At 42.0% G+C, this 144179-nt stretch overlaps 2 protein-coding genes and 1 pseudogene across 2 annotated transcripts; all 3 read left to right on the forward strand.

Moving 5' to 3' along the window:
- Positions 1-14451: 14451 nt before the first annotated feature.
- LOC138083906 (pregnancy-associated glycoprotein 1-like) lies at positions 14452-23262 on the forward strand. Its single transcript, XM_068977885.1, has 9 exons — positions 14452-14549; positions 15565-15715; positions 16656-16773; positions 16872-16990; positions 18190-18383; positions 19312-19428; positions 21096-21237; positions 21325-21423; positions 23113-23262. Exons 1-9 carry the CDS (start codon positions 14452-14454, stop codon positions 23260-23262), a joined length of 1188 nt encoding a protein of 395 aa, XP_068833986.1.
- Positions 23263-24141: 879 nt separating this feature from the next.
- Positions 24142-60511, forward strand: LOC138083445 (pregnancy-associated glycoprotein 1-like; annotated as a pseudogene).
- A 55538-nt stretch (positions 60512-116049) lies between these two features.
- LOC138082721 (pregnancy-associated glycoprotein 1-like) lies at positions 116050-120991 on the forward strand. The gene is made up of 6 exons (XM_068976027.1): positions 116050-116102; positions 117181-117331; positions 118299-118416; positions 118515-118633; positions 119825-120018; positions 120937-120991. Exons 1-6 carry the CDS (start codon positions 116050-116052, stop codon positions 120989-120991), a joined length of 690 nt encoding a protein of 229 aa, XP_068832128.1.
- Positions 120992-144179: the final 23188 nt, after the last annotated feature.

Raw genomic sequence — 144179 nt, forward strand, 5'->3', positions numbered from 1 at the left:
TGCATGTAATCTGTGGGTTTATTTTTTTTTTAATTTATTTTTCCTCCTACTTATGTTGTCCTCTGAGGTTTCAAGTCTCACCACAGACTCGCCAGTGAGAGTGTTTCCTGGTGTTTGGAAACCTCTCTTTTTTAAGACTCCCTTCCCAGGACAGATCTCCATCCCTAACTCTTTTGCCTCTCTTTTTATCTTTTAAATTTTTTCCTACCTCCTTTTGAAGAAAATGGGCTGCTTTTCTGGGTGCCTGATGTCCTCTCCCTGCATTCAGAAGTTGTTTTGTGGCATTTACTCAGTGTTCAAATGTTCTTTAGATGAATTTGTTAAGGGAGAAAGTGGTCCTATCCCTGTCCTATTCCTCCGCCACCTTAGGACTTCCCCCGAAATTACTCATTATTCCCATGAGATCAATAAGGCCTTGAAGACAATACTGCCTTGCTAGTGGGGAATAGTAGACCTGGTTAAAATGCTGGTTTCATCTCAGCTTAAAAAGCTTTATAGCAAGCCTTCAAAACATGAATTGTTTCCAAGAAATTAACAGTATTTGCAAACAGTGAAATAAATAACTTATAAAAATTAAAAAAAAAATCCATCATCCAAAGGTAAAGTGATGATATCCGCAATCCAACCTAAAATTTCCACATAAATTGTGAGAGTATTTGTCCTAGTTTCATCTCAATTTTGTAAGGTATTTTTCCTCTGATTAAGATAAATAAATAAATTTAAAAATAAAAAAAATCTAGATGTGTAAAGAAGCAAGAAAATATGATTAATGAGGGAAAATCAATTAGTAAAAACACAAGTAAAATATATATTATGTAATTAGCAAGGAAGGACATTAAAATGCTTACTATATCAATAATGATTATATTCATGAAGCTGAAGAATATTGAGTATATTAAATAGAGACATGTAATATAGAAATGCAAAGACTCTGGGAAAAAATTAATTGTGCATCAGTGAGCTTTGAATTAAATTTAAGTGTACTAAAATATATGTAAATGGAATCCCACAGAAAGTGAAATACGGGAGAATAGACCAAAGAACTTCATAATTAGTGGCTGAAAAAGTTCCAGGCATGATGAAAGCTTTAAATCCATTAACACAGAAGCTCGATTAATTCAAGGACAAGAAGTATGACAACTATAAAAAGGCACATCATAATGTATGGTTTAAGACAATCAACCAAAGAAATGTAACCAGAAGGAAAAACAGACACAGTAGAACAAAAAATGAGGATGACAGCAGATTAGACAAATGAAACAATGTTTGCCAGAGGACACTTGCACCACATCTTAAATGCTGAGAGAAACATAATTGACACAGAATTATACACCCAAGAAAAATACATATCAAAAACAAGATAAAATACTTTCTCAGACATACAACAAGAAAAAGACTGCATCACCACCAACAGACCAATGTAATAAATGCTTTTTAAAGGCCTCAAGTGAGTTGGAATTTAAAACGAAATGAAAATCTGGATCTACAGGGGGAATGAACATTACTCAAAATGATAAACAGGTAATATGTATTAAAAGGTAAATATAGGGACTTCCTTGGTGGTCCAGTGGTTAAGGATCTACTTTGCAATTCAAAGCATTTGCAAATAGCAAAGTTTTGTTCCTTTACCAGAGAACTATGATCCCACTTGCCACTGAGCAACTAAGCCTGCATGTCTCAAATAGAGTTTACACAGTGCAAGTACTGAGCGTGCCCTCCTCAAAGAGAGTCCCTACCACAAGGAACATCCTGCATGCCACACTAAGACCCAGTACAGAAAAAGAAATGATAAATAACTACATAATTTAATAATTATCATATTTGATAATGATAGACTGGCAAGGTAAAGATGCATACCATGGATCTTAAAACTACTTAAAAACCAGTAACAGTTAATAAAGTGACAAAGGATATAAAAGGGAATCAGAAAAACTACTCAGTCACAGAGAAGTCAGGGATAAAAGGAGACATGGAAAGAAAGAACATGGGACAACTGAAGATAAAGAGCAAGATGATCAAATTAAACACAACTAGAGTTAACAGCTCAGATGTGAACCCAGACTGAAGATATAACCCGGGGCCCAGATGACAGCAGGTCCCCATACACTGCACTCTGCAGCTGAAACAGAGCCTGCCAGGCCCCAGGGCCCCATCTGCCTGGGCACAGAACAGCACCAAAAGTTTATACAGAACAGTACATTAGAAGACTTCAATCATACAAAGTACATCCTCTGTTTATAAAGAAATGGCATTAGAAATCAATGTTCACTGGACAGAAGAAGAATAAGGTGCTAGCATAGTGCAGACCTTCCCTCTTTTACAATTCTAATTCTTCTCAGGAGGGAGCAGATAAACTGACAGGACTTGCATCTCTTCAATACTAGACATACTTGACATACATAGACAATACTAGACATTCAAATTTTATTTTCATGGTTCAGTCTCCTCTCTCTTCTCCTCTCTTTCTCATCCTGGGCAACAGGGACTGTTCCTCTAAACCACAGCTCAATCACTACACACAAAGCTGGATGCTATTTGCCGAGTCTTTCACATAAACCAGTGAAAACTTGTTTCCTCCTATTTCACACTCTTGGCTCTTTTCAACCATCCACGGCTCTTGTCCTACCTGCTGGGACTCTGGTCTTCTGTCACTTGCAGCCATGTTCCCATACACTGGGCTTTAATTACACCCAGTGAAATTCCTATTTAGAGTGGCCATAATACACGCAAAAAGGGAAAAAAACAGGCAGCTCCTTACTCTCCTCTCTTATTCCTTCACTACATTTTTCACTGAAAACCTGTGTATCATGTTTGTTACATACAAACGTTCAAGTTGAAAACTTTCAAACATATAAAAGTGCATTTGTATGTGCAATCACATCAGTTAGTTCACAGATCTGACACACTTTGTCGTGGGCACATGCAAGAGAAGTTGGTGTGCATTTGTGTACTTTACTGTACAGAACTGTACGGAGTACAATAGTGCAGGACTTTTATTTCAAGCCTATGCTGTTTGAAAGGAAGCATAAATGCAGTGGTAATGTAGACGGTACTACTATTCTATTTTTAAAGGTGTGCTTAGTTGCTTAGCTGTGTCTGAATTTTCAACATATGGACTTCAGTCCGCCAGGCTCCTCTTGCCATGGGGATTCTCAAGAAAAGAATACTGGAGTGGGTTGCCATGCCCTATCCAGGTACTGCAAGACTAAAAATGTTTTCTTTATTGTGTTTGTTTTTTATGTATTATTTGTGTGAAAAGTATCATAAAACTATTAAACTGCAGTAACATATACCCACTTGTCTTAGTTGGCTGTCTAAGTAACTTTGCTGGACTTATGAAGAAATTGGGATATTTGAACACCCTTTTGAAATGTAACTTGTTCATACTCAGGGGACTTACTGTTCTGCTAAGACCTGCAGATCCAAAAGTGAGTGCATCCCCTCCAGGTCCAAGGAAGTCACATTCTTGGTTGGAATTTTAGAGGAAACGTGAGACCTCCATAATTCTAGGCATATCAGTCCTTCAAAAGACCTTGATCAGGAGAAACTAATATTAAAGTAGAAATAGTCATAGTGTTTCTACCCACTTCTAGAGAGTGTTGCTAAGTTCTCAACACTGGATCTTGTAATGCTGATAGACTAGATGGAGAAGTGATGTGAACAGAAATAAGGAAGGTGAGACAGATAGGTCAGAATGTGAGGTAACAAAGCCAAGGTATTTAGAAGCTGAAGAATAGAGAGATATTTGGGACCTGAGTTGGAAAAGCAGTTTTCAAAACAAATTGGGTCATGTGGTATGTATAATCTTCACTTCAGTCGTTAGGAGATCTCTACTGACCAGTCTGCCTTTATTTTCTGGAGCACAGTTCAGCTCCATCTAGCTGTTTCTCATTGCTGTTCCTTCTTCTTGGCTCCCACACTGTGTGCAGCTGTTCAGCCTATTCCATTCTTTTTGTTGGTGGTGTTGTTGTTCTTTAAGGCAGGCGCTGCTGGCTACCTACAAAATGATGTGTTCTTAGATTCCCTTTCAAAACTGAAAATACTTTGTTATATAGCCATAAGCCCAGTAGCTACAGGACTGCACTTCCTACTCACCTGTGCTCTTAGTCATGACAGGTGACTTAGAGATGCAAGCAGATCTGTAAGAGGGATTTCTTGGAAGACTACCTTCAAGGAGCTGATTTAGCTGAGAGATGGGACTCTTCCCTTCCCCACCCACTTCCTGTTGTCTGGATTTTAGTTGTGATGGCTGGAACTCCTACAGTTATAGTGAACAATCATGTAACCTTGGAGATGGATAGCATCCAAGCTCTGGCTTGTCCACCTCCAGCTTTGTTTTAGTCTGAGAGAAAAATCAAGTTTATCTTGCTAAAGCTATGGTTGTTTTAGTTTTATGCAATGTGCATCCAAACTTATTACTGATACTACTATGTGTTTAATATAATATAGCCTTATTATTTTGTTGGGTTTAGTGAATATATTTATATTTTACATTTCTCTTTTTTGTTTGTTTTATAAGTTCATTCATCAACCATTATACCTAAATTGTACAAAGGCAAAATTATTATTATAAGCACGCTTTCCTTTAGATTTTGCATTTTTATACTTTTTAAAAAATGTTCTTTCGATTCTTGTTTTCTCCATATTTGTACAGCCTGGGCCGTGTCCTCTCTTATCACCTCATCCATATCCATATCTGCAGGCCAAAACAGACCGAGAGCTGTGTGGGGAGAACCAAAGAAGAATGAATTACAGAGACATGAATGAAGGGTGGTGGCCCTTGTTACTCATCATGAATGTTCTTCAGTAGGATCACATTTCCCTGCCCTTCTGTGTGCCCACCACCCCCACGTTTGCCATGACCATGGAAGATACTTCGGAGAGTGGAATTTGAGTAGAGGTGATGTCACTTCCAAATGGAAGTATTAATTTCTGCCCCACTAGCTGGAATGCACATGTAATGACAGGAGCTGGAGCAGTCATGTTAGACCAGAGGTAAGTAGCACAGGCAGAAGATGTAACAAGAAAGAAGTGGGCCCTCATCTCTGTGGAGAGACCTGCACTAACATTATATGACAGAGAATTAAAATTGTGTTGTATTTAAGACAATATTACTAAGGTTTTGATTACAGTAGTTGAATTTGTAACCTAACACTCATAATAAAATAACTGTCTTTGTGTTAGCCTTGTCTTGACATTAGGGTCTGAATGAGACAATATCTATGGACATATACTTACAAGGGAGTCAAGTGAAAGCCCTGTCCTCTGGAAGCTCTGCTCTAGTGTGGGATTCAGAAACTGAAGCAAGAACAAAGCCACATGGCAGGACAGCTTCAAGATCCTGTAGGAAACTTTGGGAGGGGAACATGAATCAGTCTTGATCTCAGGAGGTTGCCTGAAGCAGGGGCAATCCTCTATCAGTCTCCTCATAAATAGGCCATGGTGCCAAGTTTCATCTAAAAGTTATTTATTTCAAATTCCTTCCAGAGTGTTTTCCCTTTTGATCCAGTGCTTAAAATATGCGTTTGAGACCTGGTTTGGGAAGATTGCAAATGTCCCAGGGCAACTAAGCTGGTGGGCCACAATTACTGAGTCTGAGTGACTTAGAGCCTCTGATCTACATCAAGAGAAGCACATGATTGAAAAGCCAGTGCACTGCAATTACAGAGGAGCCCCTGCTCGCTGAAAATAGAGAAGTCCTGAGCACCAATGAAGACCTGCTGCTGCTGCTAAGTCACTTCAGTTGTGTCCGACTCTGTGCGACCCCATAGACAGCAGCCACCAGGCTCCCCCGTCCCTGGGATTCTCCAGGCAAGAACAGTGGCGTGAATTTCCATTTCCTCTTCCAATGAATGAAAATGAAAATTGAATGTGAAGTTGTTCAGTCCTTTCTGACCCTCAGTGACCTTATGGACTGCAGCCTTCCAGGCTCCTCTGTTCATCGGATTTTTCAGGCAAGAGTACTGGAATGGGTGCCATTGCCTTCTTCATAATGAAGACCTAGTGCTGCCAAAATTTAAAAAAAAAAAAAAAAAAGATTCTCCCAGAGAAACCAGTGAGGTCTCAGTGTAAGCAGGACAGGAAAAAGGATGAAGCCAGTCTGGGTCTGATATCATGCAAGTCATGGAGAGGAACGCTACAGCCTGTTTTCACAGGGAACTTGGAATATAAATTGTGCCTCAAATGTGCCCCAACCCAAGGCTAGGGAGCTGGGATTTCACTCACCCACTAACGCCTCCCTTTCATCCTTCAACTAACACCCAGCTGGTGTCTCCAAGCCCTTGTATTAGATCCTCCAGAAACTAATCAAAGGTGACACTAGAAGCAAAAGACACCAATGCTCAGGAAAATGTAACCTCAGATAATGTCTAGATTTCCACATCCATCCTGCCATCTCCAGCATCATGTCTGAAATCCTGCGAGTCTCCATGGGTTTCTACATGTAAGCATTAAAAAAAAAAAAAATCAGGTTTTAATTTATATAGGAGTGTAGTTGATTTACAACACTGTATTAATAATAGTTGTGTGGGAAATCAATTTCCTTATATATACACATGTACCCATTGTTTCTTAGATTCTTTTCCCATACAGGATATTACAGACTATTGAGCAGAATTCCTGTGCTGTACACTAGATCTTTGTTGATTATCTATTAAATAAAGTAGTATGCAAACTACTAGTTAATCTCAAACTCTCAATTTATCCCTCTCCCACCTTTCCACTTTGGTAACTATAATTATTGTTTTGATGCAGGGAAGTGTCTAGGCACTTTTTGGATCAGGGTCTGTGCTTGTGAGAGTGCAGTAGCCAGGGAAAGCAAGCCTGAGAGAGACTCATTTCAGATGATGCTAAATGTTGAAAAGGACCCGGCAATGCAAAAATTTGGGAGAAAAACATTGTAGATGTGGGAAGTAGCCCGTGCTAAGGACCAAGGTAACCAAGCTTACTAAATGGCTACACTTCCACTGCCATCCTTCCTTCCATGCTTGGAACTTGGCCTACAGGTCAACCACCATGACCTCATCCCACGCTTCAGTTGTGAGTTAGCAGCAATGAGATATGTCAACCTTCCCAAGAAGGGAGAACCTGGGGCTTTCATGAGACTGAATATGCTCTGGATTCAGGGATGTGTCCTCAAACTGGTTATCACCAGGAGCATCAGGTGCCAGGGGCACCACCAATGCCTCTGACTATCTCCATGTACTTATTCTCAGGGGTAGAAACGTCAAGGAACTGATAGAGTAAAGAAACAAATAATGACTCTTGTTTCATCTTGCCCCGTGTGACTCTGATGGCCTTTTGACCATACTGCTCTCTGACCAAAAACTCTTTCCTCTATTCCTTCTTCAAAGGGGGCTTGTGAAAAACATCAGCTCAACTCACAGTCAGTTGGGACCCGGAGATGCCCAGCTGTGTTCTCAGTTTCTGTCCTTTTTCTCCAATCAGATTCATAAAGCAAAGTACCTAAAAAATATAAGGGTGATTGTAATTCTCTCAAGGCCTTTGAATCTCAAAGGTTTATTTGGTGCATCAGAGAAGGAACACATCCCACGAATCCAGGCTAGTCTCAGATCCTGAACTCGCTCAGCCAGTGGTTCTATGAGGAAACATAAGGCATATATCTAAGTTGCCAGAAGACTGAGAAGAGAATGCTTCTTGCTGTGAATGCAGGTTCATGTTACCCAGTCAGCCAAGGGTCTGTCTTGTGTGAAATAGGAGCGGGAGCTCTGGGGATCTGAGTTGGGAGCGAGTCAGTCACCACCTGCATGACTGCCTCCTAGGGTCATTACAGCTGGGGCTCTCCCCCTGTGCCTCTAACCCAGAAGAAACAGCCCTGCATATTACTTTCCTGCAGCTATACGGAGGCAGGTCTGCTGATATAATCGGACCCAGACTGGAGGGGCAACGGGAAAGAAATTTCCACTCTGATGCTTGCAGACATCTTAGAGCTACCCAGCAGCAGATGCAATTGAGCTTTCTCTCATCTTTAACTTTCTGGAAGTCTCCTAGCCTGGGAACCAGAGTTCCTGGGTCCCAAGTCTTCACTAACTTACCTGCAGCCTTAAGGTGAGTCATACACCTCAGGGTTCAGTTTTCTATCTCTTGGATGAGGGAGACTGGACTTGCTCTAGAACACTTGTTCCAGACTGAGGCTCAATGCCAGTCAGGGGACAAGTGGCTCAGAGGTGCCTGTTGCTGAAGATTCTGATGTTGCCTCTGGTGGGGAGGGGGCTGTGACTGTCTGGTGATGTTCATGGGTCCTGGTCTCAGGATTTGGCACACAGCTTCTGTAACACCAAGGACATTAGAGGTCTTGCCCACTGGAACTTACTATCAGTTGCGTTCTGTGGGATGAGATCAGGTAGGTATAAGTCAGAAGTTACCAATGGGGAAGCTTGTAGATTCCTCAGCAGAAACCCATATTAGGCTGATGAATCATCACTCCAAATAAACTCTGGGAACTAGATATGCCAGTACTCTTAGACAAATTTTGTATATTTTAAATAATATTTAAAGTAGGTCATCTTTTGGATGACCTGCCATTTGCTCTCTTGCTTGGGATGATACTTACAATTAGAGTGGCAGTTAGAGTGGAATCAAAGGGCTTCTGGCGGAGGCTTTCCCTCTCCCTGTTACTCATTAGCAGTGAGTACAGCACTCTCCCCCCCACATCTGCCACAGGAATTCCAGCAGGAAGGAAGTGACCTCCAAGTTTAACCAGAAGACTCAAGAAGGTCTGGCCCTCAGGTAGGCACTATTCTTTTCTCAGTGCTTCTTCCTTCCCTCCTGGGTCCTGTGAAAGCTGCCCACCTCCTCGTTACTGGGTTCTGAATTCCTATTCCCTTCACTTGTAGATATCTAGGCAGTCCTCCTTGTGGCTCCATCCTTATCCAGTCCCAGTCCCTCACCTGCAGATGGCACTGAAGAAGGTAAAACCAAGATGGGTCTTCCCAGTTCATTCTTTCGAAAACTGTCTATATTCCTTCTGCTTCCAGACCCTGTCCTGAATCATCAACATCTCCAGCTAGATGACTCAGCTTAACAGAGGAATGGAGATGCAGATGGGGAATGGGCGTGGTAAGGGTGTCAGGTGTGGGGGACAGTTTTCAGATGAAAAGAGATGAGTTGGAGTAAGGAATATGCAGTCGTCCAACAACTCATTTATTGGGAACCTGCCTCAATCTTTTATCTTGTGATCCTCAGGGTATCATTAAGACAGAGACTTCAAAATGGACTTTCTATAAACTTATTATTGAAAAACAATTTCAAACATGACAAATATAAAAAAGCAGAGTGTCATGAGCCCTATATTTCATCATTTGGCATCAATAACAACTAAACTTACCTCTTAGTCCCACAGGTTGTCATAAACGAGACTATGCAACATCAAGGTGGTGGCCAATTGAGTTCCCAGCAAAGACATTCTTGACTTGCATCAGTCTTTCTCTTCTTGCTATGTTCTCACATGTGGTGGTTGAAGGAAAGGAAGAAGAGGGAGAATAAAAGAGAAAAAGAGAAAACGCTAATGCCATCATGAGGGACCACCATCAAAGCCCCGTGTCAACCTGGGTACCTCCCAAAGGCCCTACTTCCTAATACCATCACATTGAGAATCAAGGGTGGACACAATTTAATCCAAAGCAGCTATGCATAGCATAACAGCTATCTATTTTTTAATCAAGACAGACCATCATTTCATTCTCTTTTCACTCCTTATTCATTTTTCCTTAAGTATTTTAGGTACAAGATATAATATTTCACCAAATGTACACAATGTGTACTTTGCATAGAATGATAAAGTATGAAAAAATGCTCTTTTGTTCCTTCCAATGTGAATATTTTATATCCAGTTCATGTGCAAATTTTAATAATTCTCAAAAAGCAGATGTCTTTTCATAGTTTATTGACAGAATGTAGTCCTATGTTTCACGTGGTGGTTTTCCTTTAGGACTAAATAAGTGTTCCTCTTCCAATTTTAATGCCATTTATTTGTTCAGAAACGGAGAGGAAGCAAGGTGGTTTGTCTTACAGAATGTCCCACTATTGGTTTTAGAGCAGGAGTCCACAATACCAGCACAGTGGGTCAGGACCAGTACCAGTTCTTGGTCTATTAGGAACCAGACCTTCACAGCAGGAGGTGAGAGCTGCAGGCCAGTGAGTGAGGTTTTATCTGTATTATAGCTACTCCCCATCACTCTCTCATCACCGCCAGAAGGGACAGTCTAGCTTGTTTTCCTGGAACTGTTTGTAGTTATATAATCTATGCTTAATAGAAACAAAAATAGCATAAACATTGATGATTATTTTCCTTTCTCAGTGCTCAGAATGGTGACTTGGTTCCCTAGCAGTCTATCACAGTGACAAATTAGATGTTGCCTATTAACATTTGGACACATCTAGCCACCTTGAAATTAGATATTAAATACCTAAGATCATGGGATACAGCCCCATCCTTCATGGCAAATAGGAGAAAATGTGGAAGCAGTCACAGATTTCTTAATCTTAGCCTCTAACACGACTGTGGATGCTGCCTGCAGCCATGAAATCAGAAGACATTTGCTTCTTGGCAGGAAAGCTATGACAAACATAAACAGTGTGGTGAGAAGCAAAAACATCATTCTGCACAAAAAACCGGTAGGTGTTTGGCCTTTTCATTTGGATTCCTAAACTTTCTCCCCAGTCCCTATTGGTCTTTGAAGTCCCTCAGCTTCCTGGTCCTTCAGGATTCCCAAGATCATTTTGTGCATTTCTTTACCCAGTCCTGAAATCAGCCATCTCTTTAAAATCATCTGATGGGAAATGTAGTTAGAAGCTACAAGCCAGACCTCAGAATAGTCACTGTTATCAAGTTGTCACTGCTTCTAGGCTTTACAGTAGTCAGAGGAGGAAGTACACATTTTCTTTAAAAATTAAAATAAAAAGGAATATAATTAGTTGGTACAAACTTATACTTTCAGTTCAAGATTTAAGACAGCAGGGTTTGAACTAAACTTGTATATATTATGTGTGAACCTCTTTTTCTAGCCACTGAAATGCTTACTTCAGAACATTAGTTTTAATTATTGTCTTGCTTGTACCTGTTAACATACATATGATTCTGTCACAATAACAGAAACAATATGAGGAGCAATAAGTTGTTGAATTATTGCTCACCTCAGCTGCAATAGCAGTGCTGATGTGTGGTGGCTGCTACATCAGTGCCGAAGCGTGGTGGAGAGGAACTTCCCCACATCCAAATAAGGGGTGGCAGCTGAGAGGAGCTACCCTACTTCCAAGGTAAGGAGCAACAGCTGCACTTTGCTGGAGCAGCCGTGAAGAGATACCCCACGTCCAAGGTAAGATAAATCCAAGTAATTGGTAGGCACTGAGAGAGTGCATCAGAGGGCAGACAGACAGAAACCACAATCACAGACAACTAGCCAATCTGTCACACGGACCACAGCCTTGTCTAACCCAAGAAACTAAGCCATGCCATGTGCGGTCACCCAAAATGGACGGGTCATGGTGGAGAGGCCTGACAGAATGTGGTTCATGGAGAAGGGAATGGCAAACCACTTCAGTATTCTTGCCTTGAGAACCCCATGAACAGTGTGATAAGGCAAAAGATAGGACACTGAAAGATGATCTCCCCAGGTCGGTAGGTGCCCAATATTTACTGCAGATCAGCAGAGAAATAACTCCAGAATGAATGAAGGGATGGAGCCAAAGCATAGACAATACCCAGTTGAGGGTGGGACTGGTGATAGAAGAAAGATTTGATGCTGTAGAGAGCAATATTGCATAAGAACCTGGATTGGTAGGTCCATGAATCAAGGCAAATTGAAAGTGGTCAAAGAGGAGATAACAAGAGTGAACATAGACATTCTAGGAATCAGCGAACTAAGGTGGACTGGAACGGATAAATTTAACTCAGATGACCGTTATATCTACAACTGTGGGCATAAATCCCTCAGAAGAAATGGAGAAGACATCATAGTCAACAAAAGAGTCTGAAATGCAGTACTTGGATGCAATCTCAAAAGTGACAGTATGATCTTTGTTCGTTTCCAAAGCAAACCATTTAATACCATGGTAATCCAAGTCTATGCCCTGAAAGTAATGCTGAAAAAGCTGAAGTTGAACAGTTCTATAAAGAATTACAAGACCTTCTAGAACTAACACCCCCAAAAGATGTCATTTTCATTATAGGGGACTGGAATGCCAAAGTAGGAGTCAAGAAACACCAGGAGTAACACGTCAGTTTGGCCTTGGAGTACAGAATGAAGCAGGGAAAAGGCTAATAGAGTTCTGCCAAGAGAACGCACTGGTCATAGTAAACACCCTCTCCCAGCATCAAAAGAGAAGACTCTGCACATGGATATCACCAGATGGTTGGAACCAAAATAAGATTGATTATATTCTTTGCAGCCAAGGATGGAGAAGCTCTCTACAGTCAGCAAAAACAAGACTGGGAGCTGACGGTGGCTCAGATCATAAACACCTCATTGCCAAATTAACACTGAAATTTAAGAAATTGGAGAAAAGCACTAGACAATTCAGATATGACCTAAATCAAATCCCTTATAACTATATAGTGGAAGTGAGAAATAGATTTAAGGGGCTAGATCTAATAGACAGAGTGCCTGATGAATTATGGGTATAAGTTCATGACATTGTACAGGAGACAGGAATCAAGACCATCCCCTAGAAAAAGAAATGAGAAAAAGAAAAATGGCTGTCTGAGGAGGCCTTACACAGAGCTGTGAAAAGAAGGGAAGCAAAAAGCAAAGAAGAAAAGCAAAGATTTACCCATTTGAATGCAGAGTTCCAAAGAATAACAAGGGGAGATAGGAAAGCCTTCCTCAGCGCTCAAAGCAAAGAAATAGAGGAAAACAATAGAATGGGGAAGACTAGAGATTTCTTTAAGAAAATTAGAAATACCAAGGGAATATAGTTTTTGAATATAGTGTCAAGATTCTTTCCTTTTTTTTTCTTTTGGTTTTCTTTGGTTTTGTTTTTGATGGGCAATATTTTTGTTTTTCCTTAGAAGATATTCCACTCTGCATGTAGTCATAAGTGTGAATTTTAAAGCCACTTACGTAATGTGTTGTTATAGGTAGCTAGTCAACAACTTGATTCAATTAGATTAATTGGTCTTTGTTCTCAATTTGTTCAGTTCAGTTCAGTCCTTTAGTTGTGTCCATCTCTTTGCAATGCCATAGACTGCACCATGCCAGGCTTCCCTATCCATCACCAACTCCCAGAGCTTGCTGAAGCTCATGTCCATTGACTTGGTGATACCATCCACTCATCTCATCCTTTGTCTTCTGCTTCTCCTCATGACTTCAATCTTTCCTAATATCAGGGTCTTTTCCAATGAGTCAGCATGTTTACTATGCATTCAGTCTCTTTAAAAATCAACCAACATGAATTAAATTCTTCTCTGTCCCCACTGCACTCCCAACTCTTGGCCAGAAACACAAACCTGAAGACTGAGGGCTGATTCCAGCATATTGCTGTGGAGATTTCATTCCCACTGTTTTTTTTCTGGGAAAAATATTAGTTTCTAACATTGAAATCAGTGGATTGTACATAAATATCCAATCTTCTGATTCTCTTGAAAACATGGCCAACTGGTCTGCTTTCCAGCAAGGTTGAAGTGGAGGAAAAGCTGCACCCAGTGGTAAGGCCTGTGCTGCCCAGATTCCAACAGGGCCACCTAGTCCTAGTATCATATCTCCTGCCTCCTGGGGCCATGAATTTGTGACAACTAGACTTCTAGCTCTCTTGAGATAAAGACTATTTTTGTCTTGGTCAACTTTGACTTTGAAGCCTTTAATCCACAACCTAGCACACAGTTCTTCCTTGTACAGTTGTTGGATGCTATAAAATATCTTCTGGATGCATATGACATTTCTTCCAATACTGAAACCATGCAATTGAAGTACTGGTCTACCCTAAATCTTTGATGCAGCCTGGCATCATAGGTGCCTCTGATGTCTACCATTAGACCCACTACCTAAAGCCAGTTGTATGTCCCTGGGCTGTCCCTGAAGTCTTCACTTCACCATTTGACAACTTATCCTCCTAGCAATCTCCTCTCCAACAAAGACAGCAATGCATATCTCATGAAGTGGCTAGGAAGATGACATGAAACGATGAGTGTTGAGCATCGCCCCTAGTATCAATTTTCTTGATTTTCCTATCATTTTTTTTCTCCAAGTAGGCAAGGTTCTCCATCTTCTTAGATGTCCATGCAGATCAGTTTGATTTTCCAGCCAAGCTTCAAAGAAGAGATTACTGTTCAATTCTCTGTATTCCGAAAAGCTTCAAAGGCCACTTGCCAAGGACAGTGATGAAGGTAAAGATTTTATCGAGACCTTTGTGTTTTCTTCAGATCTTTTAGTGGCCTAAGGGGAAAAGTAGGGTAGGTCAGAGCATATATAACTAGGGGCTCCCAGGCACCACCATATGCTACAAACCCAAAGTTCCCTGAGTAGGAGCCAGGAAAGAAACATGAAGTGGCTTGTGCTCCTCGGGCTGGTGGCCTTCTCAGAGTGCATAGTCAAGTAAGTATGGGGACTGAAGCCACATCATATTCCTTTCTTGGATTTCTCCTTTCATGATTATTCTTCAAATCATCAGGTTTAGAAGGTAATGAAATGTTTCCCTAAGAGTCTTAAAGTTCAACTCCTTAATATGGATAAGTAACTTGCTATAGGAATTGTGGATCCCAAGGTCTTGGTGTATATTTGGGTTGCACAAATCTTGGGGTCCAGTCAGTTGCACAGTCTATGCAGATGTCAATGCGGTACTGTGGAGTAGCACTTTTCTACATTTTTTTCAACATGACCTCTTTTTTCCTAGCCTATGTCTTCATCTCTGTATCATTGTCATTTATCTCTCCATCTCTTTGGATGTCACTGGGAGTGTGTTTCTCTTTCTGTTGTTTTCTTTTAATTTTTCGTTTGACTCATCCTTCCTTCTCAAGCCTCTGAATTTCCCTTCCTTGTTCCCTATATCTTGGATTCTTCTTTCAACTTTCTCTTCTCTTGCAACTTGGAGAAAGATACACTGTTTTACACTGTTTTGTACTGGACAAGCAGTGTGACCACAGCCAACTCAGAAACCTCTTGCATTTCAAATTGCTCCCTTGTAAAAGAGGATAAGAGTTCCCCTTCTACCTCCTTCCTTGAGGTACTATGAGAAGGAATGAGTGGCATGGCAACAGCAATGCTAATGGCTGTAATTGTTGAGACTTTCTATTTATCAGGTACCTTATATGCATCACTTCACTTATCCCCAAGATATTCTATTTGGAGGGTTTGTATTGTTACATTCCAACATTTTACCAAAGGGGAGATTGAGACAACGCATTGTCATATATCTTACCCAAGATTGCAGAACAGAACCTGTATTGAAGTCTATGTCTTTGCCATGGTATATGCATAAAATTCTGATAATAATGTGCCTCATAAAAATGATTAGAAAATACAGAGGGCCATTACAATGACAGTTATACCTTAACACTGACAGCTAATTTTAGCATCTTCTTTATTTTCTTTGTCAAATGCTTGGTGAAAGAATACCTCTAAGGAGAGTGAAGACCATGAGAAATACCGTCAGTGGAAAAAACATGCTGAACAATTTCCTGAAGGAGCATGCTTATAGACTGTCCCAAATTTCTTTTCGTGGCTCAAATCTAACTACTCTCCCACTGAGGAACATCAGGGATGTGAGTATTTTGGGAGGATGGTGTCCCACAGAGCCTCCATGGTGCTCTAATCTAGCACTGGGGCTCATCTGGAGGTGCCAGGTGGGATGTTGGGGTTGGGGTTCCTGCAGGAGGCAGAAACACTGGAAAACCAGGACCCCACCCAGAGGAGAAGGCACTCTCAATTACCAGGTGGCAGGTAAACATCCATTTCTGTGTCAAAGATGTGTCATTAGTTTGAGGGTGATTATTGCTTCCGAAGTGAGCCACTCAGTTATAGATGAGTGAACCATCACTTATATAAAAGGTAGAACCATCTGCAAAGCAATTGTGAATCTCCAGGTAGAGGAATTCAGTTTCCACAGATGCAAGAATGACAGCAGTAAAATGTTACTGAACCTGTATTCTGAGTATGGCCATAAGAATCATTTTGGTTTCTATTTTTAGATTTGAAAAAGGGCTTATTTTGTCTTCAAGATGTCTTCAAAAATGGCCATGTCAGCCTGAGAGTTAGGCAAAGAGTAACTATATGTCAAATGAAACGGTCAACTGTGTGCTGTGGGTGTGGTCTGAGTTTAGAGGGAGTGGGTGGGGTTGATCAAGAAGGACCTCTTAGAGAAGCGGGTGCTAAGTCTGGGTTTGGAGAAACTACAGAGCTTCTCAAATGAAGGCACCAGGACTTCCCTGGGTGTCCAGTGGTCCTGGACGTCCAGTGGTTATGCCTCTGGGCTTCCCATGCAGGAGGTACCACTTCAACGCCGGGTGATAGAATCAATACCCTGCATAGAATGTAGCACAGGAAAAATATATCAAATGCAGATATGTCTGTGATCAAACTCTGTGAGCTGCACAGCAGTTAGAAAGTGATCTCAAAAGATATGTGACACCTAGACGGAGACAGCAGTGTGGGAATAGAGGGTAGCCTGTTCTGCACTAACCCACTCCATCCTTCTCCCTGTAGATGCTCCACATGGGTACCATAACCATTGGAACACCACCTCAGGTATTCCAGGTTGTCTTTGACACAGGTTCATCTTTTTTGTGGGTGCCCTCTGTCTCTTGCAAGAGCTCAACGTGTTGTGAGTACAGACACCCCCTATCCGGACCATCTTTCACCTGCCCTGCCACCCTGTTTCCACCCTTGGCACCTGATGACACTCATCTCTTGTGTCTGCAGCTACACGCGCTAGGTTCAGACATCTTCTGTCTTTCACCTTCCGGTCTACCAATATGAATTGCAGGATCATCTACGAATCTGGGAGAATTAAAGGAACTGTTGTTCGTGACACAGTTCGGGTAACAGTGTAACAAATGCTGAGTCAGGACTGGCTATGCAGTGACCACTGATTGCAAAACAGATGCAGGACCATCTGGCAGGACCCTTCCTAGCCTAAATCCCATAGATATTGGCCATCTTATCCACAGGGTCATGTCTCTGGGGAGACAGGGCTCGTGGTGACACATAAGCAACCAAATTAGCTAACCCAGAGAGTGGCTTGAGGTTTGGACTTGCAGCTCCTCTGCCCATTAGCATTTCAAGGTTCATTTTGCTGGGAGCAAGAAGAAGGGATAAAAGCACAAACTGTTGTATTCACAGATTATTCCAGGCACTTTCAGGTAATAACTGGTTTTATCCTGCAATGACCCCACACAGCAGGTGGTCTGGTTAGCTGATGAGACATGTGAGAAAACTGAGGTGCAGGCAGCAAGGGCCTTGCTAAGGGCACACATGTGGTAAAAAGTGGAATTAGGTTGGCTTTTCAGGACTGAAGTTGCTGTGGGGTGTTTGGAGACAGGATAAAACTGATCTCTGGACCCTGGGGGCGGTCAAGGGCTTCAGGTATCCACAGTGGGAAACTGGAGGCCTGAGAAGTCAAGGGACCTGATAAATGATTTCTCACTCTAGACGACCCTTGAAATTCTAATAAACCTACGGCCTGCCTCCCCCAAAATACTTGAGTTGTCTCCCTCTATCTCATTCTCTCTCATACGCACTCACAGAAATATACACATATCCCTAAAAGTGAATTCCCAAGGCAGTAATTTCATAGAACCCTGCAAGCAAGATTGTGTTTTTGGCTTCTGTCTTCCTGGACAAATGCAGAATCCAGAGTAAATTACAGAGAATGCAGTCCATTCCTGTCATTAGGTGACAGTGATGCCAAAGATTAGGCTCTCTTGCTCTCGATTGTTTTGTCCATAATGTGGCACCAGTGGGACCTGGCTTGACTCTTAGTCATGCCGCTTGTACAGAAGCCATGAGACCAATTTGACTCATTCAGGTGGTATTTTTCAGAGGGGCAGATGTTTTAAAATTCACAGCATCTCTCAAATGGAACCCAAATTTCCCTCCCAGCTTGATCTAACCATCTGTGGGCCACCAAGGACAGAGCCCAGCCTCAGTTCTTCTCTGAGGATCTAATGGCAGTGCACCCCTTCCCATTCCTAGCCCCACTTCACATATCTGTAAGTGGCAACAGTCTTCTCTCCCACAGATTGGTGACCTTGTAAGCACTGATCAGATGTTTGGTCTAAGCCTTGAGGAATATGGGTTTGAGGGCCTACCTTTTGATGGCATCTTGGGTTTGAACTACCCAAACATATCCTCTGCTAGAGCCATCCCCATCTTTGACAACCTGATGAATCAAGGTGCCCTTGCTGAGCCTGTTTTTGCCTTCTACTTGAACAAGTAAGTCTGAGATGGACAATCCCTTTCTCCAAATTAGCTATAAGATGCTTTCAGTTGCACGAAAATTATAAAATGTTTGATAAAGAAGTATTCTGAGAGCTAGCTTAACACAGATAACTATGGCCTCGGGGCCCAATTGGCTTCACCCTGGCTTTTATAAATAAAATTTTGTTGGAACACAGCTCTACTCCTGGACTCAAGACAAATAACATGATCTAGGGGAGTGAGTGAGGAGGAAGGCTAATGGAAGGCAAAAGGAAACAAGTTGAAGGAAAAGGCAATATGATTTGCTTATGAACTTGATAAGGAAGGAAGGAGAAGGATGGTGGATATCTTTCCATCCTCATTAGCATTCCACTGGGAGCCCAGGACCAGCTACACAATTTGTAGGAGCCAGTGAGAAACGAAAGTGTGGGACACAAAAGTGTGAGACCCTTTGTTCAAGAAATGTTAGGCATTTCAAGAAAGGGAGAGCAGAGGTGTGGTGCCTTCTGAGTGTGGAGCCCTTTAAACAGTAGACATCACAGGCCAGTTAAGCCAACTCTGGGTGACCTGAACCCACACCCTTAGAACTCCCAGGCCTTGATTTTCCTGAAAAATGACAAGGTGCACAAGGAGAAAGCCAAACGCTTCAGCATCCTGTCCTCTGAGGGTGTCTGAGCACTCAGGTTGCTGAGGGTCCAGGGCGTCTACAGAAGACATAGTGGGTGGAGCCCAGCCAAGTGACACAGCTTCTAACCTCCTCTGTGCCACTCATTAGCCAGTAACAGACCTCACTCTGGATCTCAATCACTCCAAGACACTATTTCTGCATCTGTACATGGGGACCTTATAAGGGCCTGATGGGTGGACAAGCACAGCTCTTAGACAATGGTGTTGTTACTGTCTCCCAAGGATCCGCCCCCTCTCCCCCGACTTGTCTCTACAGAAGCAAGCAGGAGGGCAGTGTGGTGATGTTTGGTGGGGTGGACCAACGCTACTACGAGGGGGAGCTCAACTGGATACCATTGATCAAACTGGGTGGCTGGACTGTACACATGGACCGGTAAGCCTCTCCCTCTGAGGACCAGCCCAAACGATGCTCCCATTAATTTTCATAGACACAGGCAGACACACACACATGCATTCTCAGATACACAGTCACACAGACATATATACCACCCACAACAACCCAGACACACAGACACATCGAAACATACAAGCAGACACATATAAACATACACAGAGACACATAAAAACAGGAAGGGCTAGTCAGAGATACACAAGCACACACAGAGACACATATAAACACACACACAAACAAACACACAAGCACATAGATACACAAACAACCCATGGGTTATAATCCCTAGGCTTTCTGAGCAAGGCTCTGACAAGAGTCCTGAAAGGGTCAAGACAGGTCTGTGCCGCTGGGACAGTGCTGCAACCACTGCCCTATGAGATGGGGAGCATGGTTAGAGGGCTCTACAGTGTGGTGAACAGAGGATCAGGGAGAATTTCTCCAGCCTGATATGATAAGCCAGTTATGATAAGATGACCGACTGTCCAGGGCTACCTAGGACATAGGAAGTTCTCAGTACAGATAAATGTCTGTAAAAATAGGGACAGTCCTGAGAAAATGGGGAAAACTGGTCTTCTTTGGGAGCAGCTACCTAGAAGTGGAGAGAGGTTGGCTGCAGTCTTAAGACATGAAAGCAACTAAAGATACCCTATGTTCTTGGGCACACAGTGGGACAGGGGCTATAATAGAGAATCAGGAAGTTGTGATCCAGGGGTCACCCGAGGACAAGAGGCATAACTGACAGGATTCTGTGTGATACCCTCCAACAAACGCTGACCTATCCTTTGGAGTTTCTGTGGGCTAGTCATGTATCATCTCCTGGCCAAGGTCTCAGGGTCTGAGCTGGTTGTAGGAGCAGTGCTGGGAGACACCCTCTCCCAGAGGAGCCCACCTGTCCCCCTACTATGAGAATCTGCTGCCCCTGCAAATCTCCATCTTCAATCTGTGTGACCTGTTATTTGTTCTCCACCAGATACAGCTCTCTGTAGGTTTCATATTGTTTTCTCAGTCTTCATTCTCTCATTGAACAGACAAGCATTGGGTGTCCACTGTGTGTCAGGCAGTTTAGGGAGGCAAGGAGAATAAAACTCGCCCTCACATCTAAGAAGGCAGATGTACATGAAGTGATCACTCACATAGTGACTAGTGACTTTGGTACATGCTAGACATGAGGAGGAGAAGGCAATTGCAACCCACTCCAGTACTCTTGCCTGGAAAATCCCAGGGATGGCAGAGCCAGGTGGGCTGCCCTCTAGGAGGCTGCACAGAGTTGGACACTACTGAAGTGAGTTAGCAGCGGCAGCAGCAGCAGACATGAGGAAGGGTACACAGAGAGTGAACAAGACAGGAGACTGATAAACACCAGGGGAAAGACTTCCCGAAAACAATACAGTTAAGGTGTAATCTGGAAGATGAGAAGAAATTTCTAGTCAAAGTGGAGTGGAGTCTTCTAGGAAGAAAGGTCAGTGTCAAGGTACAAAACATCCTGGTGTATTCAAGTACATCATTCGAGGATGTCAGAAAAGGTGCTGTGTCGAGAGCAAAGGCAATGAGGGCAAGAGACGAAGCACTGTTTAGGAGACAGTCGGGCAGGGGAGACTCTGGGAGACTCAGAATGACCTTGATGCCCATTTTCTTCCATTGTCTCTCAGCATCTCCATGAGAAGAGAGGTTATTGCTTGTTCTGATGGCTGCAAGGCCATTGTTGACACCGGGACAGCAGCAATCGGAGGCCCAAGTACACTTGTCAATAACATACAGAAGCTCATTGGCGCCAAGCCACAGGGTTCCCAGGTGAAGGGTCATGCCCCAGAGTCACTCCCAGTTTCCACACACAAGAAGGATCTCCAGGGCCAACCTCTCCCCCTCTCTCTCTAACAGCACTACGTTTCATGTTCTGCGGTCAATACCCTGCCCTCTATTATCTTCACCATCAACAGCATCAACTACACAGTGCCAGCTCAAGCCTACATTCTCAAGGTGAGGGGACAATACTGAGGGTTGGTTCTCAAACTGGAGCTTGCAGGAACCCTTGGGCTGTTGCTGGGAGGAGGGTTCCCTCTGGAGGCCGTGTCGCACCATTCCAGATGCTGCAGAGTTCTGTGGCTGGGCCAGTGCCTCCCACAAATCCAATCACTTGAGAGTAAAGAGCCATGTGGGACACTGATCTTCCAGAAATAAATGTGGAGATGTCATACCATGCTGGCATGGTGGGAGTCAGGGAGAGGGGAACACTAAAGTCCACAGTCCAATAAGAGCTTCAATTCAATCTGAACTCTTAGGTGCAAGAACATGAAATTCAGCTCTAGCAGTCCCTGAAATAGGCCATGTTACAAGGAGAATGGCTGGGGACAGTCCCAGTGTGATTTCCCCGCATAAGTTAACAGTCTCCCTTCTCTTCTCACAGTTTTCTTGGTTTCGAAGATAAATTACATGGTCAGCCTAGTTCTCGGCTGTATCTTCCCTTTGCTCTGGCCAGGTGCCTCCTTTGTGAGTTGGGGTACCCTACCCCTCTATGTGATGTTTGATACTAAGGTGAATAAAGAGTGCACAGTGACTACTCAGGCCCGGCACCAGGTGGAGGCTTCATGTCAGCTCCCTGCGAGAGTTCAGAGCAGGCTGATGAGCTCAAAGAAGGCTTTGAGGAAAAGAGGGAATTTCAGGAATTCTAAAACCACAAACTCATTGAGCCTCATGGAGGGTTACTTGGTGCTAGGCAAAACTGCACTGGATTCCATGTAAATGGCATGTCAAGGTTGTCTGCACTGGGGCACTGGGGACTTACTAGGGGTGATGAGGGCTACGGACTGACCAGTGGGGATAGGGAACCGGAGTAGTTTACTCACCCAAGGCTGGAGTGGACAAAGAGGGTGAGTGTGAGCCGAAGGCAGCTTCTCAGAGTTCCTGAGTTAAGTCTTCAAAAAGCGTTGTGGGCACTGCTCTATTTACGATGGATAACCAACAACGAGTTGCTGTATAGCACAAGGAACTCCGCTCAGTTATATGATAGCCTGGATGGGAGGGGTCTCTTTGGGACTAGGATACCCTTATGCATATGGTTAAGGCCCTTTACTGTCCACCTGAAACTCAGGATATTGTTAATCAGCTATACTCGAACACAAAATAAAGTTTTTTTTAATAAACTATGGACTATGTGGATGCAGGAGGAGAGCCAGCATTCTCTGCAGAGAAAACAAAGAGCAGGAACCAGAAGAAAAGAAACAGGGAGTGAGGGAGCTACAGACACACTTGTTCTTTTCTAAATAATTATATTGAAGTGTGGCTACTCTTCAGTGTTGCGTTAAGTTCTCCTGCACAGCAATGTGAATCAGCTATACACAAAGAAATATATGTTTTTCTTATTCTTTTTCATGTGGTTTACAACTGAATATTGAATATAGTTCCTTACGCTCTACAGTAGGACTTTGTTGTTTTTCATTCCTCTGTTTCCCCAACTCCCAGTCCTCCACTCACCACACCCTTCCTCACGGCAACATGTCTTCAGCCTCTTTGGTTCTGAGTGAACTCTCATATCCCCTGCTGCTGAGAAAACCCCTTGATACTCACCAAAAGAGGGAAATAAAGAAAAGAATTGTGCTGGGTCTGGATATTGGGGGAAGTCACCTGTAAGGGCTCATGCTGACTGGTGTGTGTCTCTGACTTCCCCAGGATTCTAGGGGCCGCTGCTATTCCACCTTTCAAAAGAACACTGTGAGTTCATCTACAGAGACCTGGGTCCTGGGTGATGTCTTCCTGAGGCTGTATTTCTCGGTCTTTGATCGAGGAAATGACAGGATTGGCCTGGCACAGGCAGTGTAAACAAATGCTTGAAGTGGTTCAGCTATCAGTAAGGACACTCCTAACACAAACTCACTCACACTTGTGCACTGCTGCCCAGGATGCTGGTAAACTGTATTTGGTGGTCTGCACACCCTATTCTCAGTAAAGAATAAAGGGTTTCACTCTTAATGGTGTGGATACAAATGGTTGCCTCTGTTTGTGTCTGGGAGTGACGGTTCTAGAACCAAGTCTGAATCAAAATGGAGAGAAGCCCTACTCCAACTGGCTTTAAGGAAAAGGGAGACACATTGAAATGATTCTGGGAACCCAGGACAGAAGAATCAGAGCAAATACAAAGATCTCAGTGACTGGACCTAAGAAATCAGAAGTCATCAATTCTTTCTCACCTTCCCTCTTTCCCTTTCCTCTTTTTTGATGGTCTTAGCCTAACAACTTTCTTCCTTAAGGCTTCAACACCTAGTGAGGGAGTTCAAGCTGCCTGCCCTAGGGTTTTAAATCCTGAAGGCATCACCTAGTAAGGAAAGATTTCAGACATCAGAGTTCAAGGGTGTAGTATGAATGACCCACCTCAGGTCACATATACAGCCCCAGATCAGCCATCCTCGCAGGGACATGGGGTCTTATGACTGGCTTCACATGGTCTCTGGTCCTGACCCAGCCACACACATGATTGTCAATTACTTCCAGAACTACATGACTGAAGCTGAGGAGAGGCAGCCTCAAGGATAGCAACTGGCAGATACTCTAGGCCATGAAAGAGTTTGTGATGACCCACCAACTCCACCACCTCCTCATTCAGAGAAATTATAAGTGATAATGAAATAGACTCTCTTCATCCCATCTCAGATTATCTTATCACTGGGCTTCTCCTCCAGGGAAGTTTGGGTGAGGTACTTCATGCAGAGTTGGTTCCCTCTTGTTCCCACACCCCAGTCACCAGCTCTCTGCCACATATGCCCCCTCTATCCTTTCCAGTTCCACTTGGTAAGTATTTACCCCAGTGGATTCCTGAGTCATCCCCCTCCTCCAGGGCCCAGAATGCCCCTTCCTTGGCCTCCAATGCTGCTGGGGAGCATGCAATGCATGTATCAGGAGACCCAGGGTACGCAGAGAATTCAGCCTTTCTGAGCTTCCTCCAGGGGTGGAGCTACAAACTATTTGCTTGGAGCTGCCATGGTTAGGTACTTTTGCAGTGAAAGCATCTGTTCTTCCTATCTGGAGGGACTCAGTAGATGCCTCAGCTGAGACAGCAGGGGTCACAGGTTGATTTCCTTTCAGATTTACTGGTTTGATCTCCTTGTTGTATAAGGGGCTGTCAAGAATCTCCTCAAGAACCACAGTTCAAAAGCTCAATTTTTTGCCCTTCACCCTTTCTTATGGTCCAGATTGCACATCTGTACATGATTATGTACAGCAAAATCATAGCTGTGACACTGCAGACCTCTGTAGCAAAGTGAGTCTCTGGTTTTTAATACATTGTCTAGGTTTTTCATAGCCTTTCTTCCTTCCAAGGAGCAAATTTTGTGGCTGCAGTCAAGGTCCATAGTGGCTTTGGGGACTAAGAAAACAAAATCTGCCACTGTTTCCACTTTTCCCTCATGCATATGCCATGAAGTGATGAGACACGATGCCATGAATGTTGAGTATATTTTTGTGAATAGTTTTTTAAATGTTGAATTTTAAGCCAGTTTTTGCATCTCCTCTCCTCATCAAGAGGCTCTTTTGTTTTTTTTTTTGCTTTCTGCTATTAGGGCAGTGTCATCTTCATATCTGTGGATGTTGATATTTGTCCCAGCAATCTTTATTCCAGCGTGAGAATTATGCAGTCCAGCTTATCGAATTATGTATCCTACCTATTAGTTAAATAACCAGAGTGAGAATGTACACCTTGTCATGCTTCTTTCCCAGTTTTAAATCTTTCAGTTATTCCGTGTCTTATTCTAAGTGCCACTTTTTGATCTCCATGCAGGCTTTTCAGGAGACAGGTAAGGTGACCTGGTACTCCCGTTTCCTTAAGAATTTTCCACAGTTTGTTGTTTTCTACACAGTGAAAGGCTTTAGCATAGTCAGTGAAGCATACGAAAATATTTTCTGGGATTCCCTTTCTTTCTCTATGATCCAGTGAATGTGGGAAATTTGACCTCTGGTTCCTCAAACCAGTTTCTACATCTGGAAGTTTTCAGTTCAGGTATTGTAGAAGCTTATCTTTAAGGATTTTGAACATTACCTTGCTAGCAAGTGAGATGGGAACAATTCCATGATAGTTTGAACATTCTTTGGAATTGCTTTCTTTTGGAAGGAATGAAAACTGACTTTTTTCAGCACTATGGCCACTGCTGAGTGTTCCAAATTTGCTGATATATTGAATGCAGCACTTTTAGAGCCTCATTCTTTAGGATTTTTAAATAGCTCAGCTGGAATTCCGTCACCTCTCCTAACATTGTTTGCAGTGATGCTTCCTAAGGCCCACTTGGCTTCATACTCCAGTATATCTAGCTTTACATGAATGACCCAAGCATCATCACCATCCTGGTCTTCATGACCATTCTTGTACAGTTCTGTGCATTCTTGCCACCTCTTCTTAATCTCATCTGCTTCTGTTAGGTCTTTGACTTTTCTGTCCTTTATTGTGCCCATCATTTTATAAAGTGTTCCTCTGGTAGCTCAAATTTTCCTGAAATGATTTATACTCTTTACAATTCTATTATTTTCCTCTAATTCTTGCACTGTTCACTTATGAAGACTTTCTTATCTTTCCTTGCTATTCTCCAGAAGTCTGCATTCCATTTGGGTATATTTTTCCCTTTCTCCTTTGCCTTTCATTTCTCTTATTTTCTCAGATGTTTTTAAAGTCTCCTCAGGCAACCCCTTTTCCTTCTCACATTAGTTTTTCTTGGGAATGGTTTTGGTGACCACCTCTTGTACAGTGTTACAAACCTCCATCCATAGTTCTTCAGGCTACCAGACATAATCTCTTGAATTTATTTTTCATCTCTAATATAAATTCATAAGGGATTTGATTTGGGTCATAACTTAACGGTCTAGTGGTTTTCCTCACATACTTCAATTTAAATTTGAATACTGCTTGCTTCTGCCTAATTTTGGTGCCAGATCACCACCCACCAATCCCAGTGAGTGTGGAGCAAAAACACACAATTTGAGAACTGTTACCCTGGGTTTGTACTTGGCTTTTCACACGCTTAGCTGTGTGAGCTTGATCAAGTCTCTTAACCTCACTTTTCTCATCTGGCAAATGGGCACCATGATGATAATTCCACCTTCTAGATTGCATGTGTGCCTGCTAAGAAAAAATGGCCCTGAGAGGGCTTTCTGGGTTCCTGAGTCTGGAACAAATATGAATTATTCTGCCATATGGTGAGAAGGAAATCTTTGGTTTTGAAGTTATGGCTGCCATCCAAAAGTCTAAATATTGATTCAAGCCAAATGACATCTATTTCTGAACCCCGACCCAGAACCCTGATTGAGCCGATGCTTCTGTTTTCTGGGCTCACACAAGAGCTAATGATTCAATTCAGTTCAGTCACTTAGTCGGTTCCAATACTTTGCCACCCCATGAATTGCAGCACGCCAGGCCTCCCTGTCCAACACCAAATCCTGGAGTTCACTCAGAATCACGTCCATTGAGTCAGTGATGTCATCTAGCCATCTCATCCTCTGTTGTCCCCTTCTCCTCCTGCCCCCAATCCCTCCCAGCATTAGAGTCTTTTCCAATGAGTCAACCCTTCACAAGAGGTGGCTGAAGTATTGGAGTTTCAGCTTCAGGATCATTCCCTCCAAAGGAATCCCAGGGCTGATCTCCTTCAGAATGGACTGGCTGAATCTCCTTGCAGTCCAAGGGACTCTCAAGAGTCTGCTCCAACACCACAGTTCAAAAGCATCAATTTTTCGACGCTCAGCCTTCTTCTCAGTCCAACTCTCACATCCATACATGACCACTGAAAAAAATCATAGCCTTGACTAAATGTACCTGGGTTGGCAAAGTAATGTTTCTGCTTTTGAATATACTACCTAGGTTCGTCATAACTTTTCTTCCAAGGAGTAAGTGTCTTTTAATTTCATGGCAGCAGTCACCATCTGCCATGATTTTGGAGCCCAAAAAAGTAAAGTCTGACACTGTTTCCACTGTTTCCCCATCTGCTTCCCGTGAAGTGATGGGACCAGATGCCATGGTCTTTGTTTTCTGAATGTTGAGCTTTAAGCCAACTTTTTCACTCTCCACTTTCACTTTCATCAGGAGGCTTTTTAGTTCTTCTTCACTTTCTGCCATAAGGGTGGTATCATCTGCATATCTGAGGTTATTGATATTTCTCCCCGCAATCTTGATTCCAGCTTGTACTTTCCACCCCAGCGATTCTCATGATGTACTCTGCATAGAAGTTAAATAAACAGGGTAACAATATACAGCCTTGACATACTCCTTTTCTATTTGGAACCAGTCTGTTGTTCCATGTCCAGTTCTAACTGTTGCTTCTTGACCTGCATACAGATTTCTCCAGAGGCAGGTCAGGTGGTCTGGTATTCCCATCTCTTTCAGAATTTTGCACATTTTATAGTGATTCACACAATCAAAGGCTTTGGCATAGTCAATAAAGCAGAAATAGATGTTTTTCTGGAACTCTCTTGCTTTTTCCATGATCCAGCAGGTGTTGGCAATTTGATCTCTGGTTCCTCTGCCTTTACTAAAACCAGCTTGAACATCTGGAAATTCACAGTTCACATATTGCTAAAGCCTGGCTTGGAGAACTTTGAGCATTACTTTACTAGCATCTGAGATGAGTGCAATTGTGCAGTAGTTTGAGCATTCTTTGGCATTACCTTTCTTTGGGATTGGAATCAAAATTGACCATTTCCAGTCCTGTGGCCACTGCCGAACTTTCCAAATTTGCTGACTTATTGAGTTCAGCACTTTCACAGCATCATCTTTCAGAATTTGAAATAGCTCAACTGGAATTCCTTCACCTCCACTAGCTTTGTTCGTAGTTATGCTTCCTAAGGCCCACTTGACTTCACATTCCACGATGTCTTGCTCTAGGTGAGTGATTATATCATCATGATTATCTTGGTCGTGAAGATCTTTTTTTGTATAGTTCTTCTGTGTATTCCTGCCATCTCTTCTTAATATCTTCTGCACCTGTTAGGTCCATACCATTTCTGTCATTTATCGAACCCATGGCAAAGAGAAGGCTATCTTGCTCTCGATTGTTTTGTCCACAAGGTGGCACCATTGGGTCCTGGCGTGACTCTTGGTTGCCCCACCCGGACAGACGCCACAAGGCCAATTTGACTCACTCAGGTGGTGTTTTTTAGAGGGGCAGATGTTTTAAAATTCACAGCCTCTCACAGATGGAATCCAAATTCCCCTCCCAGCTTGATCTAACCATCTGAGGTCCACTAAAGACACAGCCCAGCCTCAATTCTTCTCTGAGGATGTAACGGCAATGCACCCCAGCACAGTCCTAGCCCCACTTCACTTATCTGTAAATGGGACCACTCTTCTCTCCCACAGATTCGGGACCTTGTAAGCACCGACCAGCCGTTCAGTCTAAGCCTGGCGGAAACTGGGTTTGAGGGTATACATTTTGATGGCATCTTGGGCTTGAACTACCACAACATATCCTTCATTGGAGCCATCCCCGTCTTTGACAAGCAGAAGAATCAAGGTGCCATCTCTGAGCCTGTTTTTGCCTTCTATTTGAACAAGTAAGTCTGAGATGGACAATCTCTTTCTCCAAATTAGCAGTAAGATGCTTTCAATTGCACAAAAATTATAGACCACTTGATAAAGAAGTATCCTGAGAGATAATCTAACCCGGGATAAATATGGCCCCAGGACCCTACCTGGAATCACTGCTGGTTTTTATAAATAATATTTTATTGGAATACATCCCTGCTCCTGGGCTCAAGACCAGTAACTTGGTCTAGGGCGGTGAGTGAGGAGGAAGTCTAATGGAAGACAACAGGAAACAAGTTGGAGGAAAAAGCAATATGATTTGCTTATCTATTTGATAAGGAAGGAAGGAATGAGAAGGATGGTGGATATCTTTCCTTCCTCGTTAGCATTCCACTGGGAGCCCAGGAACAGCTACACCATTTGCAGGAGGCAGTGAATAATAAAAGTGTGGGACACAAAACAAAATGTAGGATTCCTTGTTCAAGAAATATTAGTAAAAAAAAAAAAAGTAAAAAAAATAAATATTAGTAATTTTAAGACAGTGAGAGCATAGGTGGGGTCCCATCTTTGTGTGGGGCCCTTTGGACAGTAGAGGTCACAGGCCAGCAGAACCAACTCTGGGTGACCTGAACCAACATCCTTAGCACTCCCAGGCTTTGATTTTCCTGAAAAATCAGAAGCTGGACAAGGGGAAAGCAAAAACTCTCCAGCACCCTGTCATCTGAGGGTTTCTGAGCACACAGGTAGCAGGAGGTCCTGGGCCTCTTCAGAAGACATAGTGGGTGACTATGTGACTCTGTGACTCAGCTTCTAACCTCCTCATTGCCACTCATTAGCCAGTAACTGACCTCAGTCTGGTTCTCAATTGCTCCCAGCCTCGATTTCTGAGTCTGTAAATGGAGATCTTATTAGGGCCTTGATGGGTAGACAAGCACAAACACAAGCTCTCCAACAGTGCTGTTGTTACTGTCCTCCAAAGATCTCTCCCTGTTTCCTCTCTACAGATGCAGGGGAAGGGCAGTGTGGTGATGATTGGTGGGGTGGACAAAGCGTACTACCAGGGAGTGCTTAACTGAGTACCATTGATCCAAGCAGGAGACTGTTGTGTACACATGGACGGGTAAGCCTCTCCCTCTGAGGGTCAGCCCAGTGATGCTCCACATCTGTACACGGACACAGGCAGACAAACACAAATGGATTCTCATACACATAGTGTCACAGGCATATACACCACCCACAATGACACAGACAGACACACAGACACATGGAAACACATAAGCAGACACATATAAACAGAGACACGTATAAACATGCATAGCTAGTCAGAGACACAAAAGCAAAATTAGAGTCATGTACAAACACATATACAAACAAACAGAAACACATAGATATGCGAACAACCCATGGGTTCATAATCCCCAGGCCTTCTGACCAGGACTCTGACCAGGGTCCCTGTGAGGCGTGGAGCATGGTTAGAGGACTCTACAATGTGCTTAACAGAGGATCAGGAAGGATTACATGAGACTGGACAGAATTATAAGATGACCAACTGTCCAGGGCTACCTGGGACCAAGGAAGTTCTCAATACAGATAAATATCAGTTTAAAAACAAGGAAAGTCCTGAGCCAATCAAGAAAACTGATCTCCTTAGGGAGCAGCTACCCAGCAGTGGAGAGAGATTGACTGCAGTCTAAAGACTTGAAACAACTAATAAAAAAGACACCCCATGTACATGGGCACACAGTGGAGCAGGGGCTATAACAGAGAATCAGGAATGGGGAATTCAGGAGTGACCTGAGGACAAGAGGCTTAATTGATAAGATTCTGGGTGACACCCTCAGACAAAAGCTGACCTGTCCTTTGGAGTTTCTGTGGGCTAGTCATGTATTTCCTGGCCAGGGTCTCAGGGTCTGAGCTGGTTGTAGGAGCAGTACTTATTGTCACCTTGCTTATTTAACTTATATGCAGAGTGCACCATGTGAAATGCCCAACTGGATGAAGCTAAAGCTGGAGTCAAGATTTCTGGGAGAAATATCAATAGCCTCAGATATACAGAAGACACCACCTTCACAGCAGAAATTGAAGAGGAACTAAAGAGCTTCTTGATGACAGTGAAAGAAGAGAGTGAAACATCTGGTTTAAACTTCACATACAGAAAATGAAGATCATGGCATTTGGTCCCATCACTTCATGGTAAATAGATGGGGAAAAAATAGAAACAGTGAGAGACTTTATTTTGGGGGCCTCCAAAATCACTCTAGGTGAAGACTGCAGCCATGAAATTAAAAGATGCTTGTTTATTTGAAGAAAAACTATAACAAACCTATACATTTTTTTAAGTGGAGACATAACTTTGCTGAAAATGTTCAGTATAATCAAAGCTATGATTTTTTCCAGTTGTCATGTATGGATATGACAGTTGCACCATAAAGAATGGTGAGCGATGAAGAATTGATGGTTCTGAACTGTGGTGTTGGACAAGACCTTGAGAGTCCCTTGGACTGCAAGGAGATCCACCCAGTCATCCTAAAGGAAATCAATCCTGAATATTTATTGGAAGGACAGATGCTGAGATTGAACCTCCAATGCTTTGGCCAACTGATGTGAAGAACTGACTCATAAAAAAGACCCTGTTACTGGGAAAGATTGAAGGCAAGATAAGAGGATGACACAGGATGAGATGGTTGGATGGAATCACCAACTTCATGAGCATGAGTATGCCTAAGCTCCAGGAGGTGGTGAATAATAGCAAGCCCTGGCATGTTGCAGTCCATAGGGTTGCAAAGAGTCAGACATGACTGAGCGACTGAACTGAACTGAACTGAACTGAACATACCACATAGGAAATGCTATTTGTAATTGGCATGTATCTCCAGCAAGACTGAGGCTCCCTAAGACCCCTACGCATATCACCAATCAAGTTTGCACCCATGCACAGAGGTCAGTGCCTAGCATTCACAAGGCATTCAGTGAGTTCTGATTGCAGGGGGACCTCCATTTTGGTAGACATAGAGGAGTAAAAGACACCTTTATTCTCCTGTCTCAAATAATTCCAAAGTAGAAAAGACAAATGAAAGAGCATTGTTTTTACATCAAACATCTGGCAGCATAGAATGGGTTCCTGGGATGGGGAGCAAGCAAGGAGAGTTGTACAATTGGCCCAACTCTAGAAATGCTTTCCAACACATAGATGGAAGGTGGACCTAGGCAGAGACAAACAGTCTCCCAAAGAAGAGTGATTTATGACTCTATATATTTAGAGTTCACAGGAGAGAGCTACATACAGAGAACTGTAGGAAGGTATAGCAGATACCCTTCTAGTGTTCAACAGAGAGTTGAGAGTACTGGTCTGAATTATAGGGGACAATCTTTGAGTCTCAAATTCCACCAAGTCTACTTTTGTCCTCACACACCAGCATGAAAATTACTCATTTTTAAAAATATAAATTTATTTATTTTAATTGCAGGCTAAGTAATTTACAATATTGTATTTGTTTTGCCATACATTGACATGAATCCTTCACGGGTGTACACGTGTTCCTCATCCTGAGCACCCACATCCCTCCCTATACTATCCTTCTTGGTCATCACAGTGCACCAGCACCGAGCATCCTGTATCATGCACCAGACCTGGACTGGCGATTTGTTTCACATATGATAATATACATGTTTCACTGCCATTCTCCCAAATCATCCCACCCTCTCCCTCTCCCACACAGTGCAAAAGACTGTTCTATACATCTGTGTGTCTTTTGTTGTCTCGCATACAGGGTTATCATTAATATCTTTCTAAACTCCATATACATGCATTAGTATACTGTATTGGTGACTTTCTTTCTGGCTTACTTCACTCTGTATAATCTGCTCCAGATTCATCCACCTCATTAGAACTCATTCAAATGTATTCTTTTCAATGGCAAAATAGTACTCCATTGTACATATGTACCACAGCTTTTTTATCCATTCATCTCTGATGGAGATCTAGGTGAATTCCATGTCCTGGCTATTATAAACAGTGCTGCGATGAACATTTGGGTACACGTGTCTCTTTCAATTCTGGTTTCCTCAGTGTGTATGCCTAGTAGTGGGATTGCTGGGTCATAAGGCAGTTCTATTTCCAGTTTGTTTTTTTTTTTTTTTTTAAGGAATCTCCACACTGTTCTCCATAATGGCTGTACTACTTTGCATTCCCACCAACAGTGTAAGAGGGTTCCCTTTTCTCCACACCCTCTCCAGCATTTATTGCTTGTAGACTTTTGGACAGCCATTCTGACTGGTGTGAAATCGTACCTCATTATAGTTTTGATTTGCATTTCTCTGATATTGAGAGATGTTGAGCATCTTTTCATCTGTTTGTTAGCCATCTGTATGTCTTCTTCTGAGAAATGTCTGTTTAGTTCTTTGACACATTTTTTTTTTTTCCATTGAGCCATTTATTTTTCTGGAATTGAGCTGCAGGAGTTGCTTGTATGTTTTTGAGATTAATTATTTGTCAGTTGCTTCATTTGTTATTATTTTCTCCCATTCTGAAGGCTGTCTTTTCACCTTGCTTATAGTTTCCTTTGTGTGCAGAAGCTTTCAGTTTAATTCGGTCCCATTTGTTTTCTTTTTACTTTTATTTTCAGTACTCTGGGAATTGGGTCATAGAGGACCTTGCTGTGATTTATGTCGGAGGGTGTTTTGCCTATGTTCTCCTCCAGGAGTTTTATAGTTTCTGGTTGTACATTTAGATATTTAATCCATTTTGAGTTTATTTTTGTATATGGTGTTAGAAAATGTTTTAGTTTCATTCTTTTACAAGTGGTTGACCAGTTTTCCCAGCACCACTTGCTAAAGTGAGTGTCTTTTCTCCATTGTACATTCTTGCCTCTTTCGTCAAAGATAAGATGTCCATAGGTGTTTGGATTTATCTCTGGGCTTTCTATTTTGTTCCATATTTCTGTCTTTGTGCCAGTACCATACTGTCTTGATGACTGTGGCTTTGTAGTAGAGCCTGAAGCTAGACAGGTTGATTCCTCCCGTTCCATTCTTCTTTCTCAAGATTGCTTTGGCTATTCGAGGTTTTTTGTATTTCCTTACAAATTATGAAATTATTTGTTCTAGTTCTGTGAAAAATGCTGTTGGTAGCTTGATAGGCACTGCATCGAATCTATAGATTGCTTTGGGTAGTGTACTCATTTTCACTGTATTGATTCTTCTGATCCATGAGCATGGTTTATTTCTCCATCTATTAGTGTCCTCTTTGATTTCTTTCACCAGTGTTTTAAAGTTTTCTATATATAGGTCTTTAGTTTCTTTAGGTAGATATAGTCCTAAGTATGTTAATCTTTCATTGTAATGTTGAATGGAATTTTTCCCTTAATTTCTCTTTCCATTTTCTCATTATTAGTGTACAGGAATGCAAGTGATTTCTGTGTGTTGATTTTATATCCTGCAACTTTACCATATTCATTGATTAGCTCTACTAATTTTCTGGTGGAGTCTTTAGGGTTTTCTATATAGTATCATGCCATCTGCAAACAGTGAGAGTTTTATTTCGTCTTTTCCAGTTTAGATTCCTTTTATTTCTTTTTCTGTTCTGATTGTTGTGGCCAATACTTCCAAAACTATGTTAAATAATAGTGGTGAAAGTGAGCACCCTTATCTTGTTCCTGACTTTAATGGAAATGCTTTCAATTTTCACCATTGAGGATACTGTTTGCTGCGTGTTTGTCATATATAGCTTTCATTTTGTTGAGATATGTTCCTTCTATTTCTGCTTTCTTGAGAGCTTTTATCATGAATTTTGTCAAAGCCTTCCTCTGCATCTATAGAGATAATCATATGGGTTTTCTTTTTCAATTTGTTAATGTGGTGTATTACATTGATCGATTTGCAGAGATGAAGAATCCTTGCATCCCTTGGATAAAGCCCACTTGGTCATGATGTATGAACTTTTTAATGTGTTGTTGTATTCTGATTGCTAGAATTTTGTTAAGGATTTTCGCCTCTATGTTCATCAGGGATCTTGGCCTATAGTTTTCTTTTCTGTGGCATCTTTGTCAGGTGTTGCTATTAAGGTGATGGTGGCCTCATAAAATGAGTTTGTAAGGGTACCTTCCTCTGCAATTTTCTGGAAGAGTTTGAGTAGGATAGGTGTTAGCTCTTCTCTAAATTTTTAGTAGAATTCAGCCATGAAGCCATCTGGTCTTGAGCTTTTGTTTGCTGGAAGATTTCTAATTACAGTTTCAATTTCCATGCTTGTGATTGGTCTGTTAAGATTTTCTATTTCTTCCTGATTCAGTTTTGAAAAGTTGTACTTTTTCTAAGAATTTGTCCATTTTTTCCAAGTTGTCCATTTTATTGGCATGTAATAGCTTAGATTAGTCTCTTATGATCCTTTGTATTTCTGTGTTGTCTGTTGCAATCTCTCCATTTTCATTTCTAATTTTATTGATTTGATTTTTCTCCCTTTGTTTCTCGATGAGTCTGGGTAATGGTTTGTCAATTTTATTAATCCTCTCAAAGAACCAGCTTTTGCCTTTGTGGATTTTTGCTACGGTCTCTTTGTTTCTTTTGCATTTATTTCTGCCTGAATTTTGAGGATATCATTCCTTCTGCTAACACTGGGGTTCTTCATCTCTTCCTTTTCTAGTTGCTTTAGGTGACGATTTAGGTATTTATTTGACGTTTTTCTTGTTTCTTGAGGTATGCCTGTATTCCTACGAATCTTCCCCTTAGCACTGATTTTCAGTGTGCCACACGTTTTGGCTTGTTTTGTTTTCATTTTCATTCGTTTCTATGCATATTTTGATTTCTTCTGTGATTTGTTGGTTATTCATCAGCGTGTTGTTCAGCTTCCATATGTTGGAATTTTTAATAGTTTTCCTCCAGTAGTTGAGATCTAATCTTACTGCATTGTGGTCAGAAAAGATGCTTGGAATAATTTCTTTTCTTTTCTTTTCTTTTTTTTTTTTTGAATTTACCGAAGCTAGATTTATGATCCAAGATGTGATCTATCTTAGAGAATGTTTCGTGTGCACTTGAGAAAAAGGTGAAATTCATTGTTTTGGGGTGAAATGCCTATAGATATCAATTAGGACTAACCGGTCTATTGTATCACTTAACATTTGTGTTTCCTTGTTAATTTTCTGTTTAGTTGATCTAGCCATAGGTGTGAAGTGGGGAATTAAAGTCTCTCACTATTATTGTGTTATTGTTAATTTCCCCTTTCATACTTGTTAGCATTTGTCTTACATATTGTGGTGCTCCTATGTTGGGTGCATTTATATTTATAATTGTCATATCCTAGTCTTGGATTGATAGTTTGATCATTATGTAGAGTCCTTCTTTGCCTCTTTTCACAGCCTTTGTTTTAAAGTCTATTTTATCTGAAATGAGTATTGCTACTCCTGCTTCCTTTTGGTCTCCATTTGCATGGAATAACTTTTCCCAGCCCTACACTTCAGTCTGTATGTGTCCCTTGTTTCGAGGTGGGTCTCTTGTAGACAACAAATATAGCAGCCTTGCTTTTGTATCCATTCAGCCAGATTTTGTCTTTTGTTTGGGGCAACCCATTTGTTTGTTCAACCCATCTACATTGAAGGTAATTATTGATAAGTATGATCCCATTGCCATTTATTTTGTTGCTTTGGGTTGAAGATTTTACACACCCTTTCTGTGTTTCCTATCTAGAGAAGACCCTTTAGCATTTGTTGGAGAGCTGGTTTGGTGGTGCTGAATTCTCTCAGCTTTTGCTTGTCTGTAAAGCTTTTGATTTCTCCTTCAAATTTGAATGAGATCCTGGCTGTGTACGGTAATCTGGGCTGTAGTTTTTGTTCTTTTTTTTCCCTTTCATCATTTGAAGTATGCCCTGACATTCCCTCCTGGCCTGAAGAGTTTCTATACAAAGCTCAGCTGTTATACTTATGGGAACCCCCTTGTGTGCTATTTGTTGTTTTTCCCTTGCTGCTTTTAATATTTGTTCTTTGTGTTTGATCTTTGTTAATCTGATTAACATGTGTCTTGGGATATTTCTCCTTGGGTTTATCTGGTTTGAGACTCTCTGGGTTTCTTGGACTTGCATGATTATTTCCTTCCCCAACTTAGGGACATTTTCAACTATTATCTCAAGTAGTTTCCCATGGTCTTTCTTCTTCTGGGACTCCTATTATTCGAATGTTGGGGCGTTTAACATCGTCCCAGAGGTCTCTGAGATTGTGCTCCTTTTCATCTGTTTTTCTTTTTCCTCTATGTTTCGTTGATTTCTATCATTCGATCTTCTACCTGAATATCCTATCTTCTGACTCCATTCTTCTACTGTTGGTTCCCTCCAGAGTGTTTTTAATCTCTTTTATTTCATTACTTAGTATACATTGACTCTTTTTTATTTCTTCTAGGTCTTTGTTAAACCTTTCTTGAATCTTCTCAATCCTTGTCTCCAGGCTATTTATCTGTAATTCCTTTCGTTTTCAAGATTTTGGATCATTGTCACTATCATTATTTGAAATTCTTTATCAGGTAGATTCCCTATCTCTTCCTCTTTTGTTTGGTCTGGTGGACATTTATTCTGTTCTTTCACCTGCTGGGTATTTCTCTGCCTCTTCTTCTTGTGTATATTGCTGTGTTTGGGGTCACCTTTCCGTATTCTGGCAGTTTGTGGAGCTGTCTTTATTGTGGAGCTTCCTCTCTGTGGGTGGGTTGGACGGGTGGCTTGTCTAGGTTTCCTAGTTAGGGAAGCCTGTGACGGTGTTCTGGTGGGTGGAACTGGATTTCTTCACTCTGAAGTATGAAGAAGTGTCCAGTAATGAGTTATGAGAAGTCAATGGGTTTGGAGTGACTTTGGGCAGCCTGTATATTGAAGCTCAGGGCTATGTTCCTGTGTTGCTGGAGAATTTGCGTGGTATGTCTTTCTCTGGAACTTATTGGCCCTTGGGTGGTGCTTGGTTTCAGTGTAGGTATGGAAGCGTTTGATGAGCTCCTATCAATTAGTGTTCCCTGGAATCAGGAGTCCTCTGGTGTTCTCAGGATTTGGATTTAAGCCTCCTGCCTCTGGTTTTCAGTTTCATTCTTATAATAGTGTAGACTTCCCCGTCTATACAGCACCAGTGTTAAAACATCTAGGTTAAAGATGAAAAGTTTCTCCACAGTGAGGGACACCCAGAGAGGTTCACAGAGTTACATGGAGAAGAGAAGAGGGAGGAGGGAGATAGAGGTGACCAGAATTAGAAGAGGGGGAATCAAAAGATGAGAGAGCAAGCTAGCCAGTAATCATTTCCTTATGTGCTCTCCACAGTCTGGATGCCTCAGAGATGTTCACAGATTTTCACAGAGAAGAGAAGAGGGAGGATGGAAATAGAAGTGACCAGGAAGAGAAAGGGAATCAAAAAGGGAGAGAGCAAGCTAACCAGTATTCACTTCACTATGTGCTCTCCACAGTCTGGATCCCTCAGAGATGTTCATAGAGTCAAACATAGAAGAGAAGAGGGAGGAAGGAGAAAGAGGTGGCCAGGGGGATAAAGGGGGGAATCAAAAGGAGACAGACAAGTCCACCCAGTAATCAGTTCTCTAAGTGTTCTCCACAGTCCAGAACACACAAAGAGATTCACGGAGTTCGGTAGAGAAGAGAAGGGGGAGGGAGGAGACAGAGGTGACCTAGTGGAGAGAAACAAGATCCAAAGGAGGAGAGAGAAATCAGGCCAGTGATGTTGCCCCCAGGCAAAATTGGTTACTGAAGATTGGGTTCTTAAAGGTACATAATTGATAACAAATATCAAAAAGCAACGATTAAAAATATAGAGTAGACGTTGGATTCTCAAAAATGCAATATTAAAGAAGAAAACAAAATCACAAAAATTACATATATATATATATTACTTTAATAAATAGGGTCTTTTTTTCAAGTAATAATAGTTTATAAAAATGAAATTAAAGGAGTAGTAGAGGACTTAAAAATAAAAAAAAATAAGTTTAAAGAATGAAAATAGTAAATATAAATCTAGAACTTTCTCTGGTGTTTTTGTGGACAGTGTGGGGTCAGTTCACTTTCACATAGTTCCTTGATCCATCTTATACTTCTCAAGATTGATAGACCCTTCCTATGTAGTCGGAGCTAACTGCAGGGTTTTAATCTATAGTGCCTGTCACTTCCAGGGGCAGTCCCCTCTGTTTTAGATTCTTTTGTTTGCTGGTCTCTTCAGTGTCTAATTTCTGTCTTGACCCAAGGAGGGGGTGATGGAAAATTTTTTAGGCACACTTGTTCAGCTGTGTTTTGAGGAAGGAGGAACACTGCAAACAAATATCACTGGCATGTGTGGGGAGTGCTCCCAGTATCTCAGACACACTGGGTTTGCCCCCGCTAATGGCATGTATGCTTTCCCAGTTTATACTGCTCAGGCTCTATGTGGCTCTGTGGGGAACTGTCTGAGGTGGGCCCTGAGTTCCATGCACTTCCCAGGTCTAAGCTGCTCAGGTTCAGGTACTCAGGTACTCCTCAAAGGCACAGACTCAGTTAGGCCTGCGTTTTGTGCCCTTCCCAGATCCGAGCCACTCAGGTGACCAGGTGTTTGGTGAGCATGGTTGTTGTGACTTATCACCTCTCCCGTCCCTGCCGCTCAGTTTTCTGGCTGTACAACCAGCACACATTCTCAGGCAGATGTTGACTGTCCAGAATCCCAAGAAGTTTTGGTTAGCAATGAAACCTTCTTGCAGTTTGGTAGATGATGCCTCTCTGGGGCTGCGATTGCCCCCTTTCGGCTCTGGCTGCCCTTGATCCTCTGTCTCTGGCAGGGGATGGGCTGGTCTGCAGCTGGCTACCTCTGTTCACTCCTTTGTTCTATGAGTAGGCCTGGTGGTGTCTTAGTTTAGAGCTTTTCACCACAGTAGCTATCCCAGGGTCTGGTTTGCTATCTCAATTTAGTTCCCTCAGATTGTCCTATGGGGCATTCAGGCCCAGTCCTTCATAACTCTAAGCAATGCAGCCCGCACCTCCCTACACAGCCCCCTCTTGCTAGTGGCGGATGCAGGCGTCTGTGCTGCTTCTCTGCTGGGAGTTAACGTTGAGCATGTAATCTGTGGGTTTAACTTATTTATTTATTTTTCCTCTCAGTTATGTTGCCCTCTGAGGTTCCAAGGCTCATCACAGACTCGCCAGTGAGAGTGTTTCTTGGTGTTTGGAAACTCCTCTGTTTTTAAGGCACCCTTCCTGGGTTGGATCTCCGTCCCTACCTCCTTTGTCTCTCTTTTTATCTTTTGCATTTTTTCCTACCTCCTTTCAAAGACAATGGGCTGCCTTTCTTGGTGCCTGACATCCTCTGCCTGCATTCAGAAGTGTGTTTTGTGGCATTTACTCAGCTTTCAAATGTTCTTTTGATGAATTTGTTGGGGGAGAAAGTGGTCTTCCTGTCCTATTTTTCAGCCATCATAGGACTGCCCTCGAGATTTGTCATAATTCCCATGAGATCAATAGGGCCCTGAAGACAATATTTCCTTGCTAATGGGGAACAGTAAACCTGGTCTAAAGGTTGGCTCCATCTCAGCCTAAAAAAGTTTACAGCAAGCCTTCAAAAAATGCAATTGTTTCCAAGAAATTAACAGTGTTTGCAAACAGTGAAAGAAATAATTTATAAAAATTTTAAAATATCCAGTATCCAAAGTTAAAGTGAACACATCCACAATCCAATTTAAAATTTCCATATATATTGTGAAAACATTTGTCCTAGTTTCATCTCAATATTGTAAGGTAATTATCTTCTGATTAAGATAAATAAATAAATTTAAAAAGGAAAAAATCCAGATGTGTACAGAGCAAGAAATTATCCATGATGAGGGGAAAATCAGTTAGTAAAAGCACAAGCAAAATATGTAGTACATAATTAGCAGGGAAGGACATTAAAATGCTTCTACATCAATAATCTTTATACGTACAACCAGAAACTATAAAACTCCTAGAGGAGAACATAGGCAAAACACTCTCTGACACAAATCACAGCAGGACCCTCTATGACCCACCTCCCAGTATACTGGAAATAAAAGCAAAAATAAGCAAATGGAATCTAATTAAAATTAAAAGCTCCTGCACAACAAAGGAAACTATAAGCAAGGTGAAAAGACAGCCTTTGGAATGGGAGAAAATAATAGCAAATGAAGCAACTGAAAAAAAAACTAATCTCAAAAATATACAAGAAACCTATGCAGCTCAATTTCAGAAAAATAAATGACCCAATCAAAATATGGGCCAGAGAAGTGAACAGACATTTCTCCAAAGAAGACATATAGATGGCTAACAAACACATGAAAAGATGCTAAACATCACTCATTATCAGAGAAATGCAAATCAAGATCACAATGAGATACCATTTCACACCAGTCAGAATGGCAGTGATCCACAAGTCTACAAGCAATAAATGCTGGAGAGGGTGTGGAGAAAAGGAAACCTTCTTACACTGTTGATGGGAATGCAAACTAGTACACCCACTATGGAGAACAGTGTGAAGATTTCTTAAACACCTGGAAATTGAACTGCCTTATGACACAGCAATCCCACTGCTGGGAATACACACAGAGAAAACCAGAATGAAAGAGACACATGCACCCCAATGTTCATCGCAGCACTGTTTATAGTACCCTGGACATGGAAGCAACCTAGATGTCAATCAGCAGACGAATGGATAAGAAACCTGTGGTACATATACACAATGAAGTATTCAGTTCAGTTCAGCTCATTTCAGTCGCTTAATCGTGTCCGACTCTTTGCGACCCCATGAATTGCAGCATGCAAGACCTCCCTGTTCATCACCATCTCCTGGAGTTCACCCAGACTCACGTCCATCGAGTCCATGATGCCATCCAGACATCTCATCTTCGGTCGTCCCCTTCTCCTCCTGCCCACAATCCCTCCCAGCATCAGAATCTTTTCTAATGAGTCAACTATCCGCATGAGGTGGCAAAAGTACTGGAGCTTCAGCTTTAGCATCACTTCTTCCAAAGAAATCCCAGAGTTGATCTCATTCAGAATGGACTGGTTGGATCTCCTTGCAGTCCAAGGGACTCTCAAGAGTCTTGTCCAACACCACAGTTCAAAACCATCAATTCTTCAGCGCTCAGCTTTCTTCACAGCCCAACTCTCACATCCATACATGACCACAGGAAAAAACATAGCCTTGACAAGATGGACCTTAGTCGGAAAAGTAATGTCTCTGCTTTTGAATAAGCTATCTAGGTTGGTGATAACTTTTCTTCCAACGAGTAAGCGTCTTTTAATTTCATGGCTGCAGTCACCATCGGCAGTGATTTTGGAGTCAAAAAAAACAAAGTCTGACAGTGTTTCCACTGTTTCCCCATCTATTTCCCATGAAGTGATGGGACCGGATGCCATGATCTTCATTTTCTGAACGTTGAGCTTTAAGCCAACATTTTCGCTCTCCTCTTTCACTTTCATCAAGAGACTTTTTAGTTCTTCTTCACTTTCTGCCATAAGGGTGATGTCATCTGCATATCTGAGGTGATTGATATTTCTCCCGGCAATCTTGATTCCAGCTTATGTTTCTTTCAGTCCAGCGTTTCTCATGATGTACTCTGCATAGAAGTTAAATAAGCAGGGAGACAATAAACAGCCTTCACATACTCCTTTTCCTATTTGAAACCAATCTGTTGTTCCATGTCCAGTTCTAACTGTTGCTTCCTGACCTGCATACAGATTTCTCAAGAGGCAGGTCAGGTGGTCTGGTATTCCCATCTCTTTCAGAATTTTCCACAGTTGATTATGATCCATGCAGTCAAAGGCTTTGGCATAGTCAATAAAGCAGAAATAGATGTTTTTCTGGAACTCTCTTGCATTTTCCATGATCCAGCAGATGTTGGCAATTTGATCTCTCGTTCCTCTGCCTTTTCTAAAACCAGCTTGAACATCAGGAAATTCACGGTTCATGTATTGCTCTAGCCTGGCTTTGAGAATTTTGAGCATTACTTTACTAGCATGTGAGATCAGTGCAATTGTGCAGTAGTTTGGGCATTCTTTTGCATTGCCTTTCTTTGGAATTGGAATGAAAACTGATCTTTTCCAGTCCTGTGGCCACTGCTGAGTTTTCCAAATTTGCTGGCATATTGAGTTCAGCTCTTTCACAGCATCATCTTTCAGGATTTGAAACAGCTCAACTGGAATTCCATCACTTCCACTAGCTTTGTTCATAGTGATGCTTTCTAAGGCCCACTTGACTTCACATTCCAAGATGTCTGGAGCGAGATAAGTGATCACATCATCATGATTATCTGGGTCGTGAAGATCTGTTTTGTACAGTTTTTCTGTGTATTCTTGCCACCTCTTCTTAATATCTTCTGCTTCTGTTAGGTCCAGACCATTTCTGTCCTTTATCGAGCCCATCTTTGCATGAAATATTCCCTTGGTATCTCTAATTTCCTTGAAGAGATCTCTAGTCTTTCCCATTCAGTTGTTTTCCTCTATTTCCTTGCATTGATCACTGAATAAGACTTTCTTATCTCTTCTTGCTGTTCTTTGGAACTCTGCATTCAGATGCTTATTATCTTTCCTTTTCTCCTTTGCTTTTCACCTCTCTTCTTTTCACAGCTATTTGTAAGGCCTCCCCAGACAGCCATTTTGCTTTTTTGCATTTCTTTCCCATGGGGATGAGCTTGATCCCTGTCTCCTGTACAATGTCACAAACCTCATTCCATAGTTCATCAGGCACTCTATCTATCAGATCTAGGCCCTTAAACTTATTATTCACTTCTACTGTATCATCATAAGGGATTTGATTTAGGTCATACCTGAATGGTCTAGCGGGTTTCCCTACTTTCTTCAATTTGAGTATTACAATGGAGTATTACTCAGCCATTAAAAAAATACATTTGAATCCGTTCTAATGAGGTGGATGAAACGGGAGCAGATTATATAGAGTGAAGTAAGCCAGAAAGAAAAACACCAATACAGTATGCTGCTAAGTTTCTTCAGTCGTGTCCGACTCTGTGCAACCCCATAGACGGCAGCCCACCAGGCTTCCCCGTCCCTGGGATTCTCCAGGCAAGAACACTGGAGTGGGTTGCCATTTCCTTCTCCAATGCATGAAAGTGAAAAGTGAAAGTGAAGTTGCTCAGTCGTGTCTGGCCCTCAGCTATCCCATGCACTGCAGGCATCCAGGCTCCTCTGTTCATCGGATTTCCAGGCAAGAGTACTGGAGTGGGGTGTCATTGCCTTCTCCGCAATGAAGACATAGTGCTCAAGAAAAAAAAAAAAAAATCAGTGAGGTCTCATGGAAAGTAGGACATGAAAAAGGATGAAACAAGTCTGGATCTGATATCATGCAAGTCATAGAGAGGGAAGCTACAGCCTGTTTTCACAGGAAATTGGGACATAAGTTGTGCCTCAAACGTGCCCAAACCCAAGGCTAGGGAGCTGGGATTTCACTCTCCAACTAGAGCCTCCCACTCATCCTTCAACTAACACCGAACTGGTGTCTCCAAGCCCTTGTATTAGATCCTCCAAAGACAAATCAAAGGTGACACTAGAAGCAAAAGACACCAAAGCTCAGGAAAATGCAACCTCAGGTAATGTCTCGATTTTTGCACCCAGTCTGCCTTCTCCAGCATCATGTCTGAAATCCTGCAAGTCTAAAGAACTCCATGGGTCTCTACATGTAAGCACTGTTAAAAAAAAAAATCAGGTTTTGGCTTATATAGGAGTATATTTGATTTACAACATTGCATTAATATTAGTTGTATGGGAATTTAATTCCCTTATACCTACACATGTTTCCATTGTTTCTTAGAATTTTTTTCCCATACAGGATATTACAGATAATTGAGTAGAATTCCTGTACTGTACAGTAGGGCTTTTTGATTATCTATTAAATAAATTAGTAAACATATATTAACCACAAATTCTCAATTTATCCCTCTCCCACCTTTCCACTTTGGTAACTATAATTATTGTTTTGACGGAGGGAAGGGTCTAGGTACTTTTTGGATGAGGGTCTGTGCTTGTGAGAGTGCAGTGGCCAGGGAAAACAAGCCCAAGAGAGACCCATTTGAGATGATGGTAAATGTTGAGAAGGACCTGGCCATGTAAAACCTGGGAGGAAAACATTCTAGATGTGGGAAGCAGCCCCTGCTAAGGACCAAGGTATGGCTGCCCTCCATGACCTCATCCCATGCTTCAGTTGTGAGTTAGCAGCAATGAGGCAAGTCAGCCTTCCCAAGAAGGGAGAACCTGGGGCTGTCACGAGGCTGAATATGCTCTGGACTCAGAAACGTGTCCAGAAACTGGTTATCACCAGGAGCATCACGTGTCAGAGGACCACCAGTGCCTCTGACTATCTCCATGTACTTGTTCTCAGGAGTAGAAATGCAAAGGAACTGACTGAGCAAAGAAACAAGTAATGACTTTTGTTTTGGCTTGCCCCATGTGATTCCCATGGCCCTTTGAGCACACTGCTCTCTGCCCAAAACTCTTTCCTCTTTTGTATCTTCAAAGGTGGCTTGTGCATAACATCAGCACCTAGCTCTGAGGCCTGGTGTCTGGAATTCAACTCACACTCAGCTGGGACCCAGAGATGTCCAGCTTTGTCCTGTGTTTCTGTCCTTTTTCTCCAACCAGATTTGTAAAGCAACGTCCCTACAAAATATAAGGGTGATTGTAATTCTCTCAAGGCCTTTGAATCCCCAAGGTCTCTTTGGAGCATCAAAGAGGGAACACATCCCATGCATCCAGGCTGGTCTCAGACCCTGACCTCTCTCAGCCAGTGGTTCCCTGAGAAAACATAAGGCACATATCTAAGTTACCAGAAGGTGGAGAAGAGAAAGCTTCTCACTGTGAAGGCAGGTTCATGTTACCCAGTCAGCCAAGGGTCTGTCTTGTGTGAATGAGGAGCTGGAGCTCTGGGGATCTGAGTTGGGAATGAGTCAGTCACCACCTGCTGGACTGCCTCCTAGAGTCACTACAGCTGGGGCTCTCCCACTGTGCCTGGAACCCAGAAGAAACAGCCCTGAAATACTGCTTTCCTGCTCCTACATGGAGCCAGGTCTGCTGCTAAAATCGGGACCAGACTTGAGGGGCAATGGAAAAGAAACTTCCATTCTGGTGCTTGCAGACATCTTAGAGCTACCCGCAGTGGATGCAATTGAGATTTCTCTCATCTTTCCCTTCCTGGAAGTCTCCTAGCCTGGGAACCAGAATTCCTCGGTCCCAAGTCTTCACTAACTTACCTGCAACCTTAAGGTGAGTCATACACCCCAGGGTTCAGTTTCCCATCTCTTGGATGAGGGAGACTGGACTTGCTCCAGAACACCTGTTCCAGATTGAGGCTCAATGCCAATCAGTGGACAAGTGGCTCAGAGGTGGGTGTTGCTGGGGATGATGGTGGGCAGGGAGATGTAACTGTTCATGTTTATGGGTCCTGGGCTCAGGGTTGAGAATGGTAGACCACTTGGCACACAACTGCTTTGACAACGGGGTCTTAGAGGCCTTGCCCACTGGAACTTACCATCATTTTGGTTTTGTGGGATGTGATCAGGTAGTTATAAGTCAGAAGTTACCAGTGGGGAAGCTTGTAGATTCCTAAGCAGAAACCCAAATTAGGCTGATGAATCATCTCTACAAACAAACTCTATGAACAAGATATGCCAGGACTCTTAGACAAGTTTTGTCTAAGAGTTTTAAATACCATTAAAGTAGGTCATCGTTTGGATGATCTGCCATTTGCTCTCTGGCTTGGGATGATGCCCACTCTTAGAGTGGAATCAAAGGGCTTCTGGGTAAGCCCTCCGTGTGACTCATCAGCAGTGAGTACAGCGCTCTCCCCTCAACATCTGGAGAAGGAATTCAAGCAGGAATTACGTGACCTCCAAGTTTAACCAGAAGACTCAAGAAGGTCTGTCCCTCAGGTAGGCACTATGCTTTTCCCAGTGCTTCTTCCACCCCTCCTGGGTCGTGTGCACGCTGCCCACCTCCTGGTTACTGGGTTCTGAATTCCTCCTCCCTTCGTTTGTAGATATCTTGGCAGTCCCACTTGTGGCTCCCTCCCTACCCAAGCCCAATCCTTCACCTGGAGATGGCACTAAAGAAGTGAAAACCAAGAAGGATGTTCCCAGTTCATTTTTTCTAAAAATGTATGCATTCCTTCTGCTTCCAGACCGTGTCCTGAATCATCAACATCTCCAGCTAGATGATTCAGCTTAGCAAAGGAATGAAGATGCAGATGGGAGAGGGGAATGTTAAAGGTGTCAGGTGTGAGGGACAGTTTTCAGATGACAAGACATGAGTTGGAATAAGGAGCATGTGGTCCTCCAACCACTCATTCATTGGGGACCTGCCTGAATCTGTTATCTTGGACTCCTCAGGCTATCACTAAGACAGAAACTTCAAAATGGACTTTCTATAAACTTCTTACTGCAAAACGATATTTCAAACATAACAAATATAAGAAACAAGAGTGTCATGAACCCTATATTTCATCATTCGGCATCAATAACTACAAAACTAACCTCTTAGTCCCACTGGTTGTCATAGACTGGAGACTATACAACATCTAGGTGGTGGACAATTGAGTTCCCAACGAAGACATTCTTGACTTGTATCAGTCTTTCCCTTGTTGCTATGTTCTCACATGTGGTGGTTGAAGGGAAGGAAGAAGAGGGAGAATAAGAGAGAAAAAGAGGGAGAGGCTAGTCCAATCATGAGGGACCATCATCAAAACCCCATGTCAACCTGGGTACCTCCCAAAGGCCTTACTTCCTAATACCATCACATTGGGAGTCAAGGGTGGACACAATTCAGTCCATAGCAGCTATGCATAGCATAGCAGCTATCTGTTTTTAAATCAAAATGGGCCATCATTTCATTCTCTCTTTTAACTCTTATTCATTTTTCCTGAAGGATTTTAGGGACAAGATGAACATTTCACCAAATATACATAATGAGTATTTGTGGTAGAATGATAGGATATGAAAAAAAATGCTCTTTTGTTCCCAAGATTATGATCATTTTATATCCAGTCCATGTGCAAATTTCCCTGATTCTCTAAATGCAGATGTCTTTTCACAGTTTATTGAAAGAATGTAGTCATATGTTGCACTTGGTTCATATCATGGCTCAGATCATGAACTCCTTATTATCAAATAAAGACAGAAATTAAAGACAGTGGACAAAAGCACTAGACCACTCAGGTATGACTTAAAACAAATCCCTTACGACTATGCCGCAGAAGTGAGAAATAGATTTAAGGGACTAGATCATATAGACAGAGTGCCTAAATAACTATGGACAGAGGGTTCATGACATTGTACAGGAGACAGGAATCAAGACCATCCCCACGAAAAAGTAGCACAAAAAAGCAAAATGGCTGTCTGAGGAGGCCTTACAGATAGCTGTGAAAAGAAGGGAACAAAAAGCAAAGGAGAAAAGCAAAGATATATCCATTTGAATGCAGAGTTCCAAAGAATAGCAAGGAGAGAGAAGAAAGCCTTTCTCAGAGATCAATGCAAAGAAATAGAGGAAAACAATAGAATGGAAAAGACTAGAGATCTCTTCAAGAAAATTAGAGACGCCAAGGGAATATTTCATGCAAAGATGAGCTCAATAAAGGACATAAATGGTATGGACCTATCAGAAGCAAAATATATTAAGAAGAGGTGGCAAGAATATACATAGGAACTGTACAAAAAAGATCTTCACTATCCAGATAATCACGATGGTGTGATCACTCACCTAGAGCCAGACATTCTGGAATGTGAAGTCAATAGGGCCTTAGGAAGCCTAACTGCAAACAGAGCTAGTGGAGGTGATGGAATGCCATTTGAGCTATTCAAATATTGAAAGACGATGCTGTGAAAGTGCTGTACTCAATACACCAGAAAATTTGGAAAACACAGCAATGGCCACAGGATTGGAAAATGTCAGTTTTCATTGCAATCCCAAAGACAGGCAGTGCCAAATAATGTTCAAACTATAGAACAATTGAACACATCTCACATGTTAGTAAAGTAATGGTTAAAATTCTCCAAGCCAGGCTTCAGGAATACGTGAACCACGAACATCCAGATGATCAAGCTGGTTTTAGAAAAGGCAGATGATACAAAAATTGTGTTGCCCACATCTGATGGATTATCAAAAAAGCAAGCAATTCCAGAAAAAAACCCTACTTCTGCTTTACTGACTATGCTAAGCCTTGACTGTGTGGATCACAATAAAATGTGGAAAATTCTAAAAGAGATGGGAATACCAGACCACCTGACCTGCCTCTTGAAATCCTGTATGCAGCAACAGTTAGAACTGAACATGGAGAAACAGACTGGTTCCAAATAGGAAAGGAGTACGTCAAGGCTGTATATTTTCACCCTGCTTATTTAACTCATATGCAGAGTACATCATGAAAAGGCTGGGCTGGAAGAAGCACAGGCTGGAATCAAGACTGCGTGGAGAAATATCAATATCCTCAGGTATGCAAATGACATCATCCTATTGCAGAAAGTAAAAAAAGAATAAAGAACCTCCTGATGAAGCTGAAAGAAGAGGGTGAAAAAGTTGGCTTAAAGTTCAACATTTAGAAAACTAAGATCATGGCATCCTGTTCCATCACATCATGCCCAATAGATGGCAAAACAGTGGAGACAGTGGTTGACTTCATTTTTCTGGGCTCCAAAATCACAGCAGATGGTGATTGCAGCCATGAAATTAAAAGATGCTTACACATTGGAAGGAAAGTTAAGACTAACCTAGACAGCATATTGCAAAGCAGACATTGCTATGTCAACAAATGTCCATGTAGTCAAGGCTAAGGTTTTTCCAGTGGTCACGTATGCACGTGAGAGTTGGACTATAAAGAAATCTGAGTCCCAAATAATTGATGCTTTTGAAAACTGGTGTTGGAGAAGACTCTTGAGTGTCCCTTGGATTGCAAGGAGATGCAACCAGTCCATCCTAAAGGAAATCAGTCCTGAATGTTCACTGGAAGGACCAATGCTGAAGCTGAAACTCCAATTCTTTGGCCACCTGATGCAAAGAGCTGACTCATTTGAAAAGACCCTGATTTGGGGAAAGATTGAGGGCAGGAGGAGAAGGGGATGACAGAGGACGAGATGGTTGAATGGCATCACCAACTCAATGAATATGAATATATGTGGACTCTGGGAGATGGTGATGGACAAGGAGGCCTTGCATGCTGCCATTCATGGGCTCACAAAGAGTTGAACATGACTTAGCAATTATACTGAACTGAAGTTGTTGAACATAGTGTCAGATTTCTTCTCTCTTTTTATTTGTATTTTCTTTGGTTTTGTTTTTGATGGGCAGGATTTTGGTTTTTCTTTAGAAGATAGTCCACTCTGAATGTAAAGGCCTAAGTCTGAATTTTAAAGCCACTTAAGTAATATGTTGTTATAGGTAGCTAGTCAACAACTTGATGCAATTAGATTTATTAGTTTTTGTTCTAAATTTGTTCAGTTCAGTTCAATCCTTCAGTTGTGTCTGTCTCTTTGAAGCACCATAGACTGCAGCATGCCAGGCTTCCCTATCCATCACCAACTCTTGGAGCTTTCTCAAGCTCATCTCCATCGACTTGGTGATGCTATCCAAACATCTCATCCTCTCTCTTTCACTTCTCGTCTTGCCTTCAACTTTCCTAATATCAGGGTCTTTTCCAATGAGTCAGCATGTTTAGTATGCATTCAGTCCCTTTAAAAATCAACCAGCCTGAATTCAATTCCTCTCTGTCACCACTGCACTCTCAACTCTAGGCCAGAAACAAAAACCTGCAGTGACTGAAGGCTGATTCCAGCACATCGCTGTGGAGATTTTGTCCCCACTTATTTTTGGGGAAAAAATTTAGTTGCTAACATAAAAATCAGTAGATTGTACATAAATATCCAAACCTCTGATTCTATTCAAAACGTGGCCAACTGGCCTGCCTTCCAGCATGGGTGAAGTTGAGGAAAGTCTGCTCCTAGTGGTAAGGCCTATAGTGCCCAGATTCCTACATGGCCACCTAGTCCTAGTATCATGTCTCCTGCCTCTTGGGGCCATGAGTTTGTGAGAACGAGACATCTAGCTCTCTTAAGATAATGACTACTTTTGTCTTGATCAACTTTGACTTTGAAGCCTTTAACCCAGAGCCTAGCACACAGTTCTTTCTTGTACATTTGTTGGATGATATAAAATATCTTGTGGATGTATATGACATTTCTTCCAATACTGAAAGCATGCAACTGAAGTACTGCTCTGCCCTAAATCTATGATATAGACTGGTTTCATAGGTGCCCCTGATGTCTGCCATTAGACCCACTACTTAAAGCCAGTTTTATGTCCCTGGGCTGTCCCTGAAATTTTCACTTTGCCATTTGACAACTTATCCTCCTAGCAATCTCTTCTCCAATGAAGACAGCAATGGGTATCTCATGAAGTGGCTAGGAAGATGACATGAAACCACGAGTGTCAAGCATGGCCCCTAGTATCCATCTTCATGATATATTTAGCAGATTTTTCTCCAAGCAGGCAAGGTTCTCCGTCTTCTTGGATGTCCATGCAGATCAGTTTGATTTTCCAGCCAAGCTTCAAGGAAGAGATTACAGTTCAATTCTCTGTATTCTAAAAAGCTTCAAAGTCCCCTCGCCAAGGACAGTGATGAAGGTAAAGATTTTATCAAGAGTTTTGTGTGTGTGTGTGTTTGTGTGTGTGTCTTTTTTTTTTTTTCAGATCTTTTAGTGGCCTAAAGGGGAAAACTAGGGTAGCTTAGAGCACATATAACTAGGGGCTCCCAGTCAGCACTACATATGAAGAACCTAAACTTCCTTAAGTACTTGGAGCCAGGAAAGAAGCACGAAGTGGCTTGTGCTCCTCGGGCTGGTGGCCTTCTCAGAGTGCATAGTCAAGTAAGTACGGCGACTGTATGTCACATCATATTCCTTTCTTGGATTTCTTTTTCATCTGATTATTCTTCCACCCATCAGGTTTAGAAGGGAATGGAATATTTCCCTAAAAGTCTTAAAGTTCAACTCTGACTTATTGATAAGTAACTTGCTATAGGAACTGTGGATTCCAAGGTCTTGGTGTAGATTAGAGTTGCACAACATTTGGGGTCCAGTCATGTCATGACTTGTTGAAAATGCAACTCCTTGCAACTGTTCAGTGCACAGTCTATGCAGGTGTTGATCTGGTCCTGTGGAATAGCACTTTTCTAAATTTTGTTTAACATGTCCTCTTTTTTCCCTGTCAATTTCAGTGTGTATATGCCTATGTCCGGATCCCTGTATCACTGTCATTTACCTCTCCATCACTTTGGAAGTCACTGGGAGTCTATTTCTCTTTGTGTTGTTTTCTTTTGACTCTTACTTCCTTCTCAAGCCTCTGAATTTCCCTTCCTTGTTCCCTATATCTTGGATTCTTTCAAATCTCTCTTCTCTTTCAACTTGGAGAAAGATACACTGTCTTATATGTGACAAGCAGTGTGACCACAGCCAACTCAGAAATCTCTTGCATTTCAAATTGCTCTGTTGTAAAAGAGAATGAGTCCCCTTCTACCTCCTTCTTTGAGGTTCTTTGAGAAGGACTGATTGGGATGGCAACAGCAATGCTAATGGCTGTCATGGTTGAGACTTCCTATTTATCAGGTACCTTATATCCATCATTTCACTTATCCCCAAGATATTCTATTTGGAGGGTTTGTATTGTTACATTCCACCATTTTGCCGAAGGGGACACTGAAACACCACATGGTCATATGTCTTACCCAAGATGGCAGAAAAGAACCTGTATTCAAATCTATGTCTTTGCCATGGTATATGCATAAAATTTTGATAATAATGTGCTTTACAAAAATGATTAGAAAACACACAGGGCCATTACAGTGACAGTTATACATGAACACTGACAGTTAATTGTAGCATCTTCTTTGTTTTCTTTGTCAAATGCTCGGTGAAAGAATACCTCTAAGGAGAGTGAAGACCATGATAAAGGAACATCCTTACAGACTGCCCCAGATTTCTTTTTGTGGTTCAAATCTAACTATTCACCCATTTAGAAACATGAGAGATGTGAGCATTTTGGGAGGATGTTGCTCCACAGTGCCTGCTGGTGCTCTAGCTTAGCATGGGGCTCATCTGGAGGTGCCAGGTGGGATGTTGGGTTTGGGGTTCCTGCAGGAGGCCGAGACAATGGAAAACAGGGACCCCAGCCAGAGAAGACACTCTCATTCTCAACTGTTGGTGTTTGTGACTGGGCCTGTCAATTACCAGGTGGAAGGTAAATATCCATTTCTGTGTCAAACATGCGTCATTAGTTTGAGGAGGGTTGTTCCTTCTGAATGATGTGAGCCACTCAGTTACAGATGAAGAGTGAACCATCACTGATCAAAAGGTAGAACGAACTGCAAAGCAATTGTGAATCCCCAGGTAGAGGAATTCAGTTTCCACAGATGCAAGAGCAACAGCAGGAAAAAGTTACTGAACCTGTATTCCGTGTATGACCATAAGAATCTAACACAGTGCTTACTGCTTTTAGATTAGAAAAGGGCTTATTTTGTCTTCAAGAATGCCCATGAGAGCCTGAGAGATAGGCTAAGAATAAATACATGTCAATTGAAAGGGTCACCGGTGTGGTGTTGATTGGATGTGGTCTGAGTTTAGAGGAAGTGACTGGAGTTGATCAAGAAGGACCTCCTGGAGAAGGGATTGTGATGCTTGGTTTGAAGAGACTACATAGCTCCTCAAATGAAGGCACCAGGACTTCCATGGGTGTCCAGCAGTCCTGGAGGCCCAGTGGTTATGCCTCTGGGCTTCCCATGAAGGAGGTACCACTTCAACGCCTGGTCATAGAGTTCATATCTTGCATACAATGTAGCACAGGAAAAAATATATCAAATGGAGATACCTCTGTGTCCAAAGTCTGTGAGCTGCACGGTGGTTAGAAAGTGGTCTCAAGATATGTGATACCCAGAGGGAGGCATCAGTTTGGGAACAGAGGGTAGACAGTTCTGCACTAACCCACTCCCTCCTTCTCCCTGTAGTTGGTCTACATGGGTAACATCACCATTGAAACACCCCCTCAGGAGTTCCAGGTTGTCTTTGACACAGCCTCATCTGACTTGTGGGTGCCCTCCATCTATTGCAACAGCTCAACCATTTGTGAGTACAGACACCCCCTACCTAGACCATCTTTCACTTACCCTGCCGCCCTGTTTCCACCCTTGGCACCTGATGACACCCATCTCTTGTGTCTGCAGCTACACGTGTTAGGTTCAGACATCGCCAGTCTTCCACCTTCTGGCTTGCCAATAAGACGTTCGAGATCATGCATGGATCTGGGAAAATGAGAGGAGTTGTTCATGACACAGTTCGGGTAACAGTGTAACAAATGCTGAGTCAGGACTGTATATGAGGCGACCACTGCTTACAAAACAGATGCAGGACCATCTGGCAAGACCCTTCCTAGCCTAACTCCCATAAAATTTGGCCATCTTATCCACAGGATCATGTCTCTGGTGAGGCAATGCCCACGGTGACACATGAGCAAACAAATTAGGTAACCCAGAGAGTGGCTTGAGGTGTAGACTTGCAGCTTTTGTGCCCATAAGCAGTTCAAGGTTCATTTGGCTTGGAGTGAGAAGGGATAAAAGCACCTACTTTTATATTAACAGACTGTTCCAGTAACTTTCAGGTGATAACTGGTTTAATTCTGCAACAACCTCACAAAGCAGTTACTCTGATTAGGTCATGAGACTTTATGAGGTAGGTCCAGACAGCAAGGGAATTGCTGAGAGCACACAGTTGATAAAAGGGGGAGTTAGGCTGGCTTTTCAGGCCCGAAGTTGCTGTGAGGTGTTTAGGGACAGGATAAAATGGATCTGGGGACCCTGGAGGCAGTGAAGGGTATCAGGAGTGGGAAACTGGAGGCCTGAGAATTCAAGGGGCCTGATAAATGAGTTATCACTCTAGAGACCCTTGAGAGTCTAATAAATCTATGGCTTGCTTTCCCCAAAATACTTGAGTAGTTCCCCTCTCTCTCTTTCTCTTTCATACACACTCACAGAAATATACAAATATCCCCAAAAGTGAATTCCCCAGGCAGTAATTTTATAGAATCCTGCAAGCAAGATTGTGTTTTTGGATTCTGTCTTCCAGGACAGATGGAGAATCCACAGTACCTTACCGAGAATTCAGTCCATTCTTGTCATTAGGTGACAGTAATGACAAAGAGAAGGCTATCTTGCTCTCAATTGTTTTGTCCATAAGGCGGCACCAATGGGACCTGTCCTGACTCATGGTTGCCCCACCAGTACAGAAGCCACGAGACCAATTTAACTCACTCAGGTAGTGTTTTTCAGAGGGGCAGATGTTTTAGAATTTGCAGCCTCTCTCAAATGGAACCCAAATTCCCCTTCTAGGTTTCTCTACCCATTTGTGGGCAACCAAAGACAGAGCCCAGCCTCAATTCTTCTCTGAGGATCTAATGGAAATACAGTCCAGCCCAGTCCTAGCCTCACTTCACGTATCTGTAAGTGGGAACACTCTTCTCTCCCACAGATTGGGGACCTTGTAAGCACTTACCAGCCGTTCGGTCTAAGCATGGTGGAATCCGGGTTTGAGAGTAGAAGATTTGATGGCGTCTTGGACTTGAACTACCCCAACCTATCCTTCTCTGGAGCCATCCCCATCTTTGACAAACTGAAAAATCAAGGTGCCATTTCTGAGCCTGCTTTTGCCTTCTACTTGAGCAAGTAAGTCTCACATGGACAATTCCTTTCTCAAAATTAGCTGTAAAATGCTTTCAGTTGCACGAAAATTATAGAACACTTGATAAAGAAGTATCCTGAGAGAAAAATAACCAAGGATAACTATGGCCCCAGAGCCCTACCTGGTTTCACCACTTGCTTTTATAGATAAAATTTTATTTGAACACAAACCTACCCCTGGGCTCAAGACCAGTAACTTGGTCTAGGGGGGTGAGATAGGAAGGAGGCAAAAGGAAGGCAACAGGAAACAATTTGGAGGAAAAAGCATTATGATTTGATTATGAATTTGTTAAGGAAGGAAGAAGAAGGATGGTGGATATCTTTTCTTCCTCATTGGGACTTCACTGGGAACCCTGGATCACCTCCACAATTAGTGGAGCCAGTGAGAAATGAAAGTGTTGGAAACAAAAGTATGGAACCCTTTGTTCAATGAATATTAGGCATTTCAAGACAGGGAGAGCAGAGATGAGGTCCCTTCTGAGTGTGGGGCCCTTTGGACAGCGGAGGTCACAGGCCAGTGGAGCCAACTCTGGGTGACCTGAAACCACACCCTTAGAACCCCCAGGCCTTGATTTTCCTGAGAAATGACAAGGTGGACAAGAGGAAAGGCAAAACACTTCAGCACCCTGTCCTATGAGGGTGTCTGAGCACTCAGGTTGCTGGAGGTCCAGGGCATCTTCAGAAGACATAGTGGGTGTAGCTCAGACAAGTGATTCAGCTTCTAACATCCTCTGTGCCACTCATGAGACAGTACCATACCTCAGTCTGGATTTCTATCTCTCCTAGACGCTATTTCTGCATCTGTACATGGGGACCTTATTAGGGCCTTGATGGCTGGATAAGCACAGCTCTCAGACAGTGCTGTTGTTACTGTCCTCCAATGACACCCCCCTCAGTTCTCTCTACAGAGACGAGCAGGAGGGCAGTGTGGTGATTTTTGGTGGGGTGGACCACTGCTACTACAAGGGAGAGCTCAACTGGGTACCTTGATCCAAGTGGGTGACTGGAGTGTACACGTAGACCGGTAAACCTGTCCCTCTGATTGTCAGCCCAATTGATGCTCCCGCTAATGTACATGGACACAGGCAGACACACACAAATGCATTCTCAGACACACAGTCTCACAGATATATACACCACCCACAACGAGACAGACACACAGACACTTGGAAACATGCAAGCAGATACATATAAACCTACATAGAGACACATAAAAACATGCATAGCTAGTCAGAGACACACAAGCACACACAGAGACACATACAAACACACATACAAAGAAACACACAAGCACATAGATACACAAACAACCCATGGGTTCATAATCCCCAGGCCTTCTGAACAAGGCTCTGACAAGGGTCCTAAAATGGTCCAGAGAGGTCTGTGCAGCTGGGAGAGGGCTGCACCCACTGCCCTTTGAGGTGGGGAGCATGGTTAGAGGACTCTACAGGGTGGTGAACAGAGTATCAGGGAGAATTTCACCAGCCTGGACAGAGTTATGATAAGATGACCAACTGTCCAGGGCTACCTAGGACATAGGAAGTTCTCAGTACAGATAAATGCCTGTTTAAGAACAGGTACAGTCCTGAGAAAATGGGGAAAACTGGTTTGCTTAGGGAGCAGCTACCCAGCAGTGGAAAGAGGTTGGCTGTAGTCTTAAGACATGAAAGCAACTAATACAAAAGGTACCCCATGTTCATGGGCACACAGTGAGGCAGGGGCTATAAGAGAGAATTAGGTAGGAGGGATCCAGGAGTGACCTGAGGACAAAAGGCATAACTGACAGGATTCTGTGTGATACCCTCAGACAAAAGCTGACCTGTCCTTTGGAGTTTCTGTGGGCTAGTCATGTATTTCCTGGCCAGGGTCTCAGGGTCTGAGCTGGTTGTAGAAGCAATGCTGGGAGATACCCTCTCCCAGAGGAGCCCCTCTCTGTCCCTACAATGAGAATCTGCTTTCCCTGTGAATCTCCATCTTCACACTGTGTGTCACCCGTCATTTGTTCCCCACCAGCCACAGCTCTCTGCAGATTTCTTATTGTTTTCTCAGTCTTTCTCATTTAACAAAAAAGTACTGGACATCCACTGTGTGCCAGGCACCTTAGGGAGGCAAGGAGAATAAAACTTGCCCTCACATTTATGAAGGCAGATGTACATGAAGTGACTCACCAACATAGTGAATTGTGACTTTGGTACATGCTAGACATGAGGAGGAGAAGGCAATGGCAACCCACTAAAGTACTTTGCCTGGAAAATCCCAGGGATGGCAGAGCCTGGTGGGCTGCTCTCTATGAGGTCACACAGAGTCGGACATGACTGAAGTGAATTAGCAGCAGCAGCAGCAACAGTCATGAGGAAGGGTCTACAGAGATTGACCAAGACAGGAGACTGATAAACACCAGGGAAAAGACTTCCCGAAAACAATATAATTAAGCTGGAATCTGGAAGATGAGAAGAAATTTGCTAGTCAAAGGGAAGTGGAGTCTTCTAGGAAGGAAGACTAGCTTGTGTCAAGGTACAAAAGATCTTGGTGTATTCAAGTACTACATTTGAGGATATCAGGAAAGGAGCTGTGTCGAGAGCAAAGGAAAAGAGAGCAAGAGATGAAGGGCTGTTTAGGAGACAGTCGGGAAGGGGACAACTCTGGGGAGACTCAGAATGACCTTGATGCCCACTTTCTTCCATTGTCTCTCAGCATCACCATGAAAAGAGGGGTTCTTGCTTGTTCTGACGGCTGCATGGCCCTTGTGGACACAGGATCATCACATATCCAAGGCCCAGGAAGACTGATCAATAACATACAGAAGCTCATCAGCACCACGCCACAGGGTTCCATGGTGAAGGGTCATGCCCCAGGGTCACTCCCTGTCTCCACACACAACAAGGATCTACATAGCCAACCTCTCACCCTCTCTCTCTACAGCACTACTTTTCATGTTCTGCGGTCAATACTCTGCCCTCTATTATCTTCACCATCAACGGCATCAATTACCCAGTGCCAGGTCGAGCCTACATCGTCAAGGTGAAGGGACAATACTGAGCGTTGATTCTCAAACTGGAGCTTGCAGGAACCCTTGGGCTGCTGCTGGGAGGAGGGTGCCCTCTGGAGGCCATGTCACACCATTGCAGATGCTGCAGTGCCTCCCACAGTACCAATCACTTGAGAGTAAAGGGCTGTGTGGGACACTGATTTTCCTGAAATAAATGTGGAGATACCACACCATATGGCATGGTGGGAGTCAGGGAGAGAGGAACACTAAGGTCCTCAGTCTTCAAAGAGCTTCAATTCAATCTGAACCCGAAGGTGCATGAACATGAAATTTAGCTCTAGCAGTCCCTGAAATAGGCCACGTTATAAGGAGAATGGTGGAGGACAGTCCAAGTGTGAAGTCCCAGCGTAAGCTAACAGTCTGCCTTACATCTCAAGATATTTCTGGTTTGAATGATAAATTACATGGTCAGCCTAGTCCTCGCCTGCATCTTCCCCTTGCTCTGAACAGGTGCTTCCTTTGTCAGTTGGGGTACCCGACCATGACCCCTCAGGGGGGAGGTTAGATACTAAGGTGAATAAAGGGTACCCAGTGACTACTCAGCCCCGGCACAGGGTGGAGGCTTCATGTCAGCTCCCTGAGAGAGTTCAGAGAAGGCTGATGGACTCAAAGAAGGCTTTGAAGAAGAGAGGGAATTTCAGAAATTCTAAAATGACAAACTCTTTGAGCCATTTTGAGGTTTGCTTGGTTCTAGGCAAAAATTCACTGGATTCTATGCAAATGACATCTCAAGGTACTCTGCACTAAGGCACTGGGGACTTACTAGGGGTGATGAGGTCTCCAGACTGACCAGTGGGGATGGGGAACCAGAGTACGTTATCCACCCAAGCCTGGAGTGGCCAAAGACGGTGAGTGTGGGCCAAAGGAGGCTTCTCAGAGTTCCTGAGTTAAGTGTTCAATAACGTGTTGTGGGCACTGCTCTATTTAAGATGGATAACCAACATCGAGTTACTTTGTAGCACAGGGAACTCCACTCAGTTATATGACAGCCTGGATAGGAGAGGTGTCTTTGGGACAAGGATACCCAGATAAGATACATACGGTTGAGTCCCTTTACTGTTCACCTGAAACTCAGAATATTGTTAATCAGCTATACTCCAATACAAATTAAAGTTTGTTTTTTTTTTTTTTTAATAAAGTATATATTGTGGGGATGTAGGAGGAGAACCAGCATTCTCTGCAGAGAAAACAAGGAGCAGGAGTCAGAAGGAAAGAACTAGGGAATGAGGAGAGCTATGGACACACTTGTTCTTTTCAAAAAATTTATATTGAAGTGTGTCTAATCTTCAGTGTTGCATTAAGATCTGTGCACAACAATGTAACTGAGTTATACACATAAAAATATATTTTTCTTATTAATTTTCATGTGGTTTATCACTGAATATTGAATATAGTTCCTGATGCTATACAATAGGACTTTGTTGTTTTTCATTCCTCTGTTTCCCCAACTCCCAGTCCTCCATTCACCACACCCTTCCTCATGACAACCTGATGTCTTGGCCCTCTTTGATTTTGGATGAACTCTCATATCCCCTGCTGCTGAGAAAACCCCTTGATACTCACCAAAAGAGGGAAATAAAACAAAGGATTATGCTGGGTCTGGATATTGGTGGGAATCACCGGTAAGGGCTCATGCTGACTGGTGTGTGTCTCTGACGTCCCAAGGATTCTAGAGGCTACTGCTATACCACCTTTAAAAAGAAAATTGTGAGGAGATCTACAGAGACCTGGGTCCTGGGTGAAGCCTTCCTGAGGCTGTATTTCTCTGTCTTTGATCGAGGAAATGACAGGATTGGCCTGGCACCAGCAGTGTAAATTCTTGGAGAGGTTCAGGAATCAGTAAGGGCATTACTAACACAAACTCACTCACACTTTGAGCACTCCTGCCCAGGATGCTGGTAAACTGTATTTGGTATTTTGTACACGCTATTCTCAGTAAAGAATAAAGGGTTTCACTCTTAATGGTGCTGAAACAAATGTTGCCTCTGTTTGTGTCTGTGAGTAAAGGATCTAGAACCAAGTCTGAATCAAAATTGAGAGGATCCCCACTCCAACTAGCTTCAAGGAAAAGGGAGACTCATTGAAATGATTCTGGGAATCTAGGATACAAGAATCAGAGCAAATATAAAGATCTCAGTGACTGGACCCAAGAAATCAGAAGTCATGAATACTCTATCACCCTCGCTATTTCCCTTCAGTCTACTTTGATGGTCTTAGCCTGGCAACTTTTTTCCTTAAGGCTTCTATACGTAGTGAAGGTGTTCAAGATACCTGCCCTAGGGTTTTAAATCCTGAAGGCATCACCTAGTAAGGAAAAAAGATTGCAGACATCAGAGTTAAAGGGTGTTCTCTGAATCACCAACCTCAGTTCAAATGTACAGCCCTAGATCAGCCATCCTGGCAGGGACATAGGGTCTTATGACTGGCTTCACATGGTCTTTGGCCCTGACTCAGCAGCACACATGATTGTTCATTTCCTTCAGAACTACATGACTGAAGCTGGGGAGAGGCAGCCCCCAAGGATAGTGACTGGCAAATGGTCTAGGCCATGAAAGAATTTGTGATGACCCACAAACCCAACCACTTCCTCATTCAGAGGAATTATAAGGGGTAATGAAATAGACTCTCTTCATCCCATCTCAGACGAACTTATCACTGGGCTTCTCCTCCAGGGGATGTTGTGTGAGGTACTTCATGCAAGACTGGTTCCCTCTTGTTCCCAAATCCTAGTCACCAGCTCTCTGCCACATATACCTGCTCTGTCCTTTCCAGTCCTACTTGTTAAGTGGTGGCCCCAGTGGATCCCTGAGCCATCCCCTTCCTCCAGGGCCCAGACTGCCCCTTCCTTGGCTTCCAGTGTTGTTGGGGAGAATGCAACACATGTATCTTGGAACCCAGGTTACACAGAGCCTTCAGCCTTTCTGAGCTTCCTCCAGGGGTGGAGCTACAGACTATTTGCTTGAAGCTGACATGGTGAGGCACTTTTGCAGTGGAAGCATCCATTCTTTCCACCTGGAGTCCCTCAGTAGATGCCTCAACTGAGTCAGCAGGGGTCACAGGTTGATTTCCTTTCAGATTGACTGGTTTGATCTTCTTGTTGTATATGGAACTCTCAAGAATCTTCTCAAGCGTCACAGTTCAAAAGCTCAATTCTTCGGCATTCACCCTTTCTTATGGTCCAGATCACACATTGTACATGATTACTGGAAAAATCATAGCTGTGACACTATAGACCTCTGTAGCAAAGTGAGGCTGTGCTTTTTAATACACTGTGCAGGTTTTTCATAGCCTTTCGTCCTTCCAAGGAGCAAGTGTCTTTTAATTTTGGGCTGAGGTCAAGGTCCATTGTGGTTTTGGAGCTCAAGAAAATAAAATCTGCCAATGTTTCCACTTCTCCCTCATCTATATGCCATGATGTGGTGGGACCGGATGCCAGGAATGTTGAATATATTTTTGTGAACAGTGTTTTGGATGTTGAGTTTTAAGCCAGTTTTTGCATCTCCTCTCCTCATCAAAGGGCTCTTTAGTTCTTCTTTGCTTTCTGCCGTTAGGGCAGTATCATCTTCATATCTGTGGATGTTGATATTTCTCCCAGCAATCTTTATTCTAGCTTGGGATTAATGCAGTTCAGCATATTGAATGATCTATCCTATATAGAAGTTAAATAACCAGGGTGACAGTGTACACTTTGTCACGCTTCTTTCCCAGTTTTAAATCTTTCAGTTATTCCGTGTATGATTCTAACTGCCACTTTTTGACCTATATACAGACTTTTTAGGAGACAGGTTAGGTGATCTGATACTCCTATTTCCTTAAGAATTTTCCACAGTTTGTTGTGGTCCACACAGTGAAAGTCTTCAGCATAATCAGTGAAGCAAATTGAAATGTTTTCTGGGATTCCCTTGCTTTCTCTGTGATCCAATGGATGTTGGCAATTTGATATCTTGTTCCTCAAACCAGTTTGTACGTCTGGAAGTTTTCATTTCATGTAGTGTTGAAGCTTAGCTTGAATGATTTTGAGCATTACCTTGCTAGCAAGTGACGTGAGCACAATTGCATGATAGGTTGAACATTCTTTGGAATTGCCTTTCTTTTGGATTGGAATGAAAATTGATCATTCCCAGCACTGTGGCCATTGCTGAGTTTTCCAAATTTGCTGACATATTGAATGCAGCACTTTTAGAGCCTCATTCTTTAGGATTTTTAAATAGCTCAGCTGGAATTCCATCACCTCTCCTATCATTGTTTGTAGTGATGCTTCCTAAGGCCCACTTGGCTTCATACTCCAGTATATCTGGCTTTACCTGAGTGACACAAGCATCGTCCCTATCCCGGTCTTTCTGACCATTTATGTACAGTTCTCCTGTGCATTCTTGCCGCCTCTTCTTAATCTCATCTGCTTCTGTTAAGTCTCTGAATTTTCTTACATTTATTGAGCCCATCCTTGCATGAAGTGCTCATCTTGTAGCTCCAGTTTTTCTGAAGTGATCTATACTCTTTAAAATGCTATTATTTTCCTCTAATTCTTGCAGTGTTCACTTCTGAAGACTTTCCATATCTCCTTGCTTTTCTCTGGAAGTCTGCATTCCATTCAGTATATCTTTTCCTTTCTCCTTTGCCTTTCACTTCTCTTATTTTTTTAAGGCCTCTTCAGGCAACCCCTTTTCCTTCTCCTATTTGTTTTTCTTGGGGATGGTTTTGGTGACCCCTTCCCATAAAATGTTACAAACCTCCATCCATAGATCTTCAGGCTTCCACCTAATCGCTTGAATCTATTTTTCGTCTCCACTATAACATCATAAGGGATTTGATTTAAGTCATAGCTGAATGTTCTACTGGTTTTCCTTACTTACTTCAATTAAAGCCTAAATACTGCCTGCTTCTGCCTAAGTATTGTTGCCAGATCACCACCCACCACTCTCAGTCGATGTGGAGCAAAAACTCACAATTTGAGGACTGTTACCCTAGGTTTGTGCTTGGCTTTTCACGTGCTTATCTGTGTGACCTTGATCAAGTCCCTTAACCTCAGTTTTGTCATCTGGTCAATGGGCACCATGATGATAATTCCACCTCTAGATGCATGTGTGCCTGCTAAGAAGAAGTGGCCCTGAGAGGGCTTACTTGGCTCCTGAGTCTGGAAAAAGTATGAATTATTTTGCCACCTAGGGAAGTGGAAACCTTCTGTTCAGTGGTTATGGCTGCCATCTGCAATGCTAAATACTGATTCAAGCCAAATGACATCTATCTCTGAACCTGACCCAGAACTCTGACTGAGCCGATGCTTTTGTTTTCTGGGCCCCAACAAGGGCTAATCATTACTTGCTCAGATTGCTCCCTTCCCAGGCTTATCAGTCAGCCTTACCTTGTCAACTACTTCTAGCCTGAAATCACACTGCAAGGAGAGTTGTAAGGCTGTTGGTCTCTTTTTGGTTTCCACATCTCCAGCGTAGCAAGAAGTAGCTGTTATGGCTACTTGTCATAGCAACAGCTATGGCAACCTGTACATTCCAATCTCAGCCTGTTAAATGTAACTGTCCCCATTTGGCCCCTCATGTTTAAATTCCCTACAGTTGCCTTAGAAACCTTCCTATGCTTGCTGTTTAACGACCAAATATGTGTGAACCGGATCTAGTTTTCTTTCCCAAGTATGATTCCAAACATGCAATGAAGTAAGCAGACATTTAGTCATCTAACTACCCACAGGAATTGACAAAAGCATACCACCCATCCATTTCTTCCTTGCCCTAAAACAACTTTGAAGTGATCTGCTGAAACAATGTGATAAATTGGCATGTACACTCCAGAAGAGACACTTTTTCTGGATCCGTTTTGCACCTAGTGCCATATGTCTACCACAAGCCTTGCCCTCCAGCAGCTGGTCACCTGGTTTTTGCAGACTCAGCTCATTCCAGATCCCTTCGACATCCCTCAGTAAAATCTAGAGAATAAACTGAGTCAAAGCTCTCTCTCCTGCAGAAAACAGTTTTTTTGTTTGTTTGTTTGTTTTAGAAAACAATTTTTGGTAACATTCAAATCTTGTGCTCCTTGCCTTGGATTCAGGGACCTGCACCAGAGGATGGGAAGCTTCTCCTTCCAACTGAATCTTTCTCCACTCCAACCAGGACCAGAACCTTCACTGGACCCTGTGTCCTCATTGATATGATTCAGTTGCTAAGCCATGTCTGACTCTTTGTGATTACATGTTCGGCAACAAAACAGGCCTCTCTGTCTTTCACTATTTCGTGTAGTTTCCTCAAACTCATATCCTTTGAGTAGATGATGCCATCTCATATTCTCATCTCTCTCTTTCTGCCCACAATCTTTCCCAGCATCAGGGTCTCTTCCAAAGAGATGGGTCTTGACATCATTGGCCTAAGTGTTGGAGCTTCATCTTCATCATCAGTCCTTCCATTGAATATTACTCTACCACTTCCAAAACAAAACTCATGTTTCCAATCACCTAACAACTTTGAACGTTGATAAAGTTTAATAGAAGTGGGATCTTGTCCTCTGGGAAATCCCAGCACTGCCGCCCTGCCTTTCTCTTACCATTCTCTCCACCTGGCATAGAATTGCTTCCCTACAGCTTCTCCAGCTTAAAATATCCTGCTGACACAAAATTGTCAGATATCCAGGACTTGTTCCTTCCTCCTTCCTTAAAGACTTCTGCCTGCTCCCTGATTGTCCTCTGTAAATCAGTTCAGTTCAATCTCTCAGTCATGTCCACTCTTTGCTATATCATGGGGTGCAACATGCCAGGCTTTCCTGTCCATTGCAGACTCCCAGAGCTTGCTCAAACTCATGTTCATCAAGTTGATCATGCCACCCAACAGTTTCATCTTCTATCTTCCCCTTTGCCTCCTGCTTTTAATCTTTTCCAGCATCGGGGTCTTTTATAATGAGCCAGTTCTACCTATCAATTGGCCAAAATAATAGAGGTTCAGCTTCAGCATCGGTCCTTCCAATGAATATTCATGACTGATTTCCTTTAAGATGGACTGGTTGGATCTCCTTGCATTCCAAGGGACTCTCAAGAGTCTTGTCCAGCACACAGTTCAAAAGCATCAATTCTTTGGTGTTCAGCTTTCTTTATGGTCCAACTCTCTCATCCACTCACGACTTCTGGAAAAACCATATCTTTGATTCTACAGATCTTTGCTGGTAAAGTAATTTCTCTGCTTTTTAGTATTCTGTCAAGATTTTTCACAGTTTTTCTTCCAAGGACTAAGTGTGTGTGTGTGTGTGTGTGTGTGTGTGCGTGTGTGTGTGTGTGTGTGTGTGTGTGTGTGTTCTCCCACAGCTGCAATCACCATCTGCAGTTATTTTGGAGCCCAGGAAAATAAACTATGTCATTGCTTTCATTGTTTCTCCCTGTATTTGCCATGAAATAATAGAACTGGATGCAGTGATCTACGTTTTTTGAAATGTGCATACCTCATAAAGACCATCCCCAAGAAAATGAAAGGCAAAATGGTTCCTGGAAATAATGTAAAAAAAGAAGAGAAGCAAAAGGCAAAAGGGAAAAGAAACACATACCAACCTGAATGCAGAGTTCCAAAAACAGCAAGAGGAGATTTAAAAAAAAAAAAAAAAAAAAAAAAAGCCTTCCTAAGTGATCAGTGCAAAGAAATAGAAGAAAACAATAGAATGGGAAAGACCAAAGATCTGCTCAAGAAAATTAGAGGTAGGGAAGGATGGTTTCATGCAAACTTGGGCCAAATAAAAGAAAGAAATGTCATGGACCTAAGAGAAGCAGAACATATTAAGAAGAGGTTGAAAGAATATATAGAAGAACTATACAAATAGGATATTAATGACCCAGATAACCACGATGGTGTGACCACTCACCCAGAGCTAGACATCCTGAAATGTGAAGTCAAGAGGACCTTAAGAAGCATCACTACGAGTAAAGCTAGTGGTTGTGATGGAATTGCTGTTGAGCTATTTCAAATCCTAAAAGATGATGCCGTTAAAGTGCTGCACTTAATATGCTAGCAAATTTGGAAAACTCAACAGTGGCCACAGGATTGAAAATGTTGTTTTCATTGCAATCCCAAAGAAAGGCGATTTCAAAGAATGTTCAGCTACCACACACTTGCACTCATCTCACATGCTACCAAAGTAATTTCTCCAAGCAAGTCTTCAACAGTACATGAACTGTGAATTTTCATATGTTCAAGCTGGATCTAGAAAAGGCAGAGGAACAAGAGATCAAATTGCCATCATCGGTTGGATCATAGAAAAAACAACAGAATTCCAGAAATATACCTACTTCTGCTTTATTGACCACGTAAAAGCATTTGACAGTGTGGATCACAACAAACTGTGGAAAACTTACTGAGATTGGCATACCAGACCATCTTGCCTGCCTTCTGAGATATCTGTATTCAGGTCAAGAAGCAATAGTTAGAAGTGAACATGGAACAGCAGACTGGTTCCAAGTCAGGAAAGGAGTAATTAAAGGCTGTATATTATCACCCTGCTTATTCAAATTCTATGCTGAGTACATCATGCGAAATGCCCAACTGGATGAAGCACAATCTGGAATCACGGCTACTGGGAGAAATATCAATAACCTCAGATATGCAGAAGAGACCACTCTCATGGCAGAATGTGAAGATAAACTAAAGAGGCTCTTGATGAAAGTGAAAGGGGAGAGTGAAACATCTGGCTTAAATTCAACATTCAAAAAATGAAGATCATGGCATTTCATCTCATCACTTCATGGCAAATAGATGGGGAAACAAAGGAAACAGTGAGAAACTTTATTTTTAGGGGCTCCAAAATCACTACAGATGATGACTGCAGCCATGAAATTAAAAGATGCTTGCTTGTTAGAAGAAAGTTATGACAAATCGAGCAACATTTTTAAAAGCAAAGACATTACTTTGGTAAAAAACAATTCAGTATAATCAAAGCTATTTTTTCCAGTTGTCATGTATGGATGGGACAGTTAGAGCATAAAGAACGGTGAGTAATGAAGAATTGAAGGTTTTGAACTGTGGTGTTGTACAAGACTCTTGAGAGTCCCTTGGACTACAAGGAGATCCAACAAGTCATGCTAAAGGAAATCAATTCTGAATATTCATTGGAAGGACAGATGCAGAAGCTGAAACTCCAATACTTTGGACAACTGATGTGAAGAACTTACTCATTAGAAAAGGCCCTATTACTGAGAAAGATTGAAGGCAGGAGGAGAAGAGGATAACACAGCATGAGATGGTTGGATGGCATCACCGACTTGATGACATGAGTTTGAGCAAGATCCAGGAGTTGATGAAGGATGAAGCCTGGCGTGCTGCAGTCCATGGGTTTGCAAAGAGTCAGACATGACTGAGCAACTGAAATGAACTGAACATACCCATAGTAAATGCTATTTGTAACTGTCATGATTCTCCAGCAAGACAGAGTTCCCCAAAGCCCCATATCCCTGTGCACCCATGCACAGAAGTCACTGCCTAGCATTCACCAGGCATTCAATGAGTTCTGATTGCAGGAGCACCTCCATTTTGCTAGACATAGAGGAGCAAAGGACATATTTATTCTCCTGTCTCAAACAACTTGAAAACAGAAGAGATAAATGAAAGAGCAGTTTTTTACATCAAATGTCAGGCAGCAGAGAATGAATTCCTGAGGCAGGGAGCAAGCAAGGTGAGTTCTACAATTGCCTCAATTCTAGAAATAGTTTCCAACACATACATGGAAGGGCTATCTAGGCAGAGAAAAACTGTCTCCCAAGAGGAAAGATTTGAGACTCTAGATATTTAGAGTTCACAGGAGAGAGCTACACACAGAGAACTTTGGGAGTGTACAGGTGATACCCTTCCAGTTTACAGCAGAGAGAGAGAATAGTACTCGTCAGAATTATAGGGAACAATCCCTGAGTCTCAAATTGCACCAAGTCTAATGGTGTCCCCACCCACCAGCATGGAAATTACTCATAATTCCCACGACATCAGTATGGCCATGAAGACAATATTGCCTTACTAGTGGGGAATAATAAACCTGATCTAAACGCAGGTCTTATATCAGCTAAAAACTTGAACAGCAAGCCTTCAAAAAATACAATTGTTTCCATGAAATTAACAGTGTCTGCAAGCAGTGCCATGAATAATTTTTAAAAATTAAGAATATTCAGCATCCAAAGGGTAAAAACTACCATATCCAATATCCAACTTAAAATTTCCATATGAAGTGTAAAAATATTTGTTGTATGTCAATCAAAATATTGTAAATTAAATATCCTCTAATTAAGATAAATAAATTTAAAAAGAAAAAAAATCCCAATGTGTAAAGAAGCAAGAAAATATTCAAAATGAGGGAAAAAAATCAATTAGTAAATACACTGTTGAAATATACATTACATAATTAGCAGGGAAGGATATTAAAATGCTTCCTAGAATAATAATCTTTATAGTCATGAAGCTGAAGAATATTGAGTATATTAAATAGAGACATGCAAAATTGGAATGAAAAGTCTCTGGGAAACAATTAATTGTGCATCACAGAGATTTGAAACAACTTTAAGAATACTGAAATATATGTAAATGGAATCCCCCAGGAAGTGAAAGATGGAGAATAGAGAAAAGAACTTCATAATTACTGGCTGAAAAATTTCCAGATATGATGAAAGCTTTAAACCCATTAACACAGAAGTTCAATTAATTCAAGGACAAGAAATAGGACAACTATTCAAAGGTGCATGATAATTCATTGTTTCAAACAATCAACCAAAGAAAAGTAACCAGAAGGAAAAACAGACACAATAGAACAAAAATGGGAAAAACAGCCAATTAGGCATATGAAACAATGTTATCCAGAAGACACTGGCACCACATCTTAAAATGCTGAGAGAAATAGAATTTGTCGGGGGCCAGCGTGAGGAACTCTGCCCATGGCAAAGTCATGAGGAACGAGGCTTGCCATATGCAAAGACGTGATCAAGCTTCAGGAAACTCCCTGTTCCCGAGCATCTAACCCCAAAACCAGAGTCTGTTTTGTGCTCTCACCTACACCTCTGACTTTACAGGGGTCTCTCCCCCATAACCGTTTCTCTCGGAGAAGGAGTCAACGTGCAGCTCCAAGGCAATAAAAATTCCTGGGTGTGACAAGAGTGTTTCAGCTTACTGACTCCTCTGAAGGTTATCTAGCCCGCCTGTATAGGTTCGTCTGGCCACGTGTGATTGTTTACAGCCTCCCACCCTGAGAGGCATGAGATGTTTTAGACTTACTAAAGGCAAATTCTTTGGGGGAGTTGAAAATTATTAGTATAGTGGGTTGGTTAGGAATTATATTGGTGAAGGGTTTTTCACTTGTTGTGTCAATAATTGCTGCTAATTCCCTGCTCTGGGTGGGACAATGGTGTCTCAGGTCAAACCTCTCTGCTGACAGATGAGCTTGTGTGACAGGATTATCCATACTCCTGCCACTAGGCACATGATTGTTTACTACCTCTCAACCATAAACAGCACAGAGAGTTTTGAAGTATTTTGAGAGTCTTAATTAGCATAGGGCTTTTTCTTCTTGTTGAGTCAATGATTGCCGCCAAGGCTCCATATCCTTAGGCACCTGGAAATATATTAATCAATGTATTTGGACTGTAGAAAAGGAAATGTAGTAGTTTTTAAGGTTAGCAATACTAGACTTTTTGAGTTAATGGATTTTCTCTTTCGTAATAGATCACTGTGCTTTGTTACAAATCACTGTGTCATTGCTATGTAAAAATGTAACTTTATCACTATCTTAAGACTAAATGGATCTTAAGGGGAATATTGGTGAAAGCATTTTCATTTGTTGGGCTGATATTTGCTGCTAAATCTCCATATTCCCTGCCCTTATAATGAATATAACTAGCATATAGGAGAAATAAGCATTAACCTTTAAGATTAATCATGTTAACCTTGGGTTAAATAAATTCCTTTCTTGATTGTAACTCTCTACACCCTCACCCTATACGAATGTAACTTTATTTGGAGGGTGGTGCCTGGTTTAAGAAAAAACACCCTTGGAAAAAATAAGTTTTTGGTTATCAGAGAGAAAGGATCATAAAATCCCTAAGACCTTTTTATGTGAAGCACCTGATTTTGATAAAGGTCAGGACTGCTGACCCCCACGTGACTCTGTATTCATCCCTATATGTAACAAAAGGTATATAAGCAAACCCAAAAATAAAGAAATCAGATAAGTTTCCAGAAAGACTGATTCCCCCATGTCACTTCTTTCTTGCTCCCATTTCTCTGGCTGAATTCCCATCTGGATTCAGCCTCCTTTTCTCCACTACACTATCTCCTACTACACTATCCGTTTCTAATCGCTCTCTATATCTATAATTAAATATGTATTTTTCCAAAGATGCCGATGCCGTCCCCAACTTTGAATCACCCTGGATCCACCAGGGCTGGACCCCAGCAAGAATTGACTCAGAATTCTATACCCAAGAAAAATACATGTCAAAAACAAGATAAAATACATCAGATGTACAACCACTATGAGACTGCATCAGCACCACCAACCAATGTAACAAGAAATGTTTTTTCAGTTCAGTTCAGTTCAGTTCAGCTCAGTTCAGTCGTGTCCGACTCTTTGCGACCCCATGAATCGCAGCACACCAGGCCTCCCTGTCCATCACCAACTCCTGGAGTTCACTCAAACTCACGTCCATCGAGTCATTAATGCCATCCAGCCATCTCATCCTCTGCCGTCCCCTTCTCCTCCTGGCCCCAATCCCTCCCAGCATCAGAGTCTTTTCCAATGAATCAACTTTTCGCATGAGGTGGCCAAAGTACTGGAGTTTCAGCTTTAGCATCATTCCTTCCAAAGAAATCCCAGGGTTGATCTCCTTCAGAATGGACTTGTTGGATCTCCTTGCAGTCCAAGGGACTCTCAAGAGTCTTCTCCAGCACCACAGTTCAAACTCATCAATTTTTCAGCACTCAGCCTTCTTCATAGTCCAACTCTTACATCCATAGTGAAGTGAAGTCGCTCAGTCGTGTCCGACTCTTTGCGACCCCATGCACTGTAGCCTACCAGGCTCCTCCGTCTGCGGGATTTTCCAGGAAAGAGTACTGAAGTGGATTGCTGTTTCCTTCTCCATACCAGGCCTCAAATATGAGATTTTCATAATTCTAGCCATCTCAGTCCTTCAAAAGACCTTGATAAGGACAAACAAATATTTAAGTAGAAATAGTCATTGTGTTTCTACCCACTTCGAGAAATTATTCCTAACTCCTCATTTCTGGATCTTGCAATGCTGGTGGACTAGATGGAGAAGTGATGTGAACAGAAATAAGGAAGGTGAGACAGGTAGGTCAGAATGTGAGGTAACAAAGACAAGGTATTTAAAAACTGAAGAATTAAGAGAGATTTGGGATCTGAGCTGGAAAAGCAGTTTTCAAACCACATTGAGTCATGTGGTGTGTATAATCCTCACTTCAGTCTTAAAAGATCTCTACTGACCAGTCTGCCTCTTCTTTTCTGGAGCACAGTTCAGGTCCATCTAGCTGTTTCTCATTGGTGTTCCTGTCTCCTGGCTTTCACACTGTGCCCAGCCTTCAGCCTAATCCATTCAGAAAAGGTTTGTTCTTTTAGGCACGTGATGCAGGCTATCTACAAAATGATCTATTCTCTGTTTCTCTTTCAAAATTGAAAATAGTCTGTTATATAGCCATGAGCCCAGTAGCTACAGGACTGCATTTCTTACCTAGCCGTGCTCTTAGTCATGACTGGTGACTGAGATGCAAGCAGATATTTAAGAGGGATTTCTTTAAAGACTGCTTTAAAGGAACTGATTTAGCTGATTTAGCACTTCCCTACTTTGTTCCTAACTGTTGTCTGGATTATAGTTTTGATGGCTGGAACTCCTGCAGTTATATTGGACAATCAAGTAACCTAGGAGATGGATACCACCCAAGCTCTCACTGGCCCACCTCCAGCTTTCTTTCAGTGGGAGAGAAAAATCAAGTTTATCTTGCTAAAGTTATAGTTGTTTTAGTTTTTTTCAATGTGCATCCAAACTTAATCCTGATACTACTATGTGTTTAATGTGATATAGCCTTATTATTTTGTTGGGTTTAGTGAATATATTTATGTTTTACATTTCTCTATTTTTTTATTTTATAAATTGAATCATCAGCCATTATACCTAAATTGTATAAATGCAAAATTATGATTATAAGCATGCTTTCTTTAAGATTTTGAATTTTTATACTTTCTTATCTTGTTTCCTTTCTTCTTTTCTCCATATTGGTACTGGCTGGATCATGTCCTCTCTCTTAATCTCATCCATATGCATATCTGCAGGCCAAAACAGATCAAGAGCTGTGTGGGAGAACCAAAGAAGAATGAATACAGGGATATGAATGAATGGTGGTGGACCTTGTTACTCATCATGAATGTTCTTCAGTAGGACCACATTCCCCTGCCCTTCTGTGTGCCCACCACCCCCAAGTTTTCCATGAACATGAGAGATAATTTGGCCAGTGGAATTTGAGTAGAGGTGATATGTCACTTCCAAACAGAAGTATTTTCTGTTCCAGTACCTGGAATGCAGATGTAATGACAGCACCTGGAATAATCATGTTAGAGCAGAAGTAAGTAGCACAGGTGGAAGATATGACAAGAAAGAAGTGGACCCTCATCTCTGTGGAGAGACCTGCACTAACAATATATGAAAGAGAGTTGAAATTGTATTGTATTTAAGATAATGTTATTTAGGGTTTGATTACAATCATTGAACCTGTAACCCAACACTCATAATAAAATAACTGATCATTGTGTTAGCCTTGTCTTGACATTAGGGTCTCAATGAGACAGTACCTACTGATGTATACTTAGAAGTGGGTCAAGTGACAGCCCTGCCGTCTGGAAGCTGTGCTCTAGTGTGGGATTCAGAAACTGAAGCAAGAACAAAGCCACATAGCAGGACAGCTTCAAGATCCTGTAGGAACACTTGGGAGGGGAACCTCAATCAGTTCTGATCTCAGGAAGTTGCTTGAAGCAGGGACAATCCTCTATCAGTCTCCTCATAAATAGGGCATGGTGCCAAGTTTCATGTAAAAATGATTTATTTCAAAAATTTCCCAGAGTGTTTTCCCTTTTCATCCAGTGCTTAAGATATGCGTTTGAGATCTGGTTTGGGAAGACTGCAAATGCCCCAGGGCAACTAACCAGGTGGGCCAAAACTATTGAGTCTGAGTGCCCTAGAGACTGATCTACATCAGGAGAAGCACAGGATTGAAAAGCCAGTACACTGCAATTACAGAGTAGCTCCTACTCGCTGCAAATAGAGAAGTCCTGAGCAGCAATGAAGACCTAGTACAGCCAAAATTAAAAAAAAAAAAAAAAATCTCGCAGAGAAACCAGTGAGGTGTCAGAGGAAGCAGGACATGAAAAAGGATGGAACCAGTCTGGATCTGATATCATGCGAGTCATGGAGAGAGAAGTAAGAGCCTGTTTTCACAGGGAACTTGGGATGTAAGTTGTGCCTCAAATGTGCCCCAGCCTAAGCTAGGGAACTGGGATTTCACTCTCCTACTAGCGCCTCTGTCTCATCCTTCAACTAAGACCCAGCTGGTGTCTCCAAGCCCTTGTATTAGATCCTCTAAAGACAAATCAAAGGTGACACTAAAAACAAAAGACTCCAAAGCTCAGGAAAATATAACCTCAGAAAATGTCTAGATTTCTGCAACCGTTCTGGCATATCCAGCAACATGTCTGAAATCCTGTGAGTCTAAATAATTCCATGGGTCTCTACATGTAAGCATTAAAAAAAAAAATCAGCTTTTAATCTATATAGTAGTATAGTTGATTTACAGCATTGTATTAATATTTGTTGTATGGGAAATTAATTTCCTTATACATGGACATGTATCCATTCTTTCTAGATTATTTTCCCATACAGGATATTACAGACTACTGAGCAGAATTCCTGTGCTGTACAGTATGTCTTTGTTGATTATCTATTAAATAAAATAGTATACATATATTAATCACAAACTCTCTATTTATCCCTCTCCCACCTTTCCACATTGGTAACTATAATTACTGTTTTGATGGAGGGAAGCATCTAGGCACTTTTTGGTTCAGGGTCTGTGCTTGTGAGAGTGGAGTGGCCAGGGAAAGCAAGACTGAGAGAGACTCATTTGAGATGATGCTAAATGTTGAGAAGGACCTGGCCATGCAAAAAGCTGGGAGAAAAACATTGTAGATGTGGGAAGTAGCCCCTGCTAAGGACCAATGTAACCAAGTTTAATGAATGGCTACCATTCCACTGCCAATCTTCCTTCCACCCTTGGAACTTGGCCTACAGGTCAACCACCATGACCTCATCCCAGGCTTCAGTTGTGACTTAGCAGCAATGAGCCATGTCAGCCTTCCCAAGAAGGGAGAACCTGGGGCTGTCATGAGGCTGAATATGCTCTGGACTCAGGGATGTGTACACAAACTGGTTATCATCAGGAGCATCAGGTGCCAGGGGCACCACCAATGCCTCTGACTATCTCCATGTCCTTGTTCTCAGAAGTAGAAACGCCAACAGACTAATAGAGCAAAGAAACAAATAATGCCTCTTGTTTCATCTTGCCCCTGTGATTTCCATGCCCCTTTGACCACACTGCTCTCTGCCCAAAATCTCTTTCCTCTTTTGCTTCCTCAAAGGTGGCTTGTGAATTACATCAGCACCTGATTGTGAAGCCTGGTGGCTGGAACTCAACTCACAATCAGATGGGACCCAGAGATCCCCAGGCTTGTCCTGAGTTTCTGTCCTTTTTCTCCAACCAGATTCAGAAAGCAAAGTCCCTAAAAAACATAAGGGTGATGGTAATTCTCTCAAGGCCTTTGAATCTCCAAGTTCTATTTGGAGCATCAGAGAGAGAACATATTTCCTTGCATCCAGGCTAGTCTCAGAACACAGCCTCCCTCAGCCAGGTGTTCCTTGAGGAAACATAAGACCTTTATCTAAGTTGCCAGAAGGCTGAGAAGAGAATGCTTCTCACTTTGAATGCAAGTTCATGTTATCCAGTCACCCAAAGGTCTGTGTTGTCTCAATGAGGATTGGGAGCTCTGGCGATTCTGAGTTGGGAGTGAGTCAGTCACCACCTGCACGATGGCCTCCTAGGGTGACTATAGCTGGGGATCCCCACTGTGCCTGGAACCCAGAAGAAACAGCCTGGAGTATTGCTTTCCTGGTGTTATAAGAAGGTAGGTCTAATGATACTCCATTGTGTATATATACCACAGCTTTCTTATCCATTCAGCAAAACCAATACAGTATTGTAAAGTAAAATAAAGTAAAAATAAAATTAAAAAAAAAAAGAAGAAGAAGAAGGTAGGTCTGATGATAAAATGAGAACCAGACTTGAGGGCCAACGGGAGAGAATTTTCGACTATGGTGCCTGCAGATATCTGAGAGTTGCCCAGCAGTGGATGCAATGAAGTTTTCCCTCATCTTTCCCTTCTTGGAAGTCTCCAAGTCTGAGAACAAGAATTCCCAGGTCCCAAGTCTTCACTAATGTACCTGCAGCTTTAGAGTGAGTCATACAACCCAGGGTTCAGTTTCCTACCTCTTGGATGAGGGAGACTGGACTTGCTCCAGAACACTTGTTTCAGGCTGAAGCTCAGTGCCAATCAGTGGACAAGAGGCTCAGAGATGCATGTTGCTGAGGATGCTCAGGCTGCCTGTGGTGGGCAGGGGGCTGTAACTGTCTGGTGATGTTCATGGGTCCTGGGATCAGAAATGGGAGTGGTAGACCACTTAGCACACAGCTGCTGTGACACCAAGGACCTTAGAGGCCTTGCCCCCTAGAACTTACCATCATTTAGGTTCTGTGGGATGAGATCAGGTACTTAAAAATCAGAAGTTACCCATGGAGAAGCCTGTAGATTCTTCAGCAGAAACCCAAATTAGGCTGATGAATCATCTCTGCTAAAAAAAAAACTCGGGGAACTAGATATGCCAGGAATCTTAGACAAAATTTTTAGTATTTTAAATACTATTTAAAGTAGGTCATCTTTTGGATGACATGTCATTTGCTGTCTAACTTGGGATGATACCCAAAGTAAGAGTGGAATCAAAGGGCTCTGGGGGAGGCTGTCCTTCTCCCTGTGACTCAGCAGGAGTGAGTACAGCTCTCTCCCCTCCACATCTGGAGCAGGAATTCCAGCAGGAAGGATGTGACCTCCAAGTTTAACCAGAAGATTCAGGTAGGTCTGGCCCTCAAGTAGGCACTATTCTTTTCCCAGTGCTTCTTCCTTCCCTCCTGCATCCTGTGCAAGCTGTCCACCTCCTGGTTCCTGGGTTCTGAATTCCTCCTCCCTTCTCTGGCAAATGTCCATGCAGTCCCACTTGTAGCTTCCTCTCTACTCAGTCCCAATCCCTCACATGCAGATGACACTAAAGAAGGGAAAACCAAGGACAGGTCTGCCCGGTTCATCCTTTCTAAAAATGTCCACATTCCTTCAGCTTCCAGACTCTGTCCTGAATTATTAACATCTCCAGCTTGTTGACTCAGCTTAGCAGGGTAATGGAGATGCAGATGGCGGGGGTGGGGGGTGGTAAGGTTGTCAGGTGTGGGGGACTATTTTCAGATGATAAGAGATGAGTTGGAGTAAGGAGCATGTGGTCCAACCACTTATACACTGGGGACCTGCCTGAATCTGCTATCTTGGTCTTCTCAGGGTATCTCTAAGACAGAAATTTCAAAATGGACTTTCTATAAACTGAATACTACAAAACAATTTCAAACATAAAAATTATAATAAAGAAGAGTGTCATAAACGCTATATTTTATCATTTTGGCATCATAAATACAAAACTAACCTCTTAGTCCCACCATTTGTCATTGACTGGAGGCTATGCAACATTAAGGTGGTGGCCAATTGAGTTCCCAGTGAAGATATTCTTGACTTGCATCAGTCTTTCTCTTCTTGCTATCTTCTCACATGTGGTTGAAGGGAAGGAGGAAGAGTGAGAATAAGAGAGAAAAATAGGGAGAAGCTAATCCTATCATGAGGGGCCACCATCAAAAATTCATGTCAACCTGGGTACCTCCCATAGGCCCTACTTCCTAATGCCATCACATTGGGAGTCAAACGTGGACATGATTCAATCTATAACAGCTATGCAGATCTGCTTTCAAATCAAGAAAGACACTAATTTTTGAGAGGTCAGGGCAAGATGGTTAAGGCAGGCCTGGGCCTGCCCGGGCATGTCGGGACATGACCCGGCAGAGGACTGTAGACACACCTCGGAGACGGGCCGGCAACCAAGCTGACCAACCAGGAGCCGACACGGAGCCCTTGGACGTCAATCACCGCTGAGCCCGCACTTTCTTCCTTATGTGGAACCCGCCCCCGGCTACAAAACCTTTCCCCCACCCCTCATACCTCGCAGACTCCCTTTGTCTCCTTGCTCACTGGCCCCTGGGAGCTCTGCCCGAGAGCGACCGCCCAATAAAGGCCCTCATCAACGGTCCATAGAGGTGGCTCTTTCTTCCCGCGGCAGTTCTTACAATTTTATTCTCTTTTTTGTTTCTTATTCATTTTTCCTGAAGTATTTTAGGGTCTAGATGGACAATTCACAAAAGGTACATAATGAGTATTTGGGGTAAAATAACGGGATGTTAAAAAAGTGCACTTTGTTCCCAATAAAATTAACATCTAATATCCAGCCCATGTACAAATTTCCCTGATTCTCAAAAAGCAGCTTTTACAGTTTATTGAAAGAATGTAGTCATATGTTACACATGGTTGTTCTCCTTTAAGATGAAATAACTGTTCCTCTCCCAATTTTAATGTTATTCATTTGTTCAGAAACTGGGTGGTAGCAAGGTGGATTGTCTTACAGAATGCCCCACTATTGGGTTTAGAGCAAGAGTACACAATACCAGCACAGTGGGTCAGGACCAGTACCAGTTCTTGGTCTATTAGGAACCAGACTTCCACAACAGGAGGTGAACTGCCGGCCAGTGAGTGAGGCTTCATCTGCATTATAGCTGCTCCCCATCACTCTCTCATCACTCCCAGAATTGACAGTCTAGCTTGTTTTCCTGGAACTGTTTGTAGTTACATAACCTATGCTTAAGAGAAACAAAATAGCATAAATATTGATGATTATTTTCCTTTCTCAGTGCTCAGAATGGTGAGTTGGTGCCCTAGCAAGCTATCACAGTATGAAATAAGAAGTTGACTATTAATATTTGGACACATTCGGCCAGCTTAAATTTAAATATTAAAAAAAAAAACTAAGATCATGGGATCCAGCCCCATCCTTCATGGCAAATAGAAGGAGAAAAGGTGGAAGCACTGACAGATTTCTTCATCTTAGCCTTTAAAATCACTGTGGATGCTGCCTGCAGCCATGAAATCAGAGGATGTTTGCTTCTTGGTAGGAAAGCTATGACAAATATAAACGGTGTGTTGAGAAGCAGAAACATCATTCTGCCCAACAAACCGGTAGACGTTTGGCCATTTCATTTCATTTGGATTCTTAAAATTTCTGTCCATTTCCCATTGGGCTTTGAAGTGCCTTAACTTTCTGGTCCTTCACGATTCCCAAAATTATTTAGTGCATTTCTTTACCCAGTCCTGAAATCAGCCACCTCTTTAAGAATCCATGCATCATCTGATGGGAAATGTATTTAGAAGCTACATGTTGGACCTCATAATAGTCACTGTTATCAATTTGTCATTGCTTGTAGGCTTTACATTGGTCAGAGTAGGAAGTACACAGTCTCCTTAAAAAAATAAAATAAAAAGGAATATAATTAGTTCGTACAAACTTATGTTTCAGTTCAAGATTTAAGACAGCAGAGTTTGAGTTAAACTTCTTTCTGTTACCTGTGAACCTCTTTTTCTAGCCACTGAAAGGCTTATTTCAGAACATTAGCTTTAATTATTGTCTTGCTTTTACCTGTTAACATGTATATTATTCTGTCACAATAACAGAGGTTATGAGGAAAAATAAGTTGTTGAATATAGTTTCAGATTTTTTTTCCTGTTTTTCTTTTGATTTTCTTTGGTTTTGTTTTGGATGGGCAGTATTTTTGTTTTTCCTTAGAAGATATTCCACTCTGAATGTAGTCATAATTCTGAATTTTAAAGCTACTTAAGTAATGTGTTCTTATGGGCAGCTAGTCACCAGCTTGATGCAATTAGATTTATCCGTATCTTTGTTTTCAATTTGTTCAGTTCAGCTCAGTCCTTTCAGTTGTGTCCGTCTCTTTACAACGCCATGGACTGCAGTATGCCAGGCTTACCTATCCATTACCAACTCTCGGAGCTTACTCAAGCTCATATACATCGACTTGGTAATGCCAACCAACCATCTCACTCTGTCTTCCCCTTCTCTTCCTGCCTTCAATCTTTCCTAACATCAGGGTTTTTTCCAATGAGTCAGTTCTTCCCATCATGTGGGCAAATAATTGGAGCTTCAGCTTCAACATCAGTCTTTCTAGTGAACATACAAGACCGATTTTTTTTTTAGGATGGACTGCTTTGATCTCCTTGCAGTCCAAGGTACTCTCAAGAGTCTTCTCCAACACCATAGTTCAAAGGGCATATATGTGTGTCATTTGTCAGTGATGTCATATTTCCCCTGTTGGGATTTAACCACGAAAACTGCATTTAAACAACATGCAAAAATGACGATTAAGTCACAGTGCCCCATATAAACACACCTGGCAAAAGGAGAGGCTCCTGTTGTTTTCAAGGGATAGGCATGGATTGACCTCATGCAGGAACAGGCCCTGGGAGTGTTGGATGAGTCATTAAACACGATTGTCTTTACTTGGTTGCCACAGTAGTTTTGTCTTCTTTGACTGGGACAACATTTCAAAGTTATTTTTTTGTATGTTTGTTTTAGCAGACAAAATTTTTCATGACATAGACCCTATGTGGAAATTATATCAGAAATATATCCATTTATCTTCAGCAGTTAAATTTTGTTGGTTTTATGTCCCTGATGATCTTTCTTTATAAATAGAAAGGAAACACACATGTTCAGTATGCATTCAGTCTCTTTTTAAATCAACTGACATGAATTAAATTCCTCTCTGTCCCCACTGCACTCTCAATTCTAGGTGAGAAATAAAAACCTGCAGAGACTGAAGGCTGATTCCAGCACATTGCTGTGGAGATTTCGTCCCCACTGTTTTGGGGGCTATAACAGAGAATTAGGAATGTGGGATCCAGGAGCAACCTGAGGACAAGTGGCATAATTGACAGGATTCTGTGTGATTCCCTCAAACAAAAGCTGACTTTTCCTTTGGAAATTCTGTGGGCTAGTCATGTATTTCCTGGCCAGGGTCTCAGGGTCTGAGCTGGTTATAGGAACAGTGTTGGGAGACACCCTCTCCCAGAGGAGACCCTCTCTCCCCCTACTATGAGAATCTGCTGCCCCTGCGAATCTCCATCTTCACTCTGTGTGCGACCCGTTATTTGTTCCCCACCAGATACAGCTCTCTGGATGTTTTTCATTGTTTTCTCAGTCTTCATTCACTCATTGAACAGACAAGCATTGGGCATCCACTGTGTGCCAGGCATTTTAGGGAGGCAAGGAGAATAAAACTCCCCCTCACATCTAAGAAGGCAGATGTACATGAAGTGACTTGCCCATATAGTGAATTGTGACTTTGGTACATGCTAAACAGGAGGAGGAGAAGACAATGGCACCCCATTCCAGTACTCTTGCCTAGACAATCCCATGGACAGCAGAGCCTGATGGGTTGTCCTCTATGAGGTTGCACAGAGTCGGATACTACTGAAGTGAGTTAGCAGCAGTAGCACCAGCAGACATGAGGAAGGGTCTACAGAGAGTGACTAAGACAGAAGGCTGATAAACACCAGGGAAAAGACTTCCCGAAAACAATAAAAATTAAGCTGGATCCTGGAAAATGAGAAGAAATTTGCTAGTCAAAGGGGAGTGGATTTCTCTAGGAAGGAAGACCAGCTTGTGTCAAGGTACAAAAGATCCTGCTGTATTCAAGTACTGCATTCGAGGATGCCAAGAAAGGTGCTGTGTCAAGAGCAAAGGAAAAGAGGGTGAGAGATGAAGGGCTGTTTAGGAGACAGTCGGGAAGGCGACAACTCTGGGGAGACTCAGAGTGACCTAGATGCCGGCTTTCTTCCTTTGTCTCTCAGCATCTCCACGAGAAGAAAGGTTATTGCTTGTTCTGAGGGCTGCGAGGCTGTTGTTGACACTGCGGTTTCAATGATCAAAGGCCCAAGAACACTGGTCGATAACATACAGAAGCTCATCGGCTCCAGGCCACGGGGTTCCAAGGTGAAGGGTCATGCCCCAGGGTCACTCCCAGTCTCCACGCACAACAAGGATCTCCATACTCAACCTCTCACCCTCTCTCTCTAACAGCACTACATTTCTTATTCTGTGGTCAATACCCTGCTCTCTATTATCTTCACCATTAGCGGCATCAACTACCCAGTGCCAGCTCAAGCCTACATCCTCAAGCCGAGGGGACAACACTGAGGGTTGATTCTCAAACTGGAGCTTGCAGGAACCCTCGGGCTGCTTCTGGGAGGAGGGCGCCCTCTGGAGGCCATGCCACACCATTGTAGATTATGCTGAGCCCTGTGACTGGGCAAGTGACTCCCACAAAACCAATCACTTGAGATTAAGGGCAGTGTGGGACACTGATCTTCCTGAAATAAATGTAGAGAGGCCACAATATATGGCATGGTTTGCGTCAGGGAGAGGGGAACACTAAGGTCCTCAGTCCTCAAAGAGCTTCAATTCAATCTGAACCCTTAGGTGCATGAACATGAAATTCAGCTCTAGCAGTCCCTGAAACAGGCCATGTTACAAGGAGAATGGCAGAGGACAGTCCCAGTGTGATATCCCAGCATAAGTTAACAGGCTCACTTCCCTCCTCAAAGTTTTCCTGGTTTGAATGATAAATTACATGGTTAGCTAGTTCTCTGCTGCATCTTCCTCTTGCTCCAGCCAGGTGCCCCCTTTGTGCGGTGGAGTACCCGACCCCTCTGTGATGAGGTTGTATGCCAATGTGAATAAAGGATGCACTGTGACTGCTCAGCCCCAACACTGAGTGGAGGTTTCATGTCAGCTCCCAGTGGGAGTTCAGAGCAGGCTGATGGACTCAAAGAAGACTTTGAGGAAGAGAGGAAATCACAGGAATTCTAAAACCACAAACTCATTGAGCCATATGGAGGGTTGCTTGGTTCTAGGCAAACTGCACTGGATTCCATGAAAATGGCATCTCAAGGTGGCCTTCACTGGGGCACTGGGGACTTTCTAGGGGTGATGAAGGCTATGGATGGACCAGTGGGGATGGGGAACCAGAGTACATTACCCAACTGAGCCTGGAGTGGCCAAAGAGAGTGAGTGTGGGCTGAAGGAGGCTTTGGAGAGTTCCTGAGTTAAGTCTTCAAGAAAGTGTTGTGGGCACTGCTCTATTTAAGATGGATAACCAACAACGAGTTGCTGTGTAGCACAGGAAACTCTGCTCAGTTATATGACAGCCTGGATGGGAGGGGTGTCTTTGTGACCAGGATACACGGATACATAACATTGAGTCCCTTTACTGTCTACCTGAAACTCAGAATATTGTTAATCAGCTATACTCCAATACAAAATAAAGGTTTTTTTTTAATAAAGTACGGATTGCGGGGGTGCAGGAGGAGAATCAGCACTCTCTGCAGAGAAAACAAGGAGCAAGAATCAGAAGGAAAGAAACAGGGAATGAGGAGGGCTATGGACACACTTGTTCTTTTCAAAAAAATTATACTGAAGTGTGTTTAATCTTCAGTGTTGCTTTAAGTTCTCCTGCACACAATTTGATTCAGTTATACACATAAAAATATATATTTTCTTATTTTTTCATGTGTTTATCACTGAATATTGAATATAGTTTCTTACGCTCTGCAGTACAACTTTGTTGCTTTTCATTCTTCTGTTTCCCAAACTCCCAGTCCTCGACTCACCACACCCTTCCTCATGGCAACCTCATGTCTTGGCCCTCTTTGGTTTTGGATGAACTCAAATATCCCCTGCTGCTGAGAAAACCCCTTGATACTTACCAAAAGAGGGAAATAAAACAAAGAATTGTGCTTGGTCTAGATATTGTGGGGAGTCACCAGTAAGGGCTCATGCTGACTGGTGTGTGTCTCTGAATCCCCCAGGATTCTAGAGGCTGCTGCTATACCACCTTTCAACAGAACACTGTCAGTCCATCTACAGAGACCTGGATCCTGGGAGACATTTTCCTGAGGCTGCATTTCTCAGTCTTTGTTAGAGGAAATGATAGAACTGGCCTGGCACAGGCAGTGTAAATGCTTGGAGCGGTTCAGGAATCAGTAAGGACGCTCCTAACACACATTCACTCACACTTCGGGCACTGCTCCCCAGGGTGCTGGTGAACTGTGTTTGGTGGTCTGGACATCCTATTCTCAGTAAAGAATAAAGGGTTTCACTCTTAATGGTGCTGAAACAAATGGCTGCCTCTGTTTGTGTCTGGGAGTGAAGGATCTAGAACAAACTCTGACTCAAAATTGAAAGAAGCCCTACTCCAACTGGCTTCAAGGAAAAAGGAAACTCATTGAAATGATTCTGCGAATCCATGACACAAGACTCAGAGCAAATACAATGATCTCAGTGACTGGACCCAAGGAATCAGAAGTCATCAGTTCTCTCTTTCTCACCTTCGCTATTTCCCTTCCCACTTCTTTTATGGTCTTAGCCTGACAACTTTCTTCATTAAGTCTTCCACACCTAGTGAGGGAATCCAAGCTACATGTCCTAGGGTTTTATATCCTGAAGGCAACTCCTAGTAAGGAAAGAAGCTTGGAACCATTAGAGATCAAGGGTGTAGTATGCATGACCCACCTCAGTTCACATGTACAGCCCTAGATCACCCATCCTGGCAGGGGCATGGGGTCCTGTGATTGGCTTTACATGGTCATTGGACCTGACCCAGCAGCACACATGATTGTCAATTTCCTCCAGAACTACATGATTGAAGCTGGGCAGAGGCAGCCCCAAGGATAGTGACTGGGGGATGGTCTAGGCCATGGAGGAGTTTGTGATGATCCACCAATTCCACCACTTCCTCATGCAGAGGAATTATAAGGGATAATGAAATAGACTCTCTTCATCCCATTGCAGATGATCCTATCACTGGGCTTCTCCTCCAGGGGATTTTGGGTGAGGTATTTCATGCAGAGCTGGTTCCCTCTTGTTCCCACACCCCAGTCACCAGCTCTCTGCCATATATGCCTGCTCTGTCCTTTCCAGTCCTACCTAGTAGGTGGTGGTCCCAGCGGATCCCTGAGCCATCCCCCTCCTCCAGGGCCCAGAATGCCCCTTCCTTTGCCTCCAATGCTGCTGGGGAGAATGCAATGCATGTATCGGGGGACCTAGTGTAGACAGAGCCTTCAGCCTTTCTGAGCTTCCTCCAGGGGTGGAGCTACAAACTATTTTCTTGGAGGCACCATGGTTAGGACTTTTGCAGTGGAAACATTCGTTCTTTCCACCTGGATCCCTCAGTACATGCCTTGGTTAAGACAGCAGTGGTCAGAGGTTGATTTCCTTTCAGATTGACTGTTTTGATCTCCTTGTTGTATAAGGGACTGTCAAGAATCTTCTCAAGAACTGCAGTTCAAAAGCTCAATTATTTGGCATTCAACCTTTCGTATGGTCCAGATCTCACATCTGTACATGATTACTGGAAAAATCATAGCTGTGACACTACAGACTTCTGTAGCAAACTGCGTCCCTGTATTTTAACACACTGTGCAGGTTTTTCATTGCCTTTCTTCCTTCCAAGGAGCAAGTGTCTTTTAATTTTGTGGCTGGAGTCAAGGTCCATAGTGATTTTGGAGCCCAAGAAAATAAAACCTGCCACTGTTTCCACTTCTCTCTCATCTATATGCCATGAAGTGGTGGTACTGGATGCCATGAATGTTGAGTATTTTTTTGTGAATAGTTTTCTGAATGTTGAGTTTTAGCCATCTTTTTTTCATTTCCTCTCCTTATCAATTTACTTTCCGCTATTAGGGTGGTGTCATCTTCATATCTGTGGATGTTGATATTTCTCCCAGCAATCTTGATTTCATCTTGGGATTTATGCAGTCCAGCATATCGAATGATCTTTCCTACATGCAAGTTCAATAATCTGAGTGACAATGTATACCTTGGCATGATCCTTTTCCAATTTTAAATCTTTTGGTTTTTCTGTGTCTGATTCTAACTGCCACTTTTTGACCTAAATATAGACTTTCAGGAGATAGTTAATGTGATCTGCTACTCCCATTCTCTTAAGAATTTTCCTCAGTTTGCTGTGGTCCACACATGAAAGGCTTAAACATAGTCAGTGAAGCAGATGCAGATGTTTTTCTGGAGTCCTCTTGCTTTGTCTATGGTCCAATGGATGTTGGCAATTTGATCTCTGGCTCCTCAAACCAGTTTGTACATCTGAAAGTTCTCAGTTCATGTACTGTGAAGCTTAGCTTGAAGGATTTTGAGCATTACCTTGCTAGCAAGTGAGATGAGCGCAACTGCATGATAGGTTAAACATTCTTTTGAATTGCTTTTTTTTTTTTTTTTTGGATTGAAATGAAAATTGACCTTTTCCAGTACTGTGGCCACTGCTGAGTTTTCCAAATTTGCTGACATATTGAATGCAGTACTGTTACAGCCTCATTCTTTAGGATGTTTTAAACAGCTCAGCTGGAATTCCATCACCTCCACTAGCTTTGCTTGTAGTGATGCTTCCTAAGGCCCACTTGACTTCATGCTCTAGTTTCTCTGGCTTTACAAGAGTGACCCCTGAAGGGTTAATAGGGTAGCAGAAATGTGCCTGCAAACGGGTCTCTCTGCTCAGGCTGAGCATCCTTGCATACGAGGTGTTCTGCCAAAGAGTCTGGACACAGCCTTGAGTTTAATGGTCCCTTGCAAAAAAGGGAGCATTCCCTTCTTGAGATAAGAAGGAGATGAGGGCTTTGGGCAGACTCTTCAGTAGACAGAGATTTCACTCCCCTTTGCTATACGATAACATGTATGCACCTGCACTGTACTGAAAAGGCTTATTCTTACAGTCTGGAATTCTGCCTAAGGAGGGCTTTATAATAATAAACGGCAATTAGTTTGCCCAATTCTGTTCCTCTGGCCAGAGTGGTGTCCTGTCTGTCTCTTGTGTGTCTTGTATGTTTTATGTCATTTCACTCGTAATCTCCAGAAATCTCCTACAGACCCCAACATCATCTCTATCCGGGTCATTGTGACCATTTTTGTATAGTTTTTCTGTGCATTCTTGCTACTTCTTCTTAATCTCATCTTCTTCTGTTAGGTTTTTTACTTTTCTGGTCTTTATTGTGCCCATCTTTCCATGAAGTATTCCTATGGTATCTCCAGTTTTCCTGAAGAGATCTATACTCTTTACAATTTATTATTTTCCTCTAATTCTTGCACTTTTCACTTAGGAAGACTTTCTTATCTCTCCTTGCTCTTCTCTGGAAGTCTGCATGTCATTGGGTATATCTTTCCCTTTCTTGTTTGCTGTTCACTTCTCTTATTTTCTCAGCTGTTTTCAAGGCCTCCTCGGGCAACCATTTTGCCTCCTCACATTTGTTTTTCTTGGGCATGGTTTTGGTCACCATTTCCCATACAATGTTACAAACCTCCATCCATTGTTTTTCAGGCTACCAGACCTAATCCCTTGAATCTATTTTTCATCTCCACTGTATAATCATAAGGGATTTGACTTAGGTCAAACTTAATGGTCTAGTGCTTTTCCTTACTTTCTTCAATTGAAGCCTGAATATTGCTTGCATCTGGCTAAGCGATAGTGGCCAGATTACCACCCAACACTCCCAGTGGGTATGGAGCAAAAAACACAATTTGAGGACTATGCAGTGGAAGTGAGAAATAGATCAAAGAGACTAGATCTGATAGATAGACTGCCTGAGGAACTATGGACAGAGGTTCGTGACATTGTACAGAAGACAGGGATCAGGACCAACCCCATGGAAAAGAAATGCAAATAAGCAAAATGGCTGTCTGAGAAGACCTTACAAATAACTATGAAAAGAAGAGAAGTGAAAAGAAAAGGAGAAAAGGAAAGATATTAGCATCTGAATGCAGGTTTCCAAAGACTAGCAAGGAGAGATAAGAAACACTTCTTCAGCAATAAATGCAAAGAAATAGAGGAAAACAACAGAATGGGAAAGATTAGAGATCTCATCAATAAAATTAAAGATACCAAGGGAACATTTCATGCAAGGAAGGGCTTGGTAAAGGACAGAAAGCGTATGGACCTAACAGAAGTAGAAGATATTAAGAAGAGGTATCAAGAATATACAGAAGAACTATACAAAAAGGGATTCACGATCCAGAAAAACACTATGGTGTGATCACTCACCTAGAGCCAGACATCCTGGAATGTGAAGTCAAATGGGTCTTAGGAAGCATCACTATGAACAAAGCTAGTGGAGGTGATGGAATTCCAGTTGAGCTATTTCAAATCCTGAAAGATGATGATGTCAAAGTGCCGCACTCAATATGCCAGCAAATTTGGAAACTCAGCAGTGGTCACAGGACAGGAAAAGGGCAGTTTTCATTCCAATCCCAAAGAAAGGTAATGCCAAAGAATGTTCAAACTTCTGCACAATTGTACTCATCTCACAGGCTAGTAAGTTCAGTTCAGTTCAGTTCAGTTCAGTCACTCAGCCATGTCCGACTCCTTGCGACACCATGAATTGCAGCACGCCAGGCCTCCCTGTTCATCACCATCTCCCCGAGTTCACTCAGATTCACATTCATCATGTCCATGATGCCATCCAGCCATCTCATCCTTTGTCGTCCCCTTCTCCTCCTGCCCCCAATCCCTCCCAGCATCACAGTCTTTTCCAATGAGGCAACTCTTCACATGAGGTTGCCAAAGTACTGGAGTTTCAGCTTTAGCATCATTACTTCCAAAGAAATCCCAGGGTTGATCTCCTTCAGAATGGACTGGTTGGATCTCCTTGCAGTGCAAGGGACTTTCAAGAGTCTTCTCCAACACCAAAGTTCAAAAGCATCAATTCTTCGGCACTCAGCCTTCTTCACAGTCCAACTCTCACATCCATACATGACCACAGGAAAAACCATAGCCTTGACTAGACGGACATTAGTCGGCGAAGTAATGTCTCTGCTTTTGCATATGCAATTCTCCAAGCCAGGCTTCAGCAGTACGTGAACTGTGAACTTCCAGATGTTCAAGCTGTTTTAGAAAAGGCAGAGGAACCAGAGATGAAATTGCCAACATCTGCTGGATCATGGAAAAAGCAAGAGAGTTCCAGAAAAACATCTATTTCTGCTTTATTGACTATGCCAAAGCCTTTGACTGTGTGGATCACAATAAACTGTGCAAAATTCTGAAAGAGATGGGAATACCAGACCACCTGACGTACCTCTTGAGAAACCTGTATGCAGGTCATGTAACAACAGTTAGAACTGGGCAAGGAACAACAGACCGGTTCCAAATAAGAAAAGGAGTATGTCAAGGGTGTATATTGTCACCCTGTTTGTTTAAGTTATATGCAGAGTACATCATGAGAAACCCTGGGCTGGAAGAAGCACAAGATGGAATCAAGATTTCCGGGAGAAATATCAATAACCTCAAATATGTAGATGATACCACCCTTATGGCAGAAAGTTAAGAGGACATAAAAAGCCTCTTGATGAAAGTGAAAGAGGAGAGTGAAAAAGTTGGCTTAAAGATAAACATTCATAAAACTAAGACCATGACATCTCATCCCATCACTTCATGGGGAATAGATGGGGAAACAGTGGAAACAGTGTCAGACTTTATTTTGTGGGGCTCCAAAATCACTGCAGATGGTGATTGCAGCCATTAAATTAAAAGAAGCTTACTTCTTGCAAGGAAAGTTATGACCAACCTAGATAGCATACTGAAAAGCAGATATTACTTTGCCAATAAATGTCCATCTAGTCAAGGGTATGGTTTTTTCAGTGGTCATATATGGATGTGTGAGTTGGACTGTGAAGAAAGCTGAGTGCCAAAGAATTAATGCTTTTTAACTGTGGTGTTAGAGAAGACTCTTGAGAATCCCTTGGACTGCAAGGAGATCCAGCCATTCCACCCTAAAGGAGATCAGTCCTGGGTGTTCATTGGAAGGACTGATGCTAAAGCTGAAACTCCAATACTTTGGCCACATGATACGAAGAGTTGATTCACTGGAAAAGACCCTGATGCTGAGAGGGATTGGGGGCAGGAGGAGAAGGGAACGACAGAGGATGAGATGGCTGCATGGCATCACTGACTCGATGGGCATGACTTTCAGTGAACTCCGGGAGTTGGTGACAGACTGGGAGGCCTGGCATGCTATGATTCATGGGGTTACAAAGAGTCGGACATGACTGAGTGACTGAACTGAACTGACCCTAGGTTTGTTCTGGCGTTTCACATACTTAGCTGTATGACCTTGATCAAGTCACTTAACCTCAGTTTTCTCATCTGGAAAATAGGCACCATGATGATACTTCAACCTTCTAGATTGCATACATGCCTGCAAAGAGCAGGTGGTCCTGAGAGGGCTTTCTGGTTTCCTGAGTCTGGAACAAATATGAATTATTCTGCCACCTGGGGAGAAGGAAATCTTCTGTTTGGAGGTTATGCCTGCCATCCAAAGTTAAATACTGATTCTGCCAAGTGACGTCTATTTCTGAACACAGAACTCTGACTGAGCCAATGCTTCTGTTTTCTTGGGTCCCACAAGAGTTAATGATTACTGTCTCAGATTAGTCCCTTCATTAACCTTACAAGTTAGCCTTTCCTTGCCAACTACTTCTAGCCTGAAAAAAACTGCAAGGAGAGTTGTAAGGCATTTGGTCTCTCTTCGGTTTCCCACATCTCCAGCGTAGCAACAAGTAACTGTTATGGCTACTTGTATAGCAACAACACAGTCCCATCTCAGCCTGCTAAATGAAACTCTCCCTAAATGACCCCTCATAGTGAAAATACCTACAGTGACCTTAAAAATCTGCCTATGCCTGCTGTTTATCAGGAAATATGTGTGGACCTGATCTAGTTTGCTTTCCTAAGCATGTTTCCAACCATGCATTTAAGAAACCAGACATTGTGTCGTCTAACTATGCACAGGAATTGACAAAAGCAAACCACCCATCGTGCATTTCTCACTTACCTCAAAACAATATTGAAGTGATCTGCTGCAACAATCTGATACATTGGCATGTACACTCTAGACGGGACACTTTTCCTCTGGATTCGTTTTCCACCTAGTGCAGAATGTCTACCATGAGTCTGGCCTTCTAGCAGCTGGTCACCTCGTTTTTGCAGACTTGGCCCACTCCAGATCCCTTCCACATCTGTCAGTAAATCTAGAGAACAAACTCAGTCAAAGCTCTCACTTCTGCAGAAGACAGCTTTAAAAACAACAACAACAATGTTTGGTAACACATTCAAAATCTTGGGCTCCTTGCCTTGGATTCAAGGATTTGTACCAGAAGATGGGAAGCTTCCCCTTCCACCTAAATATTTTTCTACTCCCACTAGGGCCAGAGGCTTTACTGGACACTGTGTCCTCACTGGTATTGTTCAATTGCTAATTCATGTCTGACACTTTGTGATTACATGTACAGCAGCAAAACAGGCTTCCTTGTCTTTCACTATTTTGTGGAGTTTCCTCACACTCATGTCCATTGAGTCGGTGATGCCATCTCATCCTTTTGATACCTCTCCTTCTGCCAACAATCTTTCCAAGCATCAGGGTCTCTTCCAATGAGCTGGCTCTTCACATCAGGTGGCCTAAATGTTGGAGCTTCACCTTCAGCATCAGTCTTTGCATTAAATGTTGCTCTATCACTTTCAAAACAAAACTCATGTTTCCAATCACCTAACAATATTGAGCATTGATAAGGTTTAATAGAACAGGGATATTGTCCCCCGGGAAATTCCAGCACTGCCACCCTGCCTTTCTCTTACCATTCTCTGAACCTGGTATAGAATTGCTTCCCTACAGCTTCTCTTGCTTGAAAAGGCCTACCAACCTATCATTGTCAGCTATCCAGGAACTGTTCCTTCCTCCTTCCCCAAAGACTTCTGCCTGCTCCCTGATTGTCCTCTGTACATCAGTTCAGAGGACTTGCTATATCATGCTAACTTCTTGCTCTATTATGCAGTGCAGCACACCAGGCTTCCCAGTCCATCCCTAACTTCTGGAGCTTGCTCAAACTCATGTTCATCAAGTTGGTGATGCCACCCAACAATTTCATCTTCTGTCTTCCCCTTTACCTCCTGCCTTTACTCTTTCCCAGCATCAGGGGCTTTTCTAATAAGTCAGTTCTTCCCATCAGGTGGCCAAAGTATTGGAGGTTGAGTTTCAAAATCAGTCCTTCCAATGAATATTCAGGACATATATCCTTTAGGGTGGACTGGTTAGATCTCTTTGTAGTCCAAAGGACTCTCAAGATTCTTGTCCAACACCACAGCTGAAAAGCATCATTGCTTTGGTGCTCAGCTTCCTTTATAGTCCAACTCTCCCATCCATCACAACTTCTGGCAAAACCATAGCTTCGACCACACAGACCTTTGTGGGTAAAGCAATATCTCTGCTTTTTAGTATGCTGTCTAGGTTTTTCATAGCTTTATCTTCCAAGGATCAGCATGTCTTTTTTCACAGCTGCAGTCACTACCTCCAGTGATTTTGGAGTTCAGGAAAATAAAGCTTGTCACTGTTTTCAATATTTCTCCATGTATTTTCCATGAAGTAATGTAATGGGATGTCATGGTCTTCGATTTTGTGATCTGTACATACCATATCAAGATCATCCCTAAGAAAAAATAAATGCTAAAATCTTGTCTGAGAAAGCCTTACAAGTAATTTACAAAAGAAGAGAAGCAGGAGGCAAAGGAGAAAAGAAAGACATACCCATCTGAATCCAGAGTGCCAAAGAATAGCAACGAGAGATTTTTAAAAAGCCTTCCTAAGTTATCAGTGCAAAGAAATAGAGGAAAACAACAGAATGGCTAAGACCAGAGATCTCTTCAAGAAAATTAGAGATAGGGAGGGAACATTGCATGCAAAGGTGGGCACAATAATGGACAGAAATGATAGGGACCTAACAGAATCAGAAGATATTAAGAAGACGTTGAAAGAATACATAGAACAGTACAAAAAAGATATTAATGACCCAGATAACCAAGATGGTGTGATCACTCACCTAGAGCTAGACATCCTGAAATGCACATAAAGTGGGCCTTCAGAAGTGTCACAAGGAGCAAAGCAAGTAGAGGTGATGGAATTGCAGTTAAGCTATTTCAAATCTTAAAAGATGATGCTGTGAAACTGCTGCACTCAGTATGCTAGCAAATATGGAATAATTAGCAGTGGCCACAGGACTGGAAATGTCATATTCATTTCAATCCAAAAGAAAGGCGATTTCAAAGAATGTTCATTGCCACACAGTAGCACTCATCTCACATGCTACCAAAGTAATTTCTCCAGTCAAGTCTTCAACAGTACATGAACTTTGATATTCCGTATGTTCAAGCTGGATTGAGAAAAGACAGAGGAACCAGAGATCAAACTGCCGACATCCATTGCATCATAGAAAAAGCAAGAAAATTGAAGAAAAACACCTACCTCCACTTCATCGAATTTTCAAAAGCCTTTGACTGTATGGATTACAACAAACTGTGGAAAGCTTACAGAGATTGGAATACCAGACCATCTTGTCTGACTTCTGAGAAATCTGTATGCAGGCCAAGAAGCAACAGCAAGAACTGAACATGGAACAGCAGACTGGTTCCAAATCAGGAAAAGAGTATGTCAAGGCTGTATATTGTCACCCTGCTTACTTAACTTATATGCAGAGTACATCATGAGAAATACCCAACTGGATGAAACACAAACTGGAATCAAGATTTCCGGGAGAAATATCAGTAACCTCAGATATGCAAATGACACCACCCTCATGGCACAATGTGAAGACTAACTAAAGAGCCTCTTGATGAAAGTGAAAGAGGAGAGTGAAATATCTGGCTTAAACTCCCCCTTCACACAATGAAGATCAAGGCATTTGGTCCCATCACTTCACGGCAAATAGATGGGGAAACAATGGAAACAGTGAGAGACTTTATTTTCAGGGGCTCCAAAATTACTGCAGATGATGACTACAGCCATGAAATTAAAAGAGGCTTGCTTGTTTGAAGAAAATCTATGACAAACCTAGACAGCATTTTTAAAAGCAGAGACATTAATTTGCTGAAACAGTTCAGTATAATCAAAGCTATGATTTTCCCAGTTGTCATATATGGATGTGACAGTTGCACCATAAGGAGTGGTGAGGGATGAAGAATTGATGCTTTTGAGCTGTGGTCTTGGACAAGACTCTTGAGAGTCCCTTGGACTACAAGGAGCTCCAACCAGTCAATGCTAAAGGAAATAAATCCTGAATATTCACTGGAAGGACTGAATCTGAACCTGAAGCTCCAATACTTTGGCCAACTGGTGTAAAGAACAGACTCATTAGGAAAGACCCTGTTGCTGGGAAAGATTGAAGGCAGGAGGAGAAGAGGACGACAGAGGATGATGTGGTTGGATGGCATCGCTGACTTGATGGACATGAGTTTGAGCAAACTTCTGGAGTTGCAGAAGGACAGGGAGGCCTGGCATGTTGCAGTCCATGGGTTTGCAAAGAGTCGAACATAACTGAGCGACTGAACTGAATTGAACATACCACATAGCAAATACTATTTGTAATTGGCATGTTTCTCCAGCAAGACTGGGGCTCCCTAAGGCCCCAACACTTATCCCCAGTGAAGTCTGCACCCATGCACAGAAGTCAATGCCTACATTCACAAGGCATTCAGTGAATTCTGATTGGAGGCAGGCCTCCATTTTTGGTAGACATAGAGGAGCAAAGGACACATTTATCCTCCTTTCTGAAACAACTCCAAAATAGACAAGATAAATGAAAGAGTAGTTTTTTACATCAAACATCTGGCAGCAAAGAATGGATTCCTCGGGTGTGGGGAGTGGGGAGCAAGTAAGGTGAGTTCTACAATTGCCCCAACACTAGAAATAGTTTCCAACACATACATGGAGGTGGTATCTAGGCTGAGACAAACCTTCTCCCCAAGAATAGAGATTTGAGACTCTAGATAGTTAAGAGTTCACAGGAGAAAGCTGCACAGATAGAAATGTGGGAAGGTACAGATGATACCCCTCCAGTTTTCAGTGGAGAGTTGATAGTACTGGTCAGAATTATAGGGAACAACCCTTGAGCCTCAAATTGAGCCAAGTCTAATTGTGTCCTCACCCACCTCAGTGGAAATTATTTATAATTCCCATGACATCTGTAGGGCCTTGAAGCCAATATTTCCTTGCTAGTGGGCAATAATAAACCTGGTCTAAAGGCTGGTCTCATCTCAGCTTAAAACCTGAACAGCAAGCCTTCAAAAAAGTACAACTGTTTCCAAGAAATTAACAGTGTTTGCAAACAGTGCCAGGAATAATTTATAATTAAAAAACATCCAGCCTTCAAAGGGTAAAAATGACCATATTCAACATCCAATTTAAAATTTCCATATAAATTGTGAAAGTATTTGTCCTAGTTACTTCACAATATTGTAAAGTAATTATCCTCTAATTAAGATATATAAATTTAAAAAGAAATGAATCACCAGTCCAGGTTCGATGCATGATACTGGATGCTTGGTACTGGTACACTGGGACGACCCAGAGGGATGGTATGGTGGAGGGAAGAGTGAGGGGAGATTCAGAATGGGGAACACGTGTATACCTGTATCAGATTCATCTTGATGTAGGGCAAAACCAATACAATATTGTAAATTAATTAACCTCCAATTAAAATAAATAAATTTATATTAAAAAATGCTCTGATTAAAAAAAAAAAGAAAGAAAAAAAAATCCAGATTTACAAAGAAGCAAGAAAATATCCAGAATGAGGGAAAAAATCAATGGATAAAAACATGCCTAATCACTACAAAAAAATCCGTATGACATTTGCCGAGTCTTTCACATACACCAGTGAAAAATTGCTTCCTCCTCTTTTGTACTTCTGGCTCTTTTCAATCAACCATGGCTCTTGTGCCACGTCCTGGAATCTTGGTCCTCTGTCACTTGCAGTGATGTCCTAGTTCCATCAGTATATTGTAAAGTAATTATCCTCAAATTAAGATGAATAAATTTAAAAAGATAAAAGTTCCTGATGTGCAAAGCAACAAGAAAATATCCATAATGATGGAAAAATCAATTAGTAAAGGCATATTTACATAATTAGGAGGGAAGGACAATAAAATGCTTACTACAGTAATAATCCTTACATTCATGAAGCTGAAGAGTATTGAGTATGTTTAATAGAGACATGGAAAGTAGTAATGGAAAGAATGTGGGAAAAAATTAATTGTCCATCATATAACTTTGAAACAACTTTAAGAATACTGAAATGTATGTAGATGTAATTCAACAGGAAGTTAAAGACAGGAGAATAGAGAAAAGAACTTCATAATTACTGGCTGAAAAATTTCCAGATATGATGAAAGGTTTAAACCCACAAACACAGAAGCTCAAGTAACTCAAGGACAAGAATATGACAACTATACAAAGGCACATCATAACTCATTGCTTAAAACAATCAACCAAAGAAATGTAACTGGAAGGAAAAACAAACAAAGCAGAACAAAAAATGGGAATGACAGCAGATTAGGCATATGAAACGTTAGCCAGAGGATTGACTCAGAATTCTATACCCAAGAAAAATACATATAAAAAACAAGATAAGATACTTTCTCAGACGTACAAAAACTACAAGACTGCATCACCACCAACAGACCAATGCAATAAATGTTTTATAAAAGGTCTCAAGTCAGAAGGAATTTAAAAGGAAGGGGAAATCTGGATATACAGGGGGAAGGAACAGTAGCCCAAATGATCAACATGTAATATATATTAAAAGATAATTATAATTACTTTCCCAGTGGTCCAGTGGTTAAGGATCTGCTTTTAAATGTAAGGGATGCTGGTTGTTTCTTTGCCAGAGAACTAAAATCCCACATACCACTGAGCAACTAGGCCTGCATGTCTCAAATAGAGTTTACACGCTGCAAGTACTGAGCTTGCCCTCCTCAAATAGAGAGTCCTTACCACAAGGAAGATCCTGCATGCTACACTAAGACCCAACACAGACAAAAAAATGATTAATAAATATATAGTTTAATAATCGAAAGGGAAGTCGCTCAGTCGTGTCTGACTCTTTGCGACCCCATGGACTAGTAGCCTACCAGGCTCCTCCCTCCATGGGATTCTCCAGGCAAGAGTACTGGAGTCAGTTGCCATTTCCTTCTCCAGGGGATCTTCCCGACCTAGGGATCGAACCTGGGTCTCCTCATTCCAGGCAGACGCTTTAACCTCTGAGCCACCCAAATAATCAATAATGATAGATTGGAAATTTAAAGATGCATACCATGGATCTATAACCTACTTTAAAAAGTTACAGACAATAAAGTGACAAAATCTATAAAAGGAAATCATAAAAACTACTCAGTCACAAAGAAGTCAGGGATAAAAAGAGACCTGGGAAGAAAGAACATGGGACAAACTGAAGATAAAGAGCAAGATGATAGAATTAAACCCGACTAGAGTTAACCCCTGAGATGTGAACCCAGACTGAAGATATACCCCAGGCCCCAGACGACAGTAGATCCCCATACACTGCACTCTGCAGCCGAAACAGAGCCTGCCAGGCTCCAGGGCCCCATGTGCCTGGGCACAGAACAGCACCAGAAGTTTATATGGAACAGTAAATTAGAAGCCTCCAATCATATGAAGTACATCCTCTGTTTATAAAGAAATGGCATTGGAAATCAGTGTTCACTGGACAGAAGAAGAATAAGGTGCTAGCATAGTGCAGACCTTCCCTCCTTTACAACACTAATTCTGCCCAGGAAGGAGCAGGTAAATTGACAGGACTTACATCTCTTCAATACTAGACATACTTGACCTGAGACACATGTTCGATGTTCATGGTTCATTCTCCTCTCTTTGCTCACACTGAGCAACAGAGACTGCTCCTCTAAACCACAGCTCAGTCACTACAAACAAATCCAGATGATATTTGCTGAGTCTTTCACATAAACCAGTGAACACTAGTTTCCTCCTAATTTGCAGTCCTGCCTCTTTTCAACCAACCACGCTTCTTTTGCCACGTTCTGGAATCCTGGTCCTCTGTCACTTGCAGCGATGTTCCCATACCCCAGGCCTCAATTATGCTCAATGGAATTCCTATTCAGAGTGGCCATAATACATGAAAAAATGGAAACAATAGGAAGCTCCTTACTCACCTCTCTTGTTCATTCACTGCATACAGTCACTGAACACCTGTGTAGCAAGTCTGTTACAAACAAACCTTGAAATTGAAATCTTTCAAACATGTCAAAGTGCATTTTAATATGGAATCACATCAGTTAGTTCACATGTCTGACACATATTGTCATGGGCACATCCCAGACAAGTGGGTGTGCTTTTGTGTACTTTACTGTACTGAACTGTATGGAGTACTATAAGTGTTAGTCGCTGAGTTGGGCCTGACTCTTTGTGACCCCATGGACAGCAGCCCACCAGGCTCCACTCTCTATGAGATTTTTCCAGCAAGGATAGTGGAGTGCATTGCCATTTCCTTCTCCAGAGGATCTTCCCAACCAAGAGTTTGACCCCGGGTCTTCTGCACTGCAGGCAGATAATTTACCTTCTGAGCTACAAGGGAAGCTGACAGAGTACAATAGTACAGTATTTTTATTTCAAGCCTACAATGTCAGAAAGGAAGCATAAATGCAGTGGTAATATAGATGGTACTATTATTCTATTTTTAAAAGTGTGCTTAGTTGCTCAGCTGTGTTCAACTTTGGCAACATATGAACTATAGTCAGCCAGGCTCCTCTTGCCATGGGGATTCTCCAGACAAGAATACCGGAGTGGGTTGCCATGCCCTATCCAGGTACTGCAAGATTAAAAATGTTTCTTTTATTGTTTGTGTTTGTTTTTATGTATTATTTGCATGAAAACTACCATAAGTCTATGAAACAACAGTAACATATAGCCATTTGTCTTAGTTGGCTGTCTAAGTAACTTTGCTGGACTTATGAAGAAATTGGGATTTTTTAACACCCTTTTGAATATAACTTGTTCACACACTGGGGACTTACTGTCCTGCTAAGACCTGTGGATTCAAACATAAGTGCGTTACCCCCAGGTCCAAGGAAGTCACATTCTTGGTTGGGATTTTAGAAGAAATGTGAGCTCTCCATAGTTCTAGCCATATCAGTCTTTCAAAAGACCTTGATCAGGAGAAACTAATATGAAAGTAGAAATAGTCATTGTGTTTCTATACACTTCTAGAAAGTGTTGCTAATTCCTCAGTACTGAATCTTGTAATGCTGGTGACTGGATGGTAAAGGGATGTGAACAGAAATAAGGAAGGTGAGACAGGTAGGTCAGAATGGCAGGTAACAAAGACAAGGTATTTATAAGCTGAAGAATTGAGAGAAATTTGAGACCTGAGTTGGAGAAGCAGTTTTCAAAACAAATTGGGTCCTGTGGTATGTATAATCATCACTTCAGTCCTTAGAAGATCTCTACTGACCAGTCTGTCTTTTTTTTTTTTTTTTTCCTGGAGCAGTTCAGATCTATCCAGTTGTCTCTCATTGCTGCTCCTTCCTCCTGGTCCCACACTGTGCCCAGCTGTTCAGCCTAATATATTCCGAAAATGTTTGTTCTTTCAGGCAGGCACTGCTGGCTGCCTACAAAATGATCTATTCTCTGCTTCTCATTCAAAACTGAAAATCGTTTGTTATATAGCCATGAGCCCAGTAGCTACAGGAGTGCATTTCCTGCCCACCCGTGCTCTTGGTCATGACTGGTGACTGAGATGCAAGTAGACCTGTAAGAGGGATTTCTTGGAAGACTGTTGTCAAGGAGTTGATTTAGCTGAGAGATGAGTCTCTTCCCTTCCCTACCTTCTTCCTAACTGCTCCCTGGATTTTAGTTGTGATGGCTGGAACTCCTGCAATTGTATTGGACAATCATGTAACGTTGGAGATGGATACCACCCAAGGTCTGGCTGGCCCACCTCCAGCCTTGTTTCAGTGGGAGAGAAAAATCAATTTTATCTTGCTAAATTTATGGTTGTTTAAGTATTTTGCAATGTGCATCCAAATGGATCTTGATACTACTATGTGTTTAATGTGATATATATAGCTTTATTATTTTGTTGGGTTTAGTCAATATATTTATATTTTACATTTCTCTTATTTTTTATTTAATAAATGGATTCACCAACCACAGGCATACCTAAATTGTATAACTGCAAAATTATGATTATAAGCATACTTTCCTATAGACTTTGCATCTTTATACTTTCTTATCTTCTTTTGTTTCTTGTTTCCTCCATATTTGTACAGCCTGGGCCATTTCCTCTCTTATAAACTAATCCATCTCCATATCTTCAGGCCAAAACACACTGAAAGCTGTGTGGGGAGAATCCAAGAAGAATGCATTACAGGGATATGAATGAAGGGTGGTGGCCCTTGTTACTCATCATGAATTTCTGTAGTAGGATCACATTCCCCTGCCCTTCTGTGGACCCACCACCCCCAGGTTTGCCATGACCATGGAAGATACTTCAGCCCATGAAATTTGAGTAAAAGTGATATGTCATTTCCAAATGGAAGTATTATTTGCTGTCCCACTAGCTGGAATGCAGATGTAATGACAGGGGGTGGAACAGCCATATTAGAGCAGAGGACAGTAGCACAGGTGGAAGATGTAACAAGAAAGAAGTGGGTCCCATTTCTGTGAGAGACCTGCACTAATATTATATCAAAGAGTATTGAAATTGTATTGTATTTAAGACAATGTTATTTAAGGTTCAATTACAGTAGTTGAATCTGTAACCTAACATTCATAATAGAATAACTGATCTTTGTGTTAGGCTTGTCTTGTCATTAAAGTCTGATATAATGAGATAAGATCTACTGACATATACTTAGAAGTGAGTCAAGTGACAGCCCTGCCCTCTGGAAGCTGTGGGCTAGTGTGGGTTTCAGAAACTCAAGCAAGTACAAAGTGGCATGGCGGGGACAGCTTGAAGATGCTGTAGGAACATTTGGGAGGGAAATCTAAATCAGTCCTTGTCTCAGGAGGTTGCTTGAAGTAGCGGACAATCCTCTATTGGTCTCCTTAAAAATCGGTCATGGTGCCAAGTTCATGTAAATGGTATGTATTTCAAATTCCTTCCAGAGTGTTTTCCCTTTTGATCCAGTTTTTAAGATATGCATTTGAGACCACGCTGGGGAAGATTTTAAATGCCCCAGTGCAAATAAACCAGCAGGCCACAACTACTGAGACTGAGAGCCCTAGAGCCTGTGATTTGCATCAAGAGAAACACAGGATTGAAAAGCCAGTGTACTGCAATTACAGAGTAGCCCAGCTTGCTACAAATAGAGAAGTCCTGAGCAGCAATGAAGACCTAGTGCAGCCAAAATTATATATATATATATATATATATATATATATATATATATATATATATATATATATGGTGAAATTAACAATAACACAAGAATTGTGGGAGACTTTAATATCCCACTCACACCTATGGATAGATCATCTAAACAGGGAAACAACAGGGAAACACATACTTTAAATGATACAATAGACTGGTTAGACCTAATTGATATCTATAGGACATTTCACAACAAAACAATGAATTTCACCTTTTTTGGAGGCGCATGTAGAACCTTCTCCTAGATGGAGCACATCCTGGGCCATAGATCTAGCCTTGGCAAATTCAAAATAACTGAAATAATTCCAAGCATCTTTTCTGGCCACAACGTGGTAAAATTAGATGTCAATTACAAGTGAAAAAATATTAAAAATGCCAACATATTGAGGCTGAACAACACGCTGCTGAATAACCAACAATTCCCAAAAGAAATAAAAAAGGAAATATGCATTCAGTTCAGTTCAGTTCAGTCTCTCAGTCACGTTCAACTCTTTGCGACCTCATGAATCGCAGCACACCAAGCCTCCCTGTCCATCTCCATCTCTCAGAGTTCAATCAAACTCACATTCATCGAGTTGGTGATGCCATCCACCATCTCATCCTCTGTCATCCCCTTTTCCTCCTGCCACAAATCCCTCCCAAATCAGAGTATTTTCCAATGAGTCAACTCTTCCATTGAGGTGGCCAAAGTACTGGAGTTTCAGCTTTAGCATCATTTCTCCCAAAGACCACCAAAAATGAATAAAAATGAAAACACAACAACCCCTAAACTATGGGACACAGTAAAAGCAGTGTTAATGGGGAAGGTTCAAAGCAGTACAGGCTTATCTCAGGAAACAAGAAACAGTAAAATAAATAACCTAACTTTATACCTAACACAACTAGAAAAGGAAGAAATGAACAACCCCAGGGTTAGTAAAAGAAAGGAAATCTTAAAAATTAGGGCATGAATAAATGCAAAAGAAACAAAGAAGACCATAAGAAAAATCAACAAAGCCAAAAGCTGTTTTTTTTGAGAGGTTAAATAAAATTGACAAACCATTAGTCAGACTCACCAAGAAACAAAGGGAGAAGAATCAAATCAACAAAATTAGAAGTGAAAATCGAGAGATCAAAACAGAAAACACAGAAATACAAAGGATCATAAGAGACTACTATCACCAACTATATGCAAATAAAATGGACAACTTGGAAGAATTGAACAAATTCTTAGAAAAATGGCGTTCCAAAACTGAACCAGGAAGAAATAGAAAATATTAACAGACCCATCACAAGCATGGAAATTGAAACTGCAATCAGAAATCTTCCAGCAAACAAAAGCCTAGGACCAGACAGCTTCACAGCTGAATTCTACCAAAAATTTAGAGAAGAGCTAACACCTATTCTACTCAAACTCTTCCAGAAAATTGCAGATGAAAACAAACTACCAAACTCATTCTATGAGGCCACCATCACCCTAATACCAAAACCAGACAAAGATGCCACATATAGGCCAATATCACTGATGAACATAGATGCAAAAATCCTTAACAAAATTCAAGCAATCAGAATCCAACAACATTAAAAAAAAAAAATCATACATCCTGACCAAGTGGGCTTTATCCAAGGGATGTAAGGATTCTTCAATATGGGCAAATCAATCAATGTAATACACCACATTAACAAATTGAAAGATAGGAACCATTTGATTATCTCAATAGATGCAGAAAAAGCCTTTTTAAAAATTAAACATCCATTTATGATAAAACCATCCAGAAAGCCTCAATAGAAGGAACATATCTCAACATAATAAAAGCTATATATGACAAACACACAGCAAACATTATCCTCAAAGGTGAAACATTGAAAGCATTTCTCCTAAAGTCAGGAATAAGACAAGGGTGCCCCCTTTCATCATTACTATGCAACATAGTTTTGGAAGTTTTGGCTAAAGCAATCAGAGCAGAAAAATAAATAATAGGAATCCAGACTGGAAAATAACTAAAACTCTCACTGTTTGCAGATGACATGATCCTTTTCAAAGAAAACCCTAAAGACTCCACCAGAAAATTACTAGACCCTATCAATGCATATAGTAAAGTTGGAGAATATAAATCAACACAAAGAAGTCCCTTGCATTCCTATGCACTAATAATGAGAAAATAGAAAAGAAATTAAGAAAACAATTTCATTTACCACTGCAATGAAAAGAATAAAGTACATAGGAATATATCTACCTAAAGAAACAAAAGACTTATATATAGAAAACTATAAAACACTGGTGAAAGAAATCAGAGGACACTAATAGATGGAGAAAAATGCCATGTTCATGGATCAGAAGAATTAATATAGTGGAAATGAGTATACTACCAAAAGCAATCTATAAATTCAATGCAATCCCTATGAAGCTACTAATTGTATTTTTCACAGAACTAGAACAAATAATTTCACAATTTTTATGTAAATACAAAAAAACCTCTAATAGCCAAAGCAATCTTGAGAAAGAAGAATGGAACTGGAGGAATCAACCTGCCTGACTTCAGGCTCTATTTCAAAGCTACAGTCATCACGACAGTATGGTACTGGCACAAAAATTAAAATATAGATCACTGAAACAAAATAGAAAGCCCAGCGATAAATCTACACATCTATGGACACCTTATCTTTGACACAGGAGGCAAGAATATACAATGGAGAAAAGACAAACTCTTTAACAAGTGGTGCTAGGAAAACTGGTCAACCACTTGCAAAAGATTGAGACAAGAATGCTTTCTAACACCATACACAAAAATAAACTCAAAATGGATTAAATATCTAAAAGTAAGAAGACCAGATACTATAAAAATCCTAGAGGAAAACATAGGCAAAACACTCTCCGACATAAATCACAGCAGGATCCTCTATAACCCAACTCCCAGATTATTGGAAGTAAAAGCAAAAATAAACAAATGGGAACTAAATAAACTTAAAAGCTTTTGCAAAATGAAGGAAACTATAAGCAAGGTGAAAAGACAGCCTTCGGAATGGGAGAAAATAATAGCAAATGAAGAAACTGACAAACAACTAATCTCAAAAATATACAAGCAACTCCTGCAGCTCAATTCCAGAAAAAAATAAACAACCCAATTAAAAAATGGGCTAAAGAACTAAAAAGACATTTCTCTAAAGAAGACATATTGATGAATAACAATACATGAAAAGTTGCTCAACATCACTCATTATCAGGGAAATGCAAATCAAAACCACAATGAGGTACCATTTCACGCCAGTCAGAATGGCTGCTATCCGAAAGTCTACAAACAATAAATGCTGGAGAGGGTGTGGAGAAAGGGGAACCCTATTATACTGTTGGTGGGAATACATACTAGTACAGCCACTCTGGAGAACAGTGTGGAGATTCCTTAAAAAACTGGAAATAGAACTGCCATATGACCTAACAATCCCACTGCTTGGCATACACATTGAGAAAACCTGGATTGGAAGAGACACATGTATCCCAATGTTCTTCACAGCCCTTTTTATAATAGCCAGGATATGGAAGCAACCTAGATGTCCATCAGCAGATGAATGGATAAGAAAGCTGTTGTACATATACATAATTGAGTTTTACTCAGCCATTAAAAATAATACATTTGAATCAGTCCTAATGAGATGGGTAAAACTGCAGCCTATTATACAGAGTGAAGTAAGCAGAAAGAAATACATCAATACAGTATACTAACACATATATATGGAATTTAGAAAGATGGTAAGGATAACCCTATACACAAGAAAGCAAAAGAGACACAGATGTATACAACAGTCTTTTGGACTCTGTGGAAGAGGGCAAGGGTGGGAGGCTTTCAGAGAATGGCGTTGAAACATGCATATTATCATATGTGAAATGGATCGCCAGTCCAGGTTTGATGAATGAGACAGGGTGCTTGGGGACGGTGTACTGGGATGACACAGAGTGATGTGATGGGGAGGGGGGTGGAAGGGGGGTTAAGGATGGGAATCACATGTACACCTGTGACAGATTGAAGTTAATGCATGACAAAATCACGACAATATTGTAAAGTAACTAGCCTCCAAATAAAGTAAATCAGTTTATAGTAAAAATATTCTCATAGAGAAATCACTGAGGTCTCAGGGGAAGCAGAGTATGAAAAAGGATAAAACCAGTCTGGGTCTGATATCATGCAAGTCCTGGAGAGGGACCCTACAGCCTGTTTTCATAGGGAACTAGGGACATAAGTTGTACCTCAAACGTGCCCCAACCCAAGACCAGGGATCTGGGATTTCACTCTCCCACTAGCACCGCCCTCTGATCCTTCAACTAACACCCAGGTGGTGTTTCGGAGCCTTTGTATTAGATCATCCAAAGACAACTCAAAGGTGACACTAGAAGCAAAAATACACCAAAGCTCAGGAAAATGCAACCTCAGATAATGTCTCGATTTCTGGACCCACTCTGGCATCTCCAGTATCATATCTGGAATCCTGCAAGTCTAAAGAACTCCATGAGTCTCTAGACAAAAGCATTTTTAAAATTCAGCTTTTAATTTATATAGGAGTATAGTTACTTTACAATATTGTATTCATATTAGTTGTATGGAAAATTAATTCCCTTATACATACACATGTATCCATTCATTCTTAGATAATTTTCCTATACAGGATATTACAGACTATTGGGCAGAATTCCTGTGCTGTACAGTAGGTCTTTGTTGATCATCTATTAAATAAAGTAGTATACATATATTAATCTCAAACTCTCAATTTATCCCTCTTCCACGTTTCCTGTTTGGTAACTATAATTATTGTTTTAATGGAGGAAGTGTCTATAGGCACTTTTTGGATCAGGGTCTATGCTTGTGAGAGTGGAGTGGCCCGGGAAAGATAGCTGAGAGAGACTCACTTGACATGATGCTAAATGTTGAGAAGGACCTGGCCAAGCAAAAAGCTGGGAGAAAAACATTGTAGATGTGGGAAGTAGCCCCTGCTAAGGACCAAGGTAACCAAGGTTAATGAATGGCTACCCTTTCACTGCCAACCTTCCTTCCATGCTTGGAACTTGGCCTACAGGTCAACCACAATGATCTCATCCTATGTTTCTGTTGTGAGTTAGCAGCAATGAGCCATGCCAGCCTTCCTAAGAAGGGAGAACCTGGGGCTATCATGAGGCTGAATATGCTCTGGACTCAGGGACATGTACACAAACTGGTTATCATCAGGAGCATCAGGAGCATAAAGTGCCAGGAGCACCACCAATGCCTCTGACTATCTCCATGCACTTGTTCTCAGGAGTAGAAATGCCAAGGAAATGATAGAGCAAAGAAACAAGCAATGACTCTTGTTTCATCTTGCCCCATGTGATTCCCATGGCACTTTGACCACACTGTTCTCTGCCCAAAAACTCTTTCCTCTACTCCTTCTTCAAAGGTGGCTTGTGAATAACATCAGCACTTGACTCTGAAGCCTAGTGACTGGAACTCAACTCACAATCAACTGGGACCCAGAGATGTCCAGCCTTGTCCTGTGTTTCTGCCCTTTTTCTCAAACCAGATTCATAAAGCAAAGTCCTGAGAAAACATAAGTGTGATTGTAGCCCATTCAAGGCCTTTGAATCTCCAAGGTTTATTTTGAGCATCAAAGAGGGAACACATACATTTTATGCAGGCTAGTCTCAGATCCCAGCCTTGATCACCAGGGGTTCCCTGAGGAAACATAAGACACTTATCTAAGTTACCAGAAGGCAGAGAAAGGAATCCTTCTCGCTTGAATGCAGGTGCATGTTATCTAGTCACCCAAGGTCTGTGTTGTGTGAATGAGGAGCGGGAGCTCTGGGGATTCTGAGTTGGGAGTGAGTCAGTCAACACCTGCAAGACTGCCTCCTGGGTTCACTACAGCTGAGGGTCCCCTACTGTGCCTGAAACCCAGAAGAAACAGCCCTGAATATTGGTTTGGTGCTGCTACATGGAGGCAGGTCTGCTGATAAAATCAGAACCAGACTTGAGGGGCAACTTGAAAGGAACTTCCACTCTGATGCTTGCAGATATCTGAGAGCTACCCAGCAGTGGATGCAATTGAGCACTCTCTAATCTTTCCCTTCCTTGAAGTCTCCTACCCTGAGAACCAGAGTTCCTGGCTCCTAAATCTTCACAAACTTACCTGCAGCCTTAAGGTGAGTCATACACCCCAGGGTACAGTTTCCCAACTCTTGGATGAGGGAGACTGGACTTGCTCGAGAGCACTTGTTCCAGACTGAAGTTCAATGCCAATCAGTGGACAAGTGGCTCAGAGATGGGTGTTGCTGAGGATGCTGAGGCTGCCTCTGGTGAGCAGGGCGCTGTAACTGTCTGGTGATGTTCATGGGTCCTGGGCTCAGGACTGCGAGTTCTAGACCAGTTGGCACTCAGCTAATGTGACACCGACGACGTTAGAGGCCTTGCCCCCTGGAACTTAAAATCATTTGTGTTCTGAGGGATGAGATCAGGTAGTTATAAGTCAGAAGTTACCAACGGGGAAGCTTATAGAATCCTCAGCAGAACCCAAATTAGACTAAGGAATCATCTCTCCTAAAAAGCTCTGGGAACAAGATATGCCAGTACTCTTAGACAAATATTGTAATATTTTAAATACTATTTAAAGTAGGTCATCTTTTGGATGACTTGCCATTTGCTCTCTGGCTTGGGATGATACCCACATTTACAGAGGAATCAAAGGGCTCCTGGGGGAGGCTGTCCCTCTCCCTGTGACTCATTATCCATGAATACAGCTCTATCCCTTCCGCATCTGGAGAAGAAATTAAAGCAGGAAGGACACAACCTCCAAGTTTAACAGGAAGACTCAGGTAGGTCTGGCCCTCAGGTAGGCACTATTCTTTTCCCAGTGCTTCTTCCTTCTCTTCTGGGTCCTGTGCAAGATGCCCACCTCCTGGTTATTGGATTGTGAATTTTTCCTCCCTTCTCTTGCAAATATCCATGCAGTCTCACTTGTGGTTTTCTCTCTACTCAGGCCCTATCCCTCACCTGCAGATGGCAATAAAAAAGGGAAAACCAAGGAAGGGTCTGCCCAGATCATTCTTTCTAAAAATGTCTACATTACTTCTCCTTCCAGACCCTGTCCTGAATCATCAAGATCTCTAACTAGATGAGTCAATAGCTTAGCAGGAGAGTGACGATGCAGATAGTGTTGGAGGTAATGTTGTCAGGTATGGGGGGGGGATGTTTTTCAGATGACAAGAGAAGAGCTGGAGGAAGGAGAATGTGGTCCTCCAACCACTCACTCATCGGGGACCTGCCTGAATCTTCTATCTTGGGCCCTTCAGGGTATCACTAAGACAGAAACTTCATTCTATAAATTTCTTACTACAAAACTATTTCAAACATAACAGATAAAAGAAAGAGGGTCATGAACCCTATAATTCATCATTCAGCATCAATAACTACAAAACTAACCTCTTGTTCCCACAGGTTGTCATAGACCGAAGACTGAAACATCAAGGTGGTGGACAATTGAGTTCCCAGTGAAGACATTCTTGACTTGAATCAGGTCCTTTTCTTCTTGCTGTGTTCTCATTTGTAGTGGGGGAAGGGAAGGATCAAGAGGGAGAATAAAAGAAAAATAGAGAGAGGATAATCCCATCTAGAGGGACCACTATCAAAAGCTCATGTCAAGTTGAGTACCTCCCAAAGGCCCTACTTCCTACTACCATCACATTGGGAGTCAAGGGTGGACACAATTCAATCCATAGCAGCTATGCAGATCTGATTTTAAATCAAGACAGACCCTCATTTCATTCTCTTTTACCCCTTGTTCATTTTTCCTGAAATGTTTTAGGGATGAGATGAACATTTCACAAAATATACATAATGAGTATTTGCGGTAAAATGATAGGATGTGAAAAAAAATGCTCTTTTGTTCTCAATAAAATTAGCATCTAATATCCAGTCCATGAACAAATTTTCCTGATTCTGAAAAAGCAGTTTTCACAGTTTATTGAAAGAATGTAGTCATATGTTGCAGTTGGTTGTTCTCCTTTAAGATGAAATAACTGTTCCTCTCTCAATTTTATTGTCATTTATTTGTTTGAAAACTGGGCGGAAGCAGGGTGGTTTGTTTCACAGAATGCCCCACTATTGATTTTAGAGCAGAAGTCCACAATACCAGCACAGTGGGTCAGGACCAGTACCAATCCTTGGTCTATTAGCAACCAGACCTCCACAGCAGGAGGTGAGCTGCACGTCAGTGAGTGAGGCTTCTTCTGTATTATAGCTGCTCCTCATCACTCTCTTATCATCCCCAGAAGAGACAGTCTACCTTTTTTTTTCCTGGAACTGTTTGTAGTTACATAACCTATGCTTAATAGAAACAAAAATAGCATAAACATTGATGATTATTTTCCTTTCTCAGTGCTCAGAATGGTGAGTTGGTGCCCTAGCAATCTATCACAGTGATAAATTAGATGTTGCCTATTAACATTTGGACACATTCAGCCAGCTTAAAAATAATATTAAAAAAAAAAAAAAAACAAAAAAAGATCGTGGGATCAGCCCAATCCTTCATGGCAAATAGAAGGAGAAAATGTGGATGCAGTGAAAGATTTCTTCATCTTACCCTCTAAAACCACTGTGGATGGTGACTGCAGCCATGAAATCAGAAGGAATTTGCTTTTGGGCAGGAAAGTTACGAGAAACATAAACAGTGTGTTGAGAAGCAGAAACATTCTGCCCAACAAACTGGTAGATGTTTGGCCTTTTCATCTCGATTCCTGAACATTCTGTCCAGACCCAATTAGTCTTTGAAGTCTCTCAGCTTTCTATCCCTTCACGATACTCAAAATTACTTTGTGCATTTATTTACCCAGTCCTGAAATCAGCCATCTCTTTAAGATCGCCTGATGGGAAATGTATTTAGAAGCTACATGTTAGACCTCAGAATAGTCACTCTTATCAAGTTGTCACTCCTTCTAGGCTTTACAGTGGTCGGAGGAGGAAGTACACATTTTCATTTAAAATTAATATAAAAAGGAATATAATTATTGGTGCAAACTTTGCTTTCAGTTCAAGATTTAAGACAGCAAGGTTTGAATTAAACTTCTATATGTTATATGTGAATCTCTTTTTCTAGCCACTGAAAGGCTTACTTCAGAACAATAATTTTAATTATTGTCTTGCTTTTACCTGTTAACATACATGTGATTCTGTCACGGTAACAGAAATACATGAGGAACAGTAAATTGTTGAATCATTGCTAGCCACAGCTGTGATGGTGGTGCTGATGCGTGGAGGCTGCAATGACAGCGGAGAAGCGAGGCAGAAAGGAACTTCCCCATGTCCAAATCAGAGGCTGCAGCCAAGAGGAGCTACCCTACTTCCAAGGTAAGGAGCAGCAGCTGCGCTTTTATGGAACAGCTGTGAGGAGACACCCCATGTCCAGGGTAAGAGAAAACCAAGTAAGATGGTAGCCTCTGAGAGAGGGCATCAGAGGGCACACAGACTGAAACCACATTCACAGACAACTAGCCAATCTGTCACACGGACCACAGCCTTGTCTAACTCAATGAAACTAAGCCATGCCTTGTGGGGCCACCCAAGATGGACAGGTCATGGTGGAGAGGTCTGACAGAATGTAGTCCACTGGAGAAGGGAACGGCAAATCACTTCAGTATTCTTGCCTTGAGAACCCCATGAACAGTATGATAAGGCAAAAAGATAGGACACTGAAAGAGGAACTCCCCAGGTCGGTAGGTGCCCATTATGCTACTGGAGATCAGTGGAGAAATAACTCCAGAAAGAATGTAGGGATGGAGCCAAGGCAAAGATAACGCCCAGTTGTGGGTGGGACTGGTGATAGAAGCAAAATTTGGTGCTGTAAAGAGCAATATTGCATAAGAACCTGGATTGTTAGGTCCATGAATCAAGGAAAATTCAGTTCAGGTCAGTTCATTCTCTCAGTTGTGTCCGACTCTATGCGACACCATGAATATCAGCATGCCAAGCCTCCCTGTCCATTACCAACACCTGGAGTTCACTGAAACTCATGTCCATCTAGTCGGTGATGCCATCCAGCCATCTCATCCTCTGTCATCCCCTTCTCCTCATACCCACAATCCCTTCCAGCATCAAAGTATTTTCCAATCAGTTACACTTCCATTGAGGTGGCCAAAATACTGGAGTTTCAGCTTTAGCATCATTCCTTCCAAAGAACACCCAGGACCGATCTCCTTTAGAATGGACTGGTTGGATCTCCTTGCAGTCCAAGGGATTCTCAAGAGTCTTCTCCAACACCACAGTTGAAAAGCATCAATTCTATGGCACTCAGCTTTCTTCATTGTCCAACTTTCACATCCATACATGACCACTGGAAAAACCATAGCCTTGACTAGACGGACATTGGAAGTGGTCAAACAGGAGATGACAGGAGTGAACATAGACATTCTAGGAATCAGCGAACTAAGATGGACTGGAATGGGTGAATTTAAATCAGATGACCATTATGTCTACTACTGTGGGCAGGAATCCCTTAGAAGCAATGGAGTAGACATCATAGCCAACAAAAGAGTCTGAAATGCAGTACTTGGATGCAATCTCAAAAATGACAGTATGATCTCTGTTCGTTTCCAAGGGAAACCATTCAGAATCATCATGGTAATCCTAGTCTATGCCCTGATCAGTAACACTGAAGAAGCTGAAGTTGAACAGTTCTATGAAGACCTAGAAGACCTTCTAGAAAACACCAATAAAAGATGTCATTTTCATTATAGGGGACTGGAATGCAAAAGTAGGAGCCAAGAAACACCAGGAGTAGCACACAAATTTGACCTTGGAGTACAGAATGAAGCACGGCAAAGGCTAATAGTGTTCTGCCAAGAAAATGCACTGGTCATAGCAAACACCCTCTTCCAACAACACGAGAAGACTCTACACATGGACATCACCAGATGGTCTACACCAAAATCATATTGCTTATATTCTTTGGAGCCAAAGATGGAGAAGCTCTATACAGTCAGCAAAAACAAGACTGGGAGCTGACGGTGGCTCAGATCATGAACTCCTTATTGCCTAATTCAGACTAAAATTGAAGAAAGTAGAGAAAAGCACTAGACCATTCAGGTATGACCTAAGTCGAATCCTTTTTGACTATACATTAGAAGTGAGAAATAGATTTAAGGGACTAGATCTAAAACACAGAGTGTCTGATGAACTATGGATGGAGGTTCATGACATTGTACAGGAGACAGGAATTAAGACCATTCCCAAGAAAAAGAAATGCAAAAAAGCAAACTGACTGTCTGAGGAGGCCTTACAGATAGCTATGAAAAGAAGGGAAGCAAAAAGCAATGGAGAAAAGCAAAGATATACCGATTTGAATGCAGAGTTCCAAAGAATAGTAAGGAAAGGTAAGAAAGCCTTCTTCAGAGATCAATGCAAAGAAATAGAAGAAAACAATAGAATGGGAAAGACTAGAGATCTCCTCAAGAAAATTAGAGTTACCAAGGGAATATTTCATGCAAAATGAGCTCAAAAAAGGACAGAAATGATATGGACATAACAGAAGCAGAAGATATTAAGAAGAGGTGGCAAGAATACACATAGGAACTGTACAAAAAAGATCTTCATGACCCAGATAATCACGATGGTGTGATCACTCACCTAGAGCCAGACATTCTGGAATGTGAAGTCAAATGGGCCTTAGAAAGCATAAGTACAAACAAAGCTAGTGGTGGTGATGAAATTCCAGTTGAGCTATTTTAAATCCTGAAAGATGATGCTGTCAAAGTGCTGCACTACATATGCCAGCAAATTTGGAAAACTCAGCAGTGGCCACAGGACAAGAAAGGCTCAGTTTTCACTGCAATCCCAAAGAAAGGCAGTGCCAAAGAATGCTCAGACTACAGCATAATTGCCCTCATCTCACACGCTAGTAAAGTAATGGTTAAAATTCTCCAAGCCAGGTTTCAGCAATACGTGAACCATGAACTTCCAGATTATCAAGGTGGTTTTAGAAAAGGCACAGGAATCAGAGATCATCACGCCAACATCTGATAGATTATCAAAAAAGCAACAAATTCCAGAAAAACACCTACTTCTGCTCTACTGACTATGCCAAAGACTTTGACTGTGTGGATCACAATAAAATGTTGAAAATTCTGAAAGAGATGGGAATACCAGACCACCTGACCTGCCTCTTGAGAAACCTGTATGCAGGTCAGGAAGCAACAGTTTGAACGGGGCACGTAAAAACAGACTGGTTCGAAATAGGAAAGGAGTATGTCAAGGGTGTATATTGTCACCCTGCTTATTTAACTTATCTTCAGAGTACATCATGAAATAGCTGGGCTGGAGGAAGCACAGGCTGGAATCAAGATTGCCAGGAGAAATATCCATAGCCTCAGATATACAGATGACACCACCCTATTACAGCAAGTGAAGAAGAATAAAAAGAACCTCTTTATGAAGGTGAAAGGGGAGTTTTAAAGGTTGGCTTAAAGCTCAACATTTAGAAAACTAAGATCATGGCATCTGGCCCCATCACTTTATGGACAATAGATAGGGAAACAGTGGAGACAGTGGTTGACTTCATTTTTCTGGGCTCAAAAATCACTGCGGATGGTGTTTGCAGCCATGAAAATAAGAGACACTTACAGCTTGGAAGGAAAGTTGAGACCAATCTAGACAGCATATTGAAAAGCAGAGACATTACTATGTCAACAAGATCCACGTAGTCAAGGCTATGGTTTTTCCAGTGGCCATGTATAGATAAGAGAGTTGGACTATAAAGAAAGCTGAGTCCCAAATAATTGATGCTTTTGAACTGTGATGTTGAAGAAGATTCTTGAGTGTCCCTTGAACTGCAAGGAGATCCACCCAGTCCATCCTACAGGATATCAGTCCTGAATGTTCACTGGAAGGACTGATGTTGAAGCTGAAACTCCAGTACTTTGGCCACCTGATGCGAAGAGCTGACTCATTTGTAAAGACCCTGATGTTGGTAAAGATTGAAGGCAGGAGGGGAAGGGGATAACAGAGGATGAGATTGTTGGATGGCATTACCAACTCAATGGACATGAGCATGTGTGGACTCCGGGAGTTGGTGATGGACAATGAGGCCTTGTGTGCTGCCGTTCATGGGCTCACAAAGAGTTGAACACAACTGAGCAACTGAACTGAACTGAAGTTGTTGAATACAGTGTCAGATTTCTTTCCTTCTTTTTTTTTTTTTCTTTTTTCTTTTGGTTTTCTTAGGTTTTGTTTTTTGATGGGCAGGACTTTTGTTTTTCCTTTAGAAGTTATTCCACTCTGAATGTAGAGTCATAAGTCTGAATTTTAAAGCCACTTAAGTAATGTGTTGTTATAGGTAGCTAGTCAAAAACTTGATGCAATTGGATTTATTAGTCTTTGTTCTCAATTTGTTCAGTTCATGTCAGTCCTTCAGTTGTGTCCTTCTCTTTGCATCGCCATAGACTGCAGAATGCCAGGCTTCCCTGTCCATCATCAACTCCAGGAGCTTTCTCAAGCTCATGTCCATCAACTTGGTGATACTATCCAACCATTTCATCCTCTGTCTTCCACTTCTCCTCTTGTCTTCAGTCTTTCCTAATATCAGGGTCTTTTCCAGTGATTCAGCATATTTAGTATGCATTCAGACTCTTTTTAAATCAGCCAACATGAATTCAATTCCTATCTATCACCACTGCACTCCCAACTCTAGGCCAGAAACAAAATACCTGCAGAGATTGAAGGCTGTTTCCAGCACACCGCTGTGGAGATTTCGTTCCCTCTTTTTTTTTTTTTTTTCCCTGCAAAAAAAAAAAAAAAAAAAAAGCTAACATTAAAATCAGTAGATTGTACATAAATATCCAAACTTCCGATTCTCTTGAAAACATGGCAAACTGGCCTGCTTTCCAGCACGAGTGAGGTGGAGGAAAGGCCACTCCCAGAGGTAAGGCCTGTGCTGCCCATATTCCAACAATACCACCTAGTCCTAGTATCATATTTCCTGCCTCCTGAGGCCATGAGTTTGTGAGAACTACACTTCTAGCTTTCTTAAGATAAAGACTACTTTCGTCTTGACCAACTTTCACTTTGAAGCATTTAACCCAGAACCTAGCACACAGTTCTTCCTTGTACAGTTGTTGGATGCTATAAAATATTTTGTGGATGCATATAACATTTCTTCCAATACTGAAAGGATACAATTGAAGTACTGCTCTGCCCTAAATCTTTGATGCAGCCTGGCATCATAGGTGCCCCTATGTCTGCCATTAGACCCACTACCTAAAGCCAGTTGTATGTCCCTGGGCTGTCCCTGAAGTCTTCACTTTGCCATTTGACAATTTATCCTCCTAGCATTCTCCTCTACCATCAAGAGAGCAGTGCACATCTCATCAAGTGGCTAGGAAGATGACATGAAACCACGAATGTCCAACAGGGCCCCTAGTATCCATTTTCATGAGGTTCTTAGCAGTTTTTTCTCCAAGTAGGCAAGGTTCTCTGTCTTCTTAGATGTCTATGCAGATCAGTTTGATTTTCCAGCCAAGCTTCAAAGAAGAGATTGCAGTTCAATTCTCTGTATTCTGAGAAGCTTCAAAGGCCACTCGCCAAAGACACTGATGAAGGTAAAGATTTTATTGAAAGCTTTGTGTTTTTTTTTTTTTTTGTTGTGTGTGTGTGTTTTTTTTTTTTTTTTTTTTAAGATCTTTTAGTGGCCGAAAGGGGAAAACTAGAGTAGGTCAGCACATATATAACTAGGGGCTCCTGGTCACCACTACATGCTAAGAACCCAAACTTCCCTGAGTACCTTGATCCAGGAAGGAAGCATGAAGTGGCTTGTGCTCCTCGGGCTGGTGGCCTTCTCAGAGTGTGTAGTCAAGTAAGTATGGAGACTATAAGTCTCATCATATTCCTTTCTCGGATTTTCTTTTCATCTGATTATTCTTCCAGCCATCAGGTTTAGAAGGGAATGGAATATTTCCCTAAGAGTCTTAAAGTTCAACTCTTACTTATTGATAAGTAACTTGATATAGGAACTGCGGATCCCAAGGTCTTGGTGTAGATTTGGGTTGCACAACACTTGGGGTCCAGTCATGTCATGACCTGTTGAAAATGCAACTCCTTGAAACTGTTCAGTGCACAATCTATGCAGATGTTGATCTGGTCCTCTGGAATAGCACTTTTCTACATTTTATTCAACATGTTCTCTTTTTTCCCTGTCTACTTGTGTGTATATGCCTATGTCTGCATCTCTGTATCACTGTCATTTATCTCTCCATCGATTTGGAAGTCACTGGAAGTGTATTTCTCCTTGTGTTGTTTGCTTTTAATTTTTCATTTGACTTTTCCTTCCTTCTCAAGCTTCTGAATTTCCCTTACTTCTTCCCATATCTTGGATTCTTCTTCAACTCTTCCTTCTCTTTCAACTTGGAGAAAGATACACTGTTTCATATACACTGTTTTATATCTAACAAGCAGTGTGACCACAGCCAAATCAGAAACCTCTTGCAATTCAAATTGCTCCCTTGGTAAAAGAGGATAAGAGTCCCCCTTCTACCTCTTTCCTTGAGGTTCTATGAGAAGCAATGAATGGGATGGCAAAAGCAATGCTAATGGCTGTTATTGTTGAGATTTCTTATTTATCAGGTACCTTATATCCATCATTTCACTTATCCCCAAGATATTCTATTTGGAGGGTTTGTATTGTTACATTCCACCATTTCACTGAAGTGGAGACTAACACACCACATGGTCATATGGCTTACCCAAGATTGCAGAATAGAACCTGTATTCAAATCTATGCCTTTACAATGGTATATGCATAATATTCTGATGATAATATGCCTCACAAAAATGATTAGAAAATAAACAGGGCCATTACAATGACAATTATACCTTAACACCGACACCTTGTTGTAGCATCTTCTTTGTTTTCTTTGTCAAATGCTTGGTGAAAGAATACCTCTAAGGAGAGTGAAGACCATGAGAAACACCCTCAGTGGAAAAAACATGATGAACAATTTACTGAAGGAACATGCTTACAGACTGAATGAGATTTCTTTTCATGGCTCAAATCTGACTATTCACCCACTGAGAAACTTCATGGATGTGAGTATTTTAGGAGGATGGCACTCCACAAAGCCCCCTGGTGCTCTAGCCTAGCACTGGGGCTCACCTGGTGGTGCCAGGTGAGATGTCAGGATTGGGATTCCTGCAGGAGGCAGAGACACTGGAAAACAGGGACCCCAGCCAGAGGAGAAGGCACTCTCATCCTCAACTGTTGGTCTTTGTGACTGGGCCTGGCAATTACCAGGTGGCAGGTAAATATCCATTTATGTGTCAAACAAGTGTCATTAGTTTGAGGGTGATAGTTCATTCTGAACGATATGAGCCACTCAGTTACAGATGAAGAGTGAACCATCAAAAGGTAGAACCAACTGCAAAGCAATTGTGAATCCCAGGCAGAGGAATTCAGTTTCCACAGATGCAAGAACGACAACAGTAAAAAGTTACTGAACCTGTATTCTGTGTATGGTCATAAGAATCACTGTGGTTACTGTTTTTAGATTAGAAAAAGGGCTTATTTTGTCTTCAAGAATGCCCATGCCAGCCTGCGAAATAGGCAAAGAGTAAATATATGTCAAATGAAAGGGTCATCTGTGTGGTGTTGATTGGATGTGGCCTAAGCTTAGAAGGAGTGGCTGGGGTTGAACAAGAAGGACCTCCTGGAGAAGCCAGTGCTAAGGCTGGGTTTGAAGAGATTACAGAGCTTGTCAAATGAAGGCACCAGGACTTCCCTGGGTGTCCAGCAGTCCTGGATGCCCAGTGGTTATGCCTCTGGGCTTCCCATGTGGCAGGTACCACTTCAACACCTGGTCATAGAGTCAGTATTCAGCATACAATGTAGCACAGGAAAAAATATTTCAAATTGCAGATACCTCTGTGACCAAAGTCTGTGAGCTGCACAATGGTTAGAAACTGATCTCAAGAGATATGTGACACCCAGAGGGAGGCATCTGTGTGGGAATAGAGGGTAGCCAGTTCTGCACAACCTACTCCCTCTTTTTCCCTGTAGATGCTCTATGTGGGTAACATCACCATAGGAACACCCCCTCAGGAATTCCAGGTTATCTTTGACACAGGTTCATCTGACTTGTGGGTGCCCTCCATGATTTGCACCAGTACAGCCTGTTGTGAGTACAGACACCCAGTACCTGGACCATCCTTCACTTGCCCTGCCGCTCTGTTTCCACCTTTGGCACCTGATGACACTCATCTCTTGTGTCTGCAGCTACACAGGTTAGGTTCAGACATCTTCAGTCTTCCACCTTTCGGTCTACCAATAAGACCTTCAGCATCATCTATGGATCTGGGAGAATGAAAGGAGTTGTTGTTCATGACACAGTTTGGGTAACAGTGTAACAAATGCTGAGGCAGGACTGGCTATGGAGGGACCACTGCTTGCAAAACAGATGCAGGACCATGTGGCAGGACCCTTCCTAGCCTAACTCCCATAGATATTGGCCATCTTATCCACAGGATCATGTCTCTGGGGAGGCAGTGCCCATGGTGGCACATGAGCAAACAAATTAGCTAACCAACAGTGTGGCTTGAGGTGTGGACTTGCAGCTTCTCTGCCCATGAGCATTTCAAGGTTCATTTTGCTGGGAGTGTGAAGAAAGGATAAAAGTACCCACTTTTATATTTACAGACCATTCCAGGAACTTTAAGATGATAGCTGTTTTAATCCTGCAACTACCCCACACAGCAGTTACACTAGTTGGCTCAAGAGACATATGAGGAAACTGAAGTGCAGACATCAAGGGCCTTGCTGAGGGCACACATGGGGTAAAAGGTGGAGTTAGGCTGGCTTTTCAGGACTGAAGTTGCTGAAAAGCAACTGTTTGGGGACAGGCTAAAACTGATCTGGGGACCCTGGGGTCAGTCAAGGGCTTCAGATATCCAGAGTGGAAAACTGGGGGCCTGAGAAGTCAAGGGACCTGATAAATGAGTTCTCACTCTAGAGGACCCCTGAGAGTCTAATAAACCTATGGCCTGTCTCCCCCAAAATACTTGAGTATGTCCCCTCTCTTTCTCTCTCATATACACTCACAGAAATACACACATATCCCCAAAAGTGAATTTCCCAGGAAGTAATTTCATAGAACCCTGCAAGCAAGATTGTGTTTTCGGCTTCTGATTTCCTTTACAGATGCAGAATCCACAGTACCTTTCAGAGAATGCAGTCCATTCCTGTCACTGGGTCATGCCAAAGAGAAGACTATCTTGTTCTCAATCATTTTGTCCACAAGGGGGCACCAAAGGGTCCTGGCCTGACTTGGTTGCCCCACCTGGACAGAAGCCACAAGGCCAATTTGACTCACTCAAGTGGTGTTTTTCAGAAGGGCAGATGTTTTAAAATTCACAGCCTCTCTCAAATGGAACCCAAATTCCCCTGCCAGCTTGGTCTAACCGTCTGAGGTCCACCAAAGACACAGCCCAGCCTCAATTCTTCTTTGAGGGTCTAACGGCAATGCACTCCAGCCCAGTCCTAGTCCCACTTCATGTATCTGTAAGTGGGAACACTCTTCTCTCCCACAGATTGGGGACCTTGTAAGTACTGACCAGCAGTTCAGTCTAAGCATGGAGGAATATGGGTTTGAGGGTATACCTTTTGAAGGTGACTTGTGCTTGAACTACCCCAACAAATACCTCACTGGAGCCATCTCCATCTTTGAGAAGCTGAAGAATCAAGGTGCCATTTCTGAGCCTGTTTTTGCCTTCTATTTGAGCAAGTAAATCTGAGATGGACAAGCCCTATCTCTAAATTAGCTGTAGGATGCTTTCAGTTGCACGAAAAGTAGAACACTTGATAAAGAAGTATCCTGAGAGATAATCTAACCAAGGATAACTATGGACTCAGGGCCCTACCTGGCTTCACCCCTGGCTTTTATAAATAAATGTTTATTGGAACACATCCCTACTCCTGGGCTCAAGACCAGTAACTTGGTCTAGGGAGGTGAGTGAGGAGGAGGGTGAATGGAAGGCAACAGGAAACAAGTTGAAGGACAAGGCATTAGGATTTGCTTATGAATTTTATAAGGAAGGAAGAAGGATGGCGGATATCTTCCCTTCCTCATTAGCCTGTCACTGTGAGCCCATTTCCAGCTACCCAATTCGTAGGACCAAGTGAGAAACAAAAGTGTGGGACACAAAAGTGTGAGACCCCTTGTTCAAGAAATATTAGGCATTTCAAGACTGGGAGAGCAGAGGTGGGGTCCCTTCTGAGTGTGGGACCCTTTGAATAGTAGAGGTCACAGGCCAGTGGAGCCAACTTTGGGTGACCTGAACCCACACCCTTAGAACTCCCAGGCCTTGATTTTCCTGAAAAATGACAAGGTGGTCAAGGGGAAAGTCAAAATACTTCAGCACCCTGTCCCCTGAGGGTGTCTGACCACTCAGGTTGCTGGAGGTCCAGGGTGTCCAAAGGACATAGCGGGTGGAGGCAAGCCAAGTGATTCAGCTTCTAACCTCCTCTGTGCCACTCATTAGTCAGTAACAGACCTCAGTCTGGATCTCAGTCACTCCTAGACTCAATTTATGCATCTGTATATGTAGACTGTATTATGGCCTTGATGGGTGGACAAGCCCAGCTCTCAGACAGTGCTGTTGTTACTGTCCTCCAAGGATCCCCCCATCACTTTTCTCTACAGAGACAAGAAGGAGGGCAGTGTGGTGATGTTTGGTGGGGTGGACAATCGCTACTAGAAGGGAGAGTTCAACTGGGTACCATTGATCCAAGCAGGTGACTGGATTGTACACATGGACCGGTAAGCCTCTCCCTCTGAGGGTCAGCCCAAGTGATGCTCCCACTACTGTACATGGACACAGGCAGACACACACAAAGGCATTCTCAGACACACAGTCACACAGACATACACATCACCTGCAACGACAGAGAGACACACAGACACATGGAAACCCAAAGCAGACACATATAAACATGCACATAGACACATAAAAAAATGCATAGCTAGTCAGAGACACACAGACACACACAGAGACACATACAAACAAACATGCAAACAAACACACAAGCACATAGATACACAAACAACCCATGGGTTCATAATCCTCAGGCCTTCTGAGCAAGACTCTGACCAGGGTCCTAAAAGGGTCCAGAGATGTCTGTGCAGCTGGGAGAGGGCTGCACCCACTGCCCTTAGAGGTGGGGAGCATGGTTAGAGCACTCTACATTGTGGTGAACAGAGGATCAGGGAGAATTTCAGCAGCCTGAACAGAGCTATGATAACATGACCAACTGCCCATAGGTACCTAGGACATAGAACGTTCTCAGTACAGATAAGTGTCATTTTAAAAGCAGAGATAGTCTTGAGAAAATGGGGAAAAGTGGCTTTCTTAGGGAGCAGCTACCCAGCAGTGAAGAGAGGTTTGCTGCAGTCTTAAGACGTGAAAGCAACTAATAAAAAAGACAGGGGCTATAACAGAGAATCAGGAAGGTGGATCCAAGAGTGACCTGAGAACAAGAGGTATAATTGATACGATTCTGTGTGATACCATCAGGCAAAAGCTGACCTGTCCTTTGGAGTTTCTGTGGGCTAGTCATGTATTTCCTGGCCAGGGTCTCAGGGTCTGAGCTTGTTGTAGGAGCAGTGCTGGCAGACACCCTTTCCCAGAGGAGCCCCTCTCTCCCCCTACTATGAGAATCTGCTTTCCCTGCGACTCTCCATTTTCACTCTGTGTGCAACCCGTTATTTGTTCCCCACCAGATACAGCTCTCTGGAGGTTTCTTATTGTTTTCTCAGTCTTCATTCATTCATTGAACAGACAAGCATTGGGCATCCACTGAGTGCCAGGCACTTTAGGGAGGCAAGGAGAATAAAACTTGCCCTTACATCTAAGAAGGGAAATGTACATGAAGTGACTCACCCACATAGTGAATTGTGACTTTGGTATATGCTAGACATGAGGAGGAGAAGGCAATGGCAACCCACTCCAGTACTTTGCCTGGACAATCCCAGGGACAGTGGTGCCTGCTGGGCTGCTCTCTATGAGGTCGAACAGAGTCAGACACTACTGAAGTGAGTTAGCAGCAGTAGCCGTAGCAGACATGAGGAAGAGTCTACAGAGAGTGACTAAGACAGGAGACTGATAATCACCGACGGAAAGACTTCCAGAAAACAATACTATTAAGCTGGAATCTGGAAGATGAGAAGAAATTTGCTAGTAAAAAGGGAGTGGAGTTCTCTAGGAAGGAAGACCAGCTTGTGTCAAGGTACAAAAGATCCTGCTGTATTCAAGAACTGCATTCGAAGATGTCAAGAAAGGTGCTGTGTCAAGAGCAAAGGAAAAGAGGGTGAGAGATGGAGTGCTGTTAAGGAGACAGTCGGGAAGGGGACAACTCTGGGGAGGCTCAGAGTGACCTTGATGCCGGCTTTCTTCCTTTGTCTCTCAGCATCTCCATGAGAAGAAAGATTATTGCTTGTTCTGACAGCTGCGAGGCCATTGTTGACACCAGGATATCACTGATCCAAGGGCCAAGAACACTGGTCGATAACATACAGAAGCTCATTGGTGCCACGCCACAGGGTTCCAAGGTGAAGGGTCACACCCCAGGGTCACTCCCTGTCTCCACACACAACAAGCATCCCCAGGGCCAACCTCTCACCCTCTCTGTAACAGCACTAAGTTTCTTGTTCTGTGGTCAATAACCTGCCCTCTATTATCTTCACCATCAATGGCATCAACTACCCAGTGCCAGCTCAAGCCTACATCCTCAAGGTGAGGGGACAACACTGAGGGTTGGTTCTCAAACTGGAGCTTTCAAGAACACTTGGGCTGCTGCTTGGACGAGGGCGCCCTCTGGAGGCCATATCACACCATTGCAGATGCTGCTGAGCCCAGTTGCTCGGCCAGTGCCTCCCACAAAACCAGTCACTTGAGAGTAAAGGGCAGTGTGGGACACTAATCTTCCTGAAATATGTGGAGAGGTCACACCATATGCCATGGTGGGAGTCACGGAGAGGGGAACACTAAGGTCCTCAGTCCTCAAAGTGCTTCAATTCAATCTGAACCCTTAGGTCCATGAACATGAAATTTAGCTCTCAGTCCCTGAAATAGGCCATGTCACAAGGAGAATGGCTGAGGACAGTCCCAGTGTGATATCCCACCATAAGTTAACAGTCTCCCTTCCCCCCTCAAAGTTTTCCTGGTTTGGATAATAAATTACATTGTCAGAATAGGTCTGGGCTGCAGCTTCCCCTTGCTCCGGCCAGGTACTTCCTTTGTGAGTTGGGGTACCTGATCCCTCTGTGGGGAGTTGAATGCTAATGTGAATAAAGGGTGCGCAGTGACTGCTCAGCCCCGGCACAGGGTGGAGACTTCATGTCTGCTCTCTGTGGGAGTCAGAGCAGGCTGATGGGCTCAAAGGCGGCTTTGAGGAAGACAGGGAATTTTAGGAATTCTAAAACCAGGAACTCATTGAGCCATATAGAAGACTGCTTGATTCTAGGCGAAACTGCACTGGATTCCATGCAAATGGCATCCCGAGGCGCTCTCTCTGCACTGGGGCACTGGGGACTTATTTGGGGTGATGAGGGCTACGGACTGAGTGGTGGGGATGGGAAACCAGAGTATGTTACCGAACCAAGCCTTGAGTGGCCAAAGAGGGTGAGTGCGGGCTGAAGGAGTCTTCTCAAAGTTCCTGAGTTAAGTCTTCAGGAACATGTTGTGGGCACTGCTCTCTTTAAGATGGATAACCAACAATGAGTTGCTGTTTGGATAACCAACAACGAGTTCCTGTTTAGCACAAGGAACTCCACTCAGTTAAATGACAGCCTGGATGTCACAGAACACCCAGGGTACACAGATACATACAGTTAAGTCCCTTTACTGTCCACCTGAAACTCAGAATATTGTTAATAAAATACACTCCAATACAAAATAAAACTTTCAAACATGTAGAAGTGCATTTGCAAGTGCAATCACATCAGTTAATTCACAGATCTGACACACATTGTTGTGGGCACATTCAAGACAAGTTTGTGTGCATTTTTGTAGTTTACTGTACAGAACTGTATGGAGTACAATAGTGCAGGACTTTTATTTCAAGCCTATGCTGTCTGAAAGGAAGCATAAATGCAGTGGTAATGTAGACGGTACTACTATTCTATTTTTAAAGGTGTGCTTATTTGCTCAGCTGTGTCTGAATTTTCACATATGGACTGCAGTATGCCAGGCTCCTCTTGCCATGGGGATTCTCCAGACAAGAATACTGGAGTGGGTTGAGATGCCCTATCCAGGTATGCAAGATTTAAAATGTTTCTTTAACTGTTTGTGCTTGTTTTTTAATGTATTATTTATGTGAAAAGTATCATAAAGCTATTAAACTACAGTAATATATAGCCAATTGTCTTAGTTGGCTACCTAAGTAACTTTGTTGGATTTATGAAGAAATTGGGATTTTTGAACCCCCTTTTCAAATGTAACTTGTTCATATACAGGGGAGTTACTGTTCTGCTAAGACCTGTGGATCCAAAAGTGAACGCATCCCTTCCAGGTCCAACGAAATCACATTCTTGGTTGGGATTTTAGAGGAAACTGGAATCTCCATAATTCTAGCCATTTCAGTCTTTTCAAAATACCTTGATCAGGACAAACAAATACTAAAGTAGAAATAGTCGTTGTGTTTCTACCCACTTCTAGAAAGTGTTGCTAAGTTTTCAATACTGGATCTTGTAATGTTGGTGGACTATTGGAGATGTGATGTGAACAGAAATAAGGAAGGTGAAACAGGTTGGTCAGAATATGAGGTAACAAAGACAAGGTATTTAAAAACTGAAGAATTGAGAGAGATTTGGGATCTGAGCTGGAAAAGCAGTTTTCAAACCACATTGGGTCATGTGGTATGTGTAATCCTCACTTCAGTCCTTAGAAGATTTCTACTGACCAGTCTGTCTCTATTTTCTGAGCACAGTTCAGGACCATCTAGCTGTTTCTCATTGCTGCTCCTTTCTCCTGGCTCCCACACTGTGCCCAGCCATTCAGCCTAATCCATTCAGAAAAGGTTTGTTCTTTTAGACAGGCGATGCAGGCTACCTACAAAATGATCTATTCTTTGCTTCTCTTTCAAAACTGAAAATAGTTTGTTATATAGCCATGAGCCCAGTAACTATAGGAGTCCATTTCCTACCCAGCCGTGCTCTTAGTCATGACTGGTGACTGAGATGCTAGCAGATCTGTAAGAGGGATTTCTTTAAAGACTGCTTTAAAAGAGCTGATTTAGCTGAGAGATGGGACTCTTCCCTTCCCTACTTTCTTCCTAAATATTGTCTGGATTTTAGTTGTGAAGGCTGGAACTCCTGCATTTGTATTGGACAATCATGTAACCTAGGAGATGGATACCACCCAAGCTCTGGCTGGCCCACCTCCAGCTTTGTTTCAATGGGAGAGAAAAAATCAAGTTTATCTTGCTAAAGTTATAGTTGTTTTAGTTTTTTTCAATGTGCATCCAAACTTAATCCTGATACTACTATGTGTTTACTATGATATAGCCTTATTATTTTGTTGGGGTTAGTGAATATATTTATGTTTTACATTTCTCTTTTTTTAATTTTATAAATTGATTAATCAACCATTATACTTAAATTGTATAAATGCAAAATTTTGATTATAAGCATGCTCTCTTTTAGATTTTGAATTTTTATACTTTCTTATCTTCTTTCCTTTCTTCTTTTCTCCATATTGGTACAGCCTGGATCATGTCCTCTCTTATAACCTCATCCATATCCATATCTGCAGGCCAAAACCGACCAAGAGCTCTGTGGGGAGAACCAAATAAGAATGAATACAGGGATATGAATGAAGGGTGGTGGCCCTTGTTACTCATCATGAATGTTCTTCAGTAGGATCACATTCCCCTGCCCTTCTGTGTGCCCACAACCCCCAAGTTTTCCGTTAACATGGAAGATACTTCGGCCAGTGGAATTTGAGTAGAGGTGATATGTCACTTCCAAATGGAAGTATTATTTTCTGTTCCACTAGCTGGAATGCAAATGTAATGACAGCAGCTGGAGCAGCCATGTTAGACCAAAAGTAAGTAGCACAGGTGGAAGATATGACAAGAAAGAAGTGGGCTCTCATCTCTGTGGAGAGACCTGCACTAGCATATGAAAGAGAGCTGAAATTGTATTGTATTTAATATAATGTTATTTAGGGTTTGAATACAGTTGTTGAACCTGTAACCTAACACTCATAATAGAATAAGCGATCTTTGTGTTAGCCTTGTCTTGACATTAGGGTCTGGATGAGACAGTATCTACTGATGTATACTAATTAGTGATTCAAGTGACAGCCCTGCCCTCTGGATGCTGTGCTCTAGTGTGGGATTCAGAAACTGAAGCGGGAACAAAGCTACATGGCAGGACAGCTTCAAGATCCTGTAGGAACCCTTGGGAGGGGCACCTCAATCAGTCCTGATCTCAGGACGTTTCTTGAAGCAGGGACAATCCTCAATCAGTCTCCTCATAAATAGGGCATGGTGCCAAATTTCACGTAAAAGTGATTTATTTCAAATTCCTTCCAGAGGGTTTTCCCTTCTGAGCCAGTGCTTAAGATATGCGTTTGAGATCTGGTTTGGGAAGACTGCAAATGCCCCAAGGCAACTAACCCGGTGGGCCAAAACTACTGAGCCTGAGTGCCCTAGAGACTGATCTACATCAGGAGAAGCACAGGATTGAAAAGCCAGTGCACTGCAATTATAGAGTAGCCCCTGCTTGCTGCAAATAGAGAAGTCCTGAGTAGCAATGAAGACCTATTGCAGTCAAAATTAAAAAAAAAAAATCTCACAGATAAACCAGTGAGGTCACAGAGGAAGCAGGACATGAAAAAGGATGAAACCAGTCTGGGTCTGATATCATGCAAGTCATGGAGAGTTGTGCCTCAAATGTGCCCCAACCCAAGGCTAGGGAGCTGGGATTTCACTATCCCACTAGTGCTTCCCTCTTATCCTTCAACTAACACCCAGCTGGTGTTTTCTAAGCCCTTGTATTACATGCTCCAAAGACAAATCATAGGTGAAACTAGAGGCAAAAGACTCCAAAGCTCATGAAAATATAACCTCAGAAAATGTCTAGATTTCTGCACCCGTTCTGGCATATCCAGCATCATATCTGAAATCCTGCAAGTCTAAATAGCTCCACGGCTCTCTACATGTAAGCATTTAAAAAAAAAATCAGCTTTTAATCTATATAGGAGTATAGTTGATTTACAGCATCGTATTAATATTAGTTGTATGAGAAATTAATCAGCTTTTAATCTGTATAGTAGTAAAATTTATTTACACCATCATATTAATATTTGTTGTATTATAAATTAATTTCCTTATACCTAGACATGTATCCATTCTTTCCTAGATTTTTTTCCCATACAAAATATTACAGACTATTGAGCAGAATTCCTGTGCAGTAGAGTAGGTCTTTGTTGATTAAACTCTCAATTTATCCCTCTCCCACCTTTCCACATTGGCAACTATAATTATTGTTTTGTTGGAGGAAAGTGTCTAGGCACTTTTTGGATCAGGGTCTGTTCTTGTGAGAGTGTAGTGACCAGGGAAAGCAAGCCTGAGAGAGACTCATTTGAGATGATGCTAAATGTTGAGAAAGATCTGGCCATGCAAAAAGCTGGGAGAAAAACATTCTAGATGTGGGAAGTAGCCCGTACTAAGAACCAATGTAGCCAAGTTTAATGAATGGCTACCATTCGACTGCCAACCTTCCTTCCATGCTTGGAACTTGGCCTACAGGTCAACCACATGACCTCATCCCATGCTTCAGTTGTGAGTTAGCAGCAATGAGCCATGCCAGCCTTCCCAAGAAGCAAGAACCTGGGGCTATCACGAGGCTGAATATGCTCTGGACTCAGGGATGTGTCCAGTCCCGATTGGGCTTCGAAGTGCCTTAGCTTTCTGGTCCTTCACAATTCCCAAGATTATTTTGTGCATTTCTTGACCCAGTCCTGAAATCAGCCATCTCTTTAAGAATCCATGTAATGTCTGCTGGGAAATGAACTTAGAAGTTACATGTTAGACCTCAGAATAGTCACTGTTATCAAGTTGTCATTGCTTCTAAGCTTTACAATAGTCAGAGTAGGAAGTACACTTTTTCCTTAAAAAATAAAATAAAAAGGAATATAATTAGTTGGTATAAACTTGTGTTTTCAGTTCAAGATTTAAGACAGCAGGGTTTTAGTTAAACTTCTTTCTGTTACCTGTGAACCTCTTTTTCTAGCCACTGAAAGGCTTATTTCAGAACATTAGTTTTAATTATTATCTTGCTTTTACCTGTTAACATGCATATGATTGTGTTGCAATAACAGAAGTTATGAGGAACAATAAGTTGTTCAATATAGTTTCAGTTTTCTTTCCTGTTTTTTTTTTTTTTTTTCCCTTTGGTTTTGTTTTGGATGGGCAGTATTTTTGTTTTTCCTTACAATATATTCCACTCTGAATATAGTCACAATTCTGAATTTTAAAGCTACTTAAGTAATATGTTGATATGGACAGCTAGTCACCAACTTGGTTCAATTAGATTTATCAGTCTTTGTTCTCAATATCTTCAGTTCAGTTCAGTCCTTTCAGTTGTGTCCGTCTCTTTGCAATGCCATGGACTGCAGCATGCCAGGCTTCCCTATCCATTACCAGCTCTTGGAGCTTACTCAAGCTCATGTCCGTTGACTTGGTGATGCCATCCAACCATCTCATTCTATCTTCCCCTTCTCTTCCTGCCTTCAATCTTTCCTAACATCAGGATCTTTTCCTGTGAATCAGTTCTTCCCATCAGGTGGGCAAATAATTGGAGATTCAGCTTCAGCATCAGTCCTTCCAGTGAATATTCAGGACTGATTTATTTTAGGATGGACTGCTTTGATATCCTTGCAGTCCAAGGGACTCTCAAGAGTCTTCTCCAACACCATAGTTCAAAAGGCATATATGTGTGTCATTTGTCAGTGAGGTCACATTCCCCCTTTTTGGATTTAACCATCAGAACTGAATTTAAAGAATGTGCAAAAATGAGTGTTAAGACACAGTGTCCCATCTAAGCACACCTGGCAAAAGGAGAGGCTCCTGTTGTATTCAAGGGACAGGCATGGATAGATCTCATGCAGGAATAGGCCCTGGAGGGTTGGATGAGTCATTAAACACAATTGTCTTTACTTTGGCTGCCACAGTATTGTCTTCTTTGATTGGAAAGACATTTCAAAATTATTTTTTTGTATGTTTGGTTCGGCAGACAAAATTTTTCATGACATAGACCCTATGGGGAAATTATATCAGAAATATATATATTTATCTCCAGCAGTTAAATTATGTTGGTTTGTATGTCCCTGATGATCTTTCTTTATAAATAGAAAGGAAACACACATTTTCAGTGTGCATTCAGTCTCTTTGTAAATCAACCGACATGAATTAAATTCCTCTCTGTCCCAGTGCACTCCCAACTCTAGGCTAGAAATAAAAACCTGCAGAGACTGAAGGCTGATTCCAGCACATCGGTGTGGAGATTTTGTTCCCACTGGTTTTTTTTTGGGGGGAAAAAAAAGTTTCTAACATTAAAATCAGTAGATTCTACATAAATATCCAAACTTCTGGTTGCTTTCCAGAATGGGTGAAGTGGAGGAAAGGCTGCTCCCAGTGGTAAGGCATGTGCGGCCCAGGGTTCAACATGGCCAGCTAGTCCTAGTATCATATCTCCTGCCTCCTGGGGCCATGATTTTGTGAGAACTAGACTGCCAGGTCTCTTAAGATAAAGACTACTTTGTCTTCATAAACTTTTACTTTGTGGCCTTTAACCCAGAACCTAGCACACAGTTCTTCCTTGTGTGTTTGTTGGATGCTATAAAATATCTTGTGGATACATATGACATTTCTTCCAATATCGAAACCATGCAATTGAAGTACTGCTCTGCCCTGAATCTTTAATGCAGACTTGCATCATACGTGTCCCTGATGTCTGCCATCAGACCCACTACCTAAAGCCAGTTGTATGTCCCTGGGCTGAGCCTGAATTCTTCACTTTGCCATTTGACAACTTATCCTCCTAGCAATCTCCTCGCCAATGAAGACAGCAATACATATATCATGAAGTGGCTAGGAAGATGACATGAAACCAAGAATGTTGAGCATGGCCCTTAGTATCCATTTTTATGATGTTCTTAGCAGTATTTTCTCCAACTAGGCAAGGTTCTCCATCTCCTTAGATGTCCATGCAGATCAGTTTGATTTTCTAGCAAACCTTCAAGGAAGAGATTGCAGTTAAATTCTCTGTATTCTGTGAAGCTTCAAAATCCACTCACCAAGGACACTGATGAAGATAAAGATTGTATCGAGAGCTTTGTGGTTTTTTTCAGACCTGTTTTTGGCCTAAAGGACTAAACTAGGGCATGTCAGAGAATATATATCACTAGGGGCTCCTGGTCACTACTACATGCTAAGAACCTGAACTTCCCTGAGTACTTGGAACCAGGAAAGAAGCATAAAGTGGCTTGTGCTCCTCAACCTGGTGGCCTTCTCAGATTGCAGAATCATGTAAGTACGGAGACTGTAAGCCACAACATCTTCCTTTCTGTGATTTTTCTTTTCATCTGATTATTCTTCTACTCATAAGGTTTAGAATGGAATGGAATATTTCCCTGACAATCTTAAAGTTCAGCCCTTAAATATTGATATGTACCATGCTATAGGTACTGTGGGACTCAAGGTTCTTGGTGTAGATTTGTATAGTTGCACAACTCTGAAGTCCAGTCACCTCATGACCTATTGAAATTGGAACTCCTTGCAATTGTTGAGTGCACAGTCAATGCAGATGTATGTGTGGTCCTGGGGAATAGCACTTTTCTAGGTTTTATTTATCATGTTCTTTGTTCCCTCTCTACTTCCCTGTGTATATCTCTATGCCTGCATCTCTGTATCACTATCATTTATGTCTTCATCCCTTTGGAAGTCTCTGTGAGTGTATTTCTCTCTGTAGTGTTTTCTTTTAACTTTTCTTTTAATTTTCTACATTTCCTGAACTTGTTCCCTATCTCTTGGATTCTTCTTTAACTCTCTCTTCTCTTTCAACTTGGAGAAAGATGGGGAGAGCTAGTTATTCATTGTTTAATATCTGACCAGCAGTGTGACCACAGCCAATTCACAAGCCTCTTGCATTTCAAATTCCTCTCTTGTAAAAGAGGACAGGAATCCCCCTTCTACCTCCTTCCCTGTGCTTCTATGAGGAGGATACAATGGGATGGCAACAGCGATGTTAGTGGCTGTCATGTTGAGACTTCCTATTTATCAGGCACCTTATATCCCTCACTTCACTTATCCCCAAGATATCCTATTTGGAAGGTTTGAATCATTACATTCCACCATTTTACTGAAGGGGAGACTGAGACCCCACATGGTCATATGGCTTACCCAACATTACAGAACAGAATCTTTATTCAAACCTACGTCTTTGCTATGGAATATGCATAAAATTCTTATAATAAGATGACTCATAAAAATGATTGGAAAGTACACAGTGCCATTACTAAGACAGTTATACCTTAACACTGACATCTAATTGTAGCATCTTCTTTGTTTCCTTTGTCAAATGTTCAGTGAAAGAATACCTCTGAAGTATTCACCCACCAAGGAACATCATGGATGAGTGTTTTGGGAGGATGGTGCTCCACAGTGCCCCCTGATGCTCTAGCCTAGCACTGGGGCTCATCTGGAGATGGCACTTGGGATGCTGGGGCTGGGATTCCTGCAGGAGGCAGAAACACTGGGCAAACAGGGCCCCACGCAGAGGAGAAGGCACTCTCATCCTCAACTGTTGGTTTTGGTGACTGGGCAAAGCAATTACCAGGTGGCAGGTAAACATCCATTTCTGTGTCAAATATGTGTCATTAGTTTGAGGGAGATTGTTCCTTCTGAGCAGAAAGCAATGACGACCCACTACAGTACTCTTGCCTGGAAACACCCCAAAACGGGGAGGCCTGGTAGGCTGCAGTCCAAGGGGTGGCTAAGAGTTGAACAAGACTGAGTGGCTTCACTTTCATTTTTCACTTTCCTGAATTGGAGAAGGAAATGGCAACCCACTCAGTTGTTCTTGTCTGGAAAATTCCAGGGACAGTGGAGCATGGTGGGTTGCTGTCTATGGGGTTGCACAGAATCAGACATGACTGAATCATCTTAGTGGCAGCAGCATCAGCAGCAGCAGCAGCAGCTCCTTCTGAACTAAGGTAGTCAACTAGTTACAGATGAAGAATGAACCATCTCTGATCAGAAGGTAGAACCAACTGCCAAGCAATTGCGAATAACCAGGCAGAGTAATTCAGTTTCCACAGATGCAAGAACCACAGCAGGGAAAGGATACTGAACCCATATTCCGTGTAAGGCCGTAAGAATCTAACACAGTGCTTACTGTTTTTAGATTAGAAAAAGGGCTTATTTGTCTTCAAGAATGGCCATGTCAGCCTGAGAGATAGGCAAATGGTAAATACATGTCAAAGGAAAGGGTCACTTGTGTGGTGTTGATTGAATGTGGTCTGAGTTTAGAGTTAGTGCCTGGGGTTGATCAAGAAGGACCTCCTGGAGAAAGGCGTGCTAAGGCTGCATTTGAAGAGACGACAAAATTTCTCAAATGAAGGCACTGGGACTTCCCTGGGTGTTAAACGTTCCTGGAGGTCCAGTGGTTATGCCTCTGTGCTTCCAAAGCAAGGGGTACCATTTCAACGTCTGGTTATAGAATGAATATCCTGCATACAATGTAGCACCCTAAAAAAAAAAAATCAAATGTAAACACCTCTGTGATCAAATGCTGTGAGCTTCTCAAGAGATATACAAAACCCAGTGGGAGACATCAGTGTGGGAACAGAGGGTAGCTAGTTCTGCACTAACCCCCTCCCTCCTTCTCCATGCAGATGCTCTACGTAGGTAAAATCACCATGGGAACACCCCCTCAGGAATTCCAGGTTATCTATGACACAGGATTATCTGACTTCTAGGTGCCCTCCCTCTTTTGCCCCAGTCCAGCCTGTTGTGAGTACAGACACCCAGTACTCGGAACATCCTTCACTTGCCCTGCCACTCTGTTTCCACCCTTGGCACATGATGACACTCATCTCTTGTGTCTGCAGCTACACAAGTTAGGTTCAGACATTACAAGTCTTCCACCCTCTGGCCTACCAAGAAGACCTTCAGGATCACCTGTGAATCTGGGAGCATGAAGGGATTTATTGCTTATGGCACGATTCAGGTAATGTGTAAAGAGAATGTGAGTCAGGACTGGCTATGGAGTGACCCCTGCTTGCAAAACAGATGCAGGACCATTTGGCAGGACCCTTTCTGACTTAACGCCCATAGACATTGGCCATCTTACTCACTTACTCACAGGATCCTGTCCCTGGGGAGGCAGTGCCCTTGGTGACACAGGAGAAAATGGATTAGCTAACCCAGAGAGTGGCTTAAGATGTGGACTTGCAGCTCCTCTGCCCATGAGCAGTTCAAGATTCATTTTGCTGGGAGCAAGAAGACAGGAAAAAAGCACCCACTTTTATATTCACAGACTGTTTCAGCCACTTTCAGGTGATAACTGGTTTAATTCTGCAACAATCCCACAAAGCAGTTACTCTGATAAGCTCATGCGACATATGAGGAAACTGAGGTCCAGACAGCAAGGGCATTGCTGAGAGCACACATGTGGTAAAAAGTGAAGTTAGGCTGGCTTTTCAGGACTGAAGTTGCTGTGGGGTGTTTTGGGATGGATAAAACTGATCAGGGGACCCTGGGGGCAGTCAAAGGCTTCAGGTATCCAGCATGGGAAACTGGAGGACTGAGAAGCCAAGAAGCCTGATAAATCAGTTCTCACTCTAGAGGACCTTTCAGAGTCTAATAAACCTATTGCTTGCCTCCCCCAAAATACTTGAATTGTTCCCCCCTTTCTCTTTCTCTCTCATACACACTCACAGAAATATACACATATCCCCATAAGTGAATTCCCCAGGCAGTAATTTCATAGAACCCTGCAAGCAAGCTTTTGTTTTTGGCTTCTCTTCCTGGACAGACACAGAATCCACAGTACATTACAAAGAATACACTCCATTCCTGTCATTAGGTCACAGTGATGCCAAAGAGAAGGCTATCTTGCTCTCGATTGTTTTGTCCATGAGGTGGCACCAATGGCGACCTGGCCTAACTCTTGGTTGCCCCACCTGTACAGAAGAAATGAGGCCAATTTGACTCACTCAGGTGGTGTTTTTCAGAGGGGCAAATGTTTTAATATTCACACCCTCTCTCAAATGGAACCCAAATTCCCCTTCCGCTTTGCTCTAACCTTCTCTGGGCAACCAAAGACAGAGCCCAAAATTCTTCTCTGAGGATCTAATGGCAAAACTCTCCAGCCCAGTCCTAATCCCACTTCAAGAATCTGTAAGTGGAAACACTCTTCTCTCCCACTCCCACAGATTTGGGACCTTGTAAGTACTGACCAGCCGTTCAGTGTAAGCGTGGCGGAATACAGGTTTGAGGGCAGATGATTTGGTGGCATCTTGGGCTTGAACTATCCCAACATATCCTTCTCTGGAGCCATCCCCATCTTTGACAAGCTGAAGAATGAAGGTGCCATTTCTGAGCCTGTTTTTGCCTTCTACTTGAGCAAGTAATTCTGAGATGGACAATTCCTTTCTTCAAATTACTTGTAAGATGCTTTCAGTTGCACAAAAATTATAGAATAGTTGAAAAAGAAGTATCCTGAGAGTAATATAACCAAGGATAACTATGGCCCCAGGGCCCTACCTGGCTTCACCACTGGATTTTATAAATAAAATTTTATTGGAACACAACCCTACTCCTGGGTTCATGACCAGTAACTTGGTCTAGGGGGTGAGTTACGAGGGAGGCTAATGGAAGGCAACAGGAAACAAGTTGAAGAAAAAAGCAATACGATTTGCTTATGAATTTCATAAGGAAAGAACAGAAAAGATGGTGGATATCTTACCTTCCTCATTAGCGCTTCGCTGGGAGCCCAGGACCAGCTAACCCATTTGTGGAGCCAGTGAGAAATGAAACTGTGGGACACAAAAGTGTGGGACCCCTTGTTCAAGAAATATTAGTCATTTCAAGACAGGGAGATCAGAGGTGGGGTCCCTTTTAAGTGTGGCGCCCTTTGGACAGTGGAGGTCACAGGCCAGTGGAGCCAACTCTGGGTGATCTTAATCCACACCCTTAGAAATCCTAGGCCTTGATTTTCTTGAGAAATGACAAGATAGATAAGGGGAAAGCCAAAACAAAGGTGGGATTGAGCCTCAGGAGACCCCCTGTTCCCGAGCATCTACCCCCAAAACCAGAGTCTGCCTACTTTACTGCTTTATGTTCTCACTTATACCTCTGACTTTATGGGGGGCTGTCCCCCACCACCTCTCTTTGAGAAGGAGTCAACTTAGAGCTCCAGTCAATAAATTCTTGGGCATGAGAAGAGTGTTTCAGTTCACAAACTCCTCTGAAAGTTCTCTAGCCTTCCTGACAGGCTCGTCCAGCCACATGTGATTGTTCACATCCTCCCAGCTGTGAGAGGCATGAGATATTTTAAACTTTCTAAATACAGATTCTTTTGAGAAGTTAGAAAATTATTAGTATGGTATTATTGGTTTGGTTAGAAATTATACTGGTGAAGGGTGTTTCATTTATTGGGCCAGTTTTTGCTGTTAAATCCCCTGCCCTTATACAAATATATAACTAGCATATAGGAGAAATAAGTATTAACCTTTAAGATTAACCATGTTAAGCCTTAGGTTAAGTAAATTCCTTTCTTAATTGTAACCCACTATGCCCTCACCCTATGGGAATGAAATTTTATCTGGTACCTTCGGATGGGTGCACCTGGTTTAAGAAAAATCACTCTTGGGAAAAAATAAAATAAGTTTTCTGGTTGACTGACCACTATCAGAAAAAAAGGGGTCACAAAATGTCAGCAGGCCTCATGGCCAGAAGATGATGTAAATCCCTTAAAACCTTTGTATATGTCTGTATAAAGCACCTGATTTTGATAAGGGTCACATCTGCTGACCCTGCATGACTTTGTATTCTATCTCTACATATAACAAAAAGTATATAAGCAAACCTGGAAAATAAAGAAAATGGATCAGTTCCTGTAAAGACTGATTCCCCCGTGTGGTTTCTTCTCGTTCTCTTCTTTTCTGACTGAATTCCCATCTGGAGTGTGGATGCTCGCCAAGCCTGGTAATTATGCCTGGGGCTTCTAAGATCTGACTGGGTAGGCCTCAGCGTCTCCTCTCCTTTGAGAAAATGGAAAGATACCTGTGGCCTACGTAGGTGGTGGAAACCTCTTGTCTCAAGGTTTTATTGGTATTCCACATAAACCAAGATATTCAGCCCCTTTTCTTCACTAATTTTCCTACTACACTATTTTTTCCTAATTTCTCTTTATATTTCTAATTAAATAGCTCTTTCCTAGGATGCTGATTCCATCTCCCCTTCAAATTACCCTGGATCTACCAGGGCTGGACCCCAGCAGTGTATTACATTGATTGATTTGTGGATGTTGAAGAATCCTTATATCCCTATGATAAAGACCACTTGATCATGATGTATGATCTTTTTTAATGTGTTGTTGGATTCTGGTTGCTAGAATTTTGTTAAGGATTTTTGTATCTGTTTACATCAGTGATATTGGCCTGTTCAGTTCAGTTCAGTCGCTCAGTCGTGTCCGACTTTTTGCGACTCCATGAATCGCAGCATGCCAGGCCTCCCTGTCCATCACCATCACCGGGAGTTCACTCAGACTCATGTCCATCGAGTCCGTGATGCCATCCAGCCATCTCATCCTCAGTTGTCCCTTTCTCCTACTGTCCCCAATCCCTCCCAGCATCAGAGTCTTTTCCAATGAGTCAACTCTTCCCATGAGGTGGTCAAAGTACTGGAGTCTCAGCTTTAGAACCATTCCTTCCAAAGAAATCCCAGGGTTGATTCCTTCAGAATGGACTGGTTGGATCTCCTTGCAGTCCAAGGGACTCTCAAGAGTCTTCTCCAACACCACAGTTCAAAAGCATCAACTCTTCAGTGCTCAGCCTTCTTCACAGTCCAACTCTCACATCCATACATTAACACAGGAAAACCCATAGCCTTGACTAGACAGACCTTGGTCGGCAAAGTAATGTCTCTGCTTTTGAATATGCTATCTAGGTTGGTCATAACTTTTTTTCCAAGGAGTAAGTGTCTTTTAATTTCATGGCTGCAATCACCATCTGCAGCGATTTTAGAGCCCCCAAAAATAAAGTCTGACACTGTTTCCACTGTTTCCCTATCTATTTCCCATGAAGTGATGGGACCGGATGCCATGATCTTCGTTTCCTGAATGTTGAGCTTTAAGCCAACTTTTTCGCTCTCCTCTTTCACTTTCATCAAGAGACTTTTTAGCACATTCTGCCATAAGGGTGGTGTCATCTGCATATCTGAGATTATTGATATTTCTCCCAGCAATCTTGATTCCAGCTTGTGTTTCTTCCAGTCCAGCGTTTCTCATGATATACTCTGCATATTAGTTAAATAAGCAGATATTGGCCTGTAGTTTTCTTTTTCATTGCATCTTTGTCAGGGGTTGGTATTAAGGTAATTTTGGCCACATAGAATGAGTTTGTAAGTTTACCATTGTCTGCAATTTTCTAGAAGAGTTTTAGTAGGATAGGTGTTAGCTCTTCTCTAAATTTTTGGTAGAATTCAGCTATGAAGCCGTCTGTTTCTGAGCTTTTGTTTGCTGGAAGATTTCTTATTACAATTTCAATTTTCATGCTTGTGATGGGTGTGTTAAGATTTTCTATTTCTTCCTGGTTCAGTTTTGGACAGTTGTACTTTTCTAAGAATTTGTCCATTTCTTCCACGTTGTTCATTTTATTGGCATATAATTGCTGATAATAGTCTCTTATGATCCTTTGTATTTCTTTGTTGCCTGTTGTGATCTTTCCATTTTCATTTCTAATTTTATTCATTTGATTTTTCTCCCTTTGTTTCTCCATGAGTCTGGCTAATGGTTTGTCAATTTTATTTATCCTCTCAAAGAATCAGCTTTTGGTTTTGTTGATTTTTGCTATGGTCTCTTTTGTTTCTTTTGCATTTATTTCTGCCTGAATTTTGAAGATTCCTTTCCTTCTACTAACTCTGGGGTTCTTTATTTCTTCATTTTCTGGTTGCTTTAGGTGTAGAATTAGGTTATTTATTTGACTTTTTTCTTGTTTCTTGAGGTATGCCTATATTGCTATGAACTTTCCCCTTAGCACTGCTTTTACAGGGTCCCACAGGGTTTGGGTTATTTTGTTTTCATTTTCATTCGTTTCTATGCATATTTTGATTTTGTTGTTGATTTCCTCTGTGACTTGTTGCTTATTCATCAGCGTGTTGTTTAGCTTCCATATGTTGGAATTTGTAATAGTTTTCCGCCTGTAACTGAGATCTAATCTTACTTCACTGCGGTTGGAAAAAAGGCTTGGAATGATTTTTCTTCTTCTTCTTCTTTTTTTTTTTTAATTTTCAAAGGCTAGATTTATGTCCCAGGATGTTATCTATCTTTGAAAATCTTCCGTGTGCACTTGAGAAAAAGGTGAAGTTCATTGTTTTGTGGTGAAACGTCCTATAGATATCAATTAGGTCTAACAGGTCTATTGTATCATTTAAGTTTGTGTTTCCTTGTTAATTTTTTGTTTAGTTGATCTAGCCATAGGTGTGAGTGGAGTATTAAAGTCTCCCACTATTATCATGTGCCGAAGTCCAGCTCCAGCAGCCAGGGAATCAGCCTGAAGGGGTGAGCAGTGTCAGCAGACGATAATGTAGCCTCTGACTCAAAGTACGGAACTACATGTTTATTTCAGGCTTCAAGTTTTCTTTTATACTTTGACCAAAGCATTACATCAGAGGTTTGACAGTTTTAGTTTTCCCCACCCAGGTTTATTGTCTCCAGAAATCACTGTTGCCCTATAAACAGAATTTCTGCTTCAGCCACTCTCTCAGAATCCACTTGTGATTACGTTGTAACTCAAGTCCCATTCCTCAGTTTATTTCCTATCTTTCTAAATCCTGTTTGCCCCTAGCATCTTAAGATCATTGTCTCTTAAAAAGGCTTCTAGCTATTCTTAATTATTCCTAAACTCTAAACTCAGCAAAGTAAAGTAATGCTCAAAATTCTCCAAGCCAGGCTTCAACAATATGTGAACTGTGAACTTCCTGCTGTTCAAGCTGGTTTTAGAAAAGGCAGAGAAACAAGAGATCAAATTGCCAACATCCACTGGATCATGGAAAAAGCAAGAGAGTTCCAGAAAAACATCTATTTCTGGTTTATTGACTATGCCAAATCCTTTGACTGTGTGGATCACAATAAACTGTGGAAAATTCTGAAAGAGATGGGAATACCAGACCATCTAACCTGCCTCTTAAGAAATCTGTATGCAGGTCAGGAAGCAACACTTAGAACTGGACATGGACCACCAGACTGGTTCCAAATAGGAAAAGGAGTGCATCAAGGCTGTATATTGTCACCCTGCTTATTTAACTTCTATGCAGTGTACATCATGAGAAACTCTGGACTGGAAGAAACACAAGCTGGAATCAAGATTGCCAGGAGAAATATCAATAACCTCAGATATGCAGATGACACCACCCTTATGGCAGAAAGTGAAGAGGAGCTAAAAAGCCTCTTGATGAAAGTGAAAGAGGAGAGTGAGAAAGTTGGCTTAAATCTCAACATTCAGAAAACGAAGATCATGGCATCCAGTCCCATCACTTCATGAGAAGTAGATGGAGAAACAGTGGAAACAGTGTCAGACATTATTTTTGGGGGCTCCAAAATCACCGCAGATGGTGACTGCAGCCATGAAATTAAAAGACGCTTACTCCTTGGAAAAAAAGTTATGACCAACCTAGATAGCATATTCAAAAGCAGAGACATTACTTTGCCGACCAAGGTCTGTCTAGTCAAGGCTATGGTTTTTCCTGTGGTCATGTATGGATGTGAGAGTTGGACTGTGAAGAAGGCTGGGCACTGAAGAGTTGATGCTTTTGAACTGTGGTGTTGGAGAAGACTCTTGAGAGTCCCTTGGACTGCAAGGAGATCCAACCAGTCCATTCTGAAGGAGATCAGCCCTTGGATTTCTTTGGAGGTAATGATGCTGAAGCTGAAAGTCCAGTACTTTGATCACCTCATGAGAAGAGTTGACTCATTGGAAAAGACTCTGATGCTGGGAGGGATTGGGGGCAGTAGGAGAAAGAGACGACTGAGGATGAGATGGCTGGATGGCATCACGGACTCGATGGACATGAGTCTGAGTGAACTCCAGGAGATGGCGATGAATAGGGAGGCCTGGCATGCTGCAATTCATGGGGTCGCAAAAAGTCAGACATGACTGAGTGACGGAACTGAACTGAACTGAAACTCAGCAAACTTCTTTTGCCATAAATATTTCCCTCACAAACAGGTCTCAGAAAACAATCCTCCCATGGCCTCAAGCTGTGGCCGATGCGCTCATCCTGGAACATTCTTTGTAAAGATCCTTGAACAAATGTCAGTGGTTCCTTTATAGATTATTTTCTGGGCGCAAGAGCAGAAGGCTTTGTGCTGTCTCATGTTTCTCTCAAGAACAATAAGCACCTTAACATTCTTTCCAGTCAACGGAAGAAAGGAAAGAACAAGTCAGATCACAAGACCTAACTCCTTCATCCCGGTTCCATGCCTGTGGAATGAGGAGAGGGTGTTGGGCCCATGCCTCCATTTTGTCAGTAATGCCTAATGCAGCTCCTGACATTTGTGTTATTGTTAATTTCCCCTTTCATACTTGTTAGCATTTGTCTTACATATTGTGGTGCTCCTATGTTGGGTGCCTTTATATTTATAATTGTTATATCTTCTTCTTGGATTGATATTTTGATCATTATGTAGTGTCCTTCTTTGTCTCCTTTCACTGCCTTTGTTTTAAAATCTATTTTATCTGATATGAGTATTGGTACTCCTGCTTTCTTTTGGTCTCTATTTGCATGGAATATCTTTTTCCAGCCCTTCACTTTCAGTCTGAATGTGTCCCTTGTTTCAAAGTGGTTCTCTTGTAGACAACATATATAGAGGTCTTGTTTTTTTATCCATTCAGCCAGTCTTTGCCTTTTGTTTGGGGCATTCAACCCATTTACATTTAAGGTAATTATTGATAAGTATGATTCCATTGCCATTTACTTTATTGTTCTGGGTTTGAGTTTCTGCACTCTTTCTGTGTTTCCTGTCTAGACAAGATCCTTTAGCATTTGTTGGAGAGCTGGTTTGGTGGTGCTGAATTCTCTCAGCTTTTGCTCATCTATAAAGCTTTTGATTTCTCCTTTGTATTTGAATGAGATCCTTGCTGGGTATAGTAATCTGGACTGTAGGGTTTTTGTCCTTTTTTTTTTTTTTTTCATCACTTTAAGTATGCCCTGCCATTCCCTCCTGCCCTGAAGAGTTTCTATTGAAAGATTAGCTGTTTTCCTTATGGGAATCCACTTGTGTGCTATGTGTTGTTTTTCTCTTGCTGCTTTCAGTATTTCTTCTTTGTGTTTGATCTTTGTTAATTTTATGTTATGTGTCTTGGGGTGTTTGGCCTTGGATTTATCCTGTTTGGGACTCTCTGGATTTCTTGGACTTGCGTGATTATTTCCTTCCCCAGTTTAGGGAAGTTTTCAACTTTTATCTCCAGTATTTTCTAAAGGTCTTTCTTTTGGTCTTCTTCTGGGACACCTATGATTCTTATGTTGGGGCATTTAACATTGTCCCAGAGGTCTCTGAGATTGTCCTCATTTCTTTTAATTCGTTTTTCTTTTTCCTCTCTGTTTCATTGATTTCTACCATTCTATCTTCTACTTCACTTATCCTATCTTCCGCCTCTGTTATTCTACTGTTGGTTCCCTCCAGAGTGTTTTTTATCTCATTTATTGCATTATTCATTATATATTGACTCTTTTTTATTTCTTCTATGTTCTTGTTAAACCTTTCTTGCATCTTCTCAATCCTTGTCTCCAGGCTGTTTATCTGTATTTCCTTATTGATTTCAAGATTTTGGATCATTTTCACTATCATTATTTGGAATTCTTTATCAGGTAGATTTCCTATCTCTTCCTCTTTTGTTTGGTTTGGTGGACATTTATTCTCTTCCTTTACCTGCTGGGTATTACTCTGCCTCTTCTTCTTGTTTATATTTCTGTGTTTGTGGTTGCCTTTCTGTATTCTGGTAGTTTGTGAAGTTCTCTTTATTGTGGAGTTTCCTCACTGTGGGTGGGTTTGGAGGGGTGGCTTGTCAAGGTTTCCTGGTTAAGCAAGCTTGTGTCGGTTTTCTTGTTGGTGGAGCTGGATTTCTTCCCTCTGTAGCACAATTTACTGTCCAGTAATGAGTTATGAGAAGTCAATGGGTTTGGAGTGACTTTGGGCAGCCTGTATTTTGAACTTCAGGGCTATGTTCCTGTGTTGCTGGAGAGTTTTCATGGTATGTCTTTCTCTTGAAATTGTTAGCCCTTGGGTGGTGCTTGGTTTCAGTGTAGGTATGGAGACATTTGATGAATTCCTATCGATTAGTGTTCCCTGGAGTCAGGAGTCCTCTGGTGTTCTCAGGATTTGGACTTAAGCCTCCTGCCTCTGGGTTTCAGTCTTATTCTTACAATAGCATCAAGACTTCTCCATCTATACATCACCAATGATAAAACATCTAGGTTAAATATGAAAAGTTTGTCCACAGTGAGGACATCCAGACAACTCCACAGAGTTACATGGAGAAGAGAAGAGGGAGGAAGGGAGGTAGAGGTGACCAGGAGTAGAAGAGGGAGAATCAAAAGAGAGGAGGGAAAGCTACCAGTAATCACTTCCTTATGTACTTTCCACAGTCTGGATCCCTCAGAGATGTTCACATATTTTCACAGATAAGAGAAGAGGGAGGGTGGAGATAGGGGTGACCAGGAGGAGAAGAGGGGGAATCAAAAGGGGAGAGAGCAAACTGGCCAGTAATCCCTTCACTATCTGCTCTCCACAGTCTGGATCCTTCAGAGATGCTCACAGAGTTACACAGAGAAGAGAAGAGGGAGTAAGGAGACAGAGGTGGCCAGAGGGGATAAAGGAGGGAATCAAAAAGAGAGAGACAGATCCAGCAGGTAATCAGTTCTCTAAGTGTTCTCAGCAGTCCAGAACACACAAAGAGGTTCACAGAATTGAGTATAGAAGAGTAGGGTCAGGGAGGAGATAGAGGCGACCTGGTGGAGAAAAATGAGATCCAAAGGGAGAGATAGCAATCAAGACAGTGATCTCTCACCCGAGTAAAAATGGTTACTGAATATTGGGTTCTTAAAGGTACAAAATTGAAAACAAATACCAAAAAGCAAGGGTTAAAAATCTAGAGTAGAGGTTGGATTCTCAAAAATACAATATTAAAGAAAAAAACACAAAAATTATAACATATATATATATATATACATATATATATATATATATATATATATATATATATATATATATGAGGTTTGCTTTAAGAAACAGGGTCTTTTTTTTTTTTTCAAAGTAATAGTAGGTTATAAAAATGAAATTTAAAGGAGTAGTAGAGGACTCAAAATTTTTAAAAATTAAATTTACTATTAAATTTTACTATTTTCAAGTAAAAATATATCTAGGACTTTCTCTGGTGTTGTTGTGGACAGTGTGGAGTCAGTTCACTTTAGATAGTTTCTTGATCCAGCTTATTTTTCTCAAGAGCTATAGGCCCCTTCCTATGTAGTTGGTGCTAACTGCAGGGTTTTAATCTTTTGCATCTGTCACTTCCAGGGTGGTTCCCTCTGTTTTAGCTTCTTCTGTTTGCCGGTCTCTTCAATGTTTAATTTCTCCCTTGACCAAAGCAGGTGGTGGTG

This window comes from Capricornis sumatraensis, chromosome 8 (assembly GCF_032405125.1).
Source record: "Capricornis sumatraensis isolate serow.1 chromosome 8, serow.2, whole genome shotgun sequence".
NCBI classification, from domain to species: Eukaryota; Metazoa; Chordata; class Mammalia; order Artiodactyla; family Bovidae; genus Capricornis; species Capricornis sumatraensis.

What these genes read in the sequence shown, in the direction of transcription:
- LOC138083906 (XM_068977885.1), top strand. Translation starts at nt 14,452, where the DNA reads ATGCTACAAACCCAAAGTTCCCTGAGTAGGAGCCAGGAAAGAAACATG. An exon ending in TTCTCAGAGTGCATAGTCAA is followed by an intron (nt 14,550 to 15,564) that starts GTAAGTATGGGG and finishes GCTTGGTGAAAG; the next exon opens with AATACCTCTAAGGAGAGTGA. An exon ending in TTTGCCTTCTACTTGAACAA is followed by an intron (nt 18,384 to 19,311) that starts GTAAGTCTGAGA and finishes TTGTCTCTACAG; the next exon opens with AAGCAAGCAGGAGGGCAGTG.
- LOC138082721 (XM_068976027.1), top strand. Translation starts at nt 116,050, where the DNA reads ATGAAGTGGCTTGTGCTCCTCGGGCTGGTGGCCTTCTCAGAGTGTGTA. An exon ending in CACTGAGAAACTTCATGGAT is followed by an intron (nt 117,332 to 118,298) that starts GTGAGTATTTTA and finishes TTTTCCCTGTAG; the next exon opens with ATGCTCTATGTGGGTAACAT. An exon ending in TTGCACCAGTACAGCCTGTT is followed by an intron (nt 118,417 to 118,514) that starts GTGAGTACAGAC and finishes TTGTGTCTGCAG; the next exon opens with CTACACAGGTTAGGTTCAGA.